This window comes from Phoca vitulina, unplaced genomic scaffold (assembly GCF_004348235.1).
Source record: "Phoca vitulina isolate PV1807 unplaced genomic scaffold, GSC_HSeal_1.0 scaffold7, whole genome shotgun sequence".
Lineage (NCBI taxonomy): Eukaryota > Metazoa > Chordata > Mammalia > Carnivora > Phocidae > Phoca > Phoca vitulina.
The window spans coordinates 43,616,559-43,759,504 of record NW_022589710.1 but is presented as its reverse complement, the minus strand read 5'-3'; the positions used below and the strand labels follow the sequence as shown (position 1 = coordinate 43,759,504).

Below are 142,946 nucleotides of genomic sequence, written 5' to 3'. Positions count from 1 at the left end.
AATCTTTAAAAAAATAAATACTTAAAATAATTTAAGTTTATCAAGGTTTTTTTTAGCTTTAGAAGCAGCAACACTACTGTATCTCCTAATTCCTCCTTAAAATCATACTTACAGTTGGAGCAGGAGCCATAATGCTCATTGGTACAGGAATCATTGGGGTCCCTAAGAAAAAAGCATATTAAAATCTTATGAATACAAGTATATATGACTATATTCTGTATCAATTCCATGGCACACAAATAGGTATCCTCACTCACAGTTAATTTAAGTTGAAATATATGACTGATGGAAATGAGATATTGATGAATGCCTTATTTTCAAAAGCAATGTGGTACAGGCTGGTCTATATAAACTTACACAACAACAAAAAACTATTCTAAAAGCGAAGACTAGGGCGCCTGGGTGGCTCAGTCGTTAAGCATCTGCCTTCAGCTAGGTCATGATCCCAGGGTCCTGGGATTGAGCCCTGCATCGGGCTCCCTGCTTGGTGGGAAGCCTGCTTCTCCCTCTCCCACTCCCCTTGCTTGTATTCCCTCTCTCGCTGTGTCTCTGTCAAATAAATAAAATCTTAAAAAAATAAAATAAATAAAATAAAGTAAAAGCAAAGACTACCACTACAACATGCTTTTGTCTCAGGAGTTTAAAAATCTGGACAGTTACTGATTCATGTTCATCTGATTCAGTACATCCTGAAAGCCATTAACTTACGCAAATACAGATTCACTGATGGCTAAATGTGGTATTAATGAATCCTTTAAAAGTTAAAAAAAAAAAAGGTATCAAATGAGAAATTAATCTAGAAACCTAGAAAGAATCTTGTTATTGCTGGTTAATAAAAAGAAAAACCATGCAAAAAATATGACCAGCAATCTCAGTTCGTGTCAAAGAAAATCTCTAAGACAATCACCTGCTGGCTGCACTGGGCTATTATTGACATCTTAGTGATACCTACATTTTTGTTTTCAACTACACTGTTTACCAACCAGTGACTACTGTATTGAGTGTTCTTGTGTATATAACTAATGAAAAATCTTACCATCTGAGCACTAAGAAAAAGAATGCAATGAGGGCAAAAATCAGTGAAAGATTTGTCTACTTTTCTAATATAAATTTTTAAATGCTTCTAAATACATCTCAAAAAGTTCTGAAATTTCTCTTCAGTTCAAATTTAACATCAACTTAAGAGAATTCTCCAGCTAAGATTGGTAATAAATTCTTAAACAGGGGAGCCTGGGTGGCTCAGTCGTTAAGCGTCTGCCTTCGGCTCAGGTCATGATCCCAGGGTCCTGGGATCGAGCCCTGCATCGGGCTCCCTGCTCCGCGGGAAGCCTGCTTCTCCCTCTCCTATTCCCCTTGCTTGTGTTCCCTCTCTCGCTATCTCTCTCTCTGTCAAATAAATAAATAAAATCTTTTTTAAAATAAATAAATAAATAAATTCTTAAACGTTTAACATTATCCATTTATTTTCCAATATAACTTATTTAAATTGATTTTTAAATGAGAAAAATCAAGATTCCTGTCAACATAGTCAACAGAATACTGTATAAAATAGAAAAAAAAACACAGAGGTGCCTGGCTGGCTCAGTCGGAGAAGCAAGCGACTCTTGATCTCAGGGTCATGAGTTCAAGCCCCACATCAGGTGTAGACATTACTTAAATACGTATGTACACAAACTTTTAAAAAAAGAAAAAAAAAACAGACTTCAAAATCAAACCTGGGTTCAACTCTTCGTTCTATCATGTCTATGCAACCTTGGGCAAGCTCTTTAAGCTGCAGTTTCCTCAATTCTCCTGAGGTAATTTCTTTGGAGCACCTATGAGACTAAGATCATTTATGTATTGCATTTAAATACAGTGGGTGCTCAAAACTGTAATTCAACAATCTGTGTATCTAAATTTTTCACTTTTAACTTTGCAAAACAAAAAGTTCTCCTCCCTTTATCATAAACCGTAATCTATATGGCACCTTTTCCATAGGTAAAATTTCTACTGAAGAAAAATTCAGGGGCGCCTGGGTGGCTCAGTGGATTAAGCATCTGCCCTTGGCTCCGGTCATGATCCCAGGGACCTGGGATCGAGTCCCACATCAGGGAGCCCGCTTCTCCCTCTCCCTCTGCCTCTCCCTCTGCTGGTACACGCATGAGTGTTCTCTCTCTCTCTAATAAATAAATTCTTTTAAAAAATAAAATAAAAATAAAGAAAAATTCAGAAAAAGACAGTGGGAAAAAATTTTTTTCTTTTTCTTTTTTTTTTAAGCAAGCTCTACACCCAACATGGAGCTTGAACTTAAAACCCCGAGATCAAGAGTTACATGTCTACAGAATGAGCCAGCCAGGCACCCCATTGCTTTTTCCTTTTTAACAGTTACTAAAAGCTTTTTGGGTTTTTTTAAAGATTTTATTTATTTGTCAGGGAGAGAAAGCACAAGCAAGTGGAGAAGCAGGCAGGAGAAACAGACTCCCTGCTGAGCAAGGAACCTCATGTGGGACTCCTGACCTGAGCCAAAGGCAGATGCTTAACCGACTGAGCCACCCAGGCGTCCCAAGAGTTCTACAAGTTTTACAGTTATGTTTCCTACCTCAACTTACTAATACCATACAAATACAGAATTCACAGTGGAAAATGTATTTCTACTCATTACGAAGATCTACACATGCTAAAGTGAAAGAAGCAAAGAACACAAAGAGTGAACAGTGTAGTATTAGTTGAGTTTTTTAAAAAAAAAACAGGGTGCCTGGGTGGCTCAGTTGGTTACGTGACTGCTCAGGTCATGATCCTGGAGTCCCGGGATCGAGTCCCACATCGGGCTCCCTGCTCAGCGGGGGGTCTGCTTCTCCCTCTGACCCTCTTCCCTCTCGTGCTCTCTGTCTCTCATTCTCTCTCTCTCAAATAAATAAGATCTTTAAAAAAATAAAAAAATAAAAAAAAACAGAAGTGGGGAAAGGGTAAACATAAGCAAACACACCAGGATATGCATAGTATGTGTCTGGAGAGTTACACACTAGAAACTGTTAAGAAAGGCTGTTTGGGGGAAGGAAATTCTCAGGAACCGTAGGGGGAAAAAACTTCGTTTTTCTATATGCATGTATTACTTTTTAGGGAAAATTTATGGTTATTTTTCAAATTGATTTTCTAATTTAACATAGAATGTGACCATCACACTTAGAGTTCAATTAATTGCACTAACAGGCAAGACAAGAAAATTATACATGAATATGGATATTATGGTCTTGAATTACTTCCCTAGTTTAGTGTATTATTTCATTATTTACCTTTTAAAGTATTGATGCTACACACAGAATGCAGAATGAGCTGCAACTAAAGTTTGATTTATCATCTAAATATATTTCCCTAAACAGAAATGATACTGTATGCTGTTGCAAATAGAATCAGAATTAACAGGTTACCACTCTGAATAAATGCCAACATCAGTATGGCAATGACCAAACAGTCAAGAAGAAAAACTGACAGTCTGCTTTTGGGGTCTGCTGACCCATCTTAAAAAATTATGCAGAGAATAGTCTTAAGAGAAACAGGTTTCATTTACTTCTACTTCTGTTTAATAATTTGGTATAATATTTATAGAAAATGTTAAATTTAGTGTTTGCTTTTTAAAAATTCAAAGGAGGGCGTGGGGCGCCTGGGTGGCTCAGTTGGTTAAGCAACTGCCTTCGGCTCAGGTCATGATCCTGGAGTCCCGGGATCGAGTCCCACATCAGGCTCCCTGCTCAGCCAGGGGGTCTGCTTCTCCCTCTGCCCTCTTCCCTCTCGTGCTCTCTGTCTCTCATTCTTTCTCTCTCAAATAAATAAATAAAATCTTAAAAAAAAAAAAAAATTCAAAGGAGGGCGCCTGGGTGGCTCAGTCATTGAGCATCTGCCTTCGGCTCAGGTCATGATCCCAGGGTCCGGGGGTCAAGCCCCGCATCGGGCTCCCTGCTCCGCGGGAAGCCTGCTTCTCCCTCTCCCACTCCCCTTCCTTGTGTTCCCTCTCTCACTCTGTGTCTCTGTCAAATAAATAAATAAAATCTTTAAAAAAATAAAAATAAAAATAAAAATTCAAAGGAATTTAAAATCTTTTCTATAAAACCAATCTCTTTAGAAGGAAATTAAGGCACTGATTTTTCACTGTCACCTTCCCTGATTCTGAATAAGTGATTAAGCTTCATTCCCAATCCCTTAAATTTCTTCACAAAGAAATAAAAAGTAAACTATTCTTTCCTTTAAAACTATAACATAAGGGTTTTAAAAAAAAAGTATCATGGTTACTAGTAAGGGCTAATAGATCTTCTTATGAGACTAGAAATTTATGAACAAAATCAGGATATATGAACCCCCCCAAAATTGTTGCCCAAATGAAAATGGCTCAGGACACTGTCGTTCTTATGTTATTAATCTGTTAGATGGTTGACAAATAACTTTATTCAGTTTTCTGTTAACATTATTCTCTCAATCACCCTATTCAGCAGAAATTCCTTTGTATAGTACATTACAGAACATCTAAATTACAGACTAAAATTCAGTAACTGTTCCATGAAATAATAAACTGGTTTTAATTAAATGTTTTTAATTTAATTTAAATACGCATTTCAAACTATACCCCGGCAGCAAGTGGTAACAAATACACATCCATGATTACCTAGGATAGCTTAAAACAAGTTGCTACAAGCATAAATGTCTTAAAAATTTGTACAAATTCTGCATTCTATTCCATGATATATATGCATAAGTACTTGTTCTAACTTTTAAAAGTTTGATTTACCCCAAATTCCTGAAGTATTAAATAATATTCCAGAAACATTGCCATGTTTATCTTGTGGCTTTTCACACCTACTCCAACACTGCTATATACTTGACCTAGGAATAGGGAGGCCCCCACAGCTGAGCCTCTAGAATATATGTTATGAATTAACAACCCATCTTATGAGCCAACTTCAATGTACTGTTGATTTCTCAAGAGTCAAGCTCTTTAGAAAAACACTGTAATTTCAAATAGATCATCCAACAGTTAAAAACAGGTCTCTGATATAAAGCTTTCCTCAAACAAAATATTTCTGGATGATTTACAAGAGCATTCGCTGATTTCAGCCTGAATTACACAGATTCTAAGTGAAAAAAAAAAAAAACTTTTAATACGCAAATTAAGGAGAGCTCTTAGGTATGGTCTTTTGGAAGGGAAACTGATTTTGTATAAAATGTTTTCAGTCCTGGGGCGCCTGGGTGGCTCAGTTGGTTAAGCGACTGCCTTCGGCTCAGGTCATGATCCTGGAGTCCCTGGATCGAGTCCCGCATCGGGCTCCCTGCTCGGCAGGGAATCTGCTTCTCCCTCTGACCCTCCCCCTCTCATGTGCTTGCTCTCTCTCATTCTCTCTCTCTCAAATAAATAAATAAATAATCTTTAAAAAAAAAAAAAAAAAAATGTTTTCAGTCCCGCTAAAATATAAAAATATCTGAACTACCACCCATAAACCAAAGGAAAACTCTTGCTTTCCCAGGCCAAGCAATGTTAATTATGTACCTTAAGATAATGGTTCTCAAACATGGGTTCTCTAAGCTATGCTTAAATACTTAGGAATCCCTTGTTAAAAATTGTTAAACTTGTTAAAAATAAAGATTCCTGGGCCCCAGTATTTGAGGATCTGAATCTGTGGGTTGGAGTGGAGCTTGAAATTTTTTTTTTTTTTAAACCTCAGAGAGTTTTGGCAAGAGGAAGCTTTTATATGGTTATTTGGAAAGCTCTCCAAAATATATTGTCAAGCATAAAAAAACAAGAGGCAGGGCGCCTGGGTGGCTCAGTCGTTAAGCGTCTGCCTTCGGCTCAGGTCATGATCCCAGGGTCCTGGGATCGAGCCCCGCATCAGGATCCCTGAGCCACGGGAAGCCTGCTTCTCCCTCTCTCACTCCCCCTGCTTGTGTTCCCTCTCTCGCTGTATCTCTCTCTGTCAAATAAATAAATAAAATCTTAAAAAAAAAAAACAGTAGATAAAAAAATATATACTTAGGGGCAGCCTGGGTGGCTCAGTAAGTTAAGCATCCGACTCTTGATTTCAGCTCAGGTTATGATCTCAGGGTCATAAAATCAAGCCCCGTATCAGGTTCCTCACTGGGCATGGAGCCTGCTTGGGATTCTCTCTCTCCCTCTGCCCCTCCCTCCCGACTCACTTGCTCACATGCATGCACGCTCTCCCTCTCTCTCTTAAAAAAAAAAAAAAAAAAGAATATGTACTTAGAGCGGCTTGTAATATGCATTAAAAACTATCTGGAAAGATAAACTAATGAGCCTGTTTTGTTTCCCTCTTTTGGTAAGGGAATAATAACAACAGTTATGTGGAAATGTGAGCAAAATTTTTCACTGTATACCTTTTTAACTACTGAATCATACGAGTTAGTATGTATTTACTGGAATATGCATTATCTATTTTTTTTTAAATAAAGGTGTTTCTTAAAAATCTTCCCAGATGTATTTGATACTCAGCCAGATATGAAAAGGACTGTCATAGGAAAATAAGATACCACATTTACAGAAGGATGCTAACATCTTTACTAACACACAGTCACATACATATCATTTTCCTAAAAAAGCTATAATGACAAAAGTACAGGTTAAAAATAACAACAGTACCCACAAACTTACCTGGAGGTACAGGTGGAGGAAAACCAGGAAATTGTGGGGGTGGGATCCCTGGTGGGAGTGCTGGGATTCCCATGGGAGGGCGATTCAAATGAGGGGGGAAAGACATTCTTACTGCAGCGGTCTAAAGAAAAAAATCATGACAAATCATTTTATTTGAAAACTTTGCAATTTGATATGCCTGGTTTGTTGGCCTTCATTTTTAGAGTATCTGCAAAATTCTAAAGTTTTCTTACCCAAAGGAGTTGGCAAAGACCCTCTTTTCTCTGTCTGTCCATTGAGAATTTTTAAAACTTAGATCTTTTCTAAAATAAGTTCCCAAAATGTACACGATCTAAATTCAGGATAGACTCCTACAATCATATGGGAATACATATAAAGGAAGAAAAAAATTTTGAGGTTCAGTTAATATCCAAAAATTAAATACCAAACATCAATGAATTTTTTTAAACCAAACTCAGAATCCAGGAAGATTATCTAACAGTTTTTTTTTTCTTTAAATGTTCTGATGCATTCATTTTTTTACACACATCAGCACCCTAAAAACTAAATCTACAAAGTTACACAGTATTTGTTGATTCAATGTTGGCCAGTTCCTCAAGGACAAGTGAATGCCTCAGTGAACTATAACCCTGAGAGGGAAGAAACCTCCTGACATCAGGTCACATACTAACCACTCAGTTATAAAAAGAACATACAATTTGTGACAATGGGAAAATTTCCTAATTTTTGTTAAACTTAAAAGCAAACCCCTACGGGCTCCTGGGTGGCTCAGTCGTTGAGCATCTGCCTTCAGCTCAGGTCATGATCCTAGGGTCCTGGGGTCAAGCCCCGCATCGGGCTCCCTGCTTGGTGGGAAGCCTGCTTCTCCCTCTCCCACTCCCCCTGCTTGTGTTCCCTCTCTCACTGTGTCTCTCTGTCAAATAAATAAATAAAAATCTAAAAAAAAAAAAAAAGCAAACCCCTTAACCATTCATGAATGAAATTCAAGAATCAGAAACTAACATTTTTTTTTAATACAAGAATACACTGAACTGTTTCATTTGGTTTGTGATATTATTACTTAAAAGAAATTTAATTTTGGGACACCTGGATGGCTCAGTTGGCTAAGCGACTGCCTTTGGCTCAGGTCATAATCCCAGAGTCCCAGGATCGAGTCCTGCATCGGGCTCCCTGCTCAGCAGGGAGTCTGCTTCTCCCTCTGACCCTCCCCCCTCTCATGCTCGCTCTCTGTCTCTCTCTCTCTCAAATAAATAAATAAATGAAACTTAATTTTGTCCTTTAGTTAAATGAATATAAATATTTAAGACTCCCCTACCACCAAATTTTATATTTTCATCAACATACTTGAGTGTCCAGAACTATTAGAAAAAGTAGAAAAACTACGGTAGGATGTCCTGGGAAGATTCCATGCACCAATTTAAAAAAGCAGCCAAAATAAGTGATCTCATACCAGTGATGGCACTAAATAGCAGTGATTTGATCAACAGGAGATATATCTGCCGGACACTAGGAAAAACTCCCCCTACACTCTGTAACTGAACGAGTTTAGAGTTGTTGGAAGCTTTAAAAGAACATCTCTCTCTACTATTTTTTGTGTTTCATACATTGATTTACTCACCCTTCAGAAGAGAGAAGATAAAAAGTGCATGTCTTCCACTTCCTCGCCCCCTAATCCCAACAGTTTGGTATATATCGTTGTATTCTTCTAAATACCTTTCTATACACAAACTAATATATAATTATTTGTGTTTTTCTGCAAACAGTATAATCATACTATATTGTTAGGTGCATTTCTCCTTCATTATCATTAACATCTCTTCATATCAGTTCATTAAGTTCTATTCCAATCTTTATAATGCAGTAAACTACTATAATACAGGCATATAATAATTATTCAATCAACATGGATGGTTGGCTCCACATTTTTCCTCTTATAATACTGAACATTCTTGGACATATAAATCTATGCACCTGTGCAAGTAATTCTATTACACAGATTAGTACTACATGTATCTAACTTTACCTCCAAATCATTCTCCAAAGCTAGTGTACAAATCTATATCCCCACCACCAATATATGGGAATGCCCTTTGCTCAGAACCTCACCATTGCTAGAGTAAATCAGTGTTTAAATTATAACAATCTAATAGGTAAAAAATACTCTCATTTCAATATGCATTTCCTTAATCACTAATGAGGCTGAGTATCTTTTTACCTGTTAGACATTTCTTTAAAACGATCTTAGAAAAGCATGCCCTTCAGACTCACAGCTGTTCTTCCTCAGTGTTCTTTTGACTTAATAAATTAGGATAATACAATATTCTATAAAATCTAAACTTCATTTTCAGAAAACACAATACACTTAAAATATTTAGAAAGCTTTACAAATAAAATAAATTCCTAGGATTTCATACACTTAGAAAATAAGGTATTGGAAATGCTTTAAAATATTAAGTATCAGCATAAATTAAAAAGGAAAATACAACTAATTAATGACTGTAAATGTGTTGAATTTTTAAATAATCTTTCTGTAATATTTTTTGCCCAAAAACAAAAACAAATATTCTATATAAAGGGGGCAGGAGTGTATCTCCTTTTAAAAGAGGGCTACTGTCCTACTTACAGAAACTCTTCTATTATCATTATAATACTCTATCTCAGCACTTTCTTAGGAGAGCAGTTGATATTAATACCTGTTGAATAAATAAAATGAATGAATGAATCAGTAAACCAATTTATTAAGAAGCTCCCATGTGCCAAGTACTATGCTAGCAATGACCCAGTGCCTAGCCTCACAATGTTTACAAAGACTGGAGCACGAATTCATCTCTAGAATTATTTATTGTTAAGTATTAGTTATAACTATTATTTTTTAAAGACCTATGTTCTTGGTGTTTAAATTATATTTCATGACTTTTAAATGTATAATTCATTATGTACAAGTTAACCAGATTATATTTTAGTTTATGCCAATATATCCATTCCATCCACGTCTAATTTTTCTATTTTCTATGTCCCTTTCATTTAGCACTGCTCATAATTTGCTTATTCACAGGCAAGCTTCAAAGGTGAAGGTAACCTTAATAAGATAATGGTCCCTCCTACGGTCAGAAAACTACAATTCTGGTAATCACTGATAAATATTAATGTTCACTTTAAACATCCTATAATGAGAGTATCAACCACTTTTTTCAAAATGAACTTTTGTTTTCACATATGTGAAAATGAGAATAAACTTTTATAACCATAAGCAAAGTTTATCAGTTTTTACCTACAATTGATAAATTATAATACTCTCATTACAAATTATATAGAGATTCGGGGCGCCTGGGTGGCTCAGTCGTTAAGCGTCTGCCTTCGGCTCAGGTCATGATCCCAGGGTCCTGGGATTGAGCCCCGCATCGCATCGGCCTCCCTGCTCCGCTGGAAGCCTGCTTCTCCCTCTCCCACTCCCACTGCTTGTGTTCCTGCTCTCGCTATCTGTCAAATAAATAAAATCTTTAAAAAAAAAAAATTATATAGAGATTCAAATTTGGTAGGCACTTTGCAGAATAAAGTGGGGAAAAGAACTAGGGAGTGCTTTACTTAAATATGGTGGTCAGGCCTCACCAAGAAGGTAGGCAAATTGAACAAAGACTCCAAAGGGGCCTAGGCAGAAGCCTTGTATCTGAAGGTAATAGGCTTCCAAGCAAAGGAAACAGCAAATACAAAGAGCCTGAGGTGGGCATGGAGTGTTTGTGGGAGGAAAGCAAGGCCAACAGCTGGAGCAGAGTACTTGAGGAAAGTCAAAGATAAATGCCAAGTATTACTTGAGGGAGGGGATTCAGAGAATGTAGTACTTTGTAGGCCACTGTAAAGGTTTTGATTTTTACTCTGAATGAGACGGAAAACATTTGAAAGACTTTTGACCTGACTTATATTTTAATAGTGTCACTGGCCACTGTGTTAAAACTGGAGAACAAGGGTAGAAGCAGGAGTATTGCAATAATGCAGACGAGAGAGGGTGGCCTGGAATAGGTGGTAGTGGTTAAGTGTTAGATTCTGGATGCAGTACTTTGAAGGTAGCCATTGTGTGAGGTTTAAGAAAAGAAATGCAAAGGTTATTTTATTAGCACTGAAATGACTTAAATGACATTTAAAAATACTTGTATTTTTCACTTTCCCTTTGGAGTGTTTCACTTTTAGAAGGGGCTCAAAGCATTTTTACGTGCTAGGTATGAAACCTTAAGACCCAAAGTAAAAACAAGTACCTATGATGCAAGTGTTCCTTATCTCTAGTGTGGCAGTGGTCATATGGGTTTATTACGCATTTGTCAGAATTAACTGAAATTAAAATGGGTGCATTATATTGTATGCAAATTTTCTCAATTAATCTCGTCTCCTCCATCCAAAACTTTTTCAAACAAACAAAAAAACTTTCAAATAAGATTTATCTCTACCACTCAAAATATGCCTGCATTCCGCTTTTCTCTTTTTCCTCTTTACACTTTTAAATCACTCCTTTTTTCCTACACCATATACTGCTTACAACCATTCCTCCATTGCAGATTTATCCCAACAGAAAACAAATTATTTCACCAGGAATAGATATACTGGCTAACCCCATCGGGACACTGTGTGCCAGCCAAATTTCTGAATGGTTAAGAGGCAAATGAATCAACAGATTCTCCTTAGTAAACACTTATACAACTCATTCATTCATTCAACAAATATCTAGCTCCAATTGTCTGTCAGGTTCTTTTCTAAGCGTTAGTTTTATTAGCTCTGAAAGAGCAAATTTTAAGTTATTATATAGTTACACAGCCAGCCCAGTGGCTCTACACTGTATATGATATGACTATAGAAGGCATTGTTCCCTGCAGTTTATAGTCTGCAGGGTATAACGGACTAACATACCTGCCCCAGCCTAAGCAAAACGAAACCTTCAAAACATCATTTTTCAAACTGAATTTCTACAGAAGTGGAGTCTTCGGGAACTATTCCTAAGAAAAAGTGTTCCATATCCAAAGAATGGGAAATGCTTTATTAACAAAAAGTTTCTTTTGCAGGAAAACTTTTCAGAGGTGTGAAAATACTCAAGTCTCCCAAAGGGAGCTGATCTTTTTCTGAGATTTCCACTTAGCTGTTTTACCATCTTCGATGATTAGAAAGCAACACTATCTACAGAGAAAAATTAGTGGTAGTCTGAAGCTGAGGTGGGAACAGGGAGTGACGTGCAAACAGGAAAGAGAAATCCTTTTTGGAGTAACAGTTGCACAACTCTGAACATTTACTAAAAAATCATCAAATTACACATTACAAAGTGTATTTTATGTGTTAATTACACCTTAATAAAGTTGCTTTTAAAAAAAGGCAATACCAATTTGGGGCAATTTCAGGCTAAATCCAATTAAGACCTGTAGATTAGACAATACTGCATCAATATTAATTTCCTGATTTTGTTCACTGTATTGTTGTTAAATATGAAAATGTCTTTATTCTAGGAAATGTACACTGAAGTGTTTAAGGGCTACGGGATGTCTCCTCTGCAGCTTACTAGCAAAACACTTCAGAAGAAAACTATGAAGAAAAAGAGAGAATAAAGCAAATTTGTAAAATGTTATCAATGGGGAATCTGGGTGAAAGGTATCTGAGAACTCTTTCTACTATTCTTGAAACTTTTTTGAAGTTTGAAATCGTACCAAATAAGTTTTAAAAAGTAGTATCAGGGGCGCCTGGGTGGCTCAGTCCTTAAGCATCTGCCTTCAGCTCAGGGTATGATCCCAGGGTCCTGGGATCAAGCCCCACATCAGGCTCCCTGCTAGGCGGGAAGCCTGCTTCTCCCTCTCCCACTCCCCCTGCTTGTGTTCCCTCTCTCGCTGTGTCTCTTTAAAAGAAAAAAAAAAAAAAGGTAGTATCAATTCTGGTGGTGTAAATATTATGTTCTTTTTCTTAAGTTTCAAAATTCAAAAAAAGGGCAGAAAAAAAGCTATTCAAAAACTTTAAGGCGGAGTCAATTGAAATCCTTTTAGGAATGGCAGTGGTAGTTGTCAGAAAAGATTATCAAGATTAAACAAAATACACAGAATATTTTTGTAAGACATTAAAAGACTCAATGACTACTTCTGCTTCCAAAGTTACAAAATAGTCAATATAATTTTTCTTTAAACCATACATAAATGAGAAAAGTACATAGCTAATTTGTGGCCCAAAAAGTTACTTGAAAATCCCAAACTCATATTAGGTCTGAAGTAGTTACCAATGTTAAAAAGAACTCATTTTATTTTAGAAACATATTTAAAAGCTTTACCACAGTGAAATAAAAAGATATCAAACCACAAAATAAAAACACTTAGCCCAAACTATTATTAATATATATGGTGCCTATTTGCAACACTGGAACAATAAAAACATTTTCTTCCTAAAAGTGGTTTGGAACCATACCTAAATAAATAAGGGGAAAACCTACTCTGGGGATCCCAAATGGAAATTTGAGAACCCCAAGGATTTTTTTTTTTTTTTTTTTAAGTAGACTCCACACCCAGCATGGAGCCCAACACAGGGCTTTCACTCACAACCCTGAGATCAAGACCTGAGCTGAGATCAAGAGTTGGACGCTGAGGGCGCCTGGGTGGCTCAGTCGGATAAGTGTCTGACTCTCGATTTCGGCTCAGGTCATGATCTCAGTGTCTTGAGACCAATCACATGTCAGGCTCCACGCTCAGCAGGGAGTCTGCTTGAGAGTTTCTCTCTCTCTCTCAAATAAATAGATAAATCTTAAAAAAAAAAAAAAAAAAGAGTTGGACAAAAATAAAAAAAAATAAAAAATAAAGAGTTGGACCCAAGTGACTGAGCCACCCAGACGCCCCAAGAAGATAAATTATTTAATAAAAATATTAACTAACGTATTAATTTATTTGTTTACAAAAGTCTTCAACATACATTATCTCACTGAATCTCCCAAATTACCTGGTGTAGATGTATTATTCTCCTTTTACAGATGAAGAAGCTAACCTGTCCAAGGGAACACAATAAGTGGGTGGGAAGCCCAAGGTCATCCCCACTATCCTGAAATTACCAATCCAAAGGCTGTTTTCACTATATCACAATGCCTCTTTCTAGTAACAACATACCAAGAAAAAACTTCTGATTAAGGGTTAACTTTGATTTTATTTATAAAAGTCTATTCAGAGTACACTAGAAGAAATGTTAAGAGTCGGGATTAGGCTCTTAAATAACAATATCAGTTAACTTGGACTAAACACTATGTTACTTAGACACTGCACTAAGGATTTTACATACGTTTTTCTCAATCCCCAGTCACAATAACCTATGAAGTGGATACTATTCTAATCCTCAATTTACAGATGAAGAAAACCAAGACTTCAAGAACAGTTAAATTAATTAGAACAGTATACTATCTGCTTGAATCATGAGGAACCGACGATCAACTGGATGCCTTTCAAGGCCTCTGAAGGTTTCTGAAAATCTTTTAAAAATTAAAGTTCCCAACACAACATAAAAATTGTTTATATTCTACTGCCAACTACCTAATTCAGGGTACTTCATACTATAGCAGCCTGGTACAACAGAAGTCCAATCTCTTCCTTCCTTAGGTTGGCTCCACTCTACCCAGTATCAAAATGGCTTTTCCATGGCAATATAAATCCACATTACATAACTTCAAAATAATCTTCATATTCCTAGATCTACTTCGAAAAACGTATTTAAAAAGTACTGAAGACCAAAGAAAAGAAAGAAAAAAGTAACACATTTTAATGTGGAGCTTGGTCATCGCCTAGAATGAATGGGGATATAATTTACTGCAACCTCCAATGGAGGAAAGGGGCAAGACCACAATACTCATTACAATCTTAAACAAGAGAACCAGGGGGGTTGCTAAAAAAGGTGGGCATTAGCTGAATTCGGGTTGGGGGAGTGGGGGAGTCTACTCGGTGGCGGGCTCTGAATGCCCAAAGAGGAAAAGAAAGAAATCCGTTGGTGGCCAGCACCTCGCTAAAAAGGGTGGGTGCTTGTTAGCTTGTAAGCAGAGCCTAGGGCAAGAGTGTCCTAGGCCCGGGAAATCTACAGTAGGGCTCCACAAGCTCGGGTTAGAAAGGGGCCTCGGAGAAGGGCTCCCAAGGGGCCGACCGATCATTTTTTGGCAAACGTGGAGCCCAAAAGGGCCGAGGCGGTTCACTCTGTGGCGGACCGTGGAAAGGAAAAGGAAAGTGGGCGACAATGCAAGGAGGAAAGCTCTGGCAGTAGGTCCGGCCTCCACGGGCTCCTGCTGGGCCCACTGGTTTCCGAGGCCTTTGAGAAGTGGAGAAACCCAAGCCTCGTGCCCGTCCCCTCCCCCATACCAACCCCCCTTTACCCCCAATCCCACCCCGGCCCTTTCGCAGCCTTCCTGGCTTCCCCTCCTCCCGCAACCGAGGTACCCGGTTTCCCGGTTCCCACACGCGTTCAGAGGCGTGAACTCACCCGCCGCTGAGGAAACAGTACGGTCTTCGCGGTCTTCCGAGCTCCAGGTTACGAGTGGGCTCCACCGGTTCGAGGTTTCTGCGCGCCGCTCACCGGGAGACTGCTTCCGAAGCGCCTACTCGCACAGGCCGCAAACACAGCCGCGCTGCGCGGGGAGCTTCTGGAGGTCTTCCTCTTGCCCGGCGTGCACTGCGGCCGGGAGAGTGAAGAGGAGAATCATAGAGAAGAACGCGTATAGATAGTCTTCTCCTTTGGCTCTGAATCACCACGCAGCGGCGAATAACCATAGAGAAGGAGCGCCTGGTGGGGACTAGAAAGGCTCGAGCTGTAAATTACGACCCACCCTGCCATATTTGATTGGAGCTGACTGAATCTTATGACTAGGAGACGCCATCTTGAGGTCAAGGTTCCGGTGCGCGCGGGGCAAAGGCTGTTAGAGAATTTCTTACTTTTTGTAGTTTGTGTTTCGGGACTTATAACTTTGCTCTGTGGCTCATTGAGGTTCGGTGTACTGCAAACCGGGCCTCACCTAGCACCTCAGTGGAAACTGGGAGTGCTTACCTTTCCCTGGAAAACAGCTACTCTTGATACCGAGAAATAACTGGCAAAGGGCGTGGTGGTTTCAAGAGTATGCGCACACCCCTAGTAGGGCCAAAGAGGTGGCTAAAGGTACTTGAAATACCTAAAACGGCCTGTGAAAGCTTTTAACATAACTTTCATTCTGTAATGTAAAGGTGCTGAGAAGAACTTCGCTTACTAGATTAACGGAAATAAAACTAGATTATTAGAAATAAACTAATGAAACTTATAAATGATTCTTCAATTTATGAACATTTATGGGCAGTATCTTTTCACAGGCCTTTGTTTCCTAACTCTGGCTTCTCAAAAGGCTTATCATTTATTCAATATAAATTTATTGCCTCCCTGAGTGCCTGGTGCTGAGCTAAGTGCTGGAGGTCTGAAGGTAAACGCAAGTGAGATTTTACTGCTGTTTGGGAAGAGCTGCAAACAACGCAGAACAGATGACAAACTGACCACTGTGTATAAAATTGAAACATACTGCCTTTCCTTATATGCTTTTCCTATTGAATTTTACTCTATAGCGCTTATCACCACTTACGGTAGTATATATTTTTCTTATTTATTTTATAGTTTGTCTTTCCCTACCCCACTAGAATGTAAATGTAAGGAGTGCAGGGATTGTCTCTTTTGCTCACTGCCCTATCCCAGTGGCTAGGACAAGGCCCGGTACATAGCAAATGCTCAATAAATAATTGTTGAATGAAAGAAATGATTATATGTGAGTACCAACAGAACGTAAAATGCAGTGGGAGACTAATGGGAAAGGCTATAACATTATCATTTGTAAAATTTACATCCACCTGTATTTCTTACTAGGTTTCCTTACCATTAAGTAGAGCTAATAATATCTATTCCCCAGAGCTATTGCAAGAATTAAATTAACTAATGCATGTGAAAGTATTTTGCTCAGTAAAGCGCTAGTCAAACGCTAGTTACATTTTGCAAATAACAGATTATGGGGGTGCTTGGGTGGCTCTGTCGTTAAGCATCTGCCTTCTGCTCAGGTTATGATCCCAGGGTCCTGGGATTGAGCCCTGCATCTGGCTCCCTGCTCAGTGGGGAGCCTGCTTCTCCCTCTGCCTCTACCCCTCCCCCTGCTTGTGCTCTCTCTTGCTCTCCGTTAAATACATAAATAAAATCTTAAAACAAAACAGATTATGCCTTTTTTTTTTTACAACTACAGGCATGAACAGAAATCCTTTCAGGTTACTCTGTATCCCTTTGCTTTGTTAGAAACATGATATACAGGGGTGCTTGGGTGGCTCTGTCGGTTAAGCATCTGCCTTCTGCTCAGGTCATGATCCCAGGGTCCTGGGATCGAGCCCCACATCAGGCTCCCTGCTCTGCGGGAAGCCTGCTCCTCTCTCTCCCCTCTCCCTGCTTGCGTTCCCTCCCTCGCTGTGTCTCTCTCTGTCAAATAAAATCTTAAAAAAAAACCATTATACTGGGCGCCTGGGTGGCTCAGTTGGTTAAGCAACTGCCTTCAGCTCAGGTCATGATCCTGGAGTCCCGGGATCGAGTCCCGCATTGGGCTCCCTGCTCAGCGAGGAGCCTGCTTCTCTCTCTGACCCTCCCCCCTCTAATGTACTCTCTCTCATTCTCGCTCTCTCAAATAAATAAATAAATCTTTAAAAAAAAACATTATATACAAATTCACATATTACTTTTATAGTAAAGCCTTAGAGAGTTGTCTTAAGTAAGTTTGCTAACTTTTTTGTTGCTTACATTGACCCAACATCCATTCCCCTGCCTTTGGTAATGGCACTCCAAATTTCTTAAAAGAAACCATCCTTCCACTACTCTAGATCTTTGTAGTTTGGATGTAAAGTCTTAAGCCTAGCCAGACACTTTAGGACACAGGGATAAAGTTATAACCCAAGCAGAGCCCGATAATTGAGTACTTATGTTGTACCAGGCACTATTTTAAGTATCTTGCAAATATCAGCAACTTTAAACCTCACTGCAATCCACCAAAGTAGGAACAATTGTGGTACAGATGAAGAAACTAAGGCTTAGAAAGGTCAAATAAATTGCCCAAAGTTATAAGAACAGTAAGTATTGGAGCCAATTTGGTTCCTGATTCCATGGTCTCAACCATTACACTATTGCTGCTTCACCTAGCAAGAATAATGCTAAAAGGGGTTGAGGGAGGGGACTCTATCTTTTTCACTTAACTTAAATCTGGAAGGATTTAAACTTAGAACTACTGGGGATAAGAATGAAAAAATCACAGAAGAAAGCTAAGAGAAGATGAGAGATTTTTTGACAATATCATTTGAGAACATAGATTCGGCCTTTTTTTTTTTTTTTTTTTTTTTTAAGATTTACAGGGGCACCTGGGTGGCTCAGATGGTTAGTCATCTGCTTTGGGCTCAGGTCCTGATCCCAGGACCTTGGGATCGAGCCCCGCATTGCAGGGCTCCCTGCTCGGCGAGGAACCTGCTTCTTCTCCCTCTACTGTTCCCCCTGCTTATGCTCTCTCACCCTCTCTGTCAAATAAATAAAATCCTTTAAAAAAGTAAAATTAATAAAAATAAAAAATAATAAATTTTTAAAAAGATTTTTTTTTTCTTTTATATCTTTTGGAGAAGCAGACTCCCTGCCAAGCAGGGAGCCCGATGCGGGACTCGATCCAGGGACTCCAGGATCGTGACCTGAGCCGAAGGCAGTCGCTTAACCAACTGAGCCACCCAGGTGCCCCAATTTTAAAAAAGATTTACAGAGAGCACAAGCACATGCACAATCGTGAATGGGGGAGGGGCTGAGGGAGAGAAGCTTCAAGCTAACTACCCCTGCTGAGTGCATAGCCCAATTCAGCCGGGGCTCTATCTCATGATCCATGAGATCATGACTTATGCCAAAACCAAGAGCTGGAGGCTTAACCAACTGAGCCACCCGGGCACCCCAAGATTTGGCCATTCTTAAAGCCATTATGTTTCTAGACTTCCCAATATGTAAGCAAATATATTACTTTTCCTAAATCAGTTTGAATTGAGTTTTCTATCCCTTCAACAGAAAGAGTCCTAAACAATACACTTGTATATCACTTATAGAGATAGGTCAAGCCATTCACCTGCAATAAACAGGCATCCCACTTCTGAGGAGTTTTTTCTCAAACAAATAAGCCCTTGCTGAGGAAAGTGACTGTAGATAATTAATTTGAATGCTGGTGACCAAATTATGTGTGTTCTGACCCTATTCCTATGGCCACATCTGGTCAGCAACATAGCATGGGACCTGTGAGAAAAACATTGTTTAGTTGGCTCATGCAGATCCTGTCAAGAATTTAAACCAGAGATGTAGAGGATTCAATTAATTGACAGCAAAAGAGAAATGCAGTGATGGGTGATAATGTGGGTGAATCATATCAAAAACAGAAGGTCACTAGAATAGGCACCTTTGTTCCCTAGATTGGAAGGAGGAAATTATTGGAATTCTTTTTTTTTTTTTTAAGATTTTATTTATTTGACAGAGAGAGACACAGTGAGAGAGGGAACACAAGCTGGGGGAGTGGGAGAGGAAGAAGCAGGCTTCCCGCGGAGCAGGGAGCCCGATGCAGGGCTCGATCCCGGGACCCCGGGATCATGACCTGAGCCGAAGGCAGTCGCTTAACCAACTGAGCCACCCAGGCGCCCCTCTTTTTTTTTTTTTTTAAGATTTTATTTATTTGAGAGGGAGAGAGCAATCGCACAAGCGGGGGGAGTGGCAGACAGAGGGAGAAGCAGGCTCCCCACTGAGCAAGGAGCCTGATGCGGGACTTGATCCCAGAACCCCAGGATCATGACCTGAGCCGAAGGCAGACGCTTAACCGACTGAGCCACCCAGGCGTCCCAAATTATTGGAATTCTTTTTTTTTTTTTTTTTAAGATTTTTATTTATTTATTTGAGACAGAGAGAATGAGAGAGAGAGAGTACATGAGAGGGGGGAGGGTCAGAGGGAGAAGCAGGCTCCCCGCCGAGCAGGGAGCCCGATGCGGGACTCGATCCAGGGACTCCAGGATCATGACCTGAGCCGAAGGCAGTCGCCTAACCAACTGAGCCACCCAGGCGCCCCCAAATTATTGGAATTCTTATCACGCACCTGAGCTGTCATCAGAACTGCTGGATTTAAAGCAATATCCTGATGAATATCTAGTCTCCCAGATATTCAGCCATGTAGCTTCTGTTCCTGCTTCATCATTCCAGGGCGTTCCAGGGATCATGACCTGAGGTGAAGGCAGACACTTAACCGACTGAGCCACCCAGGTACCCCTTAATTCACCTTTAAATGGGCAAGATAGACACATAATGTTCACTAGTGTTTGGTTGTTTTTTTTTTTTTTAAATCACAGCGTATCTTCAAAATGTAGCAAAATAATTTTGAACAACCAGATATCAAACAGCTTTTCCTTATATTACTGCCTAGAGCTCCAATGTAGGCTACTTTGTTATCAAGATTCATACTTTATGTGAGCTAAAACTGCTGCCACTTGGCATTATTAAAATATTTGTGTAGGGACGCCTGGGTGGTTCAGTCAGTTGAGCGTCCAATTCTTGGTTTCGACTCAGGTCAAGATCTCAGGGTCATGAGATCAAGCCCTGCATCGGGCTCCATGCTCAGTGAGGAGTCTGCTTGAGAGTCTCTCCCTCTGCCCCTCCCCCTGCTCATGCTCTCACTCTCTCTAAAATAAATAAATAAAATATTTTTAAAAAGTATTTGTGAAGTTACAGAAGGCAGATATATTGTGTTAGACCTTCTAAAGTTACCAAAAAACAAGTAATAATATCCGGTTAAAGAGATAATGGGTGTAAAGGGCAATTTTCCATGGACTATGCTTTGGCCTGTAAAGAAGAGATACTCACATATCCTTGAAAAATGGAGGGCTTGTTGAAATGTTATGATAGGAATATGCAAAGTATCAGTAGCAGCACTTCCTCTAGCTAGCAGATCAGAAGTCAGGAAAGGCTTTTGGGGAGAAGTATTATCCTGAGCCATGTTTTAACCAGTCCTGTAAAGGGAAGACAAATGATGAATAAGATATGAAAAATTGTCCCCTTTATTAGTAATCACAGAAATGCTAATACCATAGTGAGATAAAGATTTTAAAGTCCTTCCATTTGGTCCCCTTCTTCCCCTAACCTGGGCAGGGTTATTGGTGCCAGCAACTGTCAGGGGTCAAAGGGGCACACCAGACCACCTCCCATTGAAAGGTGTCTCGTGCCATGTCTCCAAGGACAGAGGACCCCGTTCTCATAGTGGGTACAGCGTATGTGTGTATGTATATGTGGGTGCATGCACACACGCGCACATGCTCACACACAGAGAAAAATGAGTGAGAAGTCGAATCCAAAGGCAGCTGCTTTCCTGAGTGTGTTCTACTTGTGGGACTGTGAAGCCAGAGCACGCATGGAGAATTAAATCTCCCAGTCAGAAAACACAGTTCATAGTTTCCATCATTTTCTAAAGAAAAAACTCTGAAGTAGCTAATAATCTAAAATCCAAAAAAATATAAAAATTTTAAAAAAGTCCTTTCATTTATAAAATTTGAGAAGTCTGGGGGCGCCTGAGTGGCTCAGTTGGTTAGGCAACTACCTTCGGCTCAGGTCATGATCCCGGAATTCAGGGGTTCAAGTCCCACATCGGGCTCCCTGTTCAGTGGGGAGTCTGCTTCTCCCTCTGACCCTCTCCCCCCTCTCATGCTCTCTCACACACTCTCTCTCAAATAAATAAATAAAATCTTTAAGAAATAAAATAAAATTTAAAAAGTCTGGTAATACAAGGATGTAGAATAACAGGAACACTCAGGCATTTCTGGTAAAAGTGTATATTGGTACAACTACTTCGGCATAACCTAGAAAAATAAAGCCTGTGCTTTCCCTATGACCCAGCAGCGCACTCCTATTATTATATAGAGAAACCTTTGCATACATGTACCAGGACCATATTCAAGAATGTTAATAACACTGTGGTTCATAAAAGAAAAAAAAATTGGAAATTACTCAAATGTCTGACAAGATAATAAACATATTTTCAATGAGTCACATAATGAGCATTATATAAAAATAGAATGAATAATTCAATTTTTTATTGAATTATATATAATTCACAGTTAAACACATGAGATGCTAAACAACAACAACAACAAAAGCCAGAAGTCTATATTGTATGACACCATTGTCATAAAGATTAAAAATTGGCATAAATTAAAAAAAACTGGCGTAAGTAATAATCTATTGTTTAAAGAAACAAATATGTGTGGTTAAACCATATTTTTTAAAAAACCAAAGGAATTGGGGAGTCTGGTGGCTCAGTCAATTAAGCATTCAACTCTTGGTTTTGGTGCAGGTCGTGATCTCAGGATCTGGGGACCGAGCCTGGCATCAGGTTCCCAGCTCAGCAGCGAGTTGGCTTGTGGATTCTTTCCTTCCCCCTCTGTCCCTCCTCCTACTCCCGCAGGAGCTCTCTCTCTGTCTCTCCCTAAAAATAATTTAAAAAAACAACAACAAAGGAATTATTAATTGAAAATTCAGGGTAGTAGTTACCTCCTAGAGTTATTATTTGCCTTTTGGAGGGAGGAAAAGTAATGAGAAACAGAACATACATGTAGCCTCAATCATTTTGGTAATGTTCTGGTTCACAAACACAGTGATGGGTTTACTAGTTTTCATTTTATTATGCTTCATAATTTTTTAAAGATTTTATTTATTCATTTGAGAGAGAGATAGAGAGCACAACCTGGGGGACAGGCAGAGGGAGAAGGAGAAGCAGACTCCCTGCTGAGCAAGGAGCATGCTGGACATGGGGTTCTATCCCAGGACCGGGAGTTCATGACCTGAACTGATGGCAGACCATCTGAGCCACCCAGGAGCCCCTATGTTTCATAATTTATATATGCATTACATATATTTTCGATGCAGTAAATATTACAAAATTTTAAATTAAAAATAAATTATGCAATGATATCTATATATACTTATAGAAATATTTTCTTTTGCCTTTTAGAATTTTACATAGTGGAATCATAGAGTTATTCAATTTTCTTTTTCCTTTTTAAGATTGATTTATTTATTTGGGGGAGGAAGGGCAGAAGGAGAAGGAGAAGGAGAGAGAGAGAATCTCCAGCAGACTCCACTCTAAGCAAGGAGCCTGACAGGGCTTGATCCCACAACTCGGAGACCATGACCTGAGCCAAAATCAAGAGTCGGACATTCAATGGACTAGAGTTGAATGAACTCAGGTGACCCTAGAGTTATCCAATTTTCTTTTCTTTTTTTTAAAGATTTTATTTATTTATTTGAGAGAGACAGAGCACAAGCAGGGGGAAGGGCAAAGAGAGAGGGAGAAGCAGGCTCCCCACTGAGCAGGGACCCTGGTGCGGGGCTCATTCCCAGGATCATGAGATCATGACCTGAGTCAAAGGCAGACACTTAACTGACTGAGCCACCCAGGTACCCCGGAGTTATTCAATTTTCACTCATGAATAGGGCTAAGGTTTTTTTTTGTACGTTAAATCAGTATGTAGAAATCTACCTAATTTTATTTTTTTATTTTATTTTTTAATTTTTATTTATTTTTATTTAAAGATTTTTATTTATTTATTTGACAGAGAGAGACACAGCGAGAGAGGGAACACAAGCAGGGGAAGTGGGAGAGGGAGAAACAGGCTTCCCGCTGAGCAGGGAGCCCGATGTGTGGCTCAATCCCAGGGCCCTGGGATCATGACCTGAGCTGAAGGCAGACACTTAACCATCTGAGCCACCCAGGTGCCCCGAAATCTACCTAATTTGAAAGACTGAGCTACCTCATTTTTTTTTTAAGTTTTTTTTTTTTTTCAATAATCTCTACACCCAACATGTGGCTCAAACTCACAACCCGAAAATGAAGAGCCCACTGAGCCAGCCAGGCGCCCCTGAGCTACCTCATTTTTAAAATTGCTACATTGGGGGTGCCTGGGTGGCTCAGTCATTAGGCATCTGCCTTCGGCTCGGGTCATGATCTCAGGGTGCTGGGATCGAGTCCCACATCGGGCTCCCTGCTCGGTGGGCAGCCCTGCTTCTCCCACTCCCCCTGCTTATGTTCCCTCTCTTGCTGTGTCTCTCTCTGTCAAATAAATAAATAAAATCTTTTTTTTTTTTTTTTAGATTTTTTATTTATTTATTTGAGACAGAGAGAATGAGAGAGAGAGAGAGCACATGAGAGGGGGCAGGGTCAGAGGGAGAAGCAGGCTCCCTGCCGAGCAGGGAGCCCGATGCGGGACTCGATCCAGGGACTCCAGGATCATGACCTAAGCCGAAGGCAGTCGCTTAACCAACTGAGCCACCCAGGCGCCCAAAATCTTTTTTTTTTTTTTAATGCTACATTGTATTTCATAATATGGTTGTGTCATAGTGTGTGGGACTAGAAAATTTTCAGAAGCAAGTAACAGAGGACCCAACTCAAACTGGCTTAAACAGTAAGGAAATGTTTTGGCTCATTCAGCAGAGGAACTACTAGATAGACTGCCCTTCAGGGATGGGTGATGCAGAGGCTCGGTAATTTTATCAAGAACTTCCTGAGGCACCTGGGTGGCTCAGTTGGTTGGGCGTGTGACTTTGGCTCAGCGTCCTGGGATCGGCCTTATGTCAGGGCCCGCACTCAGCCAGGATTCTGTTTCTGCCTCTCCTGCTGCCCCTCCCCTGTTCATGCTCTCTTTCTCTCTCTCAAATAAATAAATAAAACCTTTAAAAAAAAAAAAGAGAGAGAGAGAGAACAAGGTTCTTCCTGCCTTGCTTTTTCCCTCTTTGCTCTACTATCTACAATATGGGCCTATGGACCTTATTCTTTTTTTTTTTAAGTTCTTATTTTTATTTTTATTATTTTTTTTAGTAATCTCTATACTCAATGTGGGGCTCAAACCCATGACCCCAAGATCAAGACTCATATGCTCTTCCAACTGACACAGCCAGGCACCCCAATGTGGGCCTCATTCTAAGGCCAGCTCCCCTCATGGAGCCCACATGCTTTTTGATTCAGGAGAAAAACTAAGTGGATTTCAGAAGGTCTCCCAGAAGATCAAGGAAGAACTATCCACAAGCTCCAGGAATCTGAATTGAATCACATCCTAAGCTGAGTTTCTTGCTCTTGCCTAAAACAACCATTGGCAAAATAGATGCAGTTACCCTTGCAAAAATCAGGCCTATCCCTTGAGCTAAGAGTCAATTCAGCTTTCTCTGAAACCCAAGGTCTGTGCTGGGTAAAGGTGGATATTTAAACAAAATTAGAATTCTGTTAGAAAAGAAGAAGAGGGAAATAGATACTGAGAAGGCAACCATCGCCCACTATACAGTTTATTTATTAATTTCCTTATTTATGGACATTTGTTTCCATTTTGTACATATTTTTAAATTTTTATTTATTTATTTTAAGTAGGCTCCATGCCCAGTGTGGAGCCCAATGTGGGGCTTGAACTCACGACCCTGAGATCAGGACCTGAGCTGAGATCAAGAGTCCAATTGGTTAAATCGAGGCGCGCCTTGATTTTGTACACATTTAAGCAATTTTACAGTTAACATCTTCATACATGTTTCCTTTGAAATCATGAAATATGTGTCTATGATATTGAAATGAAATATATGAAATGAAATATATGCTATGTATCAAAGCAAGGTAGAAGGCTATGCTAATTTCTAAAATTGAACAGATACTACCAAATAGCTCTTCACAAGGGCTATACCATGGGCATCTTGGTGGCTCAGTTGGTTAAGTGTCTGCCTTTGGCTCAGGTCATGATCCCTGGGTCCTGAGATTGAGTCCCGCATTGGGCTCTCTGCTCAGCAGGAAATCTGTTTCTCTCTCTGCCCTTCCCCGCTGCTCCCCCCTCCCAATCAAATGAATAAAAAAATATTTTTAAAAAAGATTTTATTTTATTTATTTGTCAGAGAGAGAGAGAGAGCACAAGCAGGGGGAGCGGCAGGCAGAGGAAGAAGCAGACTCTCTGCTGAGCAAGGAGCCCAATGGGGGACCCTATTCCAGGACCCTGAGATCATGACCTGAGCTGAAGGTAGATGCCTAACTGACTGAGCCACCCAGGCATCCCAATAAATAAATCTTTAAAAACAAAAAGATAGACATAATTTCATTGCATTGGTGGAGACCAGGTTCAGATAACAGTTGTAGAAAAAGATACCTTTATTAGGGGAAGTAAGAGAAATGATACTTAAACTAAATTAAATATCATTGTCTCCCATTAGAATGTTATATACAGGGGCACCCGGGTGGCTCAGTCGTTAGGCGTCTGCCTTTGGCTCAGGTCATGGTCCCAGGGTCCTGGGATCGAGCCCCGCATCGGGCTCCCTGCTCAGTGGGAAGCCTGCTTCTCCCTCTCCCACTCCCCCTGCTTGTATTCCCTCTCTCGCTGTGTCTCTCTCTGTCAAATAAATAAAATCTTAAAAAAAAAAAAAAAGAATGTTATATACAAGGGCGCCTGGGTGGCTCAGTTGGTTAAGTGTCTGCCTTAGGCTCAGGTCATGATCCCAGGGTTCTGGAATCGAGCCCCACGTCGGGCTCCCTGCTCTGCGGGAGGCCTGCTTCTCTCTCTCCCACCCCCTCTGCTGTGTTCCCTCTCTCCCTGTGTCTCTCTCTGTCAAATAAATAAATAAAATCTTAAAAAAAAAAAAAAAGAATGTTATATACATATACATCTATATATTTTTAAACTATTTGTAGAAATGCAATTGGTAAAGCCCTTTTTTTATTTTTGCAAGAGAGAGAGAGCGAGAGAGCGCGTGAGCATTAGTGGGGGTGGGGGGGAGGAGCAGAGGGAGAGGGAAAGAAGCAGACTCCCCGCTGATTGCAGAGCCCCGACGTGGGCCTTGATCTTAAGACCCTGAGATCATGACCTGAGCCAAAACCAAGAATTGGCCACTCAACTGCCTGAGCACCCAGGCGCCCCACTACATCTACCTTTTTGCTAAGTCCAGTGGACATTTCTTAGCCTTTATTTTATTTTAGTCTTCTAGCATTTAATGCTTCTGACCACTGCACTTTGACAAATCCTCTTTCCTTGAATTCTGTGTCCCACAGTCTTCCTCTTACCACTCTGCTTCCTCCTGCTTAACCTCCTTAGGAGGGTTCTTTTCTTACACTCATGTCTTAAGATGTTGGTTTTCCACAGGCCTTCTTCTCCTTACTCTAAGTGATTCCATAGCTGACTCATCTACTCTTAGGGCTTCAACAACCATCTATTCCCAGACCTATACCTATAGCCTAGAGCACTTTAGTTCCCTTCTATTATTGGCCAGTTCCCCACGAAGTACCTGCTCTGGGATTTTCCCTGGGCACTTCAAACCCAACATGGGCAAAACTACACTTATTATTGTCAGCCTCGTTTTTATTTGTTTCAGTAAAAGTCACATAAAATTCATCATTTTAAACATTTTTAAAATGTACAAATGGTGACTCTCAGTACATTCGCAGTATTGTGCAACAATCACCACTATCCAGGACATTTTCATCACCCCACATGGAAATTTCATACACATTGGGTAGTCACTCCTTATGACCCACCGGCAACCACTAATTAGCTTTCTGTCTTTATAGAGTTGCCTATTCTGGGCACTTCCTATAAGTGGAATCACAGAATATGTGGCTTTTGGTGTCTGGTTCTTTCCTGTAGCATATTTTCAAGGTTCATCCATTTTATACCACATGACAGTACTTCATTCCTTTTTAAGCTGAATATTATGCTGTTGTATGAATATGCTACATTTTATTTATCCAATCATCAATGGATGGACATTTGGTTTGTGTCCACCATGAATAATGGTACTATGTACATGTGTGTACAGTTTTTTTAAAGATTTTATTTATTTATTTGAGAGAGAGAGAGCATGCTTGAGAGAGACCATGAGCCAGGGGAAGGGGGGAGGAGCAGAGGGAGAGGGAGAAGCGGGCACCCTGGGATCATGACCTGAGCTGAAAGCAGACACTTAACCATCTGAGCCACCCAGGCGCCCCCGTGTACAAGTTTTTGTTTGAATATGTTCTCAATTCTCTTGGCTATATCACTAGAAATAGAATTGTGGGATCATATGGTAGTTCTATGTTTAACTTTTTAAGGAAATGCCAAACTGTTTTCCATAGCAGCGGCACCATTTTACATTCCCACCAGCAAAGTCTGAAGATTCTATTTGTCTACATCCTTGCCAATACTTGTTATTCTTTGGGGTTTTTTTGCTAATTATACCTTCCCTAGCGAGTGTGAAGTGATATCTCATTAGGGTTTTGATTACTATTTCTCTAATGACTAATGATGTTGAGCATCTTTTCATGTGTTTGTTGGCCATTTGTATACCCTCTTTGGAGAAATATCTATTTCAAATCTTTTGCCATTTTTAATTGGATTATTTGATTTTTATTATTGTGCTTTAAGAATTCTTTATATATTCTGAATATTACCTCTGATCAGATATATGATTTGCAAATATTTTTCCCATTCTGTGGATTGCTTTTTCCCTCTCTTCATAGTGTCTTAATTCACCGAAGTTCTTAATTTTGATGAAGTCCAATCTACCTATATTTTTCTTTGCTTGTGCTTTTGGTGTCATATTTAAGAAAGATTTCATTTATTTATTAGAGAGAGAGAGAGTGAGAGAGAGAGCATGAGAGCAGGGAGGGTCAGAGGGAGAAGCAGACTCCCTGCTGAGCAGGGAGCAGGATGCAGGGCTCTATCCCAGAACTCCGGGATCATGACCTGAGCCGAAGGCAGCTCCTAACCAACTGAGCCACCCAGGTGCCCCCAAAAGACTATTCTTTCCTCCACTGAATAGTTTTGGAACTCTTGTCAAAAATCAATTGACCTGGGGCGCCTGGGTGGCTCAGTCGTTGGGCATCTGCCTTCAGCTCAGGTCATGATCCCAGCGTCCTGGGATCGAGCCCCGCATCAGGCTCTCTGCTCGGCGGGAAGCCTGCTTCTCCCTCTCCCACTCCCCCTGCTTGTGTTCCCTCTTTCGCTGTGTTTCTCTCTGTCAAATAAATAAAATCTTAAAAAAAAAAAAAAAATCAATTGACCTGGGGCGCCTGGGTGGCTCAGTCATTAAGCGTCTGCCTTCGGCTCAGGTCATGATCCCAGGGTCCTGGGATCGAGCCCCACGTCAGGCTCCGTGCTCAGCACGAAGCCTGCTTCTCCCTCTCCCACTCCCCCTGCTTGTGTTTCCTCTCTTGCTGTCTCTCTCTCTGTCAAATAAATAAGTAAAATCTTAAAAAAAAAAAAAATCAATTGACTGTAAATGGATGGGTTTAATTATGGGCTCTCAATTCTATTCCATTGATCTGTATTTCTATCCAGCACCACATTGTTTTGATCACTATAGCTTTGTAATAAGTTTTGAAATCAGGAGTGTGTGTCCTTCAAATTTGTCTTTTTCAAAATTGTTTCAAGATTGCTATTCAGGGTCCCTTGCAATTCCACATAAATTTTAGGATCAACTGTCTATTTCTACACACACAAGAAAAGTAATTGGGGTGTGCCTGGGCGGCTCAGTTCGTTGAGCATCTGACTCTTGATTTCAGCTCAGGTCATGATCTCAGGATCATGAGTCTGGTTGAGATTCTCTCTCTCCCCCTACTTCTTTCCCTCTCCTTCTGCCCCTACCGCTACTTGCATGAGTGCATGCTCTCGCTCTCTCAAATAAATAAATAAATCTTAAAAAAAAAAGCAGTTGGAGTTTTAAAATTTTTTTTAGAAGTTGGAATTTTTATAGGAATTTCATTGAATCTGTAGGTCAGTCTGGGGGCGGGTATTCCCATTATAACAATATTAAGTCTTTTAAAACATGAACACAGGATGTCTTTCCATTTGTTTTTTTAAATTAATTTTTAAACATTTTTTAAAGATTTTATTTATTCATTTGAGAGAGAGAGTGAGAGAGAGAGAGCACGAGCGGGGAGGGGAGGGGGAGGAGCAGAAGGAGAGGGAGAAGCAGACTCCCCGCTGAGCAGGAAGCCTAATGCAGGGCTCCATCCTGGGACTCCGGGATCACGACCAGAGCCGAAGGCATACACTTAACTGACTGAGCCACCCAAGTGCCCTTGTCTTCTTAAATTTCTTTCAATAATGTTTTGTAGTTTTCAGCATATGAGTCTTGCATCTCCTTGGTTAACTTTATTCCTAAGTAGTTTATTCTTTTTGATGCTATTGTAAATGGAATTTTTTTCTCCTGAAACCGCAAAACTCCTAGAAGAAAATATAGGTGGTAAGCTCCTTGATATGGGTCTCAGTGATGATTTTTTTAGGTTTGACAACAAAAGCAAAATCAACAAAAGAAAAATAAACAAGTGGGATTACATCAAAGTAAAAAGTTTATGCACAGCACACCATCAACAAAATGAAAGGGCAACCTACTGAATGGGAGAAAATATTTGCAAATCATATATTTGATAAGGGGTTAGTATCCAAAACATGTAAAGAACTCATACAACTCAATAGCAAAATAGAATATTATTTTCATACAGTTGACCAACAGGTACATAAAAGGTACTCAACATTACTAATCAGGGAAATACAAATCAAAATTGTGATGAGATGTCATCTCACACCTGTCAGAATGACTTTTATCAAAAGACAAGAAATAACAAGTGGTGGTAAGGATGTGAGAAAAAGGGAGCCCTCATGCAGTATCGGTTGGAAATGTAAATTGGTGTGGCCACTATGGAAAACAGTATGGCGGTTCCCCCTAAAATTAAAAATAGAACTACTGGTGGGCCTATGTGAGTCAGTCAGTTAAATGTCTGACTCTTATTTCGGGTCAGGTCATGATCTTAGGATCATGAGATTGAGCCTGTCGTCGGGCTCCATTCTCAGCACAGAGTCGGCTTGAAATTCTCTCTCCCTGTCCCTCTGCCTGTCCCCTGGATCATGCTCTTCCTCTAAATCAACCAATCAATCAGAGCAGAACTACCATACAATCTGGCAATTCTACTTCTCGATATTTATCTGAAGAAAATGAAAAAAAAAAAAAGGGATGCCTGGGTGGCTCAGTCTGTTAAGCGGCTGCCTTCGGCTCAGGTCATGATCCCAGGATTCTGGGATCGAGTCCCGCACTGGGCTCCCTGCTCAGCGGGGAACCTACTTCTCCCTCTGCCTGCCACTCTCCCTGCTTGTGCTCTGTCTCTCTCTCTCTGACAAATAAATAAATAAAATCTTAAAAAAAAAAAAGAAAATGAAAAAATGCTAACTTAAAAAGATATATGTACCCCCATGTTCACTGCAGCATTATTTACAATAGCCAAGATATGGAAACAACCTACATGTCCATTAATGGATGAATGGATAAAGAAAGGGTGGTATATACACACAATGGAGTATTATTCACCCATTAAACAGAATGAAATCTTGCCATTAGCAACAACATGGTTGGACCTTGAGGGCATTATACTAAGTGAAATAAAAAATACTGTACATTCTCACTTTTATGTGGAATCAAAAAAACCCCCACAAAACTGATAGATACAGAGAAGAGATTGATGGTTGCCTGAGGTGAAGGGGGGTTGTGTGTAAAATGGGTGAAGGAAGTCAAAAAGTACAAATTTCCAGTTATAAATTAAATGTCATGAGGATGTAATGTTCTACATAATGACTACAGTTAATAATACTCTGTTATACATTTGAAAGTTTCTAAGAGAGTAAATCTTAAGAGTTCTCATGATGAGAAAAAAAGTTTTGTAACTATATATTGTGATGGATGTTAATTAGACGTATTGCAGTGATCATTTCACAACGTATACAAACACCTGACATAAATATAACGTCACATGCCAATTATACCTCAATAAAATAAAATAAGTCAGAAAGCGTTCCTTCCTCTTCTGTTTTCTGGAAGAATTTGTGTAGAATTGTATTTTTTTTTTCAATAAATATTTAATAGAATTCACTGGCAAAGTCATCTGGGCTTGGAATTGTCTTTCTAGGAAGGTTTTATTTTCATTTTTTTTTAAAGATTTTATTTATTTATTTGACAGAGAGAGACACAGTGAGAGAGGGAACACAAGCAAGGGGGGGTTGGAGAGGGAGAAGCAGGCTTCCCACAGAGCAGAGAGCCCGATGTGGGACTCGATCCCAGGACTCTGGGACCATGACCTGAGCCGAAGGCAGTTGCTTAACGACTGAGCCACCCAGGCGCCCTCTAGGAAGGTTTTAAACTAAACTTCAACTTAAAAGATCTGTAGATCTCCTGAGTTCTTGCTGAGAAATTTTCTCTTCCTTTGTATTTCTCCCTATAAATTCTAGTCCCTATAACTTCTCGATACTCTGAACTGTCTCTCTCTCTCTCTCTTCTAAGATTTTATTTTTAGGTAATCTCTATACCCAGTGTGTGGCTTAAACTCACAACCCCAAGATCAAGAGTCACATGCTCTACTGACTGGCCAGTGAGGCGTCCCTGAACTTTGTCTCTTCAACTAGTGAAAGTGCTAGGATCCGATTGGGTTCTCACTCCCTGCACTGTACCTGGGAACTCTCTCCAGGTAGTAACACTGTGGCAATCGGCAATTGTAGGGCTCACCTCACTTGTTTCTTTCTTTTTTTTTTTTTTTTTAATATTTTATTTATTTATTTGACACAAAGAGAGAGACAGCTAGAGAGGGAACACAAGCAGGTAGAGTGGGAGAGGGAGAAGCAGGCTTCCCGTGGAGCAGGGAGCCCAATGCGGGGCTCAATCCCAGAACCACAGGATCATGACCTGAGCTGAAGACAGATGCTTAACGACTGAGCCACCCAGGCGTCCCTCACTTGTTTCTTTTTTTTCAGACACTAATGTCTTTTGCCGCTTGTTGTCTCAAAATCATTGTTTCATATATTTTGTCTAGCTTTCTAGCTGCTTAATGTAGGAGGGTAAATCTGGTTCCTATTACTCCATCACGGCCAAAAGCAGAAGTCCATTTAATTTTTTAAAAGATTATTTATTTATTTGGGGGGGCGAGGGAGGGCATGGAGCCCGACATGGGGCTTGATCCGATGACCCTGAGATCATGACCTGAGACAAAACTGAATCAGATGCTCAACCAACTGAGCCACCTAGGTGCCCCAGAAGCACATTGAATTTTTAAGATTACTTCTGTATTTTCTCCCTAAAAGTTCTGCCTCATCATTTTTTTTTAAGATTTTTATTTATTCATTTGACAAAGAGAAAGAGTACAAGCAGGGGGAGCGGCAGGGAGAGGGAGAAAGCAGGCTCCTGCTGAGCAGAGAGCCCGACATGGGGCTCGATCCCAGGACCCTGGGATCATGACCTGAGCCAAAGGCAGACGCTTAACCGACTGAGCCATCCAGGTGCCCCCATTTTTTATTTTTTACAATTTCTTGTTAGTTTTAGCAAACAATTCAAAAATTTCTCTCTATATAATTATTCTGTCTATATAATTATTATTATTTTTTAAAGATTTTATTTATTTATTTGAGACAGAGAGAATGAGAGAGAGAGAGAGAGCACATGAGAGGGGGGAGGGTCAGAGGGAGAAGCAGGCTCCCTGCCGAGCAGGGAGCCCGATGCGGGACTCGATCCCGGGACTCCAGGATCATGACCTGAGCCGAAGGCAGTCGCTTAACCAACTGAGCCACCCAGGCGCCCTGTCTATATAATTATTATATAAGTTATTCACAGCAGTACTGCTGTATTAGTTTTCTGTTGCTGCCGTAACAACTCACCACAAATTTAATGGGCTTAAAACAACATAGATTTATTATCTTATACTTTTTTTAAAGGTATTTTTATTAAAGCAAGGGGACAGGAAGAGCCGCCCTTATATTTTATACGTCAGAAGTTGGATACAAGATCACTGGGGTAAAATCAAGGTGTTGGCAAGACTGTGTTCCTTCCTGAGTTTGTAGGGGAGAATCTGTTTCCTTGAGTTTTCCAGCTTCTAGCTGCTCCCTTCCCCTCCCCCACCCCTGGATTCCTTGGCTCTTGGTTCCTTTTCTCCATCTTCAAAGCCAGCAGCTCTGACTCTTTCTGTCATCATATCTGTCTATGACTACAGCTGGGTAAGGCTGTCTGCTCTGTGATTAGATCAGGCCCACTTGCATAACCCAAGAAACTCTTCCCATCTCAAGATCCTTAACTTCAGTCACATGGGCAAAGTCCCTTTCGCCATGTAATGTAACATATCTACAGTTTCTGAGAATTAGAATGTAATGTGGACATCTTTTGGGGACCATTATTCTGCTTATCACCCTTTCCATCATTTGAGAATACAGTGGTGGCAGGACATAGAGAGTGCAGTGGGAAAGGTATTCAGTGGAGACAATGGTAATGATGGCATCCTACCCTGAACTCCCATGGTGAGAGCTTGGTTGTGATTCCTGCTAACTGCCTCCCTTGTACCTGACCAGTTTTTGAGCCTGACATTCCAAACTTCTCAGCAAGTCTAAGATACCTAATAGCTGTCCAATTGATTAATTTTCTTTTTCAATACAGAGTGACTTTCTGAGTTTTATCTTCATGGGTAACCACATCATTTCAAAGAGAAACATAACTTTAGAATTTAGTTATTCTGGTTCCCTGGGCAAAGACCATCTCTAATAAGAGGTCTATACATGTTAGCCTTTTACCATAAATATTCAATTGATCTGATTACTTTCGTTTTTTTTTTTTTTAGATTTTTATTTATTTATTTGACAGAGAGACACAGCGAGAGAGGGAACACAAGCAGGGGGAGTGGGAAGGGGAGAAGCAGGCTCCCCACTGAGCAGGGAGCCCGACGTGGGGCTCGATCCCAGGACCCCGGGATCATGACCTGAGCCAAAAGCAGACACCCAACGACTGAGCCACCCAGGCGCCCCTGATCACTTTTTTCTTGTTCTGATCCTATACTCACCAAGCACCTTTTCAGCAGGCTTCTCCATAGGGATTTTTTTTTTTTTTAAAGATTTTATTTATTTGTCAGAGAGCAAGAGAGTACAAGCAGTGGGAGCAGCAGATGCGGAGGCAGAAGCAGGCTCCTCGCTGAGCAGGGAGCCCGATACGGGGTTTGATCCCAGGACCCTGGGATCATGACCTGAGCCGAAGGCAGCCATTTAACCGACTGAGCCACCCAGGCATCCCTGCAGGCTTCTCTATAGGACTCTTGTCATGAGAACTATTATGGGAACAAATGTGTTAACTGTATTAATTTTGAGTATTCCAATCTGGGTAACAGTAATATTTCATTGTGAACTATTGGATTGGCATCCTCAATCTGGTAAGATTGTTTAGAGAGTGAGAGATCCACTCTAGGTGGGTGATAAAATAAAAATTCTGTACAGGTAAGGCTGAAGGTTGAATTCTGGGCTCTGGCAAATTTAAGAAGGAAATGAATGTCATCTCTTAGTACCATTTGGGAAATGGATTTATCTTAATCCATACTGGATACCTGGATGTAGCCACTTAGAAATGTTCATTTTAGGGACACCTGGGTGGCTTAGTCGGTTAAGTGTCCAACTCTTGATTTCCACTCAGTTCATGATCTCAGAATCATGAGATCAAGCCCCAAATCAGGCTCCGGGCTCAGCAGGGAGTCTGCTTGAGATTCTCTCTCTCCGTCTGCCCTTGCCCCCCTCTCTCAAATAATAAATCTTAAAAAAAAAAAAAAAAAAAAGAAATGTGTATTTTAGTAGCTAAAGACCAATTGTGTGTCTGTTTACGTTAAGGATTCCCTTTAAAGGGGAAGTCGAAGGGCACAAGCCTGGAAACCTGTCTTCTACTTGTTTTATATTTCCCGTTGTGGCTAAATATTGTTGAGATCTTTTTCTTGTTCTTGTTCTTCTTCTTTTTTTTTTTTTAATGTAATCTTTACCCTCAATGTACGGCTCAAACTCACGACCCTGAGATCAAGAGTCACATGCTCTACCAAGGGAGTCAGCCAAGCGCCCTTGTTAAGATCTTTAAAATGTTATGTTGAACAACTTAAGGAAATGATTCTATTAAGTCCAAGGCCTTGGTTTGCTTACCCTATAGAATTTACTTTTATGTTAACTTTTACTTCACTAACTTTTTTCCTAATTAAAATTTAAAAATTTTATCTTTTATGGTGAGATATACAAATGGAAGAGTGCAAAAGACATATACATGGTTTATTTTTTATTTATTTTAAAAAAGATTTTATTTATTTATTTGACAGAGAGAGACACAGTGAAAGAGGGAACACAAGCAGGGGGAGTGGGAGAGGGAGAAGCAGGCTTCCCGGGGGCTTGATGCGGGGCTTGATCCCAGGACCCTGGGATCATGACCTGAGCCCAAGGCAGATGCCTAATGACTGAGCCACCCAGGCGCCCTGACATATACATTGTTTAAAGCAAAATTATCAAGTGAAGGTTAGTGCAACCACCACCTAGGTTAAGAGTTGAATACTGCCAACACCCAGAAGCCTAACATGTGTCCGGATCATCAGTTCCCTCTCTGAGCCAACCACTAGCTTGATGGTTCCGTTTTTGTTATATGACTCAGACTATGGCAAACAGTTCATCCTGCTAAAAACAACAAAAATGTTGGTAAAATATTGAAGAGTCAACAAGAAGATAGGTAAATATCAGACTAAAATCTAGGTGAAGGCAGGATCTAGAGAGTAAGTGGAGTAATGATGTCACTTTTACCTTGGGGCATGTTCCTTAATTGGCAATTTAAGCTTGGTTTTTCTAGTCCTTAAGGGCCACGTGGGTCAGAAGACAAAGCCCAGGGCCTGGTGGATGTGGCAAGTCTAAAGCTGGGACCGCAAAGGGCTACAGTTTCAGTGTAAGGGTAAATTATCAATAAATAGACCATTCAACAGACTGAATGGAAAGAATGTTGTCTTGGAAGGAGGAGATTGAGGAGAACTGTAGAGGGGGCACTGGACCCATAAGACAGCCCTCCCAGAGATATGTAACCCAATACGCATCTCCTGGTGATTTAAAAAAAATTCCAAACAGTGAATATACCCTAAAGTGGTCCCTCTGGGCAGAAGGAAAAGCAAATCCTCTCTGGAGGAATGAACCTTTATCCTAGGCCTCAAAGAATTCCCACAAATAATTTTCCAAGTAAAATGCTGCTCATAGTAAAAATAAGCACATGAAGAATGAAAATGAATAAAAACAAGCAACAACAGGGGCACCTGAGCCACCCAGGTGCCCCTTCTAGGGAATTATTAAGAGCCTAGCTCAAGGGGCGCCTGGGTGGCTCAGTCGTTAAGCGTCTGCCTTTGGCTCAGATATGATTCCAGATCCTGGGATCGAGCCCCACATCGGGTTCCCTGCTCGGAGGGAAACCTGCTTCTCCCTCTCCCACTCCCCCTGCTTGTGTTCCCTCTCTCGCTGGGTCTCTCTCTGTCAAATAAATAAATAAAATCTTAAAAAAAACAAAAAAAGTTGGGGCGCCTGGGTGGCTCAGTCGTTAAGCGTCTGCCTTCGGCTCAGGTCATGATCCCAGGGTCCTGGGATCGAGCCCCGCATCGGGCTCCCGGCTCGGCGGGAGGCCTGCTTCTCCCTCTCCCTCTCCCCCTGCTTGTGTTCCCTCTCTCGCTGTGTCTCTCTCTGTCAAATAAATAAATAAAATCTTTAAAAAAAACAAAAAACAAAAAAAGAGCCTAGCTCAAGACCTATTCTCTGAACTTATTAAAAATCCCTCCCCCCTTTAAAGTAACCTCCGCGCCGAACATGGGGCCCGAACTCACAGCCCTGATATCAAAGGTTACACCCTCTGCTGACTGAGCCAGTTAGACGCCCCTAAAATCTCTCTTAAAAAAAAAATAATGGGGCACCTGGGTGGCTCAGTTAAGCGTCTGTCTTTAGCTCAAGTCACGATCCCAGGGTTCTGGCGTGGAGCCCCGCGCCAGCGGGGAGTCTGCTTCTCCCTCTCCCTTTCCCACCGCCTCTCTCCCCAGCTGTGGGCGCGCGCTCTCTCTCTCAAATAAATAAATAAAATCTTAAGAGAAAAGAAAAGAAAACCTCTTTTCCTTTTCCTACTTTGAAACTTTGAAGTTTTAAGGTGATATAGACAGCTTAGTTTTTAACATCCTGGTTTGTGATAAGCATAGGAAAAAAAATTCTCAGTCATTTGTGCAGTTAGCCCAACTGTTGGCTATCTGCCCAGTCTTGAAAACATAATTTTCAGCAATATAACCCTTATATGTGGCTCACTCATTATTACATCGATTTGGTTTTACTATTGGTCTAATTATGTCCTTTGAAACATAAAAGAGTATGTGACTAAGTCAGGAGATGGATTCTTGTCCCAGCTTTGTCAATAATTTGCTGTGTGACTTGGCAAGTCCCTTAACCTTAGTTTTCTCTACTGGGTTAACAATTATCAAGATAGAATCATAGAACGTTAGAATTGGCAGAGACTTCAGAATTGATAGAGTACAATTCCTTTATTTCATGGAGGGGTTGAGTGATTTACCCAGCTTTCTAGAACAAGCGCTCAGTCTCCCGCATCTCAGACCAGGGCTCTTTTTACTACATCAGGCTTTCTTTCAGTGTCATTCCAAGAAATAAACAAAAAAACCCCGAAAAGTGAAAGCACTAAACAAATATATGGCTTTTTAAGAAAAGCCAGATAACAATGTTAACCATTAGCCTGCACCGTAGCCCGCAAGCTTGTCTGAAAATGAACCCCGTCTAACTTAAAGATAAAATTCAGAAGTTCTAAAACTATGTAGAGAAGGTCGAAAAGTAAAAGGTAAGGTAAAAAAATCAGCTTGGAGAACACCCATAAAGGGAAAACAAAACTCCAAGAAGAGTAAATTCTTTTATCATTTCTTTCTGGTCTTTTCCTAACTTGGGCAAGGTGAAATCAGGGAAGAGGAGATTGCCTGTTTTTACACATTTCTGAAGGAATCGTGTGCAATATGTGTTCGTGAAATAGAATTATTTGCCTCAACTATACTACACATTACATCAGTCATCTAATTTAGCGCCATTCCCTCTCCGGCCACTACCCAAAACAACGCGCTGAAATCTTCGAACACCGCAGTCAATGCAAAAACTCCAAGTCCCGAAACGCTCGACGGCCAGTCTTCACCGCCTCCTCACAAGAGCAGGCTTTTTCGTCCTGGGAGTTGTAGTCATTTAGAGCCTTGATTTCCGGGATGTGGGGAAGGACGCACGTCCTGGGAACTACATTTCCCAGGAAGCCGTGCGCGCCCTTCTCCGCCCTCGCCGGCGTAGGACTCCACCCCCTCCCTCTCCTCTCTCCCTGGACTGCACTGCTCACGCCTTCCTGGTAGTCTGAGCTGGGAGAAGTTCACTCCGATCAGCTGATCCCAACTGACAACAGGAGAGGAGGAAGCCCGGGAGGCAGAGAAGGAGGAGGGGGGGCGAGATGGAGATGAGGATGGATCCACCGGTGCCCTGAGGAACAGCCCCCGCCCCCGCAGGCGCCCTGCGGTCCCCCGACGCCGCCTCACCGCGGCCGAGCTGCTCCGTGGTGGGATCCCCGGGCCGCCGCGGGCGGGGAGGGAAGGGCACGGCCCAGCGCCGGGCGAGCTATAGTCCTGGAGCTCCGGCTGCCTCCGGGGGGGGGGGGGGGGGGGGGGTGCGGCGGGGGGGGGGGGGGGGTGGTATAAACAATGGATTCGGCTCTAGCCTCTGCTAGCGTGGGGGCGGATTTTGGGGGACCTTCTTTGTTTAGACTCTGCTCGTGCCCCTCGGGTTGTGGTGGTGTTGCCCGGGAGAAAGGAAGGGTGAGGAACCCCCGGCTGGAGAGAGGTGTCGAGGTGGGGGCCCGAGTGGGCAGGTTGTTTGCTTGGCCGGTCGGGCGGTGAGGTGTTCTTTTGAAGGTTGATTTTATATTTTTCTAAATTGTGGCAAATTCCGATTTTTGTTTCCGTTGTGGGAGCTGCTTGGGCATGGCTGAGGTTAGGGTGTAAATAAGGTCTTCTAGTCACTCCCTTGCCTTCCTTGTTTGTCTAAAAATAAGATTGATAGATTGATTACTAGAGGGAGGACTTTACATTTCGTTGGGGTATTAGAATGGAGGTCAAGGCTAAGAGGGGTTAAGAATGTAATTGTAGAAGTGACAAAAGCCTCTTTCCTGCCCCAGTTATCTTTTTTTCCCTTTTTTCTTTTTGAAGTTATTTTTAAGTTAGTTTTTGAGTGACAGAGAGAAAAATTATTTGTTATAACTCACTGCAGGCCTGGCTTTGCAGTGGGCCTTAGAGGAGGAATTCTGTCTCCTGTTGCTCCCTTTTTTTGCAATTAGAGAAGGGACAAAAGGAAGTACAGTAATTGTTTTTTATTGTTTTTAAACATGACATGGTGACTTTTGTTTCCAGGCTTAAGGTCCTTCATAGACATTTGTCTAGAGTTGAAACAACCTAACTAGATCTGCCAAAGGCTTTGATGGAGCTGAAGTCTACATTATTATCATTTCTTTAGATTTTTACAGGTCTCTTTATTCACCTCATAAGTGTGTGCTGCAGGTTAGGGGAGTGCAGAGGGTTGTCCCTCCAAGGACTGTTTGCTTAATGATTTTGATTCTGAATTATTATAATAACTGGATGAACAGAGAATTTCAGTCTGTGAAATGAAGAGACAAAGTCTCTGAAATGCCTTGGGCCTAGAGATAGTGGCTGTTTTCAAAGGGAGGAGCCTTGCCCATGGTTTTGAGAAGAAAATTCTAGGATCAGAAGTAGCCTGTGTAAGTTTTATAGCAAGAATGAGATTTCTCTCAGGAGTTCTGGCCTCTTATTTAACCACAATCTTTTTTTTTTTTTTTTTTAGGTGACTTCTGTTTTTAAATTAGTGAAATCCTTTTCCTTCCTCTATTGTAGGTATCCCCTGAAATATTGACTTGAGGTTGGATTATATTGCAGAGCTTCTGACCACTCTCTTTCACTACCAAACCCTTGTGGCTGAGGCCCAACTGATGAGCCCACCTCAGTGAACCTATCGGATCTCTCTCAGATAGCCATAAGAGACCCTTTCAAGTTAACTTTGACCACAACTTTGCTTGCACTTTATGGAGGATAAAACCATCAAACCAAATCAACGTTGCTGCTGACACAGGAATCTTGGAGGCAGAAAATTAAAAATTCCAACATTTGTGAGTGTGAAGAATTCTGATAGGACACCGAAGGTTTGTTTTTGTTTTTGTTTTTTTTTTAAGGTGTTCAGAATCCAGTGAAAGTTCTCTGCAGTCCTCAGACTCCAAAGCCTTTGTCTTCACTCCTGGGGAAAGCCCAGGGACCGGTCTATGGTGGGTGATTTCCTTGCCAATCTGAGTATGAGTGCTCAGACGTCCCCAGCAGAGAAGGGCCTGAATCCGGGGCTGATGTGCCAGGAAAGTTACGCCTGCAGCGGGACTGACGAAGCGGTCTTTGAGTGTGATGAGTGCTGCAGTCTGCAGTGTCTCCGCTGCGAGGAGGAGCTCCATCGGCAGGAGCGCCTGAGAAACCACGAGCGGATAAGGCTCAAACCTGGCCACGTCCCTTACTGCGACCCCTGCAAGGGCACCAATGGGCATTCGCCGGGTATTAGGCAGAGGGCAGCCGTGAGGTGCCAGACCTGTAAAATCAACTTGTGCTTGGAGTGCCAGAAGAGGACTCATTCCGGGGGTAACAAAAGGAGACACCCTGTTACTGTGTACCATGTCACTAAGGTCCAGGGGCTACTGGAGGAAGAAGAGCTGGATGAGGAGACCAGGAGGAAGAAGATGACTGAGAAGGTCGTGAGTTTCCTCCTAGTAGATGAAAATGAAGAAATTCAGGTGAGCCTGTGGGTGAAGTGCGAGTCCTGTGGTCGTGCAGCAGATCTGTTGTTGGAAGGTAGCTCTCAAAAGGAAAAGTCCAAGAAGAGCTCACCTTTTGATCGTTAAAGGGCGAGACCCCTGAAAGCTTAAGTTGGGTGGAGTCAGAGTTCGTCCCTTAACTGGTTGTGTGACCTCGGGCTGAATTACTTTATCTCCCTGAGCCTTGGTTTTGTCATCTATAAATTGGAGACAGTGCCTACTTCTTCAGGTGGTTGAGGGGATGAAATGGCCCCATGTGTGTAAAGCCTTTTGCACAACAAGTGCTCAGAACATGGTAGCTGTTGTTGTTATCGTGTTACGGGGGTTATTGTGAGGGAGATCCGACTTAGATCAGCTTTCTGAGTGAGCGCGCTTGGCAAGTTGATAAATGGGACAGATGAGGGGCTGTGTGTGCAGGGTAGGAGACACCGTGGGTCCTCTAGGAGTGCCAGGCAGCAAGTCATAAACCTGCTAGCTCAATTTAGAGAGGGGGGTGGTCTTTAAAAAGTGGCTTTTGATAAGGAGAGTATGCTGCCAGATGGCCTCTTCTTTTCCTGTACACGCTGATAGGAAAAGCCAGTGAGGGCACCTGCCATTACAGAAGGACTGGAGAATATTTGATTGGATTCTGAGTTGGGGCAAGGGTAGGGTGTGATGGGAGCAAGCTGGGGAGATCGTGGCGTGTGACAGTTGGGGGTGACTACGGAAGGGGTGGTATAACGTTTATACTTTCCAGGGAAAGTAGTGTAATGTCCATGCTTTTGAGTGAAGACTGCTTGAGTTCCGTGCTTGCTTCTCCACTCGCCGTGTAACCGTGGAGAGTGATTCGAGCTTTGTGCCTCAGTCTCACTTGTACTTCCCAGTAGTAATTGAGAAGATTCTGAGAGAGAGTAAGGAATGGAAATGGAAGGGCCCTTATCAAAGGGCCTGGCGCATAGTGTCCGGTACCAGCTCCTTGTTTCTCAGTGTCATGGGGTATTTGTGGCAAATTGACTGGGTACTTTTCAGCAGTGATGACTCCTCAAGTCTCCAGGTTGGGGGAGAACCTTTGTAAGTTGCTGTTTGACACTCTCCAGTTGCCCACTAAGAATTTTTCAGCTCTGTCTTTTTCCTCCTTGGTAAGGTTATAGAAATGCATTACATCATGATTCCATTGTCAGCTAAATACTTTGCTAACACAGACTTCTTTATTGGCTGAGAGAGACTAATGGAGTTATGGAAGAGTGACCCAGATCCCAGTCTGCCTCCCTTGTTAGCAGTAATGTCTTCATTATGGTTATGCTCTAATTGGGTGACTGTGGACTAAATATTTTATAAATGGAACACTTGGACTTGGATGATTCTTGTTGGTTTTGCCACCAATTCAGCCTATGGAAAGTCATATTTTGGATTGCTGTCACTTTTGTAAAGCAAGAGGAAGATTTGGAATGAACCAGTAATCCTCATGGATGTTGTGTTGGCACCAAAAAGTATTTTTTGAGGGGAGGAGGATGTGTATTTTTTTCTTTTTGTGCCATTGATACATGTTCCTTAGTGTAGAGCATTAGGAAAATATATGGAAGTGTAGTGAAGAAGACAAATCCAACTACCCAGAGATGATATTTGTTCATCTTTTTTCTTGCAGTGTATAATAATGTATGTAATTGGGTTGTTTGTAAAGATTCCTCCTGCTTTGCTTTCTTTCTTAAACACTGACCACTTCCCACGAAGTAACAATTTCTTAAGCTTAAGCAGCACTGGTTGGGACTAATGGATTAGACATAGAATTTATTCTTTTTAGGTGGTGATTTGTTCTCTCAGAGTCACAGTGGAAAAATACTTTGAGAGAATGTCTGGTTCTGTTTTCTAATGTGAATGTCCAAAACAATTAGATGATTGTCTAATCTGAATCTAGATTATAAATTCAGCCAGCATGTGAACTCCTGGAGAGCAGGACCGGGTCTTAGGCCCTGTGTCATGTACAATGGTAGGTAGATACATTGTCAGCGCATAAATACCTGTTGATAGGTCGGTGATGTCACATTTCAACTTCAGTTTTTAAAAAATGGGTATCATGGACATACCTAGTTAAAACCTAAAATAACATAAAAAGGCATATGATCGCAAGAGTTTCCCTCCTACTCCATCCCCTTAGTCTCCTCCTTTAGAACAATCATCACGAGCAACGAACTATATGCCCTTTTAGAGTTTTTTGACATGTATTTATTAACATATGTATGTATCCTTTTTATTTTTATTTATTTATTATTTTTTAAAGATTTTATTTATTTATTTGACAGAGAGAGAGAGAGAGAGCGAGAGAGGGAACACAAGCAGGGGGAGTGGGAGAGGGAGAAGCAGGCTTCCCGCTGAGCAGGAAGCCCGACGTGGGACTCGATCCCAGGACCCTGGGATCATGACCTGAGCCGAAGGCAGACGCTTAACAACTGAGCCACCCAGGCACCCTATCCTTTTTATTTTTAAACAAAAATGAAATCTAATATGCTTACTGTTCTGTCCCTGAGCTTTTTTTCACTAAAGGGATACATCTTATTGCTATATCAGTACATCTTATCAGTACATTGAGGTCTACCTCATTATTTAAAGGCTGTCTACTATTTTGTTGAATGGGTTTTCTGTAATTTGAGCCTGTTAGTGGATACTTGAGTAGTTAAAAACAAGGATATATTGACTATCCTGTGAATCTATTTAGAAGTGGAATCTCTTTGTCAAATGATATGTGCATTTTATTTTATATATTTTATTTTTTTAAAGATTTTATTTATTTATTATAGAGAGAGAGCATGCATGTGCATGAGCGGGGGGGGGGGGGGGCAGAAGGAGAGGGAGAAGCAGACTCTCTACTGAGCAGGGAGCCCGACCATGTGGGGCTTGATCCCAGGACCTGGAGATCATGACCTGAGCCCTAGGCAGATGCTTAACCGACTGAGCCTCCCAGGCACCCCTAATATGTGTATTTTAAATTTATAGATACTACCAAATTTCTGAACCTCATTTTCTTAGCCTCTGAAGTACTTTGGTGAGTCCCCTAGGTTCTCATCTTGACTCACAATAGCTAAAATTTAAAAAGCTCTTACTATGGTTGTTAGGAACTGTTAGGAACTGTTCTTAGGACTTGTATGAGCTCATTTAATCCTGATGATAACTGTGTATTAGTTTCTTATTGCTGTGGTAGCAAATTCCCAACATTTAATGGCTTAAAACAACACAAATTTGTTTTCTTACAGTTTGGAGGTCAGAAGTCTGGAAATGGGTCTGTATGTCTGCGTTTCTTGTGGGACTCCAGGGGAGTGTTTCTTTCCTTTTCTAGCTTCAGGAGGCCACCTACATTCTTTGGCTTGTGGCCCCATTGTCTAGCTTCAAAGACAGCAATGTAACATCCTCCAATCCCTCTTTCTGTGTCTCCGCTTCTGTTGTCATATGTCCTTCTTGGCCCTCTTGCCTCCCTTTTACAAGGACACTTTGATTAGGTTGGACCCACTTGGATAATCTAGCACTGTGTCCTCCTCTCAAGGTGTTTAATGCAGTCACATCTGTAAAGTTCCTTTTGCTACATAAAATGAGCTATTCACAGCTCTTGGGGATTAGGTCGTGGTGAGTAGGGGGTGCAGTTTCAGCCTACCACACCTCATGAAGTAAGTTGGAGTCAGTTTGGGCTGCTGTGTATGATAGAATACCATATGCCATTAAATTATATACCGTTTAGTAGCATATAAACAACAGAAGCTTATATCTTGCAGTTCTGGAGGCTGGGAAGTCCAAGATCAAGGTGCTAGCAGATTCGGTGTCTGGTGATGACTGACTTCCTAATTCATAGACAGCCATCTTCTCTTCTCCCTCTGTCCTCAGATGGTGGAAGGGAGTTCCAGAATCTTTTTTTATAAGGGCACTAATCTTATTAATGAAGACCTCCCTTCATGACCTGATCACCTCCCAAAAACCCCACCTCCTAATACGGTCACATTAGGGGTTAGATTTCAACATGAATTTTGGGGGAACACAAACATTTCATTTATAGCATTGTGTTTTATAGGTGAGGACATTGAAGCACAGAGATGAAGTAACTTGCCAGGATCAAGTTACAGTAAGTGGCAGAAGATTTGAACAGAAGTATCGGGCTTTAAAATCCTTGCTGTAACTATGACACTCCAGTTGCCTCTGACCAAGTCTGTTAAGCTTTCTGATTAAGCTTTTTATGGCCAGTACCATCAGCTCATCAATTCCTCAGGGCTGCTTGCTGTGAGGAGCAAAGAAAGCACAGCTCTATAAAATGCAAGACAGGGTTTTTGAAGAACTGTTTACTCACAATAGTAAAGATTCTGTGGGTTAGGCCCCATCTTCATTTTTCTTTTTATGTTTCTAGGCATTTGTGGGTTTTGACTATTTTCAGTTTTGTCCATAGGAATTATTTTAGAAGCTCGTAGGCTGTAACATATGTGTGGTTTTCTCAAATTCTTTGGCCTAGTGTCTCCTAAGATTTGTTGCTTATGGTTTAAGTGTTATTCAGTTTCTTTTGGGAAACCTGAAAGTTCCTTTTAGAAACAAAAAAGTTCCTTTTAGAAGTGTGAATTTTATCATTACCTTATTATTTGAGTGTGTACTATAGTGCTAAATTTGAGGAGAGACTGGCTTTTGGTCTCAGAAGCAAGAATTCATTTGTGGCTCTTAAATGGACACATTTGGTCTATTAGCCAAAAGCATTCATTAATTGATCACAAGTATTGAGCATATACTGTGTGCCAGGCACTTTCTAGGTTCCAGGGATACATGGCTAATAAGACTTGGTTCGTGGCATCATAGACTTACCATTCAAGCAGGGAAAGCAGAGTTCACATGTGTAAAACGCATAAAAAGGGGTCAGGTGTAGTATAAAGCAAGAATGACCTGGAAGCTACTTGTGCAGGATGATCAGGGAAGGTTTTATTGTAGAAATGACTTTTAAGCAAAGACCTGATGGATACTACCACCTGGCGATATAGACCTCCAGGCAGAGGGCAATGGGAACAAGTAGAAGGTGGATGGGATGTTCGGGGTATAGGAAGAATGCCAGTATGGTTGGAGAGAGCTGGCAGAGAGTGGTAAGGGCAGAAGCACAGAGGTAAATGGGTTCCAGATCATGTGGGGCCTTGCAAGCCATAGAAAAAAGCTTGGCTTTTAAGTGTAGTGGGAAGCACCAGACTGCTTTATGGTAGTAAGTCACATGATCTGACAGAAGTTTTCAAGAAATGGCTTCAGTGTAAAGACTAGATTGAGGTGACTGGCGGGGGTGGGGCAAGAAGAAAAGCAGGGAGACCACTTAGGAGGCCATTGTAGAAGATAAGGTGAGAGGTGCCTTCGATTTGGTGTTACCGTTGACATTGGGGAGATGGAAGGACACTGATGAGAGCTTCGGGGTTGGTGAACACGTGGCCATTGTGGGGAGAGGTGTGCCTGGAGAGGGCATGGAAGCTCCTCACCCTTTCCCCATACCTCTCCCTACACATCTCTGCATCTGGCTGTTGATTTGTATCCTTTATCATATCCTTTAATAAACTGGTAAGTATTTAAAAAAAAAAAAAGGAAAGACTGATGAATTTGGGACAAAATTTGGGTGTAAAACAGGAATGCTGTTGCAGAGTGGAGGGTGAGGAATGAGAGAACTTTCAGTGGTGACTTGACTCCTTGGCATTTCGTTTGTGCAGATCTCACCGGCTTAATACCCTATATCTTCTTGGTTTGATAAAACTAAAAGTCTTTAAGAACCTGATTCGTACAATAAAGAGTTAAATCAATCTCATTTGGTATTATCTAACACAGTGGTTCTCAACCAGGAGTGATTTTGCTCTCCCAGAGGGCATTTGGCAATGTTGAGAGACATCTTTGGTTGTCACAACTGGGGGATGTGCTACTGGCTAATGGGTAGAGGCCAGGGTGTTGGTAAATATGTTACAACACATAGGGCAGCCCCCCACAAAAAGAATGATCTGGTACAAAATGTCAGTTGTGCTGTGATTGAGAAATTGATTTAACGGATGAAGGTTTGGTCTAATAGGAGATCTGTATTATGGTGACATGGCAAACATACCAGGGACAAAAAGTTTAAGCTATGCACCAGTTTTTCCTCCCTCTCTTGGTTCTGTTTGCTCCCCACAAGTAATGTAGCTGAAATCAGTATTCTCTTTTGGCATACTTGGGAACCTCTCCAGTGAAATGGTTACTTTCTTCTGTGTTGTATTCATTGATTTTTGTAGGCCTCAGTGGAACTGTGCTAGGAAAACCAGAGGACTTGCAGGTCCATTATTTAGAGTCCATAGTGAGTAAACAATCCACACTGATAAGTCATACATAAGCTCTTGAACTTAGAGACAACACCCTTAGCAAATAACTCAAAGGTTAGAAGAATAAAGTTCTGACAATTGGATTTCTTAGTGGAGGAAGAGGATAGTATTTTCCTATTTGTTGTGTCTTGTGAGGGATTCAGACATCCTGTCTTATCTGAATGTTTACTGGTCAGAGAAAAAAAGTGAACAATTGTCTTTTTTTTGTTCGTATGCATATCTTTAAACCCCATATAAGTTTTTCTTTTTTTCATAACCACCCCATTCTCTTCTTTGTCCCTTTTCTACAAACTTCCTTTGGCTGTCTTCTTTCTGAGAAAGTAGAGCAGCAAACTGACGAGAAATTTCACCTGTTTCCCTTTCAGGGTCACTGACCCCTGACTAGGACATTAGGAGAGCCTAGGAGCTTCTCATGCCAAAGACTCCTCAAGGGAAGTCCCCTCACGCTGAACGTGCAAGGTGATAAGGAAGCCCAGTGACCCAGGAACAGTCAATGAGACGCTAAGCAAGTGTCCACTGGGGCAGGCCTTCCTTGACTCAGAGATCTACAGTCTTGGGCCACTCGGAAATGGGAGGCCAAAGTGAGCCTTCTTCATTCCTTCTTCAGCACAGTGGTGGACTTTCTCTCACTGAGACCGTTCCTTTAAGAAGACCCATCACGTTGCTTGGCTGCTTCACTTGTTTACAGTCCCAGAATAGTGTGGCTCAAAATACTGGGACTTGGCTTTTTTTTTTTTTTAATTGGTTAAAGGAGACATTATTCTTGTGAGATTCTGGAATGGAAACCAGCAGAGCATGTTTTCATACTGTATGGGAACCCTTGACCACAAACTGGCTCTGCTGGTCTGCCCCATTTTTGTGCCCCTTCTTTCTTGGACTTAATCTGCTAGTGACCCCTCTGGCCTTGTCATCTGCTTCCTGGTCTAGGGTACCTTGTTGGGGCTTGGTCTTACAGACAGGCTGGCGGAAACCCTTGAGGACTTAATTCTGGCCAACAGGTCATAAGCCAGGGGAATCAATGTAAATCGTGGAACTTCCCCATTTTTGCTCTGTACATGGCCAAACCATTACAGTGTAAGGACTAGTTTTGGTGCTGTGGCTGGTTAGCCTTTGGCAAGTTCTGGTCAGTATGTGGATATATGTGCTGCAGTATTAATTCTTGGGTGCTGTATAAGAAAATATAACAAAAAAACCATAGATCTGCTTAGGGGCTGTCAAAATCATAAGCAATAATTGGCTGAGTAGCAGAGGCTCCCTCCCCCATCACTGTTTTTTGCTTCTAGAAACCCAAGGAAAAGCCCCTTTTGCTTGGTAATAGTCGGGGGAAGGCACTGGATGGAATTACTGGGAAATGCAGGGTTGAGGATGACTCAGGCAAACAGAAGGAGGAAAGGGCCCCTATTATGTGCTTCCGGTTTCTGCTCAGCATCTTCTGAGCTTTCTCAGCCTTGGGCTCATTCAGTTCTAACAGGGTCCTGGCATTTAACTTGGGAGGCTATTTTTTTTAGTACAGGGCTTTTTAAAATTTGACCCATATAAGCCATCAAAACCACTGTGAGTCAGCTTTTCAGGGAACCTGTCTTTAACTCTTTCAGGTTACCTCCTGTTTGTGTGATTCTCTTTCTTCCTGTTCTGTTACTTCCTTGAAGTGATTGATTTTTCTGGAATTGGGCAAATATTTGGCTTTTTGAGCCAGGGTTAATAGAATAGGCAGATTTCTTATTAAGTTGACCTTATATGTTTTTCCTGTGGAGGCATCTCCTGCGTGTAGCATCCTTGAGTTTATCCTGGAGATTGCGTAGCACGGAAGCGCTTCTGACAGCTGGTTAAACTTTCTGGGGGGGCGGCGCTTTGGGAGGAGCTCCCATGAGACTATTTCTGAGGTTAGAACTGCTAAATGTATTGGTGAAGAAGGGAAAGAAAACAAGGACATAGGGGGCCACCTGGGTGGCTCAGTCGATTGAGCTCCTGACTTTGGCTCAGGTTATGATCTCAGGGTTCTGGGATCGAGCCCCCCATCGGACTCCCCGCTTAGGGAGTCTGCTTGTCTCTCTCCCTCTCGCTCTGCCCCTCCCCTCACTCGTGCTCTCTCTCTCTCTCAGATAAATAAATAAAATCTTTACAAAAAACAAAAACAAAAAAACCCCACAAGGATATAGAAAGTTCAAGGCAAGAAGAATTGGAAGGACATATGGGAAGGGATACAGAGGGACTTTTGGAGGCAGGAGAGCATGGATGTTTCCTGGGAGGCTGTTTTGTTCATTTTCCCATTTTTCCAGTGGCTTTTGGCCAGCAGTTAAGAGACTCTTTGACTGGTTCGTGTGGTCAGTTTGGTGGTGACTGGAGTTCTTGGGCAGAGATGTAGGTATACCAGCCATATAAAGCACCTGACCTCTGGCTTGACCTCACTGGAGGATGATTCTACTTTCTGGTAGCTTCTGGAATTTTTTTTCTGCTTCCCAATTTCCTTCTATTTGAGACTGAATTATTGCTGTCTTTCCCAGGGAATTTGACTCTAGATGTTAGAATGCTTGAAAAGAACTGACAGCCTGGTTCCTGCACGTAGTCACAGACATCCTAAATTCAAGTTAAGAGACAGCATGATCCTGAGCAATTCAGCAGTCCTAGAGTATTCTAGAAATTCCTCTGCTTTCTAGCCCAATCCTTTCTGCCTGGTGAGTGTCATCCAAATGGCTAAACTTGTTTTCCATAATCTCTCATAACCTTTTCTTTCAAAGTGCTCAATTCAGTTTATCTGTATCACTCAGCAGCAGTCATAAACATTTATTGAACGTCAATTATGTGCCTTATTAGTTTGAGTAATCTCTATGGTAAATGTTTTAAAATGAAAATTCAGAGGTAAGTGAGCCTGGGGGGTCGGGGGAGGAGATGGCAGAGGCTTCACTCTCAGGAAAGCTTAACTCTCTTTTGTACTTGTCTGTGAGTAGAGGCTGTTTGAGGATCCCATAATTCTTTTTGTACACCCTCTCTGGTCCTGCTTGGTGACCATGGTTTAGTTTGAGGTCATAGGTCATAGGTGACCGCATAGGCACTGTTGCTTTTTCCCCTCATCTTTCTCTCAAGTCAGTTTTGTTAATTAGATCTAGACTGTGACTGATGGACAGATGGACAGATGGACAGCCTGCTTGCCTGTCTTTTTCTGTCTTCTCTGTCTTCTTTCTTTCCTACCCTGTCTCCTCCCTCTCTCCCTGCCCTCCCTTTCCTTGTTCTTCCTTCTCTTTCCCCTTCTCCTCCCTTGCCTTTCCTTCCTTCTTCCCTTCCCACATCATTCTCTCCCACTGTCCTTTCCTTCTTCCTCCCTCTACTTCCCCCTACCCCCTTCATGAATTAAGAAGTTAAATCTGCCAGTGCCAGGGGAGAAAAGTTTCTTTCTAGAACTAAATAGAAATGATTTTAGGTTTATGTTCTGTTTTGGGTTGTTTATGATATTTCTCTTCCATTTTCATTACCACAGAAAATTGCATTCGCTACATTGTTTTTATTTTTATTTTTTATTTTTTTATTTTTTAAGATTTTATTTATTTATCAGAGAGAGAGAGACAGAGGCAGGCAGAGGGAGAAGCAGGCTCCTTGCTCAGCAAGGAGCCCGGTGTGGGACTCGATCCCAGGACCCTGGGATCATGACCTGAGCCGAAGGCAGATGCTTAACCGACTGAGCCACCCAGGCATCCCCATTACATTGTTTTTAAAAGGATTGACCTAAAAAGTTTTTAGCTTCATAGTGCAGCCTTCCTTGGGCACCATATTTAAAAGAGCAGCCCCTGCCCTGGCCTTGTATTTCTAGTCTTCTCTCCTGATTTTTTCACACTACTTACCACCATTTGACATAACATGTACTTTTATCTATCTATTTATCTATCTATCTATTTTTAAGATTTATTTATTTTAGAGAGAGAGAGAGTGCCAGCGTGCACGGGAGCGGGAGGAGGGGCATAGGGAGAGGGGGAGAGAGAGAATCTCAAGCAGACTCCCTGCTGAACATGGAGCCCGATGTGGGACTCGATCTCATGACCCTGAGATCATGACCCGAGCTGAAACCTTGAGCCAGATGCCTAGCTGACTGAGCCACTTGGGTGCCCCTCATATGTACTTTTAAAAATCAGCTTTGTTGTGATATAGTTTCTATGTGATATAATATATGCATTTTAAGTGTATGGTTCTGTGCGTTTTGATAAATGTATATCCACATGTATAAAAACCACCACAATCAAGATACAGAACATTTCCATCCCCCAGAAAGGTTCCTCAGCAGTCACTGATCTGTTTTCTATCACTATAGATTTGGTTTTCCTAGAGTTTCATATAAATAGAATCATGCAGTACTGTTTTGGGTCTGGCTGCTTTCAATCACTGTAATGTTTTAGAGCAGGGGATCATTCATGTTGCATGTCCCAGGTCACTTCTTTTTATTGCTGAGTAGTATTCCATTGTATGGATCTACCACAATTTGTTCATCTGTTGACTTGTTTTTTGGTGTGTGTGCTATATATTTTAATTGTTTGAATATGGTTTTTCTTCTTCCCCATTAGAATATAGGCTCCATGAGGGCAGTTATTTATTTTTTTATTGAGGTGTAATTTGCATCACACGAAATGAACCCCATGGTAAAGTGAATGAGTCGATGGTGTTTAGTACATTCACAGTTTTGTGCAGCCACCACTCTGTCTAGTTTTCAAACATTTTCATCGTCCCGAGTGAAAACCCTGTGCCTATTAAGCAGTCTGTTCCAGGGAGGTGACTTTTTTGGTCTTTTTTTATGTAACTTTTATTATTTTCCTGTTATAAAAACGAGACTGCATGTTAAAATACTGAAAATACAGAACTATGGAAAAGTATAGAATTTTATCTTAATTTTACAATAAAAGAAGGCCACTAGTACCTCATTTCTTTTTAATGTTGCATTTACTTTTTTTTGAAAACAGTTTTATTGAGGGACACCTGGGTGGCTCAGTCGGTTAGGCATCTGACTCTTGATCTCTAGGTCGTGAGTTCAAACCCTGCATTGGGCTCCATGCTGGACTTGGAACCTACTTAAAAAAACCAAAACAAAACAGTTCTATTGAGATATGATTCACATACTATACAATTCACCCATTTAAAGTATACAATTAATTGGCTTTTAGTATATTCATGGATATGTACAACTATCACCACAGTCACCTTTAGAAAATTAAAAAAAAAAAACCACATCATTTTCGTTGGGCAGTGATTTTTGCCTCTTCTGTTCATCAGCATCTAGAACAGTGTTTGGCGTATAGTAGGTACTCGATATTTGTTGAATGAATGAAATGCACTCATGAGGATAAATCCGCTTAATCATTAATTCAGTAAACATTTAATCAGTGCGTCCTATGTGCTGACAACTGAGGACAGTAGAAAGTGGCACTCAGATACTGAGCTTGCCCTCAGGGAGAGGACAGTCCAGCGGTAACAGAAGACAAATACATGGAAATAAGATGGATGATGTCAGAGTGGTATAGAGAGGATGTTATAGAAATTCAGAGGAGGGGGGTATTGCTGGAGGGGTTACTGTTACTGACTTTGTTTTTATTTTTTTAATTTTTTAATGTTTTTACATTTCTTGTATTTTGTTTTCTAACACATTGCTTCTAGTGTAAAAACATAACAGTTACTTGTATTTTGACTGTATCTTGTGACATAGCTAAATTTATTAAGAACTTTGAGTGCTTTTTTTTAAAATTTAAATTCAATTAACATAATGTATTATTAGTTTCAGAAGTAGAGGTCAGTGATTCATCAGTCTTTTTTTTTTTTTTTTTTTTTAAGATTTTATTTATTTGAGAGAGAGAGAGCGCAGAGGGAGAGGGAGAAGCAGACTCCTCACTGAGCAGAGAGCTCAGTGGATGCGGGGCTCGATCCCAGGATCCAGAGATCGTGACCTGAGCTGAAGGCAGATGCTTCACTGACTGAACCACCCAGGCGCCACTCAGGCGCCCCCATCAGTCTTACATAATACCCAGTGCTCATTACATCACATGCCCTCCTTAATGTCCATCACCCACTTATTCCTTCCCCTCCAGCAACCCTCACTTTGTTTCCTATGATTAAGAGTTTCTTATGGTTTGTCTCCCTCTCTGATATCGTCTTGTTTTATTTTTTCCACTCTTCCCCTATGATCCTGTTTTTTTTTGGTGCAAAAAGGTGATTTTATTAAAGTGCAGGACAGGACCCGTGGGCAGAAAGAGCTGCTGATCCTGTTTTGTTTCTTAAATTCCACATATGAGTGAAATCGTATGATAATTGTCTTTCTCTGATTGACTTATTTTACTTAGCATAATACCCTCTAGTTCCATCCACGTCGTCGCAAATGGCAAGATTTCAGTTTTTTGATGGTAGTATTCCATTGTATATATATACCACTTTTTTTTTTTTTTAAGATTTTATTTATTTATTTGACAGAGAGAGACACAGCGAGAGAGGGAACACAAGCAGGGGGGTGGGAGAGGGAGAAGCAGGCTTCCCACTGAGCAGGGAGCCAGATGCGCGGCTTGATCCCAGAACCCTGGGATCATGAACTGAGCCAAAGGCAGACGCTTAACGACTGAGCCACCCGGGCGCCCCATATATATACCACTTATTTATCCATTCATCTGTCAAGGGACATCTGGGTTCTTTCCATAATTTGGCTATTGTGGACATTGATATAAACATTGGGGTGCAGGTGCCCCTTCAGATCACAAATTGTATCTTTGGGGTAAATGCCTAGTAGTGTAATTGCTGGGTCATAGGGTAGCTCTATTTTTAACTTCTTGAGGAACCTCCATACTGTTTTCCAGAGTGGCTGCACCAGTTTGCATTCCCACTGATAGTGTAAGAGGGTTCCTCTTTCTCCTCATTCTCGCCAACATCTGTTGTTTCATGACTTGTTAATTTTAGCCATTCTGACTGGTGTGAAGTGGTATCTCATTGTGGTTTTGATTTGTATTTCCCTGATGCTGAGTGATGTTGAGCATTTTTTCATGTGTCTTTTGGCTATTTGTATGTCTTTGGAGAAATGTCAGTTCATGTCTTCTGCCCATTTCTTGATTGGATTACTTGTTCTTTGGGTGTTGAGTTTGATAAGTTCTTTATAGATTTTGGATACTAGCCCTTTATCTGATAATACATTTGCAAATATCTTCTCCCATTCTGTCCTTGGTTTTGTCAACTGTTTCCTTTGCTGTGCAAAAGCTTTTTATCTAGATGAAGTCGCAATAGTTCATTTTTGCCTTTGCTTCCCTTGCCTTTGGCGATGTGTCTAGTAAGAAGTTGCTGTGGGTGAGGTCGTAGAGGTTGCTGCCTGTGTTCTCCTCTAGGATTTTGATGGATTCCTGTCTCACATTTAGGTCTTTCATCCATTTTGAATTTACTTTTGTGTATGGTGTAAGGAAATGGTCCAGTTTCATTCTTCTGTATTTGGCTGTCCAACACCGTTTGAAGAGACTGTGTTTTTTCCATTGGTTATTCTTTCCTGCTTTGTTGAAGATTAGTTGACCGTAGGGTTGAGGGTCCATTTTTGCGTTCTCTATTCTGTTGCATTCATCTATGTGTCTGTTTTTGTGCCAGTACCATACTGTCTTGGTGATGACAGCTTTGTAATAGAGCTTGAAGTCCGGAATTGTGATGCCACCAGCTTTGGTTTTCTTTTTCAACATTCCTTTGGCTATTTGGGGTCTTTTCTGGTTCCATACGGATTTTAGGATTATTTGTTCCAGCTCTGTGAAAAAAGTTGATGGTATTTTGATACGGATTGCATTGAACGTATAGATTGCTCCAGGTAGCATAGACATTTTAACAATATTTGTTCTTCCAATCCATGAGCATGGAACACTTATCCATTTCTTTGTGTCTTCCTCAATTTCTTTCATGGGTGTTCTATAGTTTTCTGAGTACAGATCCTTTGCTCTTTGGTTAGGTTTATTCTTAGGTATCTTAATGGTTTTTGGTACAATTGTAAATGGGATCACTCCTTAATTTCTCTTTCTTCTGTCTCATTGTTAGTGTATAGAAATGCAACAGATTTCTGTGCATTTATTTTATATCTTGCCACTTTGCTGAATTCCTGTATGAGTTCTAGCAATTTTGGGGTGGAGTCTTGGGTTTTCCACACAGAGTATCACGTCATCTGCGAAGAGTGGGAGTTTGACTTCTTTGCTGATTCGGATGCCTTTTATTTCTTTTTGTTGTGTGATTGCTGAGGCTAGGACTTCTAGTACTATGTTGAACAATAGTGGTGAGAGTGGACATCCCTGTCATGTTCCTGACCTTAAGGGAAAAGCTCTCAGTTTTTCCCCACTGAGCATGATACTTGCTGTGGGCTTTTCGTATATGGCTTTTATGATATTGAGGTATGTTCCCTCTATCTCTTCACTGTGAAGAGTTTTAATCAAGAAAGGATGCTGTACTTTGTCAAATGCTTTTTCTGCATCTATTGAGAGGATCATATGGTTCTTGTCCTTTCTTTTATTAATGTAGTGTATCACATTGATTGTTTTGTGGATGTTGAACCACCCTTGCAGCCCAGGAATAAATCCCACTTGGTCGTGGTGAATAATCCTTTTAATGTACTGTTGGATCCTGTTGGCTAGTATCTTGGTGGGAATTTTTGCATCCATGTTCATCAGGGGTATTGGTCTGTAATTCTCCTTTTTGGTGGGGTCTTCGTCTGGTTTTGGGATCAAGGTAATGCTGGCCTCATAGAAAGAGTTTGGAAGTTTTCCTTCCATTTCTGTTTTTTGAAACAGCTTCAGAAAAATAGGTATTAATTCTTCCTATTATTGACTTTAAATAGTTCTAGCAATGTTCTTACTTCACCAGGGCTCCGCTGTCACATTCCGCACAGAACGCAGGCCCTGCTCAGTCTCTGCCTCAGACACCAAAGATCTCCTTGTAAGGCTGTGTCATCTGTTAAGATCTTTGAGATAAAGTATGAGAAGAGCATTTTTAGTGAATCTGTGGTATAGTAATAATTCTTGGAATCACGTCACATCATTCTTCCGAAGACTGAATGCCTTCTTATGCATGATATATGTATTACGCGATCTCATAACTGCTTTTTGTTTAATTGAAAAGATACATCCTTTTGAGGGAGGGAACAGTAAGTATTGAGTGAGCATCTTGTTCCAGTATCTCTAACTCTTTAATGAGAGCGCACTGGAACCCTTCCCTCAGAAGGGTTTTTACTTGGGATAATGGAATGAAATTCTGTGGTGGCGGTGGTGACTCTGGCCTAGAGGCAAACAGTGTAGCTACAGCCATGATGTCAGCCAGGTCTTCTAGCATTTACTGCCTGATTGCACCGTGCCCAGGGCCCCACGTGCAGTGATCTCGTTTAATCCTCACAGCAATCCTCAGAAGTAGATTGTGTTATCCCCATTTTACAGGTGAGAAAACTGAGGCTCAGGAAAGTTAAAGGACTTCTTTAAGGTTATTCTAAAAATCAGCGAGTGGTATTGAGGCAGGTTGGTTGAACCCTTCACGGTAAAACTATACTGTTCCCTTCCCCAGAGGGAATATGGCATTTAGATATTCATTCATTTATTTTACAAATATATATATATTGATTTCCTGTTATGTGTCAGTCCCTGGGCTGGGGCTGCAGCGGTGAAAACACAGAACAGACCCTGGTCAGCACGGAATTATGTTGTAGTTGGGAAGCTCAGAACCAGGAAGAACGGAAAATGTTAAAAGAGATGGTGGGTGGGGAACGGAGACTTTGAGCAGGAGAAGGGTTGAGTGAATTGCCCATGATCTGATCCAGGTAGAGGTGGACCCGAACCTAGCTCTCTTGTCTTCTTCCTGGCCTGGTGCTTTTATTGCTAAGTCTTTTATAGCTGGCCAAATATGGGTATGCCATGTCACTTAAGAGGGGGCTGTGTCTCCCATCTGGAAGTTCTTTGGAAGAGTCTCTTGGAATGATGTGGGTCTTGAGGATGACTCGGTATTTCCAGTCTGTCCTCAGATTTCAGCTTTGCTTTGGAAAGCTTTTTGTTCAGATACAAAAGGATAGCTGGACAGGGTGAATTGGGTGAGATCAAAGAAACTGATCATGGAGCTAAAAATGACTCTCCTTAAAGAATTCAGTTTGTGGATCATTTCTACATACAGACACTCTTTCTTGCTGGAGTAGGAGGGGAGCTGCAGGCGGGGTCTGAGAGGCTCTGTGTCAGAAGCACCGCTGGGGGTTCTAAGACAAGGGAGAATTCCTGACCTCTCAAGTAATGGAACACTTTGGGGACACTGGAGTGGAAGAAAGTGATCTTTGCCCTTACCAAATGTGCTCAGTGTGTTTGTGAAGCTAATCTCATGACTTCAGTGGTCTTAAGAAAACATTTGATTGAGAAACAATTGTGTTTTTGTATGAAATTCTGTGGACACATACATGGATAAACACAAAGTTACACACTCCTTTTAGGATAGAATGAAAGGAAATTTTCTGGACTTGCTGGGTTGGAGAAACAGGTTTACTAGAACTTTCTGACAGGGTTTTGCTATTGGAATGGAACCACCTTATCGTTTGGGTTGTAAAAGTAGATTGGCTAATGATCTGTTTGACATTGTTTTAGTAAAATCTTGTCTGAAAATTAGACGATGGAGTTTAAATCATTGCCTGGAGTTTTTTTCAACATGATGAAAATGGCTCTGGATTTTTTTTTTTTTTTGAAGATTTTATTTATTTATTTGACAGAGAGAGTGAGAGAGCACAAGCAGGGGGAGCAGTAGAAGGAGAGGGAGAAGCAGGCTCCCCACGGAGCAGGAATCCCGATGCGGGGCTCGATCCTAGGATCCTGGGATCATGACCTGAGCTGAAGGCAGACGCTTAACCATCTGAGCCACCCAGGCGCCCCTGGATTTTTTTTTTAAGATTTTATTTATTTATTGGAGAAAGAGAGCGAGAGAGCGTGCATGAGCAGGGGCAGAGGCAGGGGCAGAGGCAGGGGCAGAGGCAGAGGGAGAAGCAGACTCTCTGCTGAGCAGGGAGCCTGACACCGGGCTCGATCCCAAGACTCCAGGGTCATGACCTGAGCCGAAGGCAGACAGTTAACCAACTGAGCCACCCAGGTACCCCTGTTTTTTTTTTTTTTTTTTTAATCAGAGAGAGAGAGAGAGAATGGGGGGGAGAAGGAGAGGGAGAGAGAGAATCGTAAACAAATTCTTTTTCCAGCACAGAGCCTGACATGAGGCTCGATCTCACGACCCGGAGATCATAACCTGAGCCAAAATCAAGAGTTGGACACTGAACTGACTGAGCCACCCAGGCGCCTCAGCTCTGGATTTTTCTAGGAAGAGTTCTCTTACCTTCCACTTCTCCTTTACCTTCCCAGGAGAAGGAAAATGTTACCTAAGTTCTATAACTGTCTTGGTCTAACATCATCAGGTCAGTGCCAGACACTAGAGGAAGCTCAGTATGTGTCTGTTGATTAAAATACGCAAAAAAGAAAAAAATAAAATAAAAGAAGCAGTCAAGTTCTAGTTTCCTTTTTTTTTAAAAAAATTTTTTTTTTTTTTTAAGATTTTATTTATTTGCGAGACAGAGAATGAGAGAGAGAGAGCACATGAGAGGGGGGAGGGTCAGAGGGAGCAGCAGACTCCCTGCCGAGCAGGGAGCCTGATATGGGACTCGATCCCGGGACTCCAGGATCATGACCTGAGCCGAAGGCAGTCGCTTAACCAACTGAGCCACCCAGGCGCCCCAAGTTCTAGTTTCCTTTTGGGATAGTGGTCCCAGTTCTGGTGAGAGTGAGAATTTGGTTTGGTTTCTTTGGGTTCTGTCTCTTCCTCTGAACCCAGGTAATTACTAGGAAGTTCCCTTTGGCAATAACTATTGAACTAGGCTAGTTTTAGAATCTTGGTGGGGAGGTATAAAATAATCTTTGGTTCAGAGGTGGGATCTATATAAGCATTGGGTTGTGATGGGTTGGTAGGAGAAACCAAGCTTCTCTTAGCTGAGCAACCAAGCTTTAATTAGCTCCTTCTGTGACTTTGGGGAAGGAGCTTGTTTTTGCCCTCATCCACAGGGAACATCTTCATAAAAACTTAAAGGACTGTATGATTTTAGTTGACACAGGTTAGATCCTTTTTGTCTCTAGAGGCCAGAACTGAAAGGACCTCAGTGCTGAGCTACTTTCCTCTGTAGTGTTTTTGGGTGCCTTTGGGATTTCGCTTCCGTGGTCTCTGTACTTTGTTGAACTTTCCTCCTTTTGAGGCTCTTTACTTCAGTTCCTTCCTCATGTCTTGCTTTTCCCTTTGCAGAGAACAAAGCTGGGTTTTCCCTCAGAACAAAGCTTATGTGGTTATTCTTTCTGGAATGATTCTCTAAGGGCTAAGAAGGAATTTCTTGTTGGAGATTGTCATCATTCCCATTGCTTGCTTGGGTCAGAGGTTGACTGCTGGACCCTTTTCACTACCATAAAGTGCTCTGAATTCTAAGTTGGAACAATGGAGATCACTGAGTACTGTTAATATTTCATTTTAGAAACTCTGCTTGGAACCCTATGCAAAGGGAAAAAGCTTTGTGGGTGAGATAGAGAGGTGTACTGTTTGGTTTCTTAAAAACTGTGGGTGTTAGACGGTCACTCTACTAAGAGTCAGCTGTAAAGCCGGTATTAATACCATTTTTTTTCTTTTTTTTTCAAAGATTTTATTTATTTGAGAGAAAGAGAGAGAGCACGAGAGCGGGAGAGGGAGAAGCAGACTCCCCACTGAGCAGGGAGCCTGACATGGGACTCGATCCTGGGGCTCCAGGATCATGACCTGAGCCGAAGGCAGTCGCTTAACCAACTGAGCCACCCAGGCGCCCAATACCATGTTGTTTTGATGAGGGGGAGAGGAAAGGAGTTATCAGAGCCACTCAGCGAGTTCTTTCATTTTCAGGTGGAATCAGTTTAGATCTTTTTTTTTTTTAAAGATTTTATTTATTTGACAGAGGGAGAGACAGTGAGAGAGGGAACACAAGCAGGGGGAGTGGGAGAGGGAGAAGCAGGCTTCCCGCGGAGCAGGGAGCCCGATGCGGGGCTCGATCCCAGGACCCTGGGACCATGACCTGAGCTGAAGGCAGACGCTTAACGACTGAGCCACCCAGGCGCCCCGGAATCAGTTTAGATCTTAGCACATGGCTGATTTAGTCCCTGCATGAGCAACTTCTGGGCCACAAGTGGGTGCCAGCCCGGCCGCTACTGTGGTGCCCCCAGATGCGTTTGCAATGGGCTGGTCTTCAATAAGAATGGGTCCTATTTAGTGAGTGCTTACCATGCACCGGGCAGTGCGCTGTGCCCTTTACCTGCTTTATCTCCTTTAGCCTCTCAGGATCCCGAAGGGTTGCGGACTCTTACTGTCTCATTGCCCTGACGCGTCAGTAGTGAAGTCGCTTCTCCCAGGCCAGCAGGGGCAAAGCCAGGAGTGGAATTTGGGTGTTTCTGACTTGTCTGACGTCCAAGAGATGGCCTAGTGAGCTCAGGGAGAGCAGAAGGTGGGAGTTGGCGAGGGCAGCCTTCCCGAGAAGCATTTCAGACATGTAGAGCTGGGCGCGGGAGTGGAGCAGAGTGGGGTCATTGATTGCAAACTGGCAGAACCAGTAGAGCCGGAGCCTTGTTCCCTTCTGGCTCCTTCCTTTCCTCATCAAAGGGAATCTTCTTGTCTTTTCTTTACCTACCCCCCCGCCCCCATCAGTCTTGCTACTGCCTAGGCTGCTCTCTCCTTTCTGGCTCAGGGGAAAAGGCCCACAGATTAGGGTGAGCTGAGTAGTGTAACAGAGAGCAAAATAATGTGGAAGGCAGAAGAAGGAAAAAGGAAGTACAGCGCCAGTTCAGCAGGCATTTTCTCCGTTTCTCTCTTTACTGGACTAGCCATCACCACCCAGTCAGGGGAGGCAGCAGTGGCTCTGCCCTTATTTTACATGTGAAAACCAATACAGTCAGTGCAGGTTGCGCAGGTTAAATGGTTATCCAAGGCTCGTCAGATTCGGTGGCGTATGCGTGACACGTGAGCAGGTATGTTTAACCTGCCCCAGGACACTGGGTGCCAAAATAAAACCCCCTGCGTGCTGACAGGGAGTGTTTTATTTTCATCCCATATGAGTTGTTTCTTTTTTAAATATTTTTTTTTTCTTTAAGATTTTATTTATTTATTTGAGAGAGAGAGAGAATGAGAGACAGAGAGAGCATGAGAGGGAGGAGGGTCAGAGGGAGAAGCAGACTCCCCGCCAAGCAGGGAGCCCGATGCGGGACTCGATCCCGGGACTCCAGGATCATGACCTGAGCCGAAGGCAGTCGCCCAACCGACTGAGCCACCCAGGTGCCCTCTTTTTTTCTTTTTTAAAGATTTTATTTATTTGACAGAGATAGCGAGAGCAGGAACACAAGCAGGGGGGGAGGGAGAGGGAGAAGCAGGCTTCCCGCTGAGCAGGGAGCCCCATGCGGGGCTCAGTCCCAGGACCCTGGGATCATGACCTGAGCCGAAGGCAGACGCTTAACGACTCAGCCACCCAGGCGCCTCCCAAATGAGTTGTTTCTTGATACATGTTCCGTGCATCGCCTGGTGGGTACTTCATAGGGATCCTGAGACAGTTAATTGTGTACCAAAAGGCCCCCATGTGCCCCCTTTCCAGGCGCCCGCTCTTACGTAGCCCCGAGAGCAGCGACCTCATCAAACTCCTTGCCAGTAGAGCTTTAGGGCGCTTTTGTTCTCTTTCTCTTGCGGCTAGCCTAGCTGTTTGGGACCAGTGAGTGACACCAGTCCCACATGGGCTGTTCTGTGTAACTTCTTGTTCCTCTCAGTTGTCTGGGACAGTGAGCCCATCACCGGGTTTATCGAATGCTGCTGTGTGTGAGGCCCTATGGAGGATAGAGGGTGGAGAACAGTGGTTACGGTACCTAGCAACATGCACGACATTCATTCATTTATTCATTCAATAACTAGATATTGAGCTTTTCCTACGTTCAGGTTGTGTCCCAGATACTTGGGATGAAAAGATTGGATAGACATGGTTCTGCCCTCATGGATCTAGCAAAGGCACTGTCATTGTAGTGGGCATTGGGTAAATTATTAGCATTGTCATTAACATTAATGCATTAATAATGCAACAATAGTGATATTATTAATAGGATATGAGTAGTCTACTATCTTGATGAGGTTATGGGAAATGAGGGTATTATCATACCCATGGTCTGTCTACATTTCCCTAACTGCTCATTATCCAACCAGCAGACTCTTGAGAATCAGGAAGGTATGTTTTCTCTTGTGGCTGGAGGATACTAGGTGTAAAGGTTCATCACTCCTTGCTGGAGTAGAACATTGCCTGTTTGGATTAGGAGCTTTGGCTCTGAGGTTCTGTATTCTGAGATTTGGGGCCCTGAGCATCTTTCTGGGGGTCCAGTCTGGGATCTCACTGGCACCAGGTCTCTTCCCTCCTGGCCTGACTTTTTAAAGAATTACAGCATTCTTTAACTGTAAACAGGAATTATGGATGGATGAAGTTTGACCAATACATTTTTTAGTATAATCTCCATTTTATTTTTTTTCCAGAGAACAGTTTTTCTTCAGTCCTTAAGGACTTAGCTCCTTACATGGGCTTTAGTGGAGGTCGTAGGGCAGCATCTATCTGCAGGTCTAAATTGGGGTGGGGATGTTTGGTCCTACGATGCTTCACGAGAGCGATTCCTGACTATCTTGCTGTGGATGTATGTTTCACATACAGCTTGGGAAGCCCATAGGCATGAAGACACTTGCTTTGGAAATGTCCCTGATGGCGGTGGCCTCTACTATGTTCCAAATACCGAACTTCTTAATGGCCTTGTCCTTGGGTGTGCAACAGGCGCAGTTGGTGCAGCAAATAGGCTGCACGTGGCCGTGGCCCTTTTTGGCATGACCATTATTCCTTTTCTTCTTGGTCATCTTAGAATTGAGAGCCCAAGAGAGCCATTTTTTTTAAAGATTTTATTTATTCTGAGAGAGAATGCACGCAAGCCGGGGAGGGGCAGAGGCCGAGGGAGAAAATCTCAACCAGACTCCATGCTGAGTGCAGAGCCTGATGCCCGGCTCGATCTCAAGACCCTGAGATCATGACCTGAGCCCAGATCGAGTTGGACGCTTAACTGACTGAGCCACCCGGGTGCCCCCCCTTTTAATAACAGCTTCATTGAGATGTAATTCATATACCATATGTTTCACCCCCTTTTTTTTTTTTAAAGATTTTATTTATTTATCTGACAGAGAGACACAGCGAAAGAGGGAACACAAGCAGGGGGAGTGGGAGAGGGAGAAGCAGGCTTCCTGCTGAGCAGGGAGCCCGATGTGGGGCTCGAACCCAGGACCCTGGGATCATGACCCGAGCCAAAGGCAGACGCTTAACGACTGAGCCACCCAGGCGCCCCTATTTCACCCTTTGAGAGTGGATAATTCGGTGTTTTTAGTATATTCTAAAGTTGTGCAGCCCTTAGCACTAATTCCAGGACATTTTTATCAACCCAAATAGAAACCCTCTACCCATTAGCAGTCACTCCGTAGTCCCTCCTTCCCCCAGCCATTGGCAACTCCTAATATACTTTCTGTCACTGTGAATCTGCCTGTCATGGATATTTCATATAAATGGGATCCTAGAATATGTAGTATTTTGTGTCTGGCTCTTTTCACTTAGCATGATGTTTTCAAGGTTCATCCATGTTGTAACATGCATCAGTACTTCATTGCTTTTTTATGGTTGAATAATACTCCACTGTATGCATACACCACATTTTGTTTATCCATTCATCATTTGATGGACATGTGGGTGTTTCCACCTTTTGGCTATCATGGATATTGCTGCCATGAACATTTGTGTTCACGTTTTGTGTGGACATGTTTTCAGTTCTCTTGGATACATACCTGGGAGTGGAATTACTGAGATATACGGTAACTCTCTAACTTTTTGAGAAACTGCCATACTGTTTTCCAGAGTGGCTTTGCCGTTTTACATTCTCAGCAGGGCATGAGCGTTGCAGTTTCTCCATACTCTCATTAACACTTGTTAATCTTTTTTTTTAATTTTTAATTTTTAATTATTTATTTATTTTTAAAGATTTTATTTTATTTGAAAGATTTTATTTATTTGAGAGAGAGAGTGAGCAAGAGCAGGGTGAAGGGCAGAGGGAGAAGCAGACTCCCTGCTGAGCGAGGAGCCCGACGGCGGGACTCGATCCCAGGACTCTGGGATCATGACGCGAGCCGAAGGCAGACGCTTAACCAGCTGAGCCACCCAGGCGCCCTAAAGATTTTATTTTATTTATTAGAGACAGAGAGCTCACGTGTGAGCAGGAGCATGAGCATGAGGGGTGGAGGGAGCGGCGGAGGGGGAGGGAGAAGCAGACTCCCCACTGAGCAGGGAGCCCCACGCAGGGCTCAGTCTCAGGGACGACCTGAGCCAAAGGCAGATGCTTAACTGACTGAACTACCCAGAGGCCCCTATTTATTTAATTTTTTTAAAGCTTATTTAAGTAATCTCCACATCCAGTTCAGGGCTCCAACCCACAACCCTGAGATCAAGAGTCGCGTGCTTCACCGACTGAGCCAACCAGTGGTGCTGGTTGGTGCCCCCAATAGCTATGTGAAGATTTTTGTTGTTGTTGTTACTATCTTTTTGATCATAGCCGTTCTAGTGGATGCGAAGTGAGACTTCATTGTGGTTTTGATTCACATTTCCTTAATGACTGGTGGTGGTGAGTGTTTTTTCGTGTGCTTATTGGCCATTTGTAAATCTTTGGGAAAATGTCTATTCAAATTTTTGGCTTAATATTTAATAAGTTTTTTTTTTCCTTGAGTTAAAGGAATTCTTTTTTTTTTTTTTAAGATTTTATTTATTAATTTGACAGAGAGAGAGATAGCTAGAGAGGGAACACAAGCAGGGGGAGTGAGAGAGGGAGAAGCAGGCTTCTTGTTGAGCAGGGAGCCCAACGCAGGGCTCAATCCCAGGACCCTGGGATCACGACCTGAGCCGAAAGCAGATGCTTAACTGACTGAGCCACCCAGGTACTCCACTCGTATGTCATCTTCTAAGAGTTTTATAGTTGTAGCTCTTTCATGAGCACTAAATTGTACTGCCTAAATCTTTGAAAGTTCCTCCTAGCTGTTTGCTGGGAGTTAGGCTGGGTGGGAGCCTATCATCCTGGAGCTTCTTTTCTTTTCTTCTTTTTCAAAGATTTTATTTATTTATTTAATTCACAGAGAGAGAGACACACACAGCATGAGAGGGAACACAAGCAGGGGGAGCGGGAGAGGGAGAGGCCGAGCAGGGAGCCCGATGCGGGGCTCGATCCCAGGACCCTGGGATCATGACCCGAGCCGAAGGCAGTCGCTTAACCAACTGAGCCACCCAGGCGCCCCATGGAGCTTCTTTTCTTTGCCACCTTGACCATTCAATCAACGACCTTGACCTTGGGAAGCAGTTGTTGTTCTTGCAAGTTTTCTAACTATTATGTGGTTTATATTTCTTTCTTTTTATTTTCCTGAAGGTAACGAATGAAGAGGACTTTATTAGGAAATTGGACTGTAAACCTGATCAGCATTTGAAGGTGGTTTCCATTTTTGGAAATACTGGTGATGGAAAGTCTCATACTCTCAACCACACTTTCTTTTATGGCCGTGAAGTTTTTAAAACTTCCCCTGCCCAGGAGTCCTGCACTGTGGGGGTGTGGGCGGCATATGACCCAGTCCACAAAGTAGCAGTGATAGACACAGAAGGGCTCTTGGGGGCGACGGTGAATCTCAGCCAGAGAACACGACTGCTGCTTAAGGTCCTGGCCATCTCAGACCTCGTCATCTATCGAACTCATGCAGACCGGCTGCATAATGACCTCTTCAAGTTTCTTGGGGACGCCTCAGAAGCTTATTTGAAGCACTTCACCAAGGAGCTCAAGGCTACCACTGCCCGCTGTGGCCTGGATGTCCCCTTGTCCACCCTGGGCCCTGCTGTTATCATTTTCCATGAGACTGTGCACACTCAGCTGCTGGGCTCTGGTAAGTAGACAGAGGACTGCGTCACAGATTGACCTTTCTGGGTACAAGGAGGTAGCCATTGGGCTTCTGTAGTAACTTGGTGGAGGGCGATTGCCCAGCAAAATTTCTGCCTGGGCAAGACCTAAGGGAGTGTTTGAAGAAGGGTGGAGTGAGCAACAGTGTCAGAATCCAGTCAGGATGAGGGTTGAGGATTACCGATTGGCTTAGGCAGTAGAGAGAGCCTTGGTGATCCGGATAAGACCTGTTTCCCAGGGATGATGGGTGTGAAAGCCTGATCAGGATAGGTTAAAGAGAGAATAGGAGGAGGAGAATTAAGGTTGTGTATATATTCCACTCTTTCAAAGAGTTCTATTATAAAGGGAAGCAGACAAATGAAATGATAGCTAGAGGCTGATGTGGGATTTCAAGGGGTTTTCCCTCCTTTAAATTGAAGCTGGGAGGTATTGTAGATATTTGTGTACTGGTGCAAATGCTTTACTAGGAAGGGAACAATGCAGATGGAAGCGAGCAGAACAGTTGGAGTGAGGCCCATGTGTGTGGGTTGGCCTTAGAAGCATGGACAATCCCTCTGTTAGCACAGGAGGGAAGGCAGAGTATACGGACACGGTTGCAGGTAACTGGTAGATGTGGTATGTGTGTGGGACTTGTCTTACTGGTTGTTTCCTTAGAGAAGTAGGAAGCAAAATCATGACCTGAGGATGAGGGAGCAGTGCAGCAACAGTAATCGGACACAGGTGGGGACAGTGTTAGCCCCTCACTCACTTATACCAGTTACCTGTTCATTCAGTCAACGTAGTTTCTTTCTTTTTTTTTTAAGAGAGTGGTGGGAGGGACAGAGGGAGAGAGAGAGAATCTGAAGCAGGTGCCACACCCAGTGAGGAGCCCGGCACGGGCCTCGATCTCACAACCCTGAGGTCATGACCTGAGCCAAAATCAAGAGTCGGATGCTTAACCGACTGAGCCACCCAGGCGTCCCATCAGTTAACAAAGTTTCTTTTTTTTTTTTTTTTTTAGATTTTATTTATTTGAGAGAGTGAGTGAGAGAGAGCATGAGCAGAGGGGGGAGCAGAGGGAGAGGGAGAAGCAGACCGCCTGCTAAGCAGGGAACCTGACGTGGGGCTTGATCCCAGGACCCTGGGATCATGACCTGAGCCGAAGGCAAGACACTTAACTGACTGAGCCACGCGGGCGCCCAGTCAGCCAGATTTCTCAAGTGACACAATGCCATGTGCTGAGCACTGGGGCACAGAGCTGAGAAAAGCAGTTCTCACCCTCGAATAGCTCCCTGTCCAGTTGGGGAGCCCACACGTGTTCTCTTCTGTAGCAGATGTGGGTCCTGGAGCTGTGGGAGTGCGGAAGAGGGACACGTTACACCTCCTGAGGGGGTCTGGGAAAGAGGAGTGGAGGTGGGGCTTGAACCTAGACATGTGGCTTGCTAGGGCAGGAGAGGAAGGATGCTCTGGCACGTGCAAACCCCTGGTGGCTTGAAGGGGCAGCTTGTGTCCCGGAACCCGCAGGGTTCGTGCAGGTAGTTCTGCCAGAGCCTCCTGAGCCCCCTCTAGCCCCTCCTTGTGTGCTCCGCGCAGCAGCCAGGTGCTCTTTCCCAAGCTTTATTTATGCTTTAGATCGTGCCGTACTCCTGCTTACAAGCTGTCAGTGGCTTTCCCTACAAACTCATGACGGTGTCCTTACTCTGAGTCCTGTCTGTTCTCTGAACTCCTCTGGTTATCCCCTTCCTCCCCTCCCACTGCCCCACGTGCCCCCACCGTGCACGGGCGTGCACACACCACCTCTGTGTATGCCCCATCCGGTAGCCACACCAGCCTTTTCTGTGTTTCCACCTTTGCATATGCTGCTCTGTCGGCCTGGAGCACTGTTCCCTCCGCAGGCCGTACTTCAGACTCAGCTCAGCAACCACCCCCTTGGAGCCTTGGCTCACCAGCCCCTGTAGAGTGGTCCTTCCTGCCCCCGAGTTTGCACGCTTACTGCATCGCTCTGTTCCTTTGCATCAGGACCCTTGTCACTATTTGAGATCCTCCTGTGTGTTTGCTTACTTGTTTTTGTTTCTCTCCCATTACAACAGAAACTCCATGAAGGCAGGAACCTTGCCTGTCTTATTCACTGCTGTGCCTAAAGAGCCTGGATGAGTGCTTGACGCTCAGCATTGTTGGATGAATAAATGAAGAGGTTCTCACTGTGTCTGAAGCACAGATTGTATGGGAGGGAATGGTGGAGTTACTTGGGGGTCAGAGCATGGGCTGCCTTGACTCAGTTCTCAAATAGGACAGGAGCCCCTGCAGGATTTTAAGCAGGGAGTTACACGATCGGATCTGTATTTTCTAAAGATCGCACGGCAGCCTGTTGCAGGATGAACTATAGAGGCATGGCTGGAGGCAGGGAGACCAGCCAGGACATTACCATGGTGCTAGATGAGAAGTGATAGGGGCCGAGCCTGGGCAGTGGCACAGGAGGGAAATGGACAGACTGGGGCTATATTAAAGAGTTAGAATCAGAAGGACCTGAGTCTAGCGGGAGAATGAGAAATCTAAACGTTCCAGCAGATGCTTCTTATCAGATGATCTGAGGTAAGGAGAGAAGGTTGGAAATACTGACTTGAGGATGCTTCCTGTGATCCACATTTCTTTTTTTTTTTTTTTAAAGATTTTATTTATTTGAGAGAGCTCATGCGCGCTAGAGCATAAGCAGGTGGAGGGGCAGAGGGAGAGGGAGAAGCAGATTTCTTGCTGAGCATGGAACCCGATGTGGGATTCGATCTCAAGACCCTGGGATCATGACCTGAGCCAAAGGCAGATGCTTAACCGACTGAGCCACCCAGGCGCCGACCCCCCCCACCCCGTGATCCGCATTTTTATGCCACTTTGGCTTTTTACAACCTTCGTAAGGGGAAGGTTTAATTTCTAGTTCAGGATTTTGAAATAACCAGCCCTTCACAAATAACTTTTTTTTTTTTGCTTAGTACCGTACCATGTTAGGTGGTTTTTAAAAAAATAAATGCTAACTTATTGTGTTCTTGTTATTCAGCCCACTCAATAGCAGCCCCATTTTACAGATGAAGCTGAACTCAGAGAGCTTGAGTTATGTAACCAAGAGTTTTCCAGCTAGTAAGTTGCAAAACTGGGGTTCAAAATAAGGTTTCCTAATTCCTAAATCCAGAGCTCTCTCTAAGGAATACTGTTGCTGCTTCTTGAAATTTGGAGATGGAACCAAGGCAGCCAGAGTTTACGCAGGGTAAAGGACAGGTGCCAGAATTGTGGGCAAATTGATAGAGTTTTTTTATCTCATACTTTCTGATTTTATTTTATTCTATTTTGATTTCTTTTTTAGAGAGAGTGAGTGAACAGTGGGGAGGGGCAGAGGGAGAGGAAGAGAGAGCATCTTAAGCAGGCTCCACGCCCATCGGTGGGGCTTGGTGCTTGATCTCATGATCCTGAGATCATGACCTGAGCTGAAATCAAGAGTCAGACATTCAACTGACTGAGCCATCTGGGCGTCCCATTTTCTGATTTTATTTGATCCTGTTCCTTTTCTGGACTGAGGATTCTAGGTGGGAGTTAGAAGGCAAATGAATTCTCTGTTTTACAAATGAGGAGAACCCAGCTCCCATAATCATTTGGGAGCAGAGATTCTATGTCCAGAGACAATCTGTGAGGTGATGTTGGGTTGGGGGGAGGGGGCCAAGCCGGTACCTGGGTGGCTTTGGGAGGAGTCACTCCTTGATGGTTGACCCTGGGATACCCTGGGACCCAAAGTCATTGCCACAGGAAAAATTCAGGGAGAGATGGATTTAGGGATGAACGACAGAATTTGGCTACTTCTTTTTGATGACTGTACTTTTAAATGAGTAAGGCCGTATCTCCAGTATTAATTGGAGTGATTTTGTTGTTGTTGTTATTAAAATATTAAAGGAAATTAAAAAGTCCTTCTAACATTTATCTCCAGGATATTTATTGAATTCATTTGTAATACTACTCCACAAATTTCTGGATAAATATTGGTGAAACTACCCTCAGCTACATTGGCAGTTTGTCTATAGCTTCACCAGCATAAGACCAGCATGTTCAAAGTAGCCATTTGTTTTAAATGTTCATTTGTAGGTGACTGGTTAAATATGTCCATAGGATGGAGGACTATGTAGCTATTAAAAAAAATAAGGAACTTTTCAGAGTATCATGAAAAGAATAGGTACTTACAGTATGTCATTGATACAAGCAAGTTGCATGTATGTGTTGGTACGTGTGTAGGAAAAAGAAGTCTGAATGGGCAAACAAACACTGAATTGTAGTCTCCTCTGGCAAGTAGGAGGGGGCAGAGGAAATCTATTTCTTTCATGCTTTGACCTGTTTGGATTTTTTTACAATGAGCACATTAAAAAAGACTTTCCCTTGATGTATGTACATACAGAGAGTGCACATCCTATCACAAGTGTATTAATATGATGAATTTCACAGTCTGGTTGTACCCGTGAAGTCAGTAGCAGAAAATGACATGAAATGCCAGCACCCTCTTCATGGGGAAGCCCTGCTCATGCTGCCTTCTGGTTAACGGTAACCTGAATCCTAACAGCGTAGATTAGTTCTGCCTGTTTATGTACTTTAGAGAGTCGGATTATATATTACTTTTATAATGCAAGACAGATCTTTTTTTTTAAAGAAAGGTTGTTGTTTACGTACCTGTTTCCTTGTCCAGATCACCCCTCGGAGGTGCCTGAAAAGCTCATCCAGGACCGGTTCCGGAAGCTGGGCCGCTTCCCTGAAGCCTTCAGTTCCATTCACTACAAGGGAACGAGGACTTACAACCCTCCCACCGACTTTTCTGGGCTGCGGCGAGCTTTGGAGCAGCAGCTAGAGAATAACACCACCCGTTCTCCCCGGCACCCGGGGGTCATCTTCAAAGCCCTGAAGGTCAGTTGGCTCCTGCCCTGAGTGCTTCTTGTTGGGGTACCAGTGGGTGGTGAGAACACTCAGCTCCCCTTTTGTTGGTGCTGGGGATTGGAAACGGGCTGGAAAGTGAGGTTGTCGGGAAAGGAAGCACAAGAGTGGAGTTTGCACCTGCCGAGTGAGAGCTCAATCTGCCAAGAGCATGAGCACAGAGGGATCTTGGGTTAAAGTTAAAAAGTGACAGGTCCCCATGTTGGAGAAAAACCAGGCTTTCAGACAATAGGAAACAGCATTCATTTCCCGTGGTATGGCCCCGCCCTGGTGAGTTGACCTTGTATTGAGGCTCAGTTATCTGAACAGAATTCACCTTTTTTTTTTTTTAATCTATATTAATTTATTCAAGAGGGCCACTTTTTGTTATCACTATAAATGGAAAACCAGGACCACAGGTAGAAATTTCCCAAGACAAAAAACAAACACAGACACACGATAACAAAAATTCCTGTTTATTATATACCAATGTTCAGGGGACTCTGTATGAATTAGTTCATTTAATCCTCCTTACACCACCAGTTTGGGGCTTGATTGGCTCAGTCGGTAGAGCATGCAACTGTTGATCTCGGGGTTGTAGGTTCAAGCTCCATATTGGGTGTAGAAATTACTTAAAAAAAAAAATTTTTTTTTTTTAAATTTATTTGACAGAGAGAGACATAGTGAGAGAGGGAACACAAGCAGGGGGAGTGGCAGAGGGAGAAGCAGGCTTCCCGCTGAGCAGGAAGCCCGACGCGGGGCTCGATCCCAACCTGAGCCGAAGGCAGACGCTCAATGACTGAGCCACACAGGCGCCCCTAGAAATAAAATCTTACAAAAAAAAAAAATCCTTACACCAGCTTCATGTGTTAAGTATTGTTACCCATCCTCATTTTGCAGATGAGGAAACTGAGGCACAGGGAGGTAATTTGTTACACACAGTTACTAACTAAGTAGCAGCTCCGGCTAGTTTACTCTAGAGCTCCTTAAAACCAGGAAGAATCTCCTGCCTCTCAATAAATATAACAACATATTATTTCTTTTCTAGGGACTGTTGTTCATGGAAGGTTCTGAGACTGGGGCTTGTTTTTTTCTTTATTTAAAAGGGGGATTAGCAAGTGTTCAGGAGATGATAAATAAAGATAATGCTGTTACCTGAGACTTTCTCTTTAACAGAATCTGAAATTTTCAAAATGAATTTAAACAGGAGTAATTTCTTCTGTGGAACTTGCTGCTATTCACTGTATCACCTACAGTCCTGTGCCATGCCCCTAAAATTCATCTTGTATACACCAGTGATGTGAGGCCTATCTTTTGGGAGACATCTCTAAGCATTGTATCTTTGTCCTTTTCAATCAGGCAAATTGTTTTTCTTGTGTATCTCAGCAGTACTGTCAATGTATTGTTTTGATAATACAGTAAAATCCTGTTTATAAAGCACCCTGCTCTTCCAAGGATTTTGTTTCCCATCCTTTTTTTTTTTAAAGCTTTTTTTTTTTTTTTAATTTATTTGACAGAGAGAGGGAGTTAGCGAGAGCAGGAACACAAGTGGGGGAATGGGAGAGGGAGAAGCAGGCTTCCCGCCGAGCAGGGAGCCCGATGTGGGGCTCGATCCCAGGACCCTGGGACCATGACCCGAGCCAAAGGCAGACGCCTAATGACTGAGCCACCCAGGCGCCCCTTGTTTCCCCACCCTGGTGGTTGGTGCTTACGTCTTTGTAACAGAGACCCTGCCATGTGGGTGAGCTGCAAGCCCACCAACCACAGCAGATGCTGTATAACCTGTCTGGGGCCCTCAAGGGTTAAACTGTTGCTCCTTCTTTATCAGATAGCATCTTAGGCCTCACAAGTATCTGGGTAGGTGGGATCACTGTGCTAGGTAGTACCACTTCACTCCCATAGCAGTATGGCTACTCTACCATTCCTACATCATTATGGCATCAACAGGCAAGAAATCACTAAAACAGTGGTAGTGGTGGTGGTGGGGCAGAGAATGGGATAATCGGAAAGTATGCCTTAAAAAGTATTTTCCATTATTGAAAATTGCCATTTTAGAAATGACTAGGTAGTCTCAGTGAAATCTTGATGTCTTATCACAGTGCATTGATCAAAGCATTCCCTGGGCCTAGTAAAAGCTGGGAAAAGACTTCCCAAAAGGAATGTCAAAGTTGTTGATATCATTGTGGGAATAAGAATTCTAAGTTTAGGACAGTTTGTTAGTGATCCGTTTATATTGTGTTTGTCTAAATCCATATCCCCTGGCTTATGTTAGGAATACGTGTTAAGCGTAGAAAACGTTGGATACTGTAGCGGAGTTATGGCAATGGAAACAACCAACTACAATCCCTCCACCTGGGGATAGCCATCGTCAGCATTTTAATGTGTGCTCTCATAGTGCGTGTTCTGGGTGTTAAAAAAAAAATATATATATATAGCTTGTTATCACATTATAGATGTAAACTTGTAATCCTTTCCCCGTGAAACTTCATAAACATTTTACTGTATTATGTTTTTAGCGTGAGAGTGAGCGGGGGAGGGGCAGAGGGAGAGCGAGAGAGGGAGAGAGGGAATCTTCAGCAGGCTCCGCACCCAGTGCAGCACTCTTGTCTCACGACCCTGAGATCATGATCCGAGCTGAAACCAAGCGTTGGACACTTAACTGACTGAGCCACCCAGGGACCCCAACATTTTACTGTATTATTATATGGTTTTTATAAATAGTTTTGATAACTGCACAATATTTCTTTGTCTCAACATACCAAAATAACAGTTGTTGGATAAGAGATTATAAGTAAAATTTCTCTATTAAAAATAATACCGTGGGGCGCCTGGGTGGCTCAGTCGTTAAGTGTCTGCCTTTGGCTCAGGTCATGATCCCAGGGTCCTGGGATCGAGCCCCGCATTGGGCTCCCTGCTCGGCGGAAAGTCTGCTTCTCCCTTTCCCACTCCCCCCTGCTTGTGTGCCCTCGCTGTCTCTCTCTCTCTGTCAAATAAATAAATAAAATCTTAAAAAAACCACAACTAAATATCATAAAAGCTCTTTCTGTATTTGGAATTATTTTTTTGGGTTATATTTTCTTGAAGTAGATTGTGTCAAAAGTGTGTGTGTGTGAATATAAACATATATGTGCATATATATATAAATATATTCATACACACGGTGAATATCGCATTTCTGTCATTTCATATAATTGGACATGGAATCCTATTTAAGTACTTTTGCTTATTTGGTGTCTTTTTTTTTCTGTTTTGCCTATTTTTAGTATTTCAGGGATTTTACTTCAACAGTCTCTGATCTTTACTATGTACATATTTACTTTAGCATTCTTTATAATGAATTCATCAAAGGGATCCCTGTGAATACAGCTTCCTTTTTGCAGTTTGCTTCGCGCACAGCTCTGTGTTACCATGTCTGCAGGCTTAGGACAGAGGAGCAGGAAGGGAGCAGGGCCTTTGGGGCAGTGCTGGGTGGGTGGGATCTGCAGAGAGGCTGGAAAATGTTGGCAGAATTGGAGCTAGGGATATGAGGATGCCCTGAGGACTAGGGGATAGAGACTGGGGCTGGGAGGGATAGGAAGGAAGGGATAGGAGAAAGATGAGGCAGGCTCTGGTGTACACAGAACAGACTTTGGGCATACATGGATTTGCTCAGTCCATTGAGTTTTTAAAAGGTTTGTAGTGGGATACAATGTAGACAGTTTGTGAATCTGGGTAAATTGCGGATCAGAGTTCGTTGTACCATTCTTGCAACTCTTCTACAAGTTTGAAATTATATCAAAAGGAAAAGTTTTTTTTTTTTAAGATTTTATTTATTTGAGAGAGAGAGAGAGAGAGAGCACAGGCAGGGGGAGCAGCAGAGGGAGAGGGAGAAGCAGGCTTCTCACTGAGCAGGGACCCGATGTGGGGCTTGATCCCAGGACCCTGGGACCATGACCCGAGCCAAAGGCAGATACTTAACTGATTGAGCCACCCAGGCGCCCCTCAAAATGAAAAGTTACCCTTTAAGCAAAGTTTGTGGTTTTTGCATTGTGGTTGCTTTAGGCCGGATGTTTGTGTCCTCCCAAAATTCTTATGTTGAAACCCTAATGCCCAAAGTGATGATATCGGTGGGCCTTTGGGAGGTGATTGGGTCATGAGGATGGAGCCCTCACGAATGAGATTAATGCCCTTGGAAAGAAGCGCCAGAGAGCTCCATTGCCCCGTCCACCAAGCCGGATACAGTAGAGAGGCCCCATCTGCAAACCAGGGAGGCAGGTCCTCACCAGAACCTGACCTTGCTGGCATCCAGATCTTGGGCTTCCAGCTTCCAGATTTGTGAGAAATACATTTCTGTTGTTTAGAAGCTATCCAGTCTGTGGTATTTTGTTTTAGCAGCCTCAGCGGACTAAAGACAATGGTTAAAAGCTTGGGTTCTGGAGTCAGACAGACTTGTGTTGGAATCCCAGTTCTACTTACCAGCGGCTTGGTTTTGGCAACTTACTTCATTTGTTCGTTGGTTCATTCATTCAACAAATAAAAGAGTGCATCCATGTGCCAGGTAGAGTCTGAGGTGCTAGAAGTACAGTGGAGAACAAGATGGACAATAACCTTTGTCCTCCTAGTACTTCTTCAAACCGTTTTCCTCATCTGTAAAATAGGAATAATAAAAGAATGTTCCTGATGAAGTTGAGCTGAGGATCAAATAGAACAGCACACTTGAAGAAACAAAGTACGTGGTATATAGTAAATGTTCAGTACGTGTTAAATAGTGTGGAGAATATTAAGGAAAAAACTGTGAAAAATGATTGTATTTGAATAATTCCTGAAATAGATACTTCTAATTAGATTTGAGGTTAAGGTCTACTTAGATGTACTGGTGAATGTCCTTGAAATGGCTTAAGGGTAGTCACAGTGGAGGATTACACTCAGGTATTGCAAACATCCTCAAGAGAGGCTTAGGCCATACTGTGGTATACAAAGGGCTGTGAGTCTGATCAGTAGAAATTTTAATGATGAGGCCAATGGCTGGGTTCTAGAGTGCCTTAGGTTTTCTCTAAGCTAACGCAGCTTAATGTTTAAATTAGACTGTCAGGGACACTGAGTGCTGTAAGCAGTAATTAATGCTCAGGGATTTTACCCTCAGGGGACTTGGATGTCCTACTCCAGGCCAGTTTGTTAGGCAATTTTGAGAAAAATAGTTACACTATGCGTATGAGGTGGTATGAGTCATGAAGTTTTCTGTAAATACACTGAGCCTGGTCAGCTGGAGTTGTAATGATTTGTGGTAACTGGTGTCTGAAGAGTTTCACCTGGACCCTATATTTAGTTCTGTTCTCTGGGGCAGAGACTGGGATGTGGGACCTGCTGCTTCTCTCCGTGGGAAGGAGTTATTGGTTTCAAAACTCACGTGTTTTTGGCTCTCCCCAGGGAATTGTGGGGTGCTTGCAACTTACTGAAATCCTTGAAAAATTTGATTTTGTCTTTTTTGGTGGTTGTTTTGCTTTTAATCTCTTCTTTAAATTAGAAGTTTGTTAATTTTCCGATTATCGTTCTATAGAAAGCTACTTGTAAGGTCTGCATTAGGCAAATTGACCCACTAGAGTTTTTATAGCTGTTAAGACACACTAACTGAAGTTTTCATAGTTCATAGCAATGTATAATAGAATGGCTGTCTTTTCTTCATTGATTTTATTTGGCTTTACGTTGTATTTATTTCTACAAGGAACCTTGAATTCTTTTTGGAACAGAAGAGTGGGGATGGGCATAAACAGATAAATTAACAATGTCAGACTAATTTGTTTGGCTTCCAGCTTCTCCCAGTTTTTTCTTTCTTTCTGGTATTTTTAGCCTTGTCCAATTCCTCACTAACTCACTGAGTAAAAACACTTTGTGAAGGCCAGGGCTATGTTCTAATATGATAAATGTAATTTTTTTTTCAATATGATTTTCTCTTTATTTTAGATAAAATATACAGGAATATGGTCAGGAAAAAGTATATAAGCTTTTGGGAAAATGGAGAGACAAATCACCTAAGAGGTGATCAAAACTGTGATGCACAAATGAAGAAATCTCAACTCTCTAGTAATCAAAGAAATGCAAATGAAAACCACAACATTAGGAAGGCAGACACTGATAAAGTCTGGCAATAAAATTTTAAAAAGGATGTGAAGCGATGTAAACTCTTACAGACTGCCAGTTGAAGTTCAACTGAGTACAACCACTTTGAAATGCCATTCAGAAATACCTAGTGTAGGTGAAGAGATGCATAATATATATTCTAGCCATATCATTTCTAGGAATTTGCCTTAGAGAAACTCTTCCACCGGAAAACAGGGAGACCTTTATGAGGATGTGAATAGCAGCTTTCTTTGTAATGGCAAAATAATGCAAACTAAGTGTGTAAAAAATGGATAAATAAATGGTGTTAAGTGATCCTTCCTACTTAATTTTATTTGTATTTTAATTTTTAAAAAAGATTTTATATATTTATTTGACAGAGCGAGCGTATAAGCAGGGGGAGCGGGAGAGGGAGAAGCAGGCTCCCCACTGAGCAGGGGGACTCTATCCCAGGACCCTGGGATCATGACCTGAGTCGAAGGCAGACGCTTAACCGACGGAGCCACCCAGGCGCCCCTTGCTACTAAAGAGAGAATTGGGGTCATAGTGTAGGTATGTGCAGTTACATACTTCGCTTTTCTCATGGAACATTGAAGCCTAGTATTTTTTCCCCACACCATTAAATATTTTATGAAAATATGTCTTTAAAGTAGCTGTATGCTTTTTATATGGATGGATCATTTTTTACATTTAATTTTGCCCTTGTTTTAGTAGTGGTTTTCATTTTTTCCTGCTTACAGTTTCCATGTATTTAAAGGAATGGGCCACATTTTGCCTATTTCCTTAGGATCAATTACAGCTCCTAGTACTGTTTTGGACTGATGCTGGAGTGCTTACTGTACACGATGTACTATGCTCTGCACTGCACATGGAGTGAAACTCACTTCATGCTCGGGCCAGCTCGATGAGGTAAAGGCGTGGAGGCACAGAGAAGTTAATTAATTTGCCTAATATGACTCACTTAGTAAATGGTGGAGAATTTGAACCAGCTAGTCTGGCTACCAAGTCTATGCTTTTAACCCAGTGCTATATATTTCTTCTCAGTAGTTATTCTACTTCTAAGAAGGTCAGAGGGTGCAGCCATCTTTAAAGGTTCCCGAAACATTGCCAGTTGCCTCTTGAAAGGATATTCCCATAAATTGTATTTGTTTGGTTATTTTAATGTTTAAAAAGCCATTCTTTAATTTCTAAAAGCAATATGTGTTCATGATAAACAATTCAAATAGTACAGAAATGTGTAAGGTTCAAGTTAAGGTCCCTCCCCACCCCCATCGTAACCATTGTTAATACTTGTATATGCCTCTAGAAATTTTTAGTCCTACATAAGTGCATACATAAGTATATGTATGTGATGTATATATTTTTCTCCCTAAATGGGATCATATGATTCCTACTGTTCTACAACTTGCTTTTTTTCACTTTATTATGCATCTTGGTCATCTTTCTATAGTAGTACATAAAACATACCGTATTCTTGGGGCTCAGTCAGTTGAGTGTCTGCTTTCCGCTCAGGTAATGATCTCAGGGTTCTGGGATCGAGCCCCACATCGGGCTCCCTGCTCAGCGGGGAGCCTGCTTCTCCCTCTCCCTCTGCCTCTGTTCTCTCTCTCAAATAAATAAAATCTTAAAAAAAAAATACCACATTCTTAATGCCATTAGTATATGTTAAAAAAGTTATTAGCTGTATCTTATTTATGAGGTTCCACCTGATTCATATAGCATTGTTGGATTCAGAGGGAGCCCAAGTGCTACTTTTCATGTTCATTATTGAATAGGAAATGTGATGATGAGGAGGGAAGAGTTTGCAGAATGTGTGCAAGAGAGAGGTCTGCAGGCCTCTTCTCTAGTGGCCTGCTCAGTTGTTTCCTGGTGTATCATGCTGACCTGATCGTTCTTCTGCCAGTTGGCCACGGTGTGGTCCAGGCTCCAATCCCTCTTTTCTAGCAGGATTATTTCCCACTTCTTGACCACTCAGTGCTTTGCTCAGGTTCCATGGGAGCAATAGCTCAGACATCTACCAGTAGAGTATCCCCTCACTGAGCAAGTAAATCTGTTTAAAGATAGCTGCTTAGTTTTCTATTGAATAAGGGAATTGATATTGAATTAACTGTTGTCTGTATTTATAGTTCTGAATACGTGAGAGAACCATTTTATAGTTGAATTTGTATAGGTTTTTTTTTTTTTTAAGATTTTATTTATTTATTTGAGAGAGAGAGAATGAGAGAGAGAGCACATGAGAGGGGGGAGGGTAAGAGGGAGAAGCAGACTCTCTGCTGAGCAGGGAGCCCGATGCGGGACTCGATCCAGGGACTCCAGGATCATGACCTGAGCCGAAAGCAGTCACTTAACCAACTGAGCCACCCAGGCGCCCTGTATAGGTTTTATATAATACCTTTTTTAGCCTCTGATCTCTAAGTGTAGAAACTCCGACTTTCCAATTCTGTCACATCAGGAAGTATCTATTTATATAAGTTATTATATTTTGTGGGGAGAGGTGGCATCAGTGATTACGTAAGAGTCTCCATTTTGAATCAGAAAATTCCCTGCTAGCCCTGATGACTGGGACTAAACCTTACAGATTCAATAGAAAGGGCCATACTGTTGCCAAGGTGACTAAAGTTCAAGATCATCTGGTCTCCAGGCAACCTTTTCTAGAGTTGCTTCAAATGCTTTCCCTAGCTTTCTCAGGAGAGGTCTCCCTGCCTTCCTCTAACAGCTTGGGGCCTCAGGAGGAGGAGAGCCCAAGAAAACCTGGAATGATGTGAGGTTTGGAATTTTTTTTTTCTTAAAGATTTTATTTTTAAGTAATCTCTACACCTAACATTGGGCTCGAACCCATACCCCGAGATCAAGAGTCCATGCTTTACTGACTGAGCCAGCCAGGCGCCCCTGAGGTTTGGAATTTTTGAAAGACAAATATGTGGATTAGGTGGCAGTATCTACACTGGAAAGGAACAATCAGGCTATAGAAGGAGGAGGATAGTTTCTCTTTACCCTTGTGTCTAAAACACACTAACATCAGGATTTTTTTGTAAACAGTTCTACTGTTACATTCCCCTACTCTTGATTGATGTCAGTCCTCCTGAAGCTTGTCAGGGTCTGATTCATTACCAGCTGTGCCAGCTCTTCATTGACTTGTGAGGGAGGTGAGATGCTTATCGTGTTACCCAGCGGGTGAGAGGTCGGGTGACCAGGTCTGAGTGAGGAGGCTGGTTAGCCCGGGAGTTCTTCTCTTTCTGATGTCATAAGAGATTATGGCTGCCCTGGGCAGCATAAGCCAGCAGTTAATTTGTCTAGGGCAGGTGACAGTGGAGGTTCTGTGGGCACATGCCCCATGGACATCAGCCTGCAGGTTGTTCCATGCCAAGCTTTGAGATCCTTGCTGCCATTTTTCTGGAGAACCTTCAGAGAAGTGAGCCAGGCCACTTGGAACAGAAAGAACCTCGTGCTGTCACGGTTACTCGGCTGCAGTTGTATATTTGCTGGGGATTGCCATCGCCCCTGAATTCAGCCCAGCTGGTGAACTCATGCCAAATTTGATATGTTCCCTAAGGGCAACTAGTACTTAGGTTATCCTTCCAGTTACCTGTTTAAAAGAAAAAACCCTGGGGCTAAAAATATTCTTTTTTTGGTTTCCCCTATACCTCTTTAGTAGCTTTTACATTCCTTAGTGATCTCTTTTTTTCCCTTCCTCTGTTCCGCCATTAGATACATAAGCATCTTTTTAAAAAAATATTTTTATTTATTTTTTTAAAGATTTTATTTATTTATTTGACAGAGAAAGACACAGCGAGAGAGGGAACACAAGCAGGGGGAGTGGGAGAGGGAGAAGCAGGCTTCCCGCTGAGCAGGGATCCCAGGGTCCTGGGATCATGACCTGGGCTGAAGGCAGATGCTTAACGACTGAGCCACCCAGGCGCCCATTTTTTTTATTTTTTTAAAATTTTATTTATTTATTCATGAGAGAGAGGCAGAGGCAGAGGGAGAAGCAGGCTCCCCACTGACCAGGGAGCCCGACGCAGGACTTGATCCCAGGACCCTGGGATCATGACCTGAGCCAAAGGCAGATGCTTAACCATCTGAGCTACCCAGGTGCCCTATTTTTATTTTTTTACACTTGATCTTAGCCAAAAGGCCGAGAAGCAATTACTTTTATTTTTTTAAAGATTTATTTATTTGTCAGAGAGAGAGAGAGAGAGCTTGCACGCGCACAAGCAGGGGGAGTGGCAGGCAGAGGGAGAAGCAGGCTCCGCACTGAGCAGGGAGCCCGATGATGGACTCAGTCCCAGGACTCTGGGATCATGACCTGAGCCAAAGGCAGACGCTTAACTGACTGAGCCACCCAGGTGTCCCAAGATTTATTTATTTTTAGAGAGAGAGCGAGAGTGTGTTCACACAGATGGGAGGGGCAGAGGGAGAGGGAGAGGGAAGCTTAAGCAGACTCTGCGCTGAGTGTGGAGCCCCACATGGGGCTTGATCTCATGACCCTGAGATCATGCCCTGAGCCTAAACCAAGAGTAGGACACTTAACTGACTGTGCCACCCAGGCACCCTGATACGCAAGCATCTTTTTGCAGCTAAATATTCGCCCACTGAGTTCAAGCCCCACGTTGGGTGTAGAACTTATTAAAATAATAAAGTAAAATGTTCACCAGCAAATGCAAGCAGCTATGAAGACCAGTGAGCTATCATGGAAAGGATGGAAAGGAGAGAGATCCCTTGCATTACCTGGGTTAGGTAGGAGGGTATCTAAGGAAGAAAATAAGAAAATTATCAGCATAAAAAAAAGCAATAAAAATGATGGTTAATAATGGCAGTGAATGTTTTCTGAGCTCTTAATTTATGCCACGTGCTCTTCATTTGTAAGTTCCATTGGTCTTGACCGTGTAATCTGTGAAGATGCCTACTGAGGAAGGTACTCCTAGCAGCCGCTTGTTATAGATGAGGAGATAGAAGCACAGAGGGTGCAGACCCACCAGTGACAAGCTGAAATGACTGGGGCGGGGGGGGGTGTCTTATTTATATATTTATTTTTAAAAGATTTTATTTATTTATTTGACAGAGACACACAGCGAGAGAGGGAACACAAGCAGGGGGAGTGGGAGAGGGAGGAGCAGGCTTCCTGCGGAGCAGGGAGCCCGATGCGGGGCTCGATCCCAGGACCCTGGGATCATGACCTGAGCCGAAGGCAGACGCTTAACGACTGAGCCACCCAGGCACCCCTTATATTTTGTTTATGCAGATTGTCCATTCAGTTTCATACTCTACCCATGTCTGCTTTATCTCTATCAAACTTCCTCCCCCAATCTTTCAGTAAATTGATGCATTAGGAAGATAATGCTCTATTTTCGCACCAGCCAGTCCCAGACAGCTATGCACCTACCTATTTGAGAAATACAGCCTTAAGAGTTCTCAGTAATTTGGCCAATCAGGGAGCAGCTAGCCTTAAGTTTTTTTTTTTTTTTTAAAGATTTTATTTATTTATTTGACAGAGAGACACACAGCGGGAGAGGGAACATAAGCAGGGGGAGTGGGAGAGGGAGAAGCAGGCTTCCGGGGAGCCTGATGTGGGGCTCGATCCCAGGACCCTGGAATCATGACCTGAGCTGAAGGCAGACGCTTAACTACTGAGCCACCCAGGCGCCCCTAGCCTTAAATTTGAGAGAGTCTGTGGGCATGGGATGAAGCCTGGCACAGAGGCAGGGCCAAGGTGAGGAGGGGAGGGCGGGGTTGGTGTGCACATGGGGGTTGGTGCTGGACCACTTCGTTCCAGAGGTCCTAGTTGAGAACCTGTTAGGACCTTCGCTAGGAGCAGTGGAGGATACAAAGGTAGGAAACGACTTTCACAGCATGTGTGATCTTGTCTGGGAGGTAATATCCATACAACTGGGCCATAACTTTGCATCATCGCCCAATTACTCAATATGTACCTCAGGTATTGAATATAACTGGTGTTCAGAGAAGGCAGAGTGTGGTATGTCTAGAGTGGTTGGGAAGGCTTTGTGGAACAGGTGAGACCAAAAAAAATCCTGGTAGGATAGGTTATTTAGAAGTAGGATAGGGGCACCTGGGTGGCACAGTCTGTTAAAGCTTCCAACTTTTGGTTTCAGCTCAGGTCTTATCTCAGGGTCGTGAGATCGGGCCCCGCATGGGGCTCCGAGCTTAGCGCCAAATCTGCTTGAGTTTCGCTCTCTCCCTTACCCTCTGCCCCTCCACACCCACCCTCGCGCGTGTGCTCTCTCTCACGTAAATAAATCTTAAAAAAAAAAAAAAAGAAGGGGCGCCTGGGTGGCTCAGTCCTTAAGCATCTGCCTTCAGCTCAGGTCATGATCCCAGGGTCCTGGGACTGAGTCCCGCATCGGGCTCCCTCCTCAGCGGGAAGCCTGCTTCTCCCTCTCCCACTCCCTCTGCTTGTGTTCCCTCTCTCAAATGAATAAATAAAATCTTAAAAGAATAAAAAAGGACAGAGGAGAGCAGTGTAGGCTAGTGAGTGATTCTACTTTTGATTATTATTAATATTCATATGTATATTCATTTGTATCCTCTCTCTCAAAGCTCAGTGTTTTCCTAGGTTACTCCTCACAAAATACCCCTAAGAGGACAGGACTTATATATATTACTTGTCAGACCTTTTTTGTTGGTCTGAGTCAAGGATTGCGACCTGCTTGGCCATGGCTGGCAGATCCCAAGTGTGATCCACGCAGAAGCTGTTTGAACGTGCCTGGGTGAGTCATGCACCCTCACTTTGACACACTCCTTGCCACTCCTCCTGTCTTACACCTGACCTGACTCAACATTGACTTCAGGTGCTTTTGTCAGCACTGGAGTTTGCAACTCGGGATATTAACGATTTCACTGAGAAAAGGAGAAGGAACTTTAACAAGTTCCCATTAAGTGAAATTCCCTTCAGAGCTTGAGAACTTAGGTTTAAAACCTAATCTGCTCTTTTCCCAAATCTCCTCTTAAATTTTCTTTCTTTCTTTTCTTTTTCTTTATTTTTTTTTTTTTAAAGATTTTATTTATTAGAGAGAGAGCACAGCAGGTGGAGAGTCAGAGGCAGAGGGAGAAGCAGACTCCCCACTGAGCAGGGAGTCCGATGTGGGGGCTCGATCCCAGGACCCTGGGACCATGACCTGAGCCGAAGGCAGACAGCCAACCGGCTGAGCCACGCAGGCACCCCTCCTCTTAAATTTTCTTTTGCCTTTTTAAAAGGAAGTAACATCTTGTCTTTTTGTTGTAGGCCACTTTTCTCTTCCCCCTGAATAGTGCGTGGCTGCCTCAGAAAGGGAGATTGAAACTTGGAAGCTGGGAGCTGCATGCATATGATGATTTTTAAAGCCTGAAAAGGCCATTTCTCTTGAATTTATATAACTTTTCCCCACTGCATATGAGTAAGGGCCTGGGGGGCAGGGGGGAAGAAATCAGCTTGAAGGATACTTTGTGTGTAAAGTAGTGAGTGAAAACAGAGGACCAGACATGGAAGCTACCTTTCAACATAAAATTTTCAGTTTGCTTTTGCAAATACTTTATCTTTCTTCTTGGCATTTATTTTGGCTGTTTGCTGTGTTTTAGGTTACTGTTGTTGATAAAAGGCTGCCAAACACTACAATAATTCTTCCTTGTTTTTTGGCTGATGACTTTTTTTCTACATCAAGCTAGTTCTGTGGCCTAGTAAACTCCAAAAGAGCGCCTGTGGTTAGAACTGGGATAGAAGCCCAGGGAACTCCCGGCTCACCACTCAGCTCTGCCTGTCTCTGACTTAAAGACGAGGCCTCTTCTCAGGTCTCCGTTTCTTGGTTCTAGCTTCAAAGGAAGAAATGGGCATTAGGATCTGTGGTGGTTTTGCATGAAAGACTGAGTGTGTGAGATGTTTATAACCTCCAGGGTAATTAAGAGAGCACAGTAACATTGCTGGCTTCCTTCTGACCTCCGGGGAAATGGGCTGGTTCTTCTGAGGTTTCCTGTGGCGAGGATGGGTGCAGGTTGGGCCAAGAAGGTAAGGAGCAGAAGTCATTGGGTTGCCTCTTCCAGCAGTGGAGACTGTAAGAAATAAGCCAGTGATGAGGGGAACTTAGAAAGGCAAGTAGCGGTAAGAGCCAGAGCGTGGGGCTCTCTGCCAAGTGCCTTCATGTGTCGCCTTCCCTCCTCGGCAGGCACTGAGTGACCGCTTCAGCGGTGAGATTCCCGATGACCAGATGGCGCACAGCTCCTTTTTCCCAGATGAATACTTCACCTGCTCCTCCTTGTGCCTCAGCTGTGGGTAAGTGAGGCTGGCCATCTTGGGCAAAGAGATGCAGACTTCAGACTTCAGTGTGCGTGCAGGTCCCCTAGGGTCTGGTTAAATTCCAGATTCTGAATTAAGGGTGGGTTGGGGTCTGAGAAGGTGTATTTCCAACAAGTTCCCAGGTGAATCCCGGTGGTCAGGGGACCACACTTTGAGGTTGTATTACAAGGATTCTAGGATACATGGCTATGAAGAGTCCTCTGACGAGTCCGAACTGGTTTAGATATGAAATTGGCTGGCTTCTGGCTTGGGCAGGTTTTTACTACAGAAAACGTTAGGTTGCTTTGTTTTTCTACGTTTCTCCTACCAAGGCTTTTCACTGTAGTCATTCCGCTTGCTTAACTCACATTTGCCAGCCTCGTGTGTACAAAGCTCTGTTGTAGTAGGTGTCAGTCCTGGTTGATTCCTTTCACTGTGAGGGCAGACTCTGAGAGCACGTTAGAATTCTCCAGGGAGCTTTCAAAGTTACCAAGGCCTGGGCCTCACCTCCGAGGATGCTCACTTAACAGAGCTGGGGTGGGGCCCTTCGTGTTGGTGCGTTTGAAAGGGTCCTCAGATGATTCTGATGTGTTGAGAACATTGAGTCAGGGCAATGCTCCTCAAACTGTAATCTGTGTGTGCAGCACCTTGGGGTTTTTTTAGAATGCAAATTCTGCATCAGCGGCCTGGGTGAGATTGTGCATTTCTGACAAGCTCCGGGGTGACGTGGTGTTGCCCCGTCTGTTGACCACACTTTGTTACAGGGGCCTTGCAGCCTCGATTCTCACATTTGATCATGCGTCAGAAAAACCTGACGGACATGTTAAAATACGTCGGGCCTTGCCTCCCCAGTTTCCGGTTCAGTAGGTCTGATAGAGGGTCTGAGAATTTGCATTTCTGATAAGCTCCCAGGTAATGCTGATGTTGCTGATTGGGGCCACACTTTGAGGATCCCTGGATTAATTTGAGTTGTTGATGGCTATTAAATCACAGTCTGGTGACTTGTCTGATGGAGCTCAGGGGACTTAAATGCAGTGTGTCGGTGAGATCGCAGTCTCTGGGTCCCCACGCCGCCATCCTCTTCACCACTGAATTGTCTTCACTCCCATCAGGACCACTGCCCCACATCCTCCACGTGTATCCCTCTAGAGGAGGAGACCTGAGCCTTTTGTTGTGAATGGTCTTCCTGCATTGAACCCTGTATGCAGGCTACCTGCTGGGCACTGAACTGCCACCACCTTGGCTCTGAATCTGTGAAAAGGATTTGCTTTTAGATTATATGGTCTGGGCTGGGGAGAGCTAAGGATTATGTTGGAGAGGAAAGCGGGATGTTAGTTGCCAGCGTGATTTACCTTCCTTTTTGTTTACCCCATAGCCCAGCATGAGGGGCTTAGGTTCTGTTGGATCATCACTTTTCCATTCTGACAGCCTCACCAGGGTTTCCAGAACTTTCTCTTCTATCATGGTGAAATTCTAAAGTCCTGTTCTCTTGTTTTTGCATTGTCAGGATGGCAGAGCTCACTGTTCGTTTGGAAGGTTTTCTTGTTCAGCTTAAGCCTCCTTTTAATGCATTGCCAAATTTTGGAGGTTGGTTTTTGTTTTACATCTTGGCAGCCTGTTCTCGTTAAACTTCCCATTTTGTGCTTTTTTGGATTTTGGGGTTTCCTGAGCGCCATTCAGGTTTTATCACCTGTCAGGGCGGCGTCTTCCGGCTCCTCCATTCCTTCTGTGGGACCGTCCGCGTGGGTTTTCCAGGAAGAGAGTCCTCCCTCTCTTCTCCTTTCTCCGTGCACAAGGGTGATAGTGGCCTCACTTCCGTCGTGCTGTTGAGTCTCGTATCAGAGAGGCGTGTGGATTTCTGAGGCACACACAGCACCCTCTGTGCTCAGGATTCGGGGCCCAGTTCATAACCCTGGGTCCGGCTCAGGGTCCCACTCCCCTGTGTGAGTGCCAGGGCCTCCTTTAGCCACCTCACTGTCAGCTTTTGGGCTTCACTCAGGGCTGGATGTAAGAACAGCATGAATCATGGGAAAGAAGGAGTCCCTCATGAAGCCAAGAGCCGCTGCAGATACTCCCACCAGTATGACAACCGAGTTTATACCTGCAAGGTGAGTGCTCTGCTCTGGCAGCTGGCTTGCTGATCCTGCTCTGCTTTTGGGAAAGACTAGGGGCCACCCTTTGCTGTGTCCCGAAGTATTTGATGTTCAAATCCAGTATCTCTGGGACTTCTCCCCAGCTCTGACCAGAGGAACTCCCATGCCTCCATTGCTGGGGCCCCTTGGTTTATTTATTTATTTACTGATTTATTTCCCAGTCTGTTTTCCCTTTATTCTGTTGAGCTTTGTATGCCAGGGGCATATACACTGACTGTTCATTCTTCTCCAGAGCAGGAGTGCTCTGCAGGAACCCAGTCTAATGGATTTTCAGTGGCGGGTATAAATTACAGCTCCGTTTTGGGGCCTGGGATGGGTACACATTCAATTGATGATCTTTTAGGGCACTGGCTTTTTTAGAGAAACGACCCTTCCCCTGATGCGCTGAACTCAGGGTCTGCAAACCCTGATATGGTTTGTGGGGAGGGGCCTGGCCAGGGACACGAAGGGGCCAGGGGGTCTGGTGTACAGAAAAGAAGCTGGTGGAGTGCTCCATGTTTCAGGCGTGCTATGAGAGAGGCAAGGAGGTCAGCGTAGTGCCCAAGACATCCGCTTCCACGGACTCCCCCTGGATGGGTCTCGCAAAGTATGCCTGGTCTGGGTGAGTTTAAATGGCGACGATGTAGCTGAGGGGTGTGGTGTGTCGGTCTGCCAGGCACTTGGCCCGGTAACAGTATCTCTTTGCTCTGCTTGTAGGTATGTGATCGAATGTCCCAACTGCGGCGTGGTCTACCGTAGCCGGCAGTACTGGTTTGGGAACCAGGATCCTGTGGATACGGTGGTCCGGACAGAGATTGTGCACGTGTGGCCTGGAGTAAGAGCTGCTTCATTTCTCGTATCATTCAGTTATTCACGTGTGTGGAGAATGGAACTTGTGTAGAATTAAGGTTCACCTTGAATTTTAATATTTTGGTGGTTTAGGGAGGCAGGATCTGGAGAGCCTTTCTTGTCCTAGACCCTTAATTATTTTCATTTCTTCTTGCCTGAATGTTAGAAGCACAACTTTAAATAAACTAAATGTTGAGCTATTATTATACTGCCTTAGCAAATAAGGTATTTTTTCATATTCTCATTTCCACATGCATGTGCGTGTAGATGCAGTTATAATTTACGTGCCATTTACCTGCTTTTTCTCATACCTCCGTTTTACTTTCACATTGCTTCCACTTTTCATGATTCACATTTGTAGTCACTGGAACATTCTGTCGCATGTTCTGGTTTGATTCTCCATCCCCTTCTTTTTGAACATTCATGCTGTTTATGATTTCTTTTATTATCAAAATGCTATAGTAACATTCTTTATGTGTGAAAGCCTCTGTTCTGGAAAATTCTCTTGCACTATATTCTAAGAAGGGGGATTTCTATCGACCCTTACTATTTTTTAATTTGACTTTTGAATTCAAGATATTGGAAAACCAAATCTGTTTGGAGGCAGTGATGTGCTCTCGTTCTTACCAGTAAATCACAACACACCCCAGACCTTGTCTCTTCTTAGAAAAAAGATGAGTGATTTTCTCGAAGGGACTTACCTTACTTGGTGCTGTTCCCCTTGCTGGGTGACTCCTAAAGGTACCAGTCCGCCCCACCGGCCTACCTGCAGAGCCATCTTGGGCTTTCTGGGGTCCTATAGCTCCCATAAAACCGAAGATTTCCTTATTGTTTGTTCTTCCCTCCAGTTTCCAGTCCCACCAAAATGTGTTCCTGTGGTATGGTCTCATTTCTGGAGCCCACCCTCTTGGCACGATGGGCCGGGCCATCCTGTCCCAAGGACTTAATGTGGCCTTGACTAGTATAACTTTCTCTCTACACCTTTTCTGACTAATGTCTTTTGTTTTTGGACCTGTGTTTTTTCTTGTGAATGCCGCTGTCTCCATGGTAAGATGGTTCTGTTCCAAGAAAGCAGTGATATCATAGTTCCCTTTTAGGCCACATTTGTCATGGTCCTTGGGATTAGGGGATACAGGCCCCTCCCCTTCTGTTCGTTCACTCAGTCATTATGTCAGCCCAAGTATTGGTTGAGTACTCTGTGCCCAGAATTGAACCTGATACTTTAAAAATACAAGAATGAAAAAGGTAGGTTATTTTCAGAGAGCTCAGTCCAATAGCGAGTCAAATACATAAACAGGTACTGTCTTTACACATGGAAACAGGATTCCTAACAATGTACAGGTATTAGAGGAAGCCAAGAGGCAGGGCTCCTAACCCAGCCTGGGGTGGGGGGGGCTTCCTGAAGGAGGTGCCATCTTTACTCGAATACCTCCTGGATTGTACATCTTGCTAATGGGCAGGTAAGGCCTGAGTTGAACAGTTGTGCACCACGTCTTATGGTCGCCGTGAAGGGAATAAGTCAGTAATGACTGGTGGGTGTGATACTGCCTAGAAGCTGGAGGGATTCGTGATCTGTTCCCACTCTTCTCTGCCAGGGAGTTTGTGGGTTCTGAGTTGGCCATTGATGAGTGTACAACTCACCTGAGACCCCGTCTCCCTCCTTGCCTTTACTCCCTTCACTTGGAGCATGATGGGAGCCTGCATTTTCATTTCAGACTGATGGATTTCTGAAGGACAACAATAATGCTGCCCAGCGCCTCTTGGACGGGATGAACTTCATGGCTCAGTCGGTGTCTGAGCTTAGCCTTGGGCCCACCAAGGCTGTGACTTCCTGGCTGACAGACCAGATTGCCCCTGCGTACTGGAGGCCCAACTCCCAGATCCTGGTATGGTGCGGCAGGACGCCCCTGCACCCCTGGCGTGGCCCCTTCTGCTGGTGCCATTTTGCCCTGTCCTAAGCTTGCTCTGTGAGGGAGGCGTGGGATTTCTCTTTCAGCCAGGTTCGATCCCAGAGCGTTAGAAAGGGGGGGGGGGGGGCACGTGAGGAAGCCATGTTCTCTTGCCCACTGATTTCTCTTTGTCTTACTCTGCGGTTACTCTTTTTGGTGGATTATAGTTTTCTTTGCCTCCAAGGGGTAGTTCTTATTGGTCAGATGTCTGAGGTGGTAGATAACAGAATCTGGAGTAAAAGGGGCATTTAGAGGTCATGTAGCTTGATGCAAAAATCTCTGCCCACAGCAAGGGAGCCCCCAGCTTTGGTCCACACACTTGGGGACAGGAAGCTTGCTCCTCACCCCCTTCCCAAAGGCTCCTTTGAGAAGCCGTGGAAAAAAAAATGAATTCTCATTGGTCTTCTTGCTAGACTTAGCAGAGTTCTTTCTGAGGACGCTGTGACTCAGCCAGACAGATTTGAGGTGGCTTTCCAGGCACATCTCAGGAGAAAATGGGTCACAGCTGGGCTTCAGTGGGTGCGCTCTGTGTGACTGGAGGTCTCAGGTTCTCTCCATTACTGCTGTCGGGGTCTTGCCGTTCTCAGTGGTCCTGAGGTCCTCTGCCTGGGTCTCGCTGGCTTTCCCAGCTGGTAGAAATGAATAATACCTGCCCCTCTGTTTGTTTTGGGCTTGGAACAGAGCTGCAACAAGTGTGCTACATCGTTTAAAGATAACGACACCAAGCATCACTGCCGCGCCTGCGGGGAGGGCTTCTGTGACAGCTGTTCGTCCAAGACCCGGCCCGTGCCCGAGCGGGGCTGGGGCCCTGCGCCCGTGCGGGTGTGCGACAACTGCTATGAAGCCAGGAATGTCCAGTTAGGTAACGTGGGGCCCAGGAGCTGCAGGGGTGGGGGGGGGCCCTCTCTCCTTGGCACAGTGGACTCCCCATGCCTCACCCCTTTCCAGCCCCGTCACTCTAACGACGGTAGCTGCCCGCCTGGCCCTGGCCGGCGTCCTCTAAGCTCTTTGTTAACAGAGTCCTAGGGGTGCGAGTCCTGGGGGTGGGGGGTTCACCCTGTCCTGTGTTTACCAGACATGGCTTAGACTGGGTCTTCTTCCTGGAGAAGGTTCTTGGTCATGCTCCTAGAACCCTTCTGGCTTACCCTGAGAGGAAGGTTATAAAACAGCTCCAGAGGGTTGAGGTCAAGGACTACCAGAGCTCACTGGGTGTCAGGGTCTGGCCTGCCTCACAGCCCAGACCCTTGTGGTCACTGCAGGGCAGGAAGCACAGTGGTATCCTGGGAGATGGATCCAGAAGCGCTCTGCGGTTGCCCCCTGAGTTTTCCATTTGGGAAATGACTAAGAGGTGACGGCTTTTCCTTTCTCATTGTCTATAGACGTGACTGAGGCACAGGCTGACGATGAAGGCGGGACGCTGATTGCACGGAAGGTGGGCGAGGCCGTGCAGAGCACTTTGGGAGCCGTGGTGACAGCCATTGACATACCACTAGGTGGGTGTGGTGTGTGTGGGATGAGGGGTTTCAGAGTGCCCCGGGCTGTCACTGTGTCGGGCTTGCTGACCTAGATTGAGCTGGGCAGCAAGGAGTTGACTGAAAATTTACGTTTGCTTGCTTCTGCTGAACCTTAGTGGTTTCGTGTTTAATCCTGGAGGCCATCTCTTACACCATCCATTGCTGCATAACAAACTACCTGAAAATGTAAAGGCTTGAAACAACCGCCATTTTTTTTTAATTATTTTATTTGACAGAGGGAGACACAGTGAGAGCAGGAACACAAGCAGGGGGAGTGGGAGAGGGAGAAGCAGGCTTCCTGCAGAGCAGGGAGCCTGACGGGGGGCCTGATCCGAGGACCCTGGGATCATGACCTGAGCTGAAGGCAGACGCTTAACGACTGAGCCTCCCAGGCGCCCCGAAACAACCACCATTTTATCATGTCTCACAACTTAGAGTCAGGAAGGGTCATTATTCGGGTCTGGGCGGCATTGCCTGGAGTTGCCACCTGAGAGTCCAGTGTGGCAGCCTGTGTCCCGAGGGGCTAAGCCAACCTCGCTTACATGCTGGGCACTTTGGCAGGACTGCCTGGAAGGCTGGGCTTGGTAGACCCCATCTCCGTGTGTTCTCCAGGCCTCTCTACGTGGTTTCTCCAGGGGTCGTTGGACTTCTTACGTGGGGGCTCAGGACTCTTAAGAGCCAATATCCCAAGAGATAGGAGGTAGAAGCCACCAGTGTCTTGAAGGTCTGGGCCTGGAAGACTCCTCTGCCGTAGACTCCTGTAGTCACAAAGCCTGCCTGGATTTGAGGGAGGGGGCAGGAGTGTCAGTTTGTGGCTGTCTTTAATCGACCACACCAGCCAAGCCAAGCTGTTACTCATTAAGGATTTAAGATCCTTATTCACCTCCAGTTGTGAGGGGTACCTGTAACTAGGAGGGTCAGAGGGAGGGGAAGGAAACCCTCCAGTGTGTGTGTGGAAGGCTTGGGCACGGTTGGCTGGGCCTGGGGTGTTTCTGCCCATTGCAAGGGAGCGACTGAAGGCTCCTGGGTGGGTGGTGGTAGAAATCACTTGGATCTGATTTATCGTCCTTGTGGCTCAAAGGGGAGCAGATGATGAGCTTTTGACTCAAGGAATAGATTTGGTAGGAATAGATTTGCCCAGGCTTGAAGCTCAGGTTGCATCCGCTCTCGGCTGCCTGGGAGAAGCGGGGCTGCCCTCGGCACAGAGAGCCCGCCGCCCGTGCTCCCCAGCGGCTCACCTGCGCAGTGCCCACTGGCTGCTGCGTCCCAGGCCGGTGTGTCAGACATGTCACGTTATTTCTTGTAATCCCCATAACCGCTCTTGAATGTGGGTTGTTGAAGAGGAGGAAGCCAAGGCCCCTGAGAAGTTAGGTAACCTCTCTCGATCCTGCAGCCGCTGATTAGCACGTGCTCAGTGGAACTGGGATTTGAATGAAGAGATATCCTGACTCCTACTAGAGTCTGGGCTTCTTTATCATTATTCCAGTGGGTATTTTTTTAAAGATTTTATTTATTTATTTATTAGAGAGAGAGAGAGAGTGCAAGCACAAGCAATGGGAGAGGCAGAGGGAGAGGCAGAGGGAGAGAGAGGGAGGAGCAGGCTTCCCGCGGAGCAGGGAGCCCGATGCGGGGCTCGATCCCAGGCCCCCGGGATCATGACGTGAGCCGAAGGCGGACGCCTAACGCCTGAGCCCCCCGGGCGGCCGGCCCCGGTGGTGCTTGATGTGGCTGCGCCTCAGGATCACCCGTGAGCTCAGCAGATGCGCAGATCTCCGCGCCTGGGCCGCGGCTCCAGGTCTGACCTGCATGGTGGGGGGCGCAGGCCAGGGCTCTGCGTGTTTTACAGGCTCCGTAGGTGAGGGGCGCCGGTGTGGCCGTGTAGGCGGGCGCGGGGGCGGCAGGGCCGCGAGCCGGGGAAGAGCCTGACGGTGCCCCCTGGCCCGGGGGCCCTCGCTGTTGTCCCGCCGCAGGGCTGGTGAAGGACGCGGCCAGGCCGGCGTACTGGGTGCCCGACCACGAGATCCTGCACTGCCACAGCTGCCGGAAGGAGTTCAGCATCAAGCTTTCCAAGCACCACTGCCGGGCCTGCGGACAGGGCTTCTGTGACGAGTGCTCCCACGACCGCCGGGCTGTCCCCTCGCGAGGCTGGGACCATCCTGTCCGAGTCTGCTTTAACTGCAATAAAAAGCCCGGTGACCTTTAACCCCAGCTCCCTCTCTGCGTCCTTCACAATTCCTTAGGTTCTCAGGGTTAGAAACAGAAGTCTCATTGAGGTCGGCCCTCCTGCCGGGCACCTGTCACAGTGTGTGTCCTCTACTCCCGGGGCCACTTTCCTGGGGTGGGGGTGGGGCAGGCGGCCGGCCCGAAGGTGTGAGCCCCTCAGCGCAGGGGTCTGGGCAGCTTCCCGCAAAGGGGAATGAAACTGAATCCATTGCGTTTATTTCAGTTAAAAATAATAAAGATACAAATATACGTGTAGATACATCTGAAGGGAACGTGGAGCATATTCAGGCTGCTGCTGGCTCTGAAGACTTAGCACAGTCTGTCCCCAGCACGGGGACAAGGTGGCCGCGGCCGCAGGTCTTCCCCACAGAACAGAGCCAGGTACAGAGCCACTGTGTCGCTAGTCACCTTTTGCTTCTTCTCTGTGAGCCTTTGAAGCCTCTCCTTTCCTTACCTTTTCCCAGGTACCTCTTGCTTGGAATGGCCTGACAGGAATCTCCGGGGGCCCTCGGGTTGGATCCCTACTCTAGGCCTCGGCCGACGTCAGTTATCAGAGACTGCCCAACTTAGCGTGCGGGTCACCGGCGTGGGGGGAGGGTAGGGGGTATGGTCCTCGTCCCCGAGTACTGGGGAGAGCACGGGAGGAAACGGGCCTTCCCCAGCGGGCTTTCCTGCTTCGTGATGCTTCTGTGTCCGCTTGGCTTTCCCAGAGGCCGCACCCTGCTCCTAAATAGAGCACCTGCTTCCTTCCCCTCCGCCCCTGCGAGCCCACCATCTGCTTCTGAGTGTTGCACTAGGATTTTTATTGCTTATTTTGAAGTGTCTTAATTCTTTGTTCCCTGATACATGTCCCCTCTGGCTATTGGAGGGGTGATACGAGAATCTTCCAGGGAAACAGCGCACCGAATGGACTGTTAGTTGTTTTAAATATATATAAATATTTCAACGGATCATTAAGAAAAAAATTCTCTGGTTCTTGCAAGAGAAGTCAATTGAACTTTCGTTTCTCACCAAGAGCCGGGACATCCATCTCTCATGACTGGAAAGACTGTTGTGCTGAAACCCTGTCATCGGGGCGGATTTTATCTTCACTGGCCAAACATGAAGAATGAAGTGCGACGTAGTTCCTGACAGAGCTGGTGGGTGGGCCGCGCTTCAGGGAGGGACGTGGCAGGCGGTCCCGGCATGAGTCAGTGTGACGGGAGCCCCGGCACGCGGTGGTCCTCCTCGGACCCGCGTCCTTACGGCCTCCCGTGGCCCAGTGACTCAGGCCCTACTCTCGTACTGTGTATTCTCAAATTCGCCATTATAAAGGAATCTTCCTGCTGAATATGGACTGTGCTCTTTCCTTTAAACTCCTCAGTAGACCTGGCCTCTTTCTAGTCGATAGGAAAGTAGCTGGTGGCTTTCAGAGCAGAATCCAAGTGAGAGGCATGCTTCTGGGGTAATATTTGACTTTTAATACCTCAGTCTGTTACTCTAATAAGAACTTAGAAAAAAGCAGAGCTAAATACCACAGAACTGTGGTAGGGGTTTTCATCTCACGACGACGGGCTGTTCTCCCTCAGCTTTTAGACAGATCGCCGCCTCCAGCTGTTTGCTAACAGGGAACTTGGTGGCTAGTCCTTTAGAGAGGGTACTAATGGCTGCTCACAGAACTTTCTGGTGGTGAGGGCTCCACGCGTGCTCCCTGGCCGTGCCATGGCCCTGCACTTGGGCTGTTCATCAGAGCTTTCCCCAGTGGGCGGCCACTGGCCGTGGGGTGGGGGAGCCACGTCAGCCCGGCCCCAAGTAGGGCCGCCTGTGTCAGACGCAGCGGGGGCCACTGCCCGGCGACTTGTGTGCTCGGTTTCACTTGGGAAGCTGTGGGGCCTCAGTCCACGGGGAGTCGTCTCTCACGGAAGAGTCTAGGTGTTGCTACTGACCTAGGGAAACCCTGGGAAAAACTTCTCTACCTTTTTATCTGTTGCTTCCCTTTTCAGTCCCTTGCCCTGCCTTCTCTGTTCAACTCCCGCGTCCGTCCTCCATGGCCTCCTCCTCCTCCTCCTCGTGGGCACGGACACTCTCGTCTTTGTCCTTTCCCTCGACTTTCCCTGTCCTGTTCCCATCCCTTTCATCCTTACCCCTGCTTTTTGGGTGAGTGGAGCAGAGGGGTGTATGGTGGTGGCCCTTTGTCCCGTTGTCTTGCGGGGGCGGCCCTGAGCACGCGTCTGCCGGGCCACATAGGAATGACGCAGGACAGTCTTCTGCACGCCCTTCCTTAACACTAGTCAGACCGAGAGAGTAAAGGAAGAGAACTGACCCAGTGTTGAAGTAATCGAACGTTCGCTTTTCTTGTCCTATACAATCCCAGCCTCAACTGAAGGGGTGAAAACCAGCTAAACTCGGGATGAAAATGGCTTAAACTATTGAACTGTTATAATACAAATTTCCACTTGATAAATCTTCTGAAACTGAACATAAAATCAACCAGTGTCCAGATGAAGAAACAGGACGTGATTGCAACCCCAGAAACTGCCCACCCACCGGCCCCCACCCGGAGAGCCCACTATCGTGACATCTAATAGTGCAGATTAGTTCCCCCACCCTTTAGGGGGTGGCTGCATAAAGGCTTTAATAAATTTCCAGTTTGGGGCACCTGGCTGGCTCATTCGGAAGAGCATGCAACTCTTGATCTCAGGGTCGCGAGTTTGAGCCCCATGTTGGGCATAGAGATTACTTAAAACAAATTTCCAGTTTGAAAGACTTGCTCCGAGGTGGGGATCACTGGTGAAGCGCTTGGAGAGCTTGGATGGAAGGCTTTAGCTGTGGCTGAGAACCACGTGGTCTCCTGAGCAACGGGACACGGGGGGACCCTTCCGCATCCGTTGGGTTTCGCTCTGCTGGTTTGACTTCCCAGTACACGGGTGCCAGTTAACACCAGGGACTGCTGGGACTAAATATGGTTGATATTCTCAACAACCACACTGGAAGGGAGGGAGTGTGTTCGTGTTTTATAGCTGAGGACACTGGCTCAGAGAGGTTTGGAAGCCCAGTGTCGCTTGACCAGTGAGACTTGAAGCTGGGGTTTGATTCCAGGCGGCCCTGAAAAGCCTCAGTGCCTTCTGCGCTCCGCCCTGTGTCCCCTGCCCAGGTAGAGCTTAAATTTCCTTCCTCCTCCTCGGGTTGTGAATTGTGCATTTCCCGATAAGAGAAAAAGGTCCCTGCTGTGTCGTATCAGGAGGACTTAGCTTTACATCTGTTCGTCATGGTAAAGGAGAGCACCACTTCCCTTTCACTAAAACATCACACACAAACTGGCTTACAGATGAAGCAAGTTGATCTGGCTTGTACCATTGGAGCTCAGCTTCCGGTTGTAAAAAAATGGTAATTTCCCCCACCATATTTGCGTTTTCAATTTCAGAATTTCCATCAACCAGGGGGAGAAAACTGAACCCATAATGGCAGCCCATAACTCTTACCACTGATGGGGTTCGTTTTAGAATCTGAGTTCTGCCTTCTGTTAAATTACACCTGGTGCAACTTTTTCCTTTTTTTTTGTTCCTGGGAAACTCAGACTTAAGAGCACTGAAGCACAAATGGTACAGGGGTATATGGAGTTAGAGAAGGTGTAATTTAGGGATACGCTCATATGACCGACACCATCTTTGAAACTGCCACTTATAGACCACAGCATGTCTTTCTGGGTCTGGTGGGATTTGGCAGAGTCCACTAGCCCATAATGCCAATACTGGCTGACTTCATCCACTGCTGTGGTTTCAGCTGCCACCTTATCCTTAACTCCAGCCTGAATCACTCTCGAGGCTCTGGCTCCTCCAGCCCTAGACATCTCGCTTCCATTTCCCAGACACCATGTCACCTCGGTTTAGGCAGCCCTGGGCTACCGGCAGCATTTATTATCCGGGTGCCTTTGCTCAGATTGTGGCTTCTGCAGAGAAAGTCCTTTTTGCTGTAGCTGCTCTTAATTCAGATGAAGCCAAGAGCGCAAGCGGGTGGGGGGCAGGAACAAACCAGGAGATGGAACAGACAGGCCAACCAGTCCAGAGGTCACTTGTGGGGGACAGAGACGGCTGGTCTTGAGGAAAGAGGACAGAAGGGAGAATTAGGTTGAACCGAACCCAGATCTTAAACTTTCAGGCTTAAATAGAAAGTCCCATTCTGTCAAGCCCAAGGGGCCTAATGGATCTGAGTTGAGCGGGAGACGCTTCTGGCTCTTCCACTTATTAGAAGACCTGGGCTAGTCACTTTGTTTTTTTTCCTTCAGTATATTGGAGTGACCGTCACCTACTTCACAGGATTGTAAGAATGAAACGGCGATGATGCTGGCAAAGCTAAGCTTTCTGGAGGTTTCTGAGACTTAACAGTGGGACTTTGACAGATGGAAAGGAGGGGAGTCCGGCTTGCTCAGAGGCCCAGGTGAGGGAGAATCTTGAAACATTTGTGTCCTGAGACCAGGCAGGAGGTGGAGATGGGGCAAAAGGGGCAAGGCACACATGACCCAATCTCAAGGCCACACATTCTGAGGCACAAGAAGACACTGAACGCAGGGACCCAGGAAGATCGCTCCCGTGGCAGGGGCCATGCAGTGGGTAGCCTGGAGAGGCAGACAGGAAGAGGCCCAGACGCAGCAGCATGCACAGAATGAAGAGGAGACCGAGTTTGGCCTGCAGTTGTGTACAGAGATGGTTGTGGAAAATTTCGGCCAGGACAGATCTAGGGCTGACATAAGTGGGGCTAACTTGGTCTCAAAGGACACTTCTGGGGACCCGTTGGGGGACACCAAGGAGGCTGTCCGCCCTCCCGAGCATGTTAGGCTGTCTGAATTCTAAGGTGGCTACACAGCAGGATGGTGTGAAGCAGGTGTTTATCTTGTGGGCATCTGTGATCCCCAGTGCTAAGCAGAGCCGCCGTCCTCTCAGCCGCTTACAAGGCGACAAACCAGCAAGCAGCATGTATCCTCACAGCGTGGTGCTGCGTCCCATCGCCTGCTCATCCTCCACCTCTTGCTGTCACCGGGGAACAGGGCAAAATGCCCTAAGAGATGTGCAGGTGAAGAGAAAAAAAATACTTCATCCGGACTGTGGGACATTATGTTAACAAGCAAACAGACCATCATGTTTAATTTCTCAGCTAAGTCTGACTTTTCATACAACCTATACCAGATGTTGGAAGTGACTGCTAACCAGAGATCAAGAACAAATTTGCTAAGTTTAGAGTTTTTAAAGAACCACTCTCCCCCTTTTTAAAAAGCCTAGGGGAAACCGAAAACGGTTCTTTGACAACTCTGTCTGCCTAACAAGGAACTTGGGCCAGGACACAGGTGTCGTTTAGAAGGTCTATGGGGACAGGGCCATCATGTCAGAACTCACCGCTACTCTCCTGAGGAGTCCTGTTGTCTCCACTGCTTGGGGAGGGGTCAGAGTTGGACAGGGTAGCCACCCATGGGCTCTCAGCTCCACAGAAACAATACAGAACCGTGGGGGCAACTGCGTTAGATGGCCAGTACCAGCGATTTTAAATTGAGATCCTGTAATGAACTTGTATATTGTGATAACCTAGAACTTGTGGGGACAAGAGTGAGTGTTCATGGCTCAGCAGTTCTGCCTGTGTGTTGGGCAGGGACACGCCACCAAAGTTGATCCAAAAGACCCTGCAGTGACAGTGGCCACCTGGACCCTTCAGTCACGTAGGTGTTTCCTGAGACCTCTGTGCAGGTCAGTGCCAGGGTTGCAGAGATACAGGGGCCAAATCTAAATGACCGACCACCTACAAATCTCACCATTGCTGAGGACCAGAAAAGTGCATTTACCTGGTGATTTCAAGATCATGGGCTGTTAGCTGCACACGGACGCTGGCACCAGGCCACTTCCTGATTTCTCCACGGCACTTGCCTTGATAACACGAGTGTTGTCAGCGACTGGAGGAGCCTGAGCAGCAGGGAACGTGGTCTCAAGTCTCTCGGAACAGGCCTGAGATCTGAGCAAGTCAGTGTCTCTGTGCCCAGACTTCCCCACCTGTAAAGGGATGCTAATAATTTTTACATTACTCCTGCTGTGCCACCTTTATGGGTTGTTACAAGGATCAAGGAAGATGGGGGAAAGTTCTTTATAAAATGAGGCACTAAAAATATTTGCCATAACGTGTAGCTCATCTATCAGATGACCAATCTGATGGTCTCATCATTTTTGTTTTTGGATTTGGTTCTCGTACTAGGGTTCTGGCAGGAAACAGAATTAACTACCACTCAAGGGAGTAACTGAAGAGTTTAACTGGCAAAGTTCCTGGGCTAGCAACAGTGAGGTGCAGTTACTAGGAGATCTGAAGGGACGAATGGAGAAGCTGCTGGAACCCAGAGAGTGCGCCGTTCCAACAGGGGCTGCGGCCTTGGGTGGAGGGACACAGCCACAGCCGCCCAGAGCCCAGCCAGAGGGGGACCAGGGAGCTCACCGTTGTAGTCCCTGCAGGTCAGCTTCTTGGGGCGTGCACAGAGCAGGCGGGAAAGGGCACGGCGGCTCTGGAGGGCCAGGTGAAAGCTCTCTGGCAAAGCCGTTAAAGCTGGTCTATCTCTATTACCCCGCCCAAGATCTGAGTAGACGTTACTGCAGCTGGTTCGTTGCTATAGCGGACAAGCATCAGTCCTGATCTAAATCATTCACAGAAGCGACGAAACATGCATGGTTCTTTCTAGTTTATTGTTTGGTAGAAAGACAGGTTCTTGAACGCTGTATAAACATCTCACAAAGTGCTTCTTCTAGATTACAAAAAGTCAAAGCCAATTCTCTTTGAGATGGGGCCCTTAAATCTGACACTCAAGTCACCGTAATAGAAACAGGAGCTGTTATACCTAACGTTCTGGAAGGCACCTCAAAAAAGGCACGCTAGGACCTGTTTAAAACCTTTAGCATCTAGAAAGATCCATCTTTCCTTCCAATGCCTATGAATGGTGGTAAAAGGAGAAAGCGAGGTCTGCTATAGATGCTGAATAAGTCTTGAGAAGGCTTTTTAAAAATGACTCCAAAATCCAGCCTCCAATCTTTATCTCTAGAGACTCAGAGAAATGACCCCCCTTCCCCCCGCGCCTTCCCGGTCTCCCCAGCTGACTTTCTCCAGTCCACGCGCACAGCTTTCTGGGACCCAGGCACTGACTGCACTAACGGCCTCACCCAGTCTCCTCATTAGGCTTCTTAAAAGGGCTTTTGGTGAAAGCAGCAGCTTTAATTTAGTTACTGCCAATCTTCAGCCCTTAGAAAAGTATTTCTTGTTTAAAAAAAAAAAAGGGAGGGGGACCACAGACTATTCTAAGGAATTTAACAAGGAAATAAGTACCTTTTATGAAAAGGACTTTTGAGTTCTCTGAGCACACAACTTAACTGAAAGAACTTTACTGAAGTGTCTCCACATAAAACAGCACCTACTTCCCGGCAGCTGGATGGATGGGATGGATCTGTGTACACAGAGCATCCATTTAAAATGCCCTCAGTGGAAACAGCAATTGTGGCAGAAGTCTGGCTGCTCCTTACTCCCTTATGTCAAATCCACATCCCTCCAGGCTGCATCCTGTGGAATTAGGTGTAGGAGAAACAGTAAAGGTCCTGCTGGACGGCCATGAGCAGCCCTGGGGCTCCCCGGAAACCCCCAAGCCGAGAAGAGAAGGCCACACTGGGGATGTCAGCCTTGGAGGTGGGGTGTGGGGAGGGTATGGTTCTGAGCAGGCAGGCGTCATGGAAGCTCCAGATTCTCGTGTAGCAGTCCTGGCCCACTAAGAAAGAGGGAAGACACATGGCAGGTTAGAACACACAGGAGCACTTGTATACATGTGGACACGGCTTCTCGTGATTCCTAAGGGACTCCACTGGAGCCAGAACACAAACTCAAATGGAAATTATTTCTGCTGATAATCTGTACTTCTTGAAAATCAAAGTCACAGGTCTCCCTGGTGCTCCAGAATCACAACTAGTCGCAGGTACTCCAAGTGACAAGATGCACTGGCTGGTGTCCCCAGGCATCCTGGCGAACAGGTGGCCACTCTGCTTCTCTTATGTCAAGGGCTGCTCAAGGGAGAGCCCAGCCCCCTGGTCTAGATGACATGCAACTGATTTCCTTTTTGTGAAAGAGTAACCAGGAAGATCTCTTCCCTTCAGTATATCCTGGGGACACACCAGAGCGGTTTCTGGTTTAATGGCTCAGTTTCTAAGACCAGGTAAGTCTCTGGAGCTCACAGCTGTAAGGAATGTGGTGCCGAACAAGCACCGGCTGCAGCAGCCCAGATAGGCTGCTGGAGATCTTCAGAGGAAAGGGGGGCAGATCTCAGGGTCTCTCGGACTTCACTTCACTCCCTCAGCTGTGATGGCTCAGGCTGCCCGGCACGTCGAGGACTGCACTAGCCCACCACCCACGTCTGCCTCTCAATGGGCTCCTCTCTTTCCTATTACCTAGAGCACAGCAGCTCTACTGAGGTGGAAACTAGGCTTAAAGAGGAAGCTAAACAGCCTGAGAAAGTTTTAACAAAGTGATGCTTCTTTGGCACAAAAGAAGATTCACAGAGAACAAGTACATTCTGGAGGCGTATCTGCAAATCTGAGGACATGTCAAGACCAAGAACATATTCCTTGATGTCAAGGGCTTACTATTTCATGTGTCAAACCACTGAACTTCCATGCTATCAGAATATTCTGTTGCCCCAGAAACAGCAAAATCTGCAATCAACTTGTAGCCCTTTTCAAGGGAGTTTAGTAGCTCAACACCTCTGCTCCTGTTCTGCAGATAGGGATCCCCAGGGATAGTGTTAAGGGGACCAGGAACCAGTTCCATTACAATTACCTTAATTTCTTTTCTCAACATCCAAGACTGGAAAGTGAGCACAAAGTACAGGGAGCCTAAGCTTTTAAACAGGATAGGATAAAGGTCACACTGAATGCTGACCAGGTGGACACCCAAGTCTCTCAATGTTTTATTGCACGTAACTTGCCTGTTACTGAGGTGATGTTCTCCCACCAATGTGAGGACAAAGGGCTGTCCCACCTGGTGGCCATTTAACTGCTCCTTACTAATGTGCTGTTCTATGTCCCATCTAGTGTCTCCGACCAGCAGCCCACAGTCCCACGTACGAGGTTCTGATCTGGAGTAATTTCTCCCTTTGCCATTTGATAGGACAGAAAGAGCTCCCCTTCCCCAGGTTACCTGCTACCACAATTCCTTCTTCCTCGTGCACGTGCAGGGGCAGGTAGGCGTACTCGTTCACATGACCTTCGTACTGCCTTATACACTTAGTGGTCCTCAGGTCCCACAACTTGATCTGTGGAAAGCACAAGGGGCCATTAGAGGGTCCGGCAGGTACACTAGTGAACCCAGGCAGGGCAAGGTGGTCTCCAAACACCTCTTAGAGTGAGGAAAGTCTAAATTTCAAAAGCACCAAAACCAGTTTCATGTCAGTCTACAGGCTGGGCTCCCAGGTGGAGAAAGCAACTGCCCTACACAGCCCACAGCTCGTCTCCAGCTGCCCTTCCCCCGCTACTGTCTGGCCCAGGCTCTCTCTCTCTCTCTCTTAAAAGATTTTAAAGTAATCTCTACACCCAACATGGGGCTCGAACTCATGACCCTGAGATCAAGAGTCACACACTTGTCCGAATAAGCCAGCCACGTGCCCCACCACGAGGGTCTTTGCTGAAGAGTCCTTCACCTGGCAGAGCCCTACACCAGCGGCTCCAGTGGCCTGAGTCATCAAGTGCTACCCCCCTACCGTTCCCGCCATGTCGGACGCCATCAGGTTTTGCTCTTCTTGGAGGATTTGCACAGAGGTCACTGCTGAGTCGTGGAAAAGGCGGGTGGCCTTCCAGCCCTTGCCCTGATTTCGACAACGCAGATCTATGGCAAAGATCTCCCCAGAACGACAGCCATTAAACAGCAAAGGAGCCTATGGAAAGAGAATGAGTGGTACCACCCCCTCTAAGGCTGGGAGGGGTGCGCCCTCCAGAATACAACTCCTGCCTCGCCTCCCCTCTCCCAGCCCTGGGTTAGCGGTGTGGGCGATGCTGTGGTCAGGCTTTGAGCCTCAGTATAGCTGGAAGGGTTCCTTATGAAAGGGTAAAAGAACTGGACCCAGGTGTCTTCCAGTGTCCTCCCCACTGCCTGCATTGGCCCCTCAGGCCTCACTCTGTGAAGTTCAAGTGAAGGTGCCTTCTCTCCACCAAGATCCTTTGTGAGAAGCCAGGGGGAGGAATATGGGGTAGGAGAGAGCAAAGATCCAGGTAAGGCTTGCAGTCCCAAACACAGGGCAGACAGCTGAAGCAGCCTGAATAACACGCCCTGTGCTTACTGCACAAAGCAGGTCGGCACACTCTCTCCTCCATGCTTAAAGAAAGATGGCATTTTCAGTGAGCAAGTCTCTGAAATGTATTGTCTAAAAGTAGGATTTTTAAACTTATAAATTACATAACTTGAAAACTGTATGAACCTAATAAGTATGATGAATTGGGACTTAATTTATACATTAAAAAAATTACTTGTCCTGCTGGCTAATCCAAGTACTCAAGAATTGCTAACAATTCATTTAAATAGGAAGCTGTTTAAAGCCAGTTTAGCCAGACCTTTCTGAATCAGCCAACTTTCATCCAGTGCAAATATAATCACCAAGTAACCCGCTAATCCTTTCTGATGCCCTCTTTTTTTCCCCTGAAAAAGCGAGACGACCAGATGCCACACAGAGGGATCCAGTTTCAATCCAGTAAAATTTCTACCCTTGGGAAACTTTACATTGCTGTCCTCCCCTAATCCAACCAACCATGAGAGCAAACTGCTGGGCCAAGACATCACTGCTGGTCCCAAAGGACTGCCGGTGTCCCGTCACCACGTTGGTCACTAGGACCCGCCGAGACAAGCCTGACAGAGACAGAGGGGGCAGAGAGATAAGCATCACTCAGTCTGGAGAAGGGGTTTGAAGCCTGTGAACGTCTTTCCTCTGGGGACTCGTGGGGGCAGCTGCGGCTCACCTGTGCTGAAGCAGTTATTCGCCTGAATGTTGAGGGACCACGCACAGGACCAGGCCCCAGGGATCCGGAAACTGCAGAGCATGCCAGGCCGGTCTCCTGCTGAGGGCAACAGTGAATATAAAAGGTGGCTGCTCTCGAGGGACCTTCCCTCCGTGCTGCCAGGCCAGTGACCGCCCGATCTCGGAGACCTCCAGGAATGGTTGCTCAGAGATCTACACCTTGGCCTTTCTGGCTTTTATGGTAACAAAAAAGACACTCAGCTGGGGTACCTGGCTCAAAAGGGGCTATTCTGAGAGGGAGCACATGAATCTTTCCTGACTTCGCAGTAGTGTTAGAACTGCCGTCAGGGAGGCAGTGTGGCATCTTTACAAGAGGGTTCCAATCCCACAGCACACTATTTGATGGGTGATCTCAAGCAAAACATTTTTAAAATAAGCCTTTTAATTAATAATCCATAAAGGGCACACACCCCAAATAGAGAGTGCGAGTGATCACAAAGTAAATGTAGCCACATGACCATCACTCAGGTTAAGACGCAAAACATTCCAGAACCCTGACACCCCTCCCCGTTACGACCTCCCCACTGTTCCTGAGAGGGAACCACTGTCCTGGTCAGTTCTGTAAGGCAGGCTCTGAACCTCTCTTCGCCTCAGCTTCCTCATCTGTAAGAACGGTGGTTCACACACACTCCTGCCACACGATGAATGGTCAGGCACCGGGCTGAGTGTGCGTCACCTCATTTCATCCCCCCGTAGCCCGACGGGGTGGGTGTGCTCTTCACAGAAGGTAAGCAACCTGCTCACGTTGGTAAGGGGCAGAGCCGGGATTCATGCCAGGTCTACCTGAAGGCCTGCACTCTTAGAGCCCTGAGCCTTGTCTAATGAGTCCTAAGTCTCTGAAAGACTGAAAACTTAGTATCCAGAGTGCCACCCGGAAGGAGACATCCAGCTGCCTTCAGGCACACAGATCGCAAGCAACGCCAGCAGCATGTGCCAGGCAGCCCAAATAAATACTTTCATCTCGCACTTTTAACTGTTCTGGCTGCTGAAATGACCCCAAAGGAGGGGTGTGTAGGGACGTGCACACTTGCAGTCCGAATCCTGGGTCAGGGTGCAGGAATTCTCCGACAAGTGCTTTCGTAGGCTGACTTGGGCTCACGCAGCCCGTGCTTCCCACCCCTCCCGTCCAAGCCTTGGCCACGGAGTTTACACTGTCGTGGGCTGCAGCTCCTGGAGGCAGGGACCGAGACCTCCCTCAGAGCACCTCCTCCTCCGAAGGGAAAGGACCTGGTACCTGGATGACTACTGACGAACAGCGACGCTGGGAGCAGGGTGGCACAGCCCGGAGTCTCTGCGATGCCCATGAGGCAGAGCCTGAAAAAGCTGTTAAGGACAGTCAAGTACAAGGGTCTCCTCTGGGAAGAGAATGGGCATTAGTACCCTTCAAGAAACTGTAACACCACGAGCCAGATTTAACACGTTCCCATATTCCATATTGAGTTTCAGATTCATTATTTATTTATTTATATATTTTTAAAGATTTTTATTTATTTATTTCACAGCGAGAGAAGGAACACAAGCAGGGGGAGTGGGAGAGGGAAAAGCAGGCTTCCCACTGAGGAGGGAGCCCGATGCAGGGCTCGATCCCAGGACCCTGGGATCATGACCTGAGCCAAAGGCAGACGCTTAACGACTGAGCCACCCAGGCGCCCACAGTTTCAGATATTTTAAAAGGAAAGAAAATGTCACACAGTTGAAAGCCTCTCTGACCCCTCCCCAGTCCAATTCTTCCTTCTCCTCTACCCAGAATCACATTCTAAAACTGCTCTGAGTTCTGTGCCGTGCTCTCTTTCCACAGAGCATCTTCTACAACTCTCCATCTCCACTGTCTTCTAGATTCATCTAGGTTGATTTTGTAGCTCCAATCTCTTCACTTTCACAGTGGAGCATGCCTTTGTATGAATATACAACTCATCTGTCTCATCTCCCGCTGATGGGCACTTCCGTGGTTTTGGGTTGTTTTGCTCTGCTGCTGGAATGAGCATCCCCTCCTATTTTCCTGTCTCATACGTCATGTGTGGGAGGCTGCTTCAAGGCAGTGTTTTCTTGAACCCACGGTACAAGTTTCATTTTGCTACCAAGCACTACATACAAAGAACTGAAACAAAAGTTTCATAAAGTATTTGCTCTTACTAAATATGGGACTCATTATTTTCTAGTCGGCTTCATTAAAAAAATGCCGCTCACAAATGGATGTAATGGCCCACAGAGGGAGGTCATGTCGTGCAGTCTGGAAACAGCCTGATCTGTGCTCACCTGAACGGGCATAATAACTGACACGTCATCATTTTAACTTCAGTTTCCCAACTACAACCAGGTGTGCTGATGCATCGGATCACAGTTGCTTGGGTTTCCTCTTCTTTGAACCACCTGTCTGTGTCTTACCCATGTGTCTGCTGGGCTGTCTTCCAAGTGATCTGCGTCCTCTCCCTTCACAGCCAAACTTCTGTCAGAGGAGTCTGTGTTTCTCCCACTCCCTTGTCTTCCTTTCACTCTTCAGCCCACTGAAACCCAGTCATCATCCAGTTAAATATCCTCCCCAAGGTCTCCAAGGGACTCTGTTTCTCACACTGATCAACACTTTCCAGTCTTGCCTGTGGCCACGCAGCACTGTTTCCAAAGACACGCTCGGTGATGGCCTCCAGAACCCCCTCTGGGAGGCCCCCCTTGGACCTTCTATCACCTACATTGCCTGGCCTAGATCCTGAGCTTCTTCGACTCATGCCTCTCCTCCACCCCTGGCTCATCCACCACACCCTCTCCCCTGCCCGCAGTCTTACAGCAACCGCCCCCCCTCCCGCCCTGGTCTGAGGTCTCACCCTTGCCAGCTTCTCATAAGATACGCCTCCAGGGCCACAGTCCTCCAGAACATCCCAGCACCAGGTAGCCCCACCTTGCCAGAGACCTTACGGATACTACTAGACCACTTCCCGCTGCCCCAGGTGCCACGCTCCCTCCTGCCGCTTCCTTCCGCTGGGAGCTCCGTCCCCTCCTTCCCATGCGGGAATCACCTCCAGGAAGGCCACCCCGATCCCTCCATCCCGCCAGCATCCTGCTGCCCCTCGGACATCACGGCAGAGACCGAGCGCCTGCCGCACTGCCCGTTCTAGCACTCACAGGGATGCGTCTGCCCGATGGCCTCTGGTGGAGCGGACGCGCACAGCCCTCACTGAAAACCGTAAATGTCTGCAAAGTTTTCAGGCAACATTCCTGGTCGTCTGAACGTGTGACGTGTGCATGTCACGCTGTCTTGGATGGCAGGCCCCGTGTTAAGTATCTCTAGTTAGAGAGACTGCCGAAGCTATAACGATAACCCTGCAGCCGGGCAGCCGAAGTCCTTCCTAAAGAAACCTCTTTTGCTTCTGGGTTTGGAGGGTGAGGATGTGAGGAGGGAGTCCCTACCCAGGTGCACTTTTAATTACTAGGACTAAGATCCAAACTACCCTTACACTGCGTGTGATGCTAATGGGGCCGTATCAGTTGGTCCTTTCAGAGGCCACAGGGGTCGAAGAGCCCAGGAAGGGCAGCCTCGGCCTAACCTCTCCCCATTTTGTGGGGGGAACTGCAGAGGACCGGGCTCAACAAGGTGCCATTTTGGTACAGGGAGAAAGTTCCATGACCTTCAGCAGAAGCAGCAGGTGCACAGAAGCCTGAAGATTACCGAAGTGACCACCAGAGGGCAAGCGGCTGAAGAAGCTACCACAGACCACGCTCTGTAAACCCAATTATACGGATTTTTATTCTCTCCTTAGCATAAGGAGAGAAACCTGGGAAAATGTCATCCTGTTTTAAGATCAGAAATGAAAGCAAGGTTCTTGTTTTCTCTCCTTTAAGATCTGGTCTCTTCTGTCCTCTGGTAAGATCATCACAGTAACAGGTGGTCCTATCCCCCCCAACAGAATCCCATCAAATGAAAGCCACATAAAATTTTCAATTTACAGGCCACACAGTTTTGTGTTCGTCTTACGTAAAATGATAACCAGATCTCTAATGTACTTTAGGCTTTTAAAAATAGAGTGCCGTGGAACAAATTAAAAAAACCCCAACTGGTTCCGATTCAGCCATCATGTGCGGAGAACCCATCATGTGCCAAGCACTGTGCTAAGTGCATTCACAGATGTTAAATAATGTTAGCCCTGGAACAACTCCCGAAGTAGGTGCTAGGTACAGTGAGTGGTCAGAGTTTTAAGAACTCATTTATTATGAAAATGAACCATGGACAAGACTCATGCACATGTGGCTTTGGCTCAAACCGTATTACTCCCAGAAGCACAGGACAGACCGTTGTCTTGTCCATCATCAACAGCCCCCAGGGATTCCAGAGGAAGGGTCCAGACAGCCTGACACTGTACTCCTGTGCTTTTAGTAAAAGAGCCCTGATTGTTCTCTGAGAGGGCAGAGACTAGAATGAAGAGAGCTCTAAAGGCGGCTGTCTCTGGGGGCGCCTGGGGGGCTCAGTCAGTTAAGCGTCTGTCTTCGACTCAGGTCATGATCCTGGGGTCCTGGGATCGAGCCCAGCATTGGGCTCCCTGATCAGCCAGGAGTCTGCTTCTCCTTCTGCCTCTGTCCCCCCACCTCCTGCTCATGCCCTCCTCTCTCTCTCAAATAAATACATAAAATTAAAAAAAAAAAGAAAGAAAGAAAGAAAGAAGGCTGTCTCTGACAGGGACCCTAGGCACAGAGCCCACACACTCATGTCCAACGCCAAAGGATTCCCCTCTCCCCTTTACTGATGTCCGCCCTCAGTCTCCCCCACCAAGAGGCCCGGCCCCCTCAAACCACTGTAGCTGAGCTCCTCCTCCTCCACCTCAGGAGGATGTGGGGTTCCTGCCTAAGGCTTTACCGTTCCTAAGTGTCCGGCACACAGTGACATCAGTGTCACCCTGGGAACTCCGCTATTGCTCCATGGCAATCCTCGTTCTCTACCGAGCTGGACTATTCTTTCCTAAAGGGTGAGATGTGCATACAAAATGGGGCAGACCTCTGGCCACTAAGATGCCACCTCACAAACCCCACAGATGCCCAGCTCCACACCAGGGCATGGCCTGCCCACCAAACCTCTTCATCTGCCAAAAGATACAGAATGTGGGAGTCCAGGTGATTCAGCGAGGCCCAGCACACAGAGTTTACCTGGTGAGGAAGCACACAGCAAGACTGGTTTGCCCACTTGCAGAGAGAAACAGACAAATGCTTTCCTATGGAATAACTAATGCGGATGTAGACATGGGACTTCTTTCTTCAGGTCTCACTCCTTTTAAAGGGGCTGGAACAAGCTCCAGAACAGGCAAGTCTCCCCTGCTCCACCATGTAGGGCCTTGAGAGGAACAGGGAGGAAGTAACCCCCAGACTTTGGTCCTCTGTCATTAGCATGGACCTCGCAGTGAGACCTCTGGTATACTCTCTGGTTTGGGGATGGAGTCTCTGCAATAGCAGGGGACAAACCTAACTCTGAAAGGCATACTGTATTCTCACTTCAACCAGAAACCATTTTCAACCTGTATCCATCTTGTGGCTCAGGTCCCAAATGAACAGAATGTCACTGCTTCTTACACATGCAGTCATCACCCCCGTGGAATTTAAAGGTTGCTCCCTAGACAGCAAGCTGTGCTGTATTATATTTATGTAACCTCTGTGGAGGTCACAGACCGGCTGAGTGACTGATGCACCAGAGGATTCCCCACTCAGGCTACCTCAGCCCCCAGCCCAGGAACTCTGTGCTTGGCAAGGGCTCCTTTGGGTCACTTCAATCCTCCTGGAGGGAAGGTCTGTCCAACCAGTTAAAGAAGCCTTTCAAGCATTAAGAAGTTTCACGCCTTCTCCCAACTATCGACAGTTATTTCTCTTCCAAGAAAAGAAACTCCTGAGGCCCTTTTCTTCCCCTATGGGTTCTCAAGAGCTACGACTCCATTTTCCCTGGGGAAAATAGGTACTCAAGCCCCACCTTCTTCACAAAGTTCTCTCCTCTCCTCTGAATTGGGCCAACTACCGCAGGGCCCTTGGATCCAAAGTGCAAAGGGGGCTGCAAGGCTAATTAATGGGAAAGGCAATGTACCTTCCGGTTGGTGAAGTAGAGGTTTTCGTACATATGCACCTTGAGTGAGGGGACCTTCAGACCTCGTAGGCTGATGATGCCATACTTGGAGCCTCCGACTTTGACATCATTCACTGTGAAGAGCCGGTCACTGTTGGTATCTGCCTGGAGGGAAGGGAGACTACAGGTCACCTCCCTGGCTGAGCCAGGCGAGCTGAGCTGCCCAAGACCATCTGCCCATCTCTCTAGGATCCCATGCTCTGTGCATTTTCATGTGAGTGCGCCTACCCACGAGGGAGCATGGAGGTCACCTAACTTGCCCCTACTCAGCCCAGCTGTCACCCGGCAAGGCTGACAGCTATGCGGTCTCATAAGCAGGAGCAGGGCTAAGGGCAGTGAGGGAGTGCCGTCAGAAGTCTGAGGTCTGTACAGTGACTCCACTCAGAATTGGGTTTGGAAGAGTCCCAATGTCCACCCAGGTGAACTGTTTAGATGGGCCACGTGGTGACATGTAGCCATCATGAAAGCCACACACAATGTGGAAAATGCTAGTTGTATCCCTGTGAAGGGGTAAAAGGAGGATACAAAATTGGATTCCCATTACACAAGCACTTTTCTCCCCACCAAGTAAAAAAAAAAAAAAAAGGCAAGCCCACTGCACTGAAAAAAAATTACAATAGAAAAGACTGCATTGGGATCTGAGTTTTTTTTCCACTTAAAAAATGTGATTACTAATTACTTCACAACAAAACGTGTTTTACATATATTTATATACACATACATGGGTTTGGATGCTGGTGAAAATGTATTCACTTTCCAAATTTATTCAGAAAGCACGCTTCCTGAAGAATCATTACAGTGACTAGAATCAGAGTGGAAAAACTGATCTCTGGGTGGCAAAGCACCCTTCCCAAAACTCCAGTCCACACAGCCAGCCAATCAGCTCTAACTCCGGGTGACTGGGAAGGTCTCTGAGCCAGTGCAAGGCCTGTGTGAGGTGAAGCATGAAGACTGGGGGCTCGGGCCATACTAAGCAGCATGTGCATCCCTACCTAGTTTTACCGAGGAACCCGAGGGAAGGGGCTCCTGAGGAGAATGAACCGCAAGAAAATATTCTACTGATTCAGGTCAAATCGTACCCCCAGACCCTTGGGGGAGTAAAGCCACAGGAGAGAATGTGAGTCCTGGAATACCCCTTATGTAAGGGTTCTCCTGTTGAGGTCTCCTGGGGCAAGACCTCAAGGGTCAGCTCTGTGGCTTCAGATTCCAGTCCTGTCCAGCAGGATCCAATCTGGATCCTTCTCCCATTCTCCTTAGCCTTTCCCCGGCCTCCAGGAAGGACAGGGCTTGCAGGGCAGGCCATGCTCTCCTGTAACCTCGAGCTTCTAGTCTAACTCGGCGGACCATGAGGTCCTCTGCCAACGTTTCTCTGAACTCTGGGTTCAAGCAGTTGGCTCTGGCTTTAGCCTTGGCTTCCAGCCCAGGTCTAACCTAACGAAGAGAAGACTCTCTGCTCCCTGTAAATGATATGATAAAGGTGTGCCAGATGTGCAGGCCCAGGAGTCCAGGCCTGTGGGCCCCTGCTGCTCAGGTCAGAGCCAGCGAGCAAGGGAATAACACATGGTTGCTACTGAAGGACCCTGGAGCTTCAGGTGTGGCTACCAGATACTGCCCCACTATACGAAGGATTAGAAGCCCCTAGTCCACTGCATATCTTTCAGTCTGTACCCAACACACCCAAGGGAAAATTACTTTGTGACAGTTCTCAGTCAATGTGTGGTGGGCCCAGGCTCTCAGACTGAACGACAGAGCTGCAGTGCGGGTGAGCATTGTCAGCACGGCCTGCCCTGCCAGCTCAGCACCTGCTAGCGGGTAGCCAGCAGGCACACGTTAGAACTGTAAAACCAAGGGGACACTGCCTGCTTTCATGGCACTGGCTTCCACATAACTAGGCCTGATGAAAGCCAAGGTTAAGCCACGCAGTGTCAGGGGATAAAAGCTGTACCTCTGGCACCCACAGGGAGCTCCCTCCCACTCACCAGTATGAGGTTAAATCGGTCGCTTGCCAAAGCGGAGGGATCCGAGCTCTGAATCTGGACCTTTTTCCTCTGCATGCAGCTCACTCGCAGCTCATGAGCTAAACTGCAGAGGGAAAGAGGGGCGGGGAGGGCATGGACACTGTGCCTAGACACCCATGAAGCAGACTCCGAGGCTCTGCCCTGGCCCACACCCTGGAGACCACCTCCCCTAGTCAGCCGACTCTCCTCCCGAGTAATTCTCAGCAAGGGAGCTGAGCGGGATCCCAAATTATCTCAATTATAGAACTCTTAGGAAAACTAAGGCCAAGAAATGGGTGGACCATCCACAGGGTCAAAGAAAGTTAGAACTAGACAAATTTGTTTTTGGATCATCTAGTACAACTCTTTCTCGAGATGAAAAGAATGTGCCTGAGAAATGAAACAGCATGCCGAAGAAGAGAGCCCAATTAGTAAGAACCAGGTATGGAGACCCTTCCCTCTCCATATCACGGCCACCACCCCACTAAGAACAAAGCAGGTTTTAAGGTGAAGAGAGATCTAACTAGACCTTAACTCTTTTCCTTCTGAAGAGGGGAATACAGGAGAGACCTGCCCTACCTACTCTGGCGGGTAACCCTTGCGTGGCCCGCCCTTTCTAGCTTTGCCTTGAGCCAATCGCTCTATTCTGAGCCTCAGTCTCTTCTGAAAACTGGGGGAAGTACCAACCTAGCTCACAGGGTTTTAGTTGGAGTATCAGTCATCACAAGTATATGAAGTTTAGTACACATACATCCCTTTAATGCTCTCTTTTGGGTGACAACTGATTGGAAGGGGAGGAGGCAGAAATCTCATGGTAATGAAGTTATAGGACCTTCATTACACTGACAATGATTTCGAGTAACACAGAGAAAACGTCTTGAGAAACTTCTGCTGAGTTTCTCTGCCTAGACCCCTTCTCCCTCTGTGGCCTCCTGCAGGAGACTCTCCCCTTGCTCTAAAGGGAAATGATTTTCTCAGGGCTGGTTTTAGCAGAAGGCAGGCTATGCTCCTCCCCCCTCACCCCCGCCCCCAACTGTGAGGACTCCTCAGAGTGGTTATGTGCTCTATCCTGACTGGCTTCTTGGACCATGGAAATAAGAAACAGGAAAAGAACATTCATGGAAAAAGCTTAACGAGGCTTTGTCTTACCGGCAGTAACTGGTGACATTGAGAAAACCCAGCTTGCTTTTCTGTAGCAATGAAGATGCATTAAAGCCCATTCTGGCTATTTTCTAAATAAAACCAAAAAGATTCAATGAAGTTTTAGGTTATGGGATAATGGAGAATGTTTCTAGTTTCATAGGATCTAATGAAGAAGCAGGTGTACTAAGTTGGCAGAAATTACATGCATACAGATCTGACGGTCTCCTCTCCTTGGCAAGAGGAAAAGTCCATCACAAGAAAGCACATGTGAGCTGGAAAGTTGGCCTGGTGCCCATGTCTAAGCTCCCCATCAATTTACCTGGGGAGCCAGGTGAAGAGATGAAGCCACCCCACTAGTGAGCACAAGAACCGCACTGGTCACTCGGGTCTTCACCATGCTTTCCGTTTGACCAGGGGTGACCACGGAGCCCCCCTAAACCACTGAAAGGTCCTGGCATTTAATCCCCAGAAGGGATGCAGGAAATCCTCATATCCACACACCTTGGTTTTCTATTTAAGATATACAGTTACTGAAACTGTATCATACCAATTCCCAAGATTCCTCTGGGGAACGACAAGATGTGAGAATCACTGATGAAACTTCGCAGGTAGGGCGCCTGGGTGGCTCAGTTGGTTAAGCAACTGCCTTCGGCTCAGGTCATGATCCTGGAGTCCCGGGATCGAGTCCCACACTGGGCTCCCTGCTCAGCAGGGAGTCTGCTTCTCCCTCTGATCCTCCCCCTTCTCATGCTCTATCTCATTCTCTCTCTCAAATAAATAAAAAATCTTAAAAAAAAAAAAAAAAAAGAAAAGAAACTTCACAGGTAAGAAAAGGGGCGGTGGGAGATTTCTTGCCTGTTCTCATCAGAATCTCTTCATCAGATCCCTATAGGGGGAGCTCAATGCCACACCCACAAGTGCACCATGCTAAGTGTTATAGGGGCATCTAATCGGCACCTCCCATCACCAGTGGAGGGGACAGGGTGGCCACCAGGAGTGTGGAGCCCACCTTTTTCTGCTTGTCTTCTTCCTCCAGCAGCTGTAGCCTTTTGCTTTCCATCTCCTTCTGCCGGATGCCCTCCTTTGTGAGGGGGTTGCAGTTGTTATGTCCAGGGAGCAAGCGGAAGTATCGTTTCTTTTCAGGGTCAAAGTAATACCCTGGCAGATCTTTAGTCAAAAGAAATGAAATCCACTTCAACTTAGAACACTGCATGGACCCACCTCTGAAGGAACCCAGGGGTCTGTCCACACCACCCCACAGATGTCTGCCTGTTCTGAGGGGCAGGAGGTGGGCTAACGTTGTCAGTCACCATCCTGTGCCCATGGGGGGAGCCGTCTGCCTCAGGATCCCCATTCCTGACACAGCCAGGATGTTTAGTTAGTGTTTCAATTTGCTCCGAAATTTCCTCCAAGCCAGGAAAGGGCTGGTGACCCACACGGAGTGTACCCACATGCAAGTGAAGACACATAGGGCTAAGCAGGGCAGCCCAAGCAGACGTAACCAGATGATGAGGCGGGACGAGGTTTCATCTTTCCCCACAGGCAGGGCCACAGGAGGTCTACTGTCCAACGACAGCCTCACCTGGCACGGAAGAGCTCCCAGCTGTGCCGGATGAGGTTGATGGGGCCTCGTCATCGCCAACATGGCCAGAATCCTGTGAGCTTTGCTGTGTCACTGAGTTACCCCTGTTGACACATAGTCATAGTAACTCACAGTGAAGGGCTGGAGTCCCAGTCATTCTCTTACCGTAGGATCCTGCAGGGGTCAGTTCAGGCAGTTCCATGGCCTTCACCCCAGCCCTCTGACCCTTCTGATTACTTGGGGAGCCCTGACCTCTCCCTTCTCCTTGAAAGCAGTTTACCTACTTCAAATATACAAAAGTTAGGACAAGGTTTTGGTTCCTCATCCTTAACAGGATGTGTGTCACAGTAAGTCCCTTTCCTTATCTCCTCACTTGAGCATTTTGTAAGGTCTTTTTGAAATTTCCAGATGAAAAGAGGAATAATCTTTGCCAATAAGAATATTACCAGCTAGGCTCATTTGTCAGTTCAACAGCAGTTACAAAGCCAGGTGCATTTTATTCTTTACTGGATTTAGCAATACAAAGGGTTTAAATTTTACTTGGGCACACCACCTTACAGGTGGAGAAACTGGCGTTCAGGGCACAGAGGTGATTTGCTCACTTAATACTGGGATAGAGCCATGGTTTAAACAGTTGATTTGCAAAGCTACAAGCAGCTTCTGTGGCAATTACAGGCTGAAGGATATAATGATAGAGCAAAACACCTAATTTTAGAATCCTGACAAAATCTGCTTTAAAATCAAGAACTTCCTCCCCATTCCCCAAAGGAATACAAATTGAATAAGTATGCTGAAGGAATGAAAGAACTTTCTCTTTTGTCTGTAAATACTAACCATGCAGTTTCAGAGAAAATTATTTATTCTCCCTTTTTATGGCCTGGAGCTTTCTGAGGCAGCTCATGTGTGATCAGCAGCAAGAGGAGGAAGGATTCAGTGTCACAACAAATGTCTACATTTCTAGTCCAAGGACTGCTGCTCCATTCTTTCCACACAGAGCCCAGAAGGTGGCTGCCCAGCGTGTTTCCACATGACTCTGCCAAAGCAGAGTTGAGACTCTCTTCTTGCACAGATCACATTTTGCTACACATTGTACTCTTGTGGGAAGGCCTGGGGCCCAAAAAATATCCATGGTTCTCCTTATGAAACATACAAACATTGGGCACTGTCCTGATCGTTCTACAATATGGGTCAAGTCTGCGATTCTGGCTTAGAATAATAGATTTTATTCTGCCCCACCATGTATGAAGGGCCTACTCAGAGCCAAGCAGCCCATCAGAGGCTTTCCATGCAGTATTGCAAACCTCTCTTTTGTATAAGAGTGACTCAGAATGATTAAGTAACTTGCCCAAATTCATATAGGAGAAGGCAGAATGTCAAATCCGGACCTCCTAATTCTGAAGCCCTGTTCTTTCCGCAATATTTTGATGGTTTTTGTTACTGTTTAGGTTTACCTGTTCTAGAGAAGCATCTTGGTATTTGTCATCTTCTGACCCTGTAGCTAGAAATCTGTCCATTTTAGGAGGAGGTCTGAAGTGTGGAAGAGTTTTAAAATTGGCATGTGGGCCTCTTCTGGTGCAAAGACTTCTGCACGAAGGAAATACAATCTAGTCTCAGCACAAGATAACCCGCCCACACCAGGAGAGGACACCTCACAGTCCAGGGCCAAAAGGACTTCTGGCCATAAGAACAATAAGCTGAAAGTGTAAAATGTTTGCACTGGGGACTTCAACTCAGTATAGACTAGGTTTTACTTTCTAAGCGGGGTAGTGGGTACATGATGTTCACTGTATTATTCTGTATACACTTTTGCGTTCATTAAATACAGTATGATATATTTAGCCTTTCTAAGGACTTAGGCTGAATTAATGAAATTAGATCTCCAAGAAGCTATTTTCATTGGCTGGGAAAAAAGGGAGAGAGACAGAAAAAGTGCAAACTAGAAAAATAGCTTTCCAGTTCTATCTGATACTGTCTACTTCCAAGCCTCTGGCTAACGCTCTGGCCAGAGGTCATGGTCACTCTGAAAAGAAAGAGCGTGGCCATATCTCCTGACTACTCCAAGCGCAGCAGGCGGGCTGACCTGCGGCAGCGGCGCCCCCCTCAAACCCTGCGCTGCGGTGACAGCCCTGGTGACTCGCGCACACCTGAGGCTGCCACAGGGCTCGCGTGGTCCCGGGTAGCAGCACTTGCCTCTCGTCAGAACCCTGTTGCCTGAACCGAGGGTTCTGGTTGCTCCTTCTCCCACGTCTTCTATTCTGCCAGCTGTTTTTATGCATTTCTTCTCCTAAAAGAGAAAAAAAGCAAGTTCACATGCAAATGTGTGTGTGCGCGCGCACGCGCATGCACGTGCTTTGCTGTCTGCTTGACAGCTCCTCCATGCTCGGAGCTAGGCAAGGGGGTGGCCCGACCTGGGTTCTCACTGGAGCCACCACACCACGCCTCGCCTGTAAGGGCTGCCTCCAGGTGGAGACAGCGATGAGACCCCAGGCTTCTGGGGCCACTTCTCCAGCTACAGTTCTTACCTCACAGTTGACACCTGGCCTGCCAATCTGCTGACCTTCGCTTCCTTGGGTCACTGTGTGAGGTGATGACAGATTCTCGCAAGTACTTTAGATGGCAGCTGAAGCTGGCATGAGAACTCTTAGGTTATTCTTCTTTCTTTTCTTTACCAGATAACACCAGAGCATATAATTTTTCTTTCAATCCACACACATCCCTATTCATAGAGAATAGTTGACAGTGAGCACTTTCTCCTACACAATTCCAGCACTGAGCAGGGAAAACTGTGAACACAGTTAAACAACAGCCCGTGTGTAGGATTTCTCAACGTGCTTTATAAAGGTTTTAGCTTCCCGAAGTAAGCAAGCTGTTAAAGGGACAGATGTGCACATGCATTTTTTTTTTTTTAAATAAGGAATGAGAAAAGAACACTTCTTACTGATATTGCCATCTTTCAGGTGGCTTTTTCAAGTCCTTTCTTGTATAGCCTGAATCTATCACTTAACTGCCAGTTTCAACATTGGGAATCACATTAAGAGGTTTTTTTTTTTTTTTTTAAGATTTTCTTTATTTATTTGACAGAGAGAGACAGCGAGAGAGGGAACACAAGCAGGGAGAGTGGGAGAAGGAGAAGCAGGCTTCCCACCGAGCAGGGAGCCCGATGGCGGGGCTCGATCCCAGGACCCTGGGATCATGACCTGAGCCGAAGGCAGACGCTTAACGACTGAGCCACCCAGGCGCCCGACACATTAAGAGTTCTTAAAAAGACCAAAATGGTACATGGACCAGCTGTTGTGAGTTCCATGCCTTCCCAACGCTTGATTTTTCCCCCACTCACAGGAGACAGTGATGATATCTTACTGAATATGCTTTTATTTATTTTTTACTGATTATACTTTAAAACCACATTCAAATGCCATAACAAAATTAGAAAAACATTTCTAGGGCTGAATGAAACCCAAGAATAGATTAGAAAACTATTTGCCTTTATTTCCCAACTTCTCCTTCTGAGTGGGGAATGCCTGTTGGCATCAGAGCACCAGAAGTCTGCACTCCCGGTCCAGTACTTACCCCAACATTTTGCGAATTCTGTAACCAAGGCCTCAGTTTGCTTGCTTCAGACAGTCAGTCTGCCGCCCCCACGGGGCCATTCCACAACCTGGATTACTTGCACCAGATGCTCTCCAGTCCTGTGCCAGAATTAATAAGCACCACTGAAGAAAAGCATGTAGCTGTGCTGAGGTGGAGCTATGAGAAATATCTTATTTTCATCCTCTGATGAATTAAATGACTTTAATTATTCCTAGTCTGAGTCACTCCTGACAGCTCAGGGTGTTATCCCTGTCCCAACATATCCCTTTCCGCTTTCTTCCAGTCCTCCTTCCTTGCTAGCATAGCTCCCTACCTCACAGAGAAGAGAGATGTTGCCAGGTATGAATACTCCCAACTTCTCTCCCTTCCCTTCCACAAATACCTGCCTTTAATATTTCCAATGGTCTTCCCGCTAGTCTTGGGAGAAACGGGTGTCCTTGTGCCTTTTCCTGGCAAACCCACCCCACCTGGCTATTGCTCTCATTCCTTCTCAGACCCTACAGATACCTTCCCCGTATGTTTAACCAATTTCCCCTGTCCTTACCTCACCTATGGACATGCTCAGGTTTTTCATTTGTATGTGCTTCATCTCTGACCCGAAAGGAAGAGGATATCCTGAGCATGTGGTCTATGTGCACACATCCCACTGCTTGTTTCCCAGTCACTCTTCAACCCACTGCAGTTAGGGCTCCTCCCTTGCCTTTCTGCTCAAATGCTCTTGTGAGGTATTTAACTAATGATCCCCCTACCTGCCAAAGTTAGTTGTCTCTATTTAGCCCTTATTCCTAAAACATGTGAAGCCATGAAGCTTCACTCTTCCTTTGGCTTCTGGAATAGCTTTCTCTTGGGTCACCTGCCCTGTATCTGTTTTCTACTGTTCTGTCCTAGATCCTCTTCTTTTCATACATATACCATCTCACCTGCCAACACAGGTTCATCTCCAATCCCTAGCATCCCTCCTGGGCATCAACTTCTACTGCCACTCCTCCTTCCACAGCGACAGCAGACTCAGCAGGTTCAGAGCCCAGAATCTCTCCCTACTTCCCTGTCTGCTCTTGTACCTATCCATATTTCCCTTCTCTGTAAATACCACTGCCGCCCTCACCCCTGTCCAATAGTATAATAACTTTATTCACTTTCCTAAGCAACCCACTTTCATGGCTCCTGGACACCACACGCATGGGTCTCCCTAAGGATCAATTACCTTAATCTTTATTTACGAATAAAGTTGTATTTACTAACTAGTTAAGTTACAAGCTAAGAGGCACCTATGCAGAGGAAGGGAAATAGGGCCAGTGTTAAGAAAACTGGTAAGAAAAAGAAGCCATATTGACCTAAAGGTTATTATCAGCAACTCTATAAAAAGATAAAAATTTCTCTAGATTGCACATTCTGTATATAGGACTCCAGTTTGCTTTAATTATGAAATAATGCAGGACTACACTGAAGAACACATATAATGGTAAGTCAAAGGCTTCAGATCAGGAGGCAGGCGCATGGCATGCCTGTATCCTCAAAAGAGGGGCGCAAAATCAAGGACATAGTAAATAATGAAATAACTGGTGACTGCTGATTTTGGAACATTTCTAAACCACTAACTCACACAAACACAGGGTCAGGTACTGCAACACAAGGAGAGGCTGACGACATTAACTGATTTAATAAACATGATCAAGCCAAAGTCATTTAAAAAAGTCACGATAAATAGAAGTTGACTGAACACAGAAAGGGTTAGAGTGGGATGAAATGATACCTTTTCGTACTTTTAAGCCTATTTCAGGGGTGGGGAGAGTGTCTTCCCCTAATGCAGACATAGTTCACTCTCAGTATCCACTTTATGCATTATGCTTGCCCTTATCACTCTGTACTAAACTTTGTACTCCCATCTCATATTAGGTGTAATGTGAATTCTCTAAGCAAAGATCTTGCCTTTTGCCTTGTTCCCTCTGTTCCTAACACCCATGACCTAGTTGGTTCTCAGTAAATGTTCACTGAACTAAACAAAAAACAAACCCAAACAACCCTGCAGCTACTTTAAAATCCCAGGTAGCCCCTTTCTGCTCTAGGCATTTTCATTTGCTATTCAACACAGATTTACGGAGGGCCCACTGGGCCCTGGGGAGCAGGCAGAGATAAATAAACTGTGGTTCCCATTCTCAAGACACTTGCTGATCACCAGGGACATAGTCGTGAATGAACCGATTCCTGCAGTGCCTCATAAGTGAAGACCCAGGTCTCTCCAGGTGTAGCAAAGGAGAAGAGTCATTCTTTGAGTGGAAGGGCTGGAGGAGAGACAGAGTTTGAACTGCAGCTGGAAGAATGAGTGTCAGGCAAGGGGGTGAGGAAAGGGGCCTGCAAGCAGTTTGGTATGGCCAGAGCCTAAAGTACAAGGGGCTGCGGGATGAAGCTGGAATGGGAGGCAGGGCCAGCCCATGAGGGCTCTGACAAGATTAGACACACATGTTGGAAAGGGCACTTTACAGGTAGCAGAGAGAATAAGCTGGAAGTTAAGGACTGCTGCAGCAAGCCAGGGGAGATGAACCTTCCCACTATGGAAGTGACACTTGGGACAGAGGATCTTGAATTTAGAGAGACTCAGGAGGTGAATTTCATGGGAGAGGTGGAGACAGAAAAGTGAAGAACCAGTAAATGACTGACTGGTAGGGTCCTGACCTGGGAGACCAAGATTAAGGACGAAGAGCAGTTTGGGGGAGAGAAGAGAATCAGTCTCATTTTGAACAAACCAATCTCAAGATGCCTGTAGAACACCAAGGCAGGCAACTGTACACAAGCTCTGGGAATCCAGAGAGGAAACAAGGCTAAGGATAGAGATTTGAAAGTCATCAACACATGGTGACAAAGACTCAGACAAATGTAGATCCAAAGCCAAATATATAGTGAGGCTTTGATTTCAAAATTAGAGATAATTTTATTGGATAGTAATAGGAAATCCAGCATGTATCAGTTTTTAGATCAGTGTGTCTTAATGAGGACAATTTTAACCACCAGGGGACATGTGACAATGATGGGAGACATTTTTGTTTGTCACAACTTGGGGGGGAGGAGGTGGGGCTGGTGGTGGCTGCTATTGCCATTTAGTGAGAAAAAGCCACTGATGCTAACCATCTTCCAATACACTGCGAGTTAATCCAGCAACAGTGCTGAGGTGGAGAAACTCTATTCTTGATAGAAGTGCTAACAATTTGCTGGATCAAATGCTGAATCCTGGCTCCTTTGGAGCTGCTCTGCCAGGCAGGTACTAAGATGTGTTGTGAAAGGCTGGACTTGGCTTTGCCTTTCAGAGAATCTTTTAAGTACTTGAAGGAGTAAAGAGAAATAATTTCTGAGAGACCATTAGTCTGGAAAGACAATGTTAATCTCAAACAAATAAACATGATTTAACTTTTTGGAAAATGACCAGGCAATACTTACCAAGTAATTTAAAAATGTACAAGCCTTCTTTTGGGAATCGATCCTAAAAAAATAATCCAAAAGATTATAAAAATTACTACAACTTTCCAATCACTTTATGAGACTAGTATTACCCTGTTACCAAAACCAAAGATATCACAAGAAAACTATATATTGGGGTGCCTGGGTGGCTCAGTCGTTGAGTGTCTGCCTTCAGCTCAGGTCATAATCCTGGGATCCTGGGATCGAGCCCCGCCATTTGACTCCCGGCTCCGCGGGAAGCCTGCTTCTCCCTCTCCCACTCCCCCTGCTTGTGTTCCCTCTCTCGCTGTGTCTCTTTCTGTCAAATAAATAAATAAAATCTTAAAAAAAATAAAGAAAACTATATATCAATATATCTAGGACACAGACACACAAAATACTAGCAAACCCAATCCAAAAGCATATGAAAAGGATTATACATGAGGAGCAAGCAGGATTTATCCCAGGAATACAAGGTTGATTCAACATAGGGAGATCAATCACTGTAATACAGCATATTAATAGAATAAATGTAGGGGAAAACCCCATATGACTATCTCAATAGATACAGAAAAAGCATTGGGTAAAATCCAATGGCCTCTCATGATTAAAAACTAGGAATAGAAGGTAACTTCCTCAACTTGATAAAGGGCATCTACAAGAAACTCAAAGCTAACATACTTTATGATGAAAAAGTACAAGCTCCACCCCCTCCTCCATTCAGGAACAAAACGAGGATGTCTATTCTCACCACTTCTATTCAACATTATACTGGAAGTTCTAGCCAGGGGCAATTAGTCAAGAAAAATAAATAAAAGACACTCAAACAGGAAAAGAAAAAGTAAAAGTACTTCTATTTGTAGATGGCATGATCTTATAAACAGAAAATCCTAAAGAATCCACGGTAAAACTATTAGAGGTGATAGATACATGAGTTAAAGTTTCAAGATACAATCTGAAAATGAAATTAAAGAAAACAATTCCATTTACAGTAACATCAAAAATAATAACTTAGGAATACATATAATAAGGTAAGTGGGTAACTTGTATATTGAAACTACAAAAGAAACTATAAAACACTATGAAAGAAATTAAAGAGGACCTAAATAAATGGAAAAACATCCATGTCAGGAATTGGAAGACTTAAGATGGCCTCCAAATTGATCTAGAGATTTAATGCAATCCCTATCAAAATTCCAATTGCTATTTTTTGAGAAATGGACAAGCTGATCCTAAATTCACATGGAAATGGCAAGGGGCCCAGAATAGTTAAAAAAAAAAAAAAAATCTTGAGAAAGAGCAAAGATGGAGGACTCACACTTCCCAATTTCAAAACTTACTACAAAGTTACAGTAACTAAGGCAATGTGGTAGTGGCACAAAGACAAAAATATAGATCATTGGAGTAGAACTGAGAGTCCAGAAATAAACCCACAAGATCTCTGGCCAATTGATTTTTAAAAAAATTTTAAGTGGGCTTTACACCCAATGTGGGGCTTGAACTCATGACCCTGAGATTAAGAGTCACATGCTCTACTAATTGAGCCAGCCAGGTGCCCCCCAATTGGTTTCTGAAAAAGGTGCCAAGACTATTCAGTGGGCGAAAGAATAGTATTTTCAACCGCTAGGACAACTGGATATCCACCTGCAAAAGAATGAATTTGAATCCCTACTTCACATCATATATAAAAATTAACTCTAATGGATCCAATATCTAAAACTATAAAACTTAAAAAAAAAAAAGATTTTTTTTTAGAGAAAGAGAGCGTGAGCGTGAGCGTGAGCATGAGCAGGAGGGGTAGAGGGAGAGGGAGAGGAATCCCAAGTAGACTCCATACTGAGTGCAGAGCTCCACACAGGGCTTGATCCCACAACCCTGAGATCACGACCTGAGCTGAAACCAAGAGTTGGACGCTTAACTGACTGCACCACCCAGGTGCCCCTAAAACTATAAAACTCTTAGAAGAAAATAAAGATATAAATCATCATGATCATGGATTAAGTAATGGTTCCTTAGATAGAACACCTGAAGCACAAGGAAAAAATAAATTGGACTGGAAGAGGTGGTTTCCAGCGGGCTGAAAGTAGGGGAAGAGAAGGCAGAGAATGGGGAATGACTAACCGGCACAAAGATCCCTCCACCCCCAAATATTCCTTTTGAAAGAAGCTTGTTGGGAGTCTTTTTTTCTGTTATGAGTAAGTGCTTTTCCCAGTCACCCCAAATTAGTTTATAAAGGCTCTGATTAAATTGTTTTATATTTCTAGGAATAAGAGTCACTGTTATATCCTTTCATTATCTAGGTGGTAGCTGAGTAAAATTTTTATAAAACTTTAAGTGATTTATAATGTTCCATGAGTACCTGTTTATGTTTTCATGCCACCAAATTTTTAGCTTTGGTACCAAAAGCAATAGTCACATATATAATACTTCACTATGACAGTTTTGTTTTAAAACCAGAATCAGGGGGCGCCTGGGTGGCTCAGTCGTTAAGCGTCTGCCTTCGGCTCAGGTCATGATCCCAGGGTCCTGGGATCGAGCCCCACATCGATCGGGGGATCCTGCTTCTCCCTCTCCCACTGCCCCCACTTTGTTCCCTCTCTCGCTGTGTCTCTCTCTGTCAAATAAATAAATAAAATCTTTAAAAAAATAAAAAAATAAAACCAGAATCAGGTTGAATGTGACTTAAACTAAGATTTATGCCTGTGCATTCATAAAACACTGATACACTAGTACCATATTTCCTTTACTTTGATTAAACACTTACTGAAAGGTAAATATATAGATCAAATGATGAGACTTGTTTCAGTAAAAGTTAAAAAAAAAAACAACAAACTTGTCTTTTTACTTAACACTTCATGAAATAGAATTTTTTTAAGAGAGTGGGTAGGATGAGGGGCAGAGGGAGAGAGAGCCCAGCACCGAGCCCTATGCGGGGCTTGATCTCACAACCATGAGATCACGACCTGAGCCAAAATCAAGAATTGGATGCTTCATCGACTGAGCCACCCGGGTGCCCCATGAAATAGAATTTTTTAATCAGAACAACTAGATAGGATCCTTTCCTGGAGTCGACCTTAAAGAACTGGAATTGGCAGATTTTTTTGGTTTCTGTTATCTACTTACTATAGCATTCCCAATCAGGAATAGTGCAATAATATGAAACACTTTGAAATCCATAATCTTAAAAAAAGGAGGGGAGGGGATTATACAAAAAGACCACACATCACAAGGTAAGAGGTTAAAATGACTGAGTGTGTAATATTTTTTAAAACCTTCATTTTAGGTCAGCACAAACTTCCTTTATTTTTTCCCCCCTATTTTCAGTAGCATTTCATTTTGAGGTTTAACATAGCAAGCCAGTATAAAGTTTTACAATTCAGTCCAGCAGACCCCCTGACCCAGTTTCACTTTCCCCGGGTTCAGTTATCCTCCATCAGGTCCAGAAGCAGATAATCCTCCTCCGGATGTATCCTCAGGAGATCAGTTAACAGTCTAATGCCGTGTCACAATGTCTATAAGTCGTCTCATCGCACAGGCATTTTATCATCTTACATTATCACAAAAAGGGTGAGTACAGTACAGTAAGATTTTGAGACAGATCACGTTCACATACCTTTTATCACAGTATATTGTTGTAATTGTTCTATTTGATTATCAGTTATTGTTGTTCATCTCTTACTGCCTAATTTATGAATTAAACTTTATCACAGGTATGTCTGTACAGGAAAAAAACAGAATATACAGGTTTTGGTACTATCCATGGTTTCAGGCATCCACAGGGGGTTTTGGAATGTGTCCCCCTGGATAAGGGGTACCACTGTAATCCTGGATTCTGAGTCATTTTAAGATGAAAATGGAAACAAAATTAATTTTCTTCTGTAACATCTCAATCATCTGCTTGTTGACCCTTTCTTAGTCGACAGGTGGATACCTGTCCTGTTGCAGATATATACTTAGCTGACAGTGATCTCTGGAAACTCTGAATTTGTTGTCAGTGAGCCCTCTTGCTTAACTACAGATCCCAATAGTTAAAATCAGAAACAGACAGGATGCCTAACTCAAGCTCTAACTGAAACCTATTGCTCTTATTTCTAATCATGCTTTCTTGAGGCATTGATGAAGAGGTTTTGCAATGACCAGAACATTGGAACCGCCAGGCCAGAAAAGCCCCAACAGCAACAGAATGCCTAGAAAGACTACATCCCATACATCCCCTCCCTGCCCACGATCATGGGATGCACACATACCAACCCCCCAACCTGTGATCACACACTCTGTCTGTTCTTTGGCACGTACCCCTCTGAACCTCTCCCTATAAAACTCTAGGTATCCAACTTGTGGGCTGAGAGGTCAGTTAAGGCTTGAGTCTGCCACCGCCTCTGGCTGCTGGCACCTGAAATAAATTTCTCTTTCTCTTTTCCAAACCCCGGTCTCTTGAGTTACTGGCTTCACTTGCGATGAGTTTATCCGAGTTTGTTCGGCAACAGGTTTGTTGGCAAACCTAGCCAGGAGCTGTGCTTTTGATTTGTCCGGCTCCTTCGGTATTCCTGGGGATGGAGCACTTGGCCTCACAGTGCACAAAAGCTTTCCTTTTGGTTTCCGGAGTTACTGGCTGAGCTAGATCATTGGGTAACATTCTTACATTATCTAAATGAGGTTGATAATCTGGTGGATACCTAAAGCTTCTGAAAAACCTGTAAATCTTCCTCATCAACCTTTGGTGCATTTTGGTAGGCAGCAGTGTATACCTCTAATGCTTTGCTTTAGTGCTTTTCAATAGTGCTAAATAAATGCTTTTCAATAGTGATAAAATTGAAATACAGTATTGGTATCCTTTACTCTTTGCTTTTCAGAACTGCCAATAGCTTTCTCCACATGAAAGCTGTTTGGATAGCATCCACTGCAGCTGCCTGTAATTGGGTTCTGCCCATGAAATAACATGCCCATCAGATGGGTTTGCAGTCTTGCCCTTTCTAATTCAGTTTAGCTTCTCCATTCTTTGCTGTTATGTTGCTATGAAGTCATTCCGTTTCATTTTTACCTTGGTTGCAAGAGCTTTCAAAGGTTCACCTCCTTTGGCTCCAAGTCTGAACCCCTGCTTGTCAATAATCCCGAAGTTTGGCAAATTCCCGAGTTTTTCAGGCCCTGCTTCAAATCTACAGTCTCTGTAAAGGCCCAGTTGTGGGATCTCATCTGGAAGTTGGCTTGGCCTGGAAGTCAGGCAGTTCTCCCCAGAGGAATGGCCAAGATTTGGCACAGCTCTCCCAAAGGCTTGTGGTTGGAACATCCCACAGTTTCTTGGATAACCGGCCCTCCCCCTCCCCCAAGACACCTCCCCATGCCAGGGGGCTGTGGGGCAGCCTCTACCTGGGCCTCTGCTCAGCAGGTGTGCTGGGAGCCCAGGGCTGAAATTCAGGGTGGGAAGAGGCTCCATCTCCCCCACCCAAGACCTCAGGTTGAGAGGCCCTGGCAGCTGGGCCTCAACATCTGGCCTGGAGTCCAACAAAGCTCCTCTGAGTTGCCTGGACCACACTGGGGCCACAGGGTTTCTTTTTGGGGTGATGAAAATGTTCTGGAATAAGATCGTGGTGATAGTCACACAACCTTGTGAATATATTACAAACCCCACTGAACTGTACCCTTTAAAATGGTGGATTTTACGGTATGTGAATTATATCTCAAAAACAAAAAAGATTTACTACAGGAGAACTATAATACTTAAAAGTGAGAACATCCTAAAAATCCAACGGGGTAATTACGATTATGGAGACTACCGGACTGTAATACGGAAAATGCTAATGCTGAATGGTTTGTAAAGCCGAATACAAAATGGCCTCTACAAGGAGCTGGCCATGCCCACCTTGAGTTGGTTTTTCTATTTTTACAAATGAGGAAACTGAGGCTTCCAGGACTAAGTATCTTACCCAGCAGGACACAAAGAGTGGAGAAAAAGGAATCTCACCCCGGCTGGTCAGGCCCCGGGGGTTGGTTACCCACCGAACACCACCTCAAGTGTAATTTCCATTGTTATTTAAAACCAGACTTTGGGATTTCGGAATTTTGTCGGTCTCCTCCAGGAAGTTAAGAGTTTTCTTTCCGCCTTGCTGTTTCAGTCACAAGACAAGGACTGTGGACTACCCCACGCCCACGGTGGGCGGGGGGAAGGGGGTGGTATCACCGTTTCTGAGGTCAGCGGGGGCGGGGCGCGATGAGGCGTCCAGGACCCCGAAGGCACGAGTACGAAAAGGTGGCTTTCTCGCCAACACACGGCTCGGTGTGGCGGTAAACTCGGAACGCCTGGGTTCAAACCCGGGCTCTGCTACTGACTAGTTCAGCAGTTACCCTGGACAAGCGAAACCTCACTAGGCCTCTTCCTGCGTCTGACAAAGGTACTCCTACCTACCTCACAGGGCTGGTGGGGGGGAAACTTAGTTAAGGCTTGTAAAGCAGTTAGCACAGCGCGGAGCACTCAGGACGCGCTCAAGGTGCGTTAGCTGTTCTCACAACCTGAACTCTCAGGGAAACGGCCACCAAGGGTCCGCGCTCCAGCCAGAGGCAGGTGTTGGGTGCTACCTTCAGCACCAGGGCTTAATAAAACGCTCTTTCGGGTCCGACACAGAGCGGCGACACTCGGGGTCCCCCCACGTTCCACCGTTTACGGCTGCAGAACCGACCCGACAGGACGAGCCGGGCTGTACACGCCCACGGAGCCGGCGCAGCCGGAGCTCGCCGGCCCAGCCCCCCATCCACGCCACGCTCAGGCCGGCGTTCCACGTGCTCCGCTGCTCCCCGCCCCTTTCTCGGGCCTTCCCCCACGGCCCATCCCACCCCGAGCTCTGAGGGAGAGCAGCCGCAGGAGAACTGTAATATTTAAAAGTGAGAACATCCTAAAAATCCAACAGGGTAATTAGGATTACCGGACCGACGCCAACGGCCACCGCCGCGGCAGACACTTACTTAGTAGATGGTCCTTTCCGGCTCGCCCTCAGGGCCGGGACCCGCAGGAATACGGTCTAAGCGGGGAAGGACCCGGAAAGACCACGGTGTAGCGTCTGCCAGTTAGTTGCGTCCGTTTTTTGTGTTGTCGCAGCGGATAGGACCAGGCGGCCGCCCGTTCCGTCTCATTGGACGTGGCTTCTGACTGTCTACGCCAATAGGATGGATCTTAGGGGGAGGGCGGAGATTGGAGCTCGGCTCCGCCCAGGCCAGGCGAGTGGGCCGCGTGTCGGCCTGCGGGTCTGGGGCGGGGCCGGTCGCGTGGGGGGCGGGGCCGGTCGCGTGGGGGGGGGGGCCGGGCGGGGTAGGAGGCTGAGTTCTGATCCCGGAAGTTCGGAGGAGTCGGCTTCTGAAGAAGTTGGGTGTCTGACCCAGCAACGGGTACCTTCTCTGTCCGCAGCCAACTGATCCAGCCCAGAGTCGTCCTCTCGCCGCCCTGGGCTACTATCTTTAAACCTGAGACTTGGGGGAGGAAAGATTTTACTGTGGGAAGGACAAAGGGGTCTCTGAGATGAGGGAGAGAAAACAGGTGGTGACGTGTTGGGCAGTGATCGCAGGTGGCTGAGTCGGCTGACCCTAGGTCTGTATGGCTCCAAGGTGCAGAGGAGCGTGGCCTAAAGGGCCGTCATGGAGGGTCAGTTCTCGGTCTAGTTGTGTTTTCCTGCTTTGTTGTGTGACTTAGGTCGAGTCTCTTCTCTTTTTTGTGCCTTCATTTCTTCTGTTGTTGAACAATGAAGTTGATCTGATGTTCTCTTCAGCGCAAAGTCTGTTCGTACGACTAATATTTCCAGAATGTTCTGTGTGCTTTGACTGTTCCAGATATCAGCCGGCAGCTATCAGAACTTCTAGAAGCCTGTGATGGGCACTTGGCCAGAAGTGACAGTTTTGTGAGAAGATCTGGGTTCAAATAGGCCAGGCTTGGAGGGGAAAAAAAAATTAAATAGGCCAAGCTTGCTTGTTGCCACTAGCAGACCTGGCACACCATGTGCCTTATTAATCCGGGTCCCTGTGAGTGGCTGGACCAATTAGAAAATAGGTCGTGTGGTTTATCAGTTGTATCTCAGTGTGAAAACATTTCAATCAATAATGAAGAAGGTAGAATTTCAGCTCTCAAGGAGTTTACAAACAAATGCAGGGTGTGGAGTGGGGAGAGGTGGTGAGCAGAATGAGAAGTGAGTATAGTCAGAATAAAGCACAGCTTTGTGAAGCTTGAATGGCCCAGAAGAGAAGGCAGACAGAAATTCTAAGCTGAACAAACAACCTCACTGGAAGTCTGTTCAAGGAATAGTGAGGCATTCATTTTGGCTGTATGGGAGGGGAGTCTTGGAAGCAAAACTGGCAGGGTAGGTTGGGTCAAATATCAGGGAAAGGAGCAGGCAGAGGGGACCTCGGAAGGTTTGGAAGTTGGGGAGTGCAGGACTAGAGCTGAGCTTTGGAGACATCACCCAGGTGGCACAGTGGGAGAGACTGGAGACGACAGATTGTGGAGGCTGGGAGCCTCCTTAGGAGCTTAGTGCAACCACAGTCCCTGTGAAAGGTAGTGAGGGCTGAAGCAGAGTGGTGGTTGCTGGGATGGAAGGGAGGGCAGATGGGGGACACACTTAAGAAGAGGGAGGATCTGCAAGGTTTGATGAACCCTGTGGGAGGAGTCAAAGGGGATTGCAAGCTGAAGAGCTAGGGTCACTGGAGGAAGTCAGGAAGGAGTTGGCTTGGGGCATGCTGAGTGAATGGCCGCCAGCCAGGCAGAGGGCTCAGATGCAGGTTTTGCCTTCGTGATGTGCAGTAGGCACGCCAGAGAAAAAAGATTTAAGAATTTTTGCAAATCAAGGCACAAAGGGAGCTTGGTCTCAGATGAGAGTCATTTGGTGTCTGTGAACCCCAGTTTCTTCATAGATAAAAGGAGGATGATGCTATGTACTGAAGAGAATTATTGTGAGGAGTAGATGTGGTGACTATAGAGCACCTCACTGCTTGGTCTACATGCCCATGGATTGAGACCCTCCATTATGAGGAAGGCTGGATATCTGGATGGTGCATATTACCATCAAAAGTAAAAACAGGGTGACCCTTGGGTGGCTCAGTCCATTAAGCAGCTGCCTTTGGCTCAGGTCATGATCCCAGGGTCCTGGGATTGAGTCCCGCATCAGGCTCCTTGACCAATTTAACCATTAGTAATACAGGTCTGATGCAAAAATTTACGAAACAGAAAAGCATGAAGTAAAAAAAAAAATACCCAAATTACCTATGATAAATCCATTCCTTGAAATAAACCACTGTTACTATTTGGATGTCTTTATTTCTAAGCATGTGTTTGTTGTACTTGTTTATATAGTTCATTAATTCATTCAAATATTTATTGAGCACTTGGAATGCCATGCCTGTTCTAGGTGCTGGGGATTAGTTGTATTTTTTTTTAATAATTAAAAACTTCTTTTTGAAACAAACGAATAGAAAATTCCAACTGTAATACAGAGGAATTTCACACTGGAATACTCTTAGTTTGTATTTTCCACAGTATAACCACTATATATATACATATATATATATATATATATATATATATATATATGTATATATATCCACAATATAACCATCAAAATCAGGAAATCAGCATTTTTCTACAATCCTTGGCCCCACTCAAGAATCACCCATCGTCCCAATAATTTTCTTTATGGCAAAAGGATCAGAATCACATTGTATTTAGTTACGTCTCAAATCTCCTTCAGTATAGCACAGTTCCTCAATCTTTAATTTTCATGACCTTGACACTTTTGAAGATTACAAGGTAGTTCATTTGTGGAATGTCCCTCAATTTGGGCCCTCATCTTAGGTTTGCCTGCTGTTTTCCAGGATTAGATTCAGACTGTGTCTTCCAACAGGGAAATCACAGAGGTGACACTGCATTCTTCTCCTTGCATCCTATCAGGCTGCACATAATTTTGATTTGTCCCATTATAGATGATGTTAACTTTCATTTCTTGATTAAGGTCATGGTCAGACAGGCTTCTCTAATGTAAAGTTGCTCTTTTTTTAAAATTAAAATTTATTTTATTTTATTTATTTTTTTTTAAAGATTTTTATTTATTTATTTGACAGAGAGATAGAGAGAGAGCACAAGTAGGCAGAGTGGCAGGCAGAGGGAGAGGGAGAAGCAGGCTCTCCGCTGAGCGGGGAGCTGGACGTGGGACTCAATCCCAGGACCCAGGATCATGACCTGAGCCGAAGGCAGCCACTTAACCGATTGAACCACCCAGGTGCCCCTAAAATTAAAATTTATTTTAAATTATGAAAAAATTACAGACTCACAGGAAGTTGCAAAAATAATATAAAGAAGTCCCTGTACGGGGCACCTGGGTGGCTCAGTCGTTAAGCGTCTGCCTTCGGCTCAGGTCATGATCCCGGGGTCCTGGGATCAAGCCCCGCATTGGGCTCCCTGTTCTCAGGGAAGCCTGCTTCTCCCTCTTCCAATCCCCCTGCTTGTGTTCCCTCTCTGTCAAAAAATAAATAAAATCTTAAAAAAAAAAAAAAAAAGAAAAAGAAGTCCCTGTATCCTTCATATAATTTCCCCCATGGTAGCATCTTACATAACCATAGTACAACATTACCTTTTTTTGGTAACTTGGTAAGTATTTGTCTGTCTATGTAAATATCCTATTCTTTACCAAGCATTCAATTAATCAACTGATTAATGTGCTCAGAGTTTCCTACGTTATTTGATGGGTTAAATTCAGTCTCATCATTATTTATTTTTATGCTAAAATAGTCCCAGTTTGGCTAGTAGAAGCTCTTCAAACTGACTTCTGTGTCGTTTTGACATGTCTTCATTATTCTTTGGTCATTCTTTTCTGGCAAAAGATGTTGTAGGCTCATCTTGTACTGTACTGCTCCTGCCCCGGGCCTGAGTCCTAGTATCATTTAGTGGGACAGTGGTATTTAAAAGCCAAGATCTAGGGGCGCCTGGGTGGCTCAGTTGTTAAGCGTCTGCCTTCAGCTCAGGCCACGATCCCAGGGTCCTGGGATCGAGCCCCGCATCGGGTTCCCTGCTCAGCGGGAAATCTGCTTCTCCCTCTCCCATTGCTTGTGTTCCTTCTCTCTCTGTGTCAAATAAATAAATTAAAAAAATCTAAAAAAATAGAAGCCAAGATCTGAGTGCTAAGCATACTCATTACTATTAGGGCGTCCCTCTTGCAAGGCCCACTCAGGGTCACAGTTGGGAATATGCACCCACATACTACCACACAGAATGTACACACTAACACATACACACATTTACATCCATATTTACTTGTACATTTATCTATCTATCTGTCTTTCTATCTTCACTTGATCTTAGCCAAAAGGCCGAGAAGTAATTAACTATCTTGAAAACCATGAATTCACACCAATACCTCTAATTCCAATCCATCACCATAAGGCTCATTCAAGTTTTCTCCCTTTCCATATTTGTATCTTCTCTAACAGTGAATTATTTTTTTTTTTTAAGATTTTATTAATTTATTTGAGAGAGAGACAGAGCACAAGCAGGGGGAGGAGCAGAGGGAGAGGGAGAAGCAGACTCACCACTGAGCAGGGAGCCCGACACGGGGCTCAATCCCAGGACCCTGAGTTCATGACCTGAGCCAAAGTCAGCCGCCTAACTGACTGAGTCACCCAGGCACCCCAACAGTAAATTATCTTTAATGTATTTACTTATTTGATCAATCCTTCTAGATGTAGCCATACATAGAGGAGTCTCTGCCACCATTCCTTTCCCAGCGCAGATGCCCTCCTAACCCTGTACATGCTCTGAGAATGTGTGCTGGGCCATACTCTCCACCGCCCTCCAAAGAGGATGCCTTCTTCATTCTTGGGTTCCAACACTCCATGTGAGGATATAGTTTTGGAGAGACAAAAATCCTTGCTTTCAAGGAGCTTACATTCTAATGGTGGGAGAGGGGGAACAGAGAGACAAAAATAAAACATCAGGTAATGATTAGTGCAGTGGAGAAACTGGATAATGTGATAAGAAGGAACTGAGATACTACTGTGAATTGGTGACGTGAATTGATGTCATGCCCCACTCTCCATCCTTCTTTGCCCTGTTCCATGCATACCCACACAATGCATTACTTTAGGTCCTCTGCTGCCTGCTTTCTGATTGAATTCAACCAGTAGGAGACAGGTAGGTGAGAGGAGAGAGAAATCTCTTCCTGCTTTGGGAATGCAGTGGGCATTTCTTGGGCTCCAGCTCTCACCAGGCTCCAGAAATGCCATTTCCTCCCCTTGTCCCTCCAAGCCTCCTGGTAGTAATAGCTTCCCACTGTCGCTAGCGTATGGGTGTCCCAACGATCTTGTTTCTCTTTACCCTGCTTCCACCTTTGTTAATAGTTCCATCATTAAAGTCTCTTGAACCATCTGAGCTGGGTTTTATTTCAGGAAAGTGCTCTTTGAGGAAATGACTCTTTTTGTTTAAACAATTTTTGTAAACCATGTTTTTTTCAGGTCAATATATGTTCTTATACAATATGATTTTCAAAAACTCAGTCTGATCAGTTAAAAAAGGAAAACATCAGCCGGGTTTGTCTTTCTGGAATTGAGTGCAGAATGGACTGCCTTCTTGTCCTGCCCCTGACCTGAGGGCTAAGTGGCTTACGCTGTGCTTTACTGGGGGTGGAATGCATGCTGTTGTGACTCCCCCCCTTCCCCCCCCCACAGACATCCAGTTTATCCAAATAATTCCATTTTGGGCTTCTTTATGCTACAGACTATAATTCCTTCATCGGGCTTCATCCTCAGCTGTGCATTTCTCCAGTCTCTGCCCCCTAAGGAGGGATCTCAGTCATTAGGAGTCAATGGAGGCCTTTCTTGGAAACACAGGCCATTGCAGGAGCCTACTTTTTCCACTTTATTATGTTACCCTGTCTACTTGGTGCTGAGAATTGTGCTTCCATTTGGGGGATTCTTCAAATAATTTCTAAAACTTTTCTCCTCCTCTGCAAATACTGAGCATTTGCAAGCCTGGGATGTTCCCAGGGTGGCCTGGATTTGAGAATGAGAAGGGGCCTGCAGGACGGGTACTTTGCCATAGCTTCAATGAGCATCACTCATTTTCTCAGCAAGCTAGAAGAATGTTAAAAGGATGTGCCTTGTTTCCCGTGACTGGCTTTATCAGTGACAACAGCTTTATAGACATAAGAAGGTATAGATTGAAGAAGGAGAAAAAAATCCTGCAGATTAAGAGCAGGAAAAAAAATTGAGGCATGTAATTGTTCTAAATCTTACTGCATCCCTGGTTTCTTCTGCATTTGGATTTGTATTTAACACTGATGGGGGAGGGGATTGTCTTTAGGGGACATGAGGGAGGCAGCAGGGAGAATTGGCTTCAGCTTAGCCTTAGGAGACAGTGAAAGACTTGAAGCAGAACCTGCTTTATCAAGAAACCTGTGTAAGCACGTGCCTGGGGAGGCTTTTAGAAAATCAGATGGGCATGTTGTTCCTGACCTCAGGAGAGGACATAAAGGACTGGATTAAGCTTTTCTTTTGTTTTGTGGGATCACATATGTAGAAAATCAGATAACTCAAGAAGGCTAAAGTAAGGGACCTCTTTAGCCCCCATTTCTCAGATGAATCCATACTGAAAGCCCGATGCTTTCACAAAATTAATTTCTTCCTTGTTCTGTCCCAAATTTGATTACCTAGACCCCACCTTTCCAGATTAGAAAAGTATTTCACTATGGATAAGTGTGACGACATATTTGAAGGTGTTTTGTGTATTGGAAGGAAGACACACAACATTGTGTTGCCTAATATTGTTGGTCATCACTTGATATACAGCCTAGAGTTAAGACTATGTGCTCTGGAACCAGTTGGCCTATGTCCAAATTCCTGTTCCTTTACAGTTTAGCTGTGGGCCCCTGGGCATGTTAATTGGCCTCTCTAAGCCTCAGTTTCCCCGACTGAAAAATGAGGCTGCCAAGGATATCTACTTCAGTGTGAGGGTTAAACGCGCTTGGTTCCCACAAAGCACTTAGAACAGTGCCTAACCCACAGTGAGCACTTGAGAACGCAGGGAAGCTGAATGCAAACCTTCCCCTGACTCCACCCCCAAACCGAAAAACAAACCTTCTTCTCCGTAGTGGGAGTCCTAGCCGCTTCACTGGACCTCCTTGAGGAAGAGCTGGGAAGGCAAGGGAGAATTGCAGAGGGAGGTTTTGCAGGCACCTGTCTTCCCAATCTGAGGCATGGGTGTGATTTCCTACCTCCCCCTGGAGAGGCCACTCCTTCCTACAAGGCTCAGCGTCAGCCACAGTGGGCTTTTGCTGCAACGGCTTTAACTAACACTTCATCTTGCAGCGGAGGTTTCAGCAAAATAAGCTTCTCTTTCTATAAATGGCTTCTTCCCACCTCACCTCTGTGGGCATTGTCTAATGGGGTGGGCTCATTTTCTGGAACCAAATAAACATTTGTTCCCTCTAGCCCCACGGTGATAGATCCACTATTAATGAGCTGCAGTGTTGCCCATTGCTTCAGGAGCCATTAGGGAAGCCCTAATAGAGTTCTGTTTATTGCCAGGGGAGGTGTCGGAGGCAGAGAAAGCACAGCTGGGGCTTCCAGCCCCCAGCAGGTTGTGTGGTGCAGACAGCCGGAGCAATCATTCTTGGACTTGTGAAGTCAGGACATAAATTCCAAGAGGAATAAAAATGAGTGAGATAAGGGAACTGGGGTCTGTGATTTAGAGTCATTTTTCAGGTTTCCGAAATTTTGAGTCAGTTAAGGTAATATGGTAGTGCAAATGAAAGCACACTGCCTAAAGGGGTAGCAATCTGAGCAATGCCCTATTAAGGTACAAGCTCTGAGTTGGTTTCCTTGTCAGAGATTGCACTCTCCGGTGCTCAGTAAATATGCATTGTAGGCACTGCGGATTGGCTGAGCCATCGGGGAGATCTTCAGAATGAATAGGGTCTATCGCAGTACAATATACATAGAATATATGTTGTGACAAAATCCATTGGTTCCTTCACTAAACCAGCCTCTACAAACACTGAGATTGTGCACGGCTAGTTGGTTGGCAGCGAATACTGAACTTACATGAACGAGAGATCGCTACAGAAATAGGCGCTTCTTAGAATTCACTGAAGGCAGGCTGGGCCATCCAGCATGAAGCATTTGTAGGCACTGGTTTTCGATGATGTTTTTGGCTGGATGGACTGAGATTTGCAGATAAATGAATGTCTAAGACACACCTCTCTGTGCAAAGCTCCAGAATCCCAATCAGGCTAGCACAAGCCAAAGGAGAATTAGTGGAAGCATTCTGGGGGTATGTCCTATCTATAAGGAAGCACTGGAATTAGAAACTGGAATGTCAGGAACCCAGGTGATTTTTTTCTCTGCACCCTGAGAGCTACATCATCTCTTAGCTCTGCTACTCTCTGTAATCTGATTGTTCTTGTTCTTCCCCCTCCCCCAAGATTGATATATTTATCTTATTGAGAGAGAAAGAGAGAGCGTGGGGGCCAGAAGGGCCAGAGGGAAAGCGAGAGAGAGAGAGAGAGAATCTCAAGCAGACTCCCTGCTGAGCATCATGGAGCCCAATGCTGGGCTTGATCCCATGACCCTGAGATGACCCCAGCCGAAGTCAAGAGTTGGTCACCCAATCCCCTGAGCTACCCAGGCACCCCTGCAGCCTGATTGTTCTTGACACAAATCTCTGCAGCCTCATGCCCACTCTGATGAGCTGTAAAATAAAATAGAAAAGGTATAATAATGTTTTAGAAATGAGTAGATATAATTAAAAAAATCTCAGGAAAGGAGTCCTCTGCCCAAAAAAAGTAAATCCCAGAGTTTAAGGAAAATGAAAAAAGATTCAGATCTCCAGTTGGCATCAGCAGCACCTCAGAGAGAGGAAACATCCAGGTCCCCGGATTCTAATAACACCACAGTGGAGGGGACCAGGACTGTCAGACCACCCTGAGTGATTACCAGGTAGGAACCTGGGTTGAGTCAGGAGACAGAACAGAAGGAATGGAGGCTTTTATATTATATAAATATCCAACCAGGTCTGTGTGCTTGAGAACTTTTTGATTTCTGCAGGTCAGTCCTGCTGACTCAGGTCTAAGCAATGCGTGTAATAGATTGGACACATCCCCGCAGCCTCATCGGTTTTTCTAGTTGGCATCGATGCCCAGAGAAAGCTGGCCTGGAAAAGGTGAAAGTATCTTGGAAGAATGAAGGTGAGATTGGGCGCCTGGGTGGCTCAGTTGGTTAAGCGACTGCCTTCGGCTCAGGTCATGATCCTGGAGTCCCTGGATCGAGTCCCGCATCGGGCTCCCTGCTCGGCAGGGAGCCTGCTTCTCCCTCTGACCCTCCCCCCTCTCATGTGCTCTCTCTCTCATTCTCTCTGTCTCAAATAAATAAATAAAATCTTTAAAAAAAAAAAAAAAAAAAAAAGAATGAAGGTGAGATTTAGTCCAAAAGTCAGTAAGGCTAAGCAAGGTAAACATCCATGTGATGACGTCTGTGGCCTGGCGCAAGGTGTCTAGGCCTGAGTGGGGCAAGGGGGGTGCTAGAACAGGGGAGGAAGTGCATCAGGGACTGTGGTGGTCCATTATGGGGAATCAGAGCCTAGGCTGGGTGAGGTGGGCAAATACATGGGGGAGTGAGCTTAATGATGTTAGTAGCAGCAGGGTCAGCCCAGTATGGTGTGTTGGAGCCTGAATGGGGTAAGGAGGGTACCCACTCAGCTGAGGGGTGGGTTGGGAGGATGTGAGGGACCACGATAAGAGACTGGTTACATATTGGGTGGGGGAGGGAGGGAGGAAGGGAGATTGATTTGTATTAGTTTACTACAGCTGCCATAACAAAATGCTACAGACAGGGTGGGCTTTAAACAATAGAAATTTTGGGGCGCCTGGGTGGCTCAGTTGTTAAGCGTCTGCCTTCGGCTCAGGTCATGATCCCAGGGTCCTGGAATTGAGCCCCGCATCGGGCTTCCTGCTCCGTGGGAAGCCTTCTTCTCCCTCTCCCACTCCCCCTGCTTGTGTTCCCTCTCTCGGTGTCTCTCTCTCTGTCAAATAAAGAAATAAAATCTTTAAAAAAAAATAAACAATAGAAATTTATTTCTCACAGTTTCAGGGTCTATAAGTCCAAGATCAAGTGTTGGCAGGGTTAGTTTCTCCTGAGGCCTCTCTCCTTAGCTTGCAGATGGCTGCCAGCTCGCCGTGTGCTCTCATGGTCTTTCCTCTGTGTGCGCATTCCTGGGGTTTCTCCATGTGTCCAAATTTCCTCTTCTAAGAGGGACCCCAGTCAGATTGGATTGGAGCCCATTCTAATGGCCTCATTTTAACTTAATCACCTCTTTAAAGGCTCTCTGTCTCCAAATACAGCCACATTCTGAGCTACAGTGGTGGTGGTGGTGGGGGGGAGCTTGGGGCTTTAACATATGGATTCTGGGGAGACATCAGTCCGTAACATGATCCAATAAATAAATATATTGAGACTAATAGGAGACAGGGTTCTCACTGTCAAAGAAGGGAGCTAGCAATACAGAAAGATAGAAAGCTAGATTGGAATTGAGGTACTAAAGTGAATCATGATTTTCAATAGAAAGAAAACAAATACAGATATAAATGTGTGTGTGTCCACATGCACGTATTCCCTCCCTTTGGCCCCTGAGAGGGCCCAGGAGCAGCAACCCCGTAATGACAATAAGCATACCTAATGTTCAGATCTTGGCCCCTAAACACTATTTTTTAGTAAAAGGAACAAATTTTTTTTTATTAATTTAATTTTTTTAGAAATGTCTGACTTCAGGGTTAGGGCAGAGAAAGTCCAAGATGAATCTGGAATATCCAATTTGAAGGGACTCCTGTTGGCCCAATCTGGGACTATCTGAGCACCTAAATGAATGATGGTATTAATGGATTCTAGCCCACTGAATAAGTAGGAGTCGTTGTGTCCATACTGATATAACAAACTAAATGAATAAACGAATGAAGAGAGAAGAAAAGTTTTTCTTCCAGCAGAATGCCAATGAATAGAGATGACAGAGTTAGAAAATCATGATTTGGCAACCATCATCATCATAATTAATTCAGCAAAGAAACGCCGATGGATGATGAAACTGGGGGGCAAGTGTTTGATGAGGTAAGGACATAGACAAAATTTCAAAATAGCTGCTAAAAATGCTTATTAATCACAAGGAGGGAAAGAGTAATTACACAGTGGAGAAGTCTGGCAGATACCACCTTGATCAAATGACCAAGTTAATATCACCGGTAATAGCACAAATCTTGATTGGATACCATCTGATAGATGCAACGAAAAGAACACAGCATCACTTTTGTCATATTCTTGCCAAAAACACAGAACCTGAATCTAACCATGAGGAAACATCAGGCAAACCCATATCTCCAAAATAACTGTCCTGTAATCTTAAAAAATTTTAGGGTCATGAAAGACAAGGAAAGTCTGAGGAGCTATTCCAGATTGAAGAAGAGTAAAGAGACATGACAATTTAATGCAACATGTCATCTGATTTGGATCTTCTAGTTTTCCAGAGGATATTATTGGAACAATTGGCAAAACTTGAGTGGGTCTCTAGATTTGATAGTGGTAAGTGTATACTGTTAATTTTCTGATTTTGTTGTTTGTATTCTGATTATATAGGAGAATGTCCTTGTTGGTAAGGTTTATACATTAAAGTGTTTAAATGTGATGGGGCATTACGTTGCTACTTATTTCCAAACGGTTCAGGAAAAAAAGAGGTTATGTTTACAATTCTTTCTTTCTTTTTTTAAAAGATTTTATTTATTTGAGAGAGAGAGCATGAGCAGGGGCAGGGGCAGAGGCAGAGGGACAAGCAGACTCCTTGCTGAGCGTAGAGCTAGCTGCGGGGCTTGACCCCAGGACCCTGAGATCATGACCTGAGCCAAAGTCAGAGCTTAACTGACTGAGTCACCCAGGCGCCCCAAAATTTCTATTGTCCCCTACAATTATTTCTTTTTTTTCCTTCTCTACCAATTTTATTTTATTTATTTATTTATTTAAAAAATTTTTAATTTTATTATGTTAGTCACCATACAATACATATTAGTTTTTGATGTGGTGATCCAGGATCCATTGTTTTCGTGTAACACCCAGTGCTCCATGTAGTACGTGCCCTCCTTAATACCCGTCACCGGGCTAACCAATCCCCCCTCCCCCCTCCTCTCTAAAACCCTGTTTGTTTCTCAGAGTCCATAGTCTCTCATGGTTATTTCTAAGTTACAAAATTATCTAGACAAAAAATGGGGATAAAATTAAAACAAATCTTTTTTTTTTTTTTTTTGACAAAAACTGAGAGAGTTTTTCTATCAGTAGATTCACTAAAGGAAATTCTAAAGCACATTTTTTTTTCCAGTCAAAATGAAAATGATCTCATATGGAAGGTTAGAAATAAAGGAA

At 44.6% G+C, this 142,946-nt stretch overlaps 3 protein-coding genes and 2 pseudogenes across 8 annotated transcripts in view; 1 reads left to right on the top strand and 4 right to left on the bottom strand.

Annotated features, from left to right (window-relative positions):
- RBM25 (RNA binding motif protein 25) overlaps positions 1 to 15,283 on the bottom strand; it is a 58,973-nt gene extending 43,690 nt beyond the window's left edge. The window contains exons 1-3 of the mRNA XM_032405507.1: positions 15,095 to 15,283; positions 6,632 to 6,752; positions 113 to 162 (exon numbers count right to left, since the gene is read on the bottom strand). Of these exons, the coding sequence (XP_032261398.1) occupies positions 113 to 162; positions 6,632 to 6,737 (156 nt within the window). The 5' untranslated portion in view covers positions 6,738 to 6,752; positions 15,095 to 15,283. The remainder of the gene's footprint in view (positions 1 to 112; positions 163 to 6,631; positions 6,753 to 15,094) is intronic.
- A 23,548-nt stretch (positions 15,284 to 38,831) lies between these two features.
- Positions 38,832 to 95,120, top strand: ZFYVE1 (zinc finger FYVE-type containing 1). Of its 2 annotated transcripts, none has more exons than XM_032405505.1 (12): positions 38,832 to 39,067; positions 40,413 to 41,347; positions 66,189 to 66,693; positions 71,401 to 71,615; positions 85,871 to 85,977; positions 87,980 to 88,088; positions 88,637 to 88,734; positions 88,830 to 88,947; positions 90,677 to 90,847; positions 91,592 to 91,772; positions 92,290 to 92,403; positions 94,395 to 95,120. In XM_032405505.1, exons 2-12 carry the CDS (start codon positions 40,835 to 40,837, stop codon positions 94,625 to 94,627), a joined length of 2,364 nt encoding a protein of 787 aa, XP_032261396.1. In that variant the 5' UTR covers positions 38,832 to 39,067; positions 40,413 to 40,834; the 3' UTR covers positions 94,628 to 95,120. The 2 variants fall into 2 exon arrangements, with proteins under 2 accessions (XP_032261396.1, XP_032261397.1); XM_032405506.1 differs by having other exon boundaries at positions 40,363 to 41,347.
- On the bottom strand, positions 62,201 to 63,658 carry LOC116633129 (annotated as a pseudogene).
- Positions 95,121 to 97,347: 2,227 nt separating the features above from the next.
- On the bottom strand, positions 97,348 to 130,587 carry DCAF4 (DDB1 and CUL4 associated factor 4). 5 transcript variants are annotated; one of them, XR_004299572.1, is made up of 18 exons: positions 130,488 to 130,587; positions 123,531 to 123,573; positions 120,078 to 120,196; positions 119,030 to 119,223; positions 118,698 to 118,791; positions 116,508 to 116,611; positions 115,935 to 116,092; positions 114,932 to 115,014; positions 113,765 to 113,867; positions 111,747 to 111,890; positions 110,775 to 110,824; positions 106,929 to 107,008; positions 105,636 to 105,734; positions 105,428 to 105,525; positions 104,387 to 104,560; positions 103,828 to 103,942; positions 100,457 to 102,406; positions 97,348 to 99,681 (listed from the first exon to the last, which is right to left on the bottom strand). XR_004299572.1 is itself a non-coding variant. In XM_032405500.1 (17 exons), the coding sequence occupies exons 5-17, from the start codon at positions 118,781 to 118,783 to the stop codon at positions 102,213 to 102,215; spliced, it is 1,488 nt and encodes a 495-aa protein (XP_032261391.1). In that variant the 5' UTR covers positions 118,784 to 118,791; positions 119,030 to 119,223; positions 120,078 to 120,196; positions 123,531 to 123,573; positions 130,488 to 130,587; the 3' UTR covers positions 97,348 to 102,212. The 5 variants fall into 5 exon arrangements, 4 of the variants coding, with proteins under 4 accessions (XP_032261391.1, XP_032261392.1, XP_032261393.1 ...); XM_032405500.1 differs by having other exon boundaries at positions 97,348 to 102,406; XM_032405501.1 differs by having other exon boundaries at positions 97,348 to 102,406; positions 105,636 to 105,731.
- Positions 127,271 to 130,481, bottom strand: LOC116633127 (annotated as a pseudogene).
- Positions 130,588 to 142,946: the final 12,359 nt, after the last annotated feature.

Bases quoted from the DNA above. Each gene is read 5' to 3' on its own strand.
- ZFYVE1 (XM_032405505.1), top strand. From the start codon at position 40,835: ATGGTGGGTGATTTCCTTGCCAATCTGAGTATGAGTGCTCAGACGTCC. The intron at 66,694-71,400 runs GTAAGTAGACAG...TTCCTTGTCCAG, and splicing joins CACTCAGCTGCTGGGCTCTG to ATCACCCCTCGGAGGTGCCT. The intron at 88,089-88,636 runs GTGAGTGCTCTG...TCCATGTTTCAG, and splicing joins ACCGAGTTTATACCTGCAAG to GCGTGCTATGAGAGAGGCAA.
- DCAF4 (XM_032405500.1), bottom strand. From the start codon at position 118,783: ATGCATAAAAACAGCTGGCAGAATAGAAGACGTGGGAGAAGGAGCAAC. The intron at 116,612-118,697 runs GCAAGTGCTGCT...ATGTGTCAACAG, and splicing joins CAACAGGGTTCTGACGAGAG to GGGTAACTCAGTGACACAGC. The intron at 111,891-113,764 runs GTGAGTGGGAGG...CCTTCCCTCCAG, and splicing joins ACCGATTTAACCTCATACTG to GCAGATACCAACAGTGACCG.